Source organism: Patella vulgata, chromosome 6 (assembly GCF_932274485.2).
Source record: "Patella vulgata chromosome 6, xgPatVulg1.2, whole genome shotgun sequence".
Taxonomy (NCBI): Eukaryota; Metazoa; Mollusca; class Gastropoda; family Patellidae; genus Patella; species Patella vulgata.
The window spans coordinates 48956016-49100194 of NC_065884.2; the positions used below are offsets into that span (position 1 = coordinate 48956016).

At 34.5% G+C, this 144179-nt stretch overlaps 3 protein-coding genes and 2 long non-coding RNA genes across 5 annotated transcripts in view; 2 read left to right on the forward strand and 3 right to left on the reverse strand.

The window, feature by feature from the left end:
- Positions 1-10206: 10206 nt before the first annotated feature.
- Positions 10207-21305, reverse strand: LOC126824217 (DNA-directed RNA polymerase I subunit RPA43). The gene is made up of 3 exons (XM_050553401.1): positions 20972-21305; positions 13497-13844; positions 10207-11767 (listed from the first exon to the last, which is right to left on the reverse strand). The coding sequence occupies exons 1-3, from the start codon at positions 21169-21171 to the stop codon at positions 10981-10983; spliced, it is 1335 nt and encodes a 444-aa protein (XP_050409358.1). The 5' UTR covers positions 21172-21305; the 3' UTR covers positions 10207-10980.
- Positions 21306-21505: 200 nt separating this feature from the next.
- On the forward strand, positions 21506-71107 carry LOC126824360 (cytoskeleton-associated protein 5-A). Its single transcript, XM_056101804.1, has 46 exons — positions 21506-21607; positions 28623-28697; positions 29697-29887; positions 30709-30835; positions 31277-31356; positions 32024-32195; positions 32867-33011; positions 34587-34678; positions 40210-40323; positions 41088-41192; positions 41574-41663; positions 42024-42188; positions 42751-42879; positions 43108-43236; positions 44348-44368; positions 45303-45341; positions 45899-45979; positions 48302-48412; positions 48947-49039; positions 49349-49534; positions 49775-49866; positions 50094-50151; positions 50364-50620; positions 51034-51208; positions 52084-52197; positions 52445-52573; positions 53291-53485; positions 53897-54118; positions 54640-54747; positions 55106-55255; positions 57595-57798; positions 58498-58633; positions 59404-59597; positions 59928-60052; positions 60814-60975; positions 62063-62150; positions 62723-62896; positions 63929-64116; positions 64749-64824; positions 66097-66285; positions 66592-66729; positions 66902-66994; positions 67177-67327; positions 67860-68002; positions 68540-68629; positions 68874-71107. Exons 2-46 carry the CDS (start codon positions 28641-28643, stop codon positions 68988-68990), a joined length of 5895 nt encoding a protein of 1964 aa, XP_055957779.1. The 5' UTR covers positions 21506-21607; positions 28623-28640; the 3' UTR covers positions 68991-71107.
- On the reverse strand, positions 22123-24403 carry LOC130013157 (uncharacterized). Its single transcript, XR_008788500.1, has 3 exons — positions 24229-24403; positions 23698-23790; positions 22123-23554 (listed from the first exon to the last, which is right to left on the reverse strand). It is a non-coding gene; the product is annotated as an uncharacterized LOC130013157 (long non-coding RNA).
- Positions 71108-74956: 3849 nt separating the features above from the next.
- LOC126824801 (plastin-1) lies at positions 74957-103009 on the reverse strand. The gene is made up of 13 exons (XM_050554186.2): positions 102885-103009; positions 84783-84938; positions 83970-84139; positions 83250-83342; positions 82097-82304; positions 81196-81381; positions 80114-80188; positions 79208-79418; positions 78394-78570; positions 77790-77891; positions 77504-77625; positions 76952-77089; positions 74957-76758 (listed from the first exon to the last, which is right to left on the reverse strand). Exons 1-13 carry the CDS (start codon positions 102939-102941, stop codon positions 76576-76578), a joined length of 1878 nt encoding a protein of 625 aa, XP_050410143.1. The 5' UTR covers positions 102942-103009; the 3' UTR covers positions 74957-76575.
- A 38261-nt stretch (positions 103010-141270) lies between these two features.
- Positions 141271-144179, forward strand: part of LOC126824804 (uncharacterized) — a 4614-nt gene continuing 1705 nt past the window's right edge. The window contains exon 1 of the long non-coding RNA XR_007681633.2: positions 141271-141493. This is a non-coding gene — a long non-coding RNA (uncharacterized LOC126824804). The remainder of the gene's footprint in view (positions 141494-144179) is intronic.

The window sequence follows — 144179 nt, forward strand, 5'->3', positions numbered from 1 at the left end:
CGATGCCATCGGATGGCTGCGATGTGAGTAGATTTAAATACGTTTTGTGGATGATGCATTTACGGTAAAATTGGATAATCGACACTTATTATCGTAATAACAGTAGTAATCTCCATCGAGTCTAGGCTATAATTGTATCTCCGAAATCTAGGTTTCAGAGTGAAGTAATTTAACTGAAATGTTAGGCATATTCTCTTTTCATTATCTATTTTTTAACTATTATAGCGAGAACTATCAGCTCTTTATCTAATCTTAACTAATATCGTTTTAAATTGTTCAACAAAAAGAGAGGCAACAATTACAACTTGAAATGTTTTCCAACGGTTGATAAAATTAGCCTACAAAAGATTGTCTCCAGACAACACTAGTGTTACCCGAAGTAAATTCAAACAAGGCTTCCGTTTATCCTGCATCGATAAATTCTTGACTTATTCCTAAAGAAATGACCTCATGAAATATCAGATTTTGTGTGTTTTGTATAAATCTTGTAATGTTTTTAATCCTGAATAATGGTGTTAGCCCCCCCCCCCCCCAAAAAAAAAAATAAAAAATTCATAAAATTAGATAACACTTTACATATTAATTGTGGCCTGGAAAAAGTGTTCATCCAAATGGATAGTGTTGCTGCGACCCATGTAAAAAGTGGGTGGGGGGGGACTTCATTGGGAATTCAATTTATTTGCGTAATTAAAAGTTACGGAAAAGCTATAAATCACGTTGAGGTTAAAACAGCGAGTATTTGGTTTTGGGATAAAGAATTAAATAAGAAAATATTTTTTTAGTGCTTTTCTCACCGGTATCATATAATTATCCACTAACAATTTGGCTACTAATATGCAAATAGAAAAAATAATTATTTCAAATGGGCGCATATTGATGAATATTTTCATAGTTATTGTTCTTGTTAAAAAATCCGTAAACTGGTTATAGAGAGAAAAACTATCAATATTATGAAAACTCGTTTGCTTAAAGGGTGTATAGATCAATTCCGTGGAACCTTAAAATACATGATTATGGGTCTTAAAGCACATAGTAATCTAGTATGAGTACATAAAATGATTTACATTCAATTTGTAAATTTTTATTGTAATTTCCAATCAATTATGTTGGATGAAAATACACGAATACAGTCGGCTGCATCTGCTTAGTCCATTCTTAAATATTGGATATTGGGATCCTATATTTCCACTGATTCACGTTGAGATAAAAAAAAATAGTCAAAATAAGGTTGAAAATATAAAAATGAAATTTTAATCAATTTGAGTACATATGACCGTGGGTTAAACAAATGAGACACAGTTACTTTTAGGGCATAAATGTTTCGTTTTTTGGGGGGAAGAAGGATATATGAAAGTTTTCTTTTTTGTGTTAATAAAATCAATTTGATCCTTTTCTAGTTGGTATAATCGTATTACTTGGCCCTGAAAATGTATGTTTTGACACCAAGATTGCGATCCTAACTCGTTCGGGCGCAGAGGTATTAGTAAATGAATGTTTTCAGACGGTGGAAATCTCCAAGATCCAAGATGGCCACCATACTATATTTGTAGTAAGTGAAGCTTTTTCTAAATGTAGTTTTAGACACCAATATGTCGACCGCAAGTGGTTTAAAAGCCGGGCTACTGGTAGATATAGCTTTTTACATAGCAGAAGATCCAAGATGGCTGTCGAAATGAAATGTTAGATATTTGTCAGTCGATTCAGCACCCTGAACCACATAGGGTATTATCGGGTGATGCAAAAACAGAGCATAGCACATGTATGCCTATACCACGGAAGCCCCCGAGGGGACTTCAGAGCTCCAACGTCCATCTTGCAACACCCTAATTCTTTTGATTTGGATATTTAAAGTAGCCATAGTCATTGAAATAGTATCTTTTCGGTTTTTTAAATAGGTATAGTTATATTTGTTTGAACCTCATATTCCCTTCAGTCCTTTTTGTTGTTTCCCCTATCTTGTCTGTATGTAGATGATCAAGGGACCGTTCCATAAAAGGTATTTCTAATTTGTATGTATTCCGGCAATGCAAAGTGCGTAATACAATGTGTAATGTGTAAATTAGCTAATTCAGAGTTGTTTCATTCTTCAGAATGTATGAATACATATTAGAATACAAGAGCTTACCAAGTACTTCGTACTTTGAAAGGTGTACTTTGCATTTTTTACACCATGACATTAGTATTTTAAAATATTGAAGAGTGTTTTGAAACGTTGTCTATCTTCAGACTTTTGGCAACGTTATGCTTCCATGTAAGCAAAGCTTAATCATCAGAAATGGCTGAAACCTTAATGAAATACCCAATTAGATTTGTATACCAAAGAGAATCGGTAATAAATTATGTTTAAAGAGAAGTCTGAGACATAAAGACAAGTATTTATTAAAGTTCTGTTTTAAATACAGACTGATAATTAATTATCCTAGTTAAATTATAATGACTATAGCAGAAAATATATTCAAACTTTTGAGTGAAGTTTGTTATCACTACAGGCCCGGGACTATGGCGGTATATTAGATTCAAAATTCTAACATGCTATCGTCTACTTCTATTCATGTATTTGTTTAAATTAAGACAATGTATAAACCAACCCCTTTATTTGTTCAGTGTAAGTTTTAATTCTGTTTCTTCATCTTATTTCTATTATTAAGACGAAAAATGTCTACTGTCTATCAAAGTTCGAACAAAATGTGTCTTTTTGGCATTTTTTCAATTATTTTTATTTTTATGGAAAGAAGTTATACATGAAAATAAATGTTGTGTATTGGTTAATTAGAATGTGAACAAGACAAAACTAATACAGAGGTTCAAAAATTGGCGAAATCAAGATTTTTCCGGGAAATTATATTTTTTTCCTAGATGTTTACTTCTAGCCCTTCCGATGTACCCCAAAGGATCCTCGGACGGATCTTGTTTAGCTTATACACTAAATGTGGATTGCGGATGATACACAACTGAACATTTTGTTCAAACCTATTAAAAGTGACTTTCAAAGCTGAAATTATCGAAACTCTTGTATTGCAGACATAAAAATTTGGATGAACAGCAATTTTTTTAAACTTAATGCAGATATGACAGAATTTATTGAATCTTCTTTAAACAGGAAAAAGTTAAACTTTGATCAATCAATACAAGTAGGAGATGTTGCATTGTCATTTCTCAATCAGCCAGAATTATTCTTGTAATGTTTAATTCAAATTTTTCTTTGGAAAATCACCTAAACAATATCTGTAAAATAAGTTATTTAAAATACGTAAATATTAATACACTAATAAATTCATTAGTTATTTCTCGCATGGATTCTTATAATTCTGTCCTGCATGCCATACCCCTCAAACAACTTGACAAACTGCGGGTTTCAAAACTCAGCATTTCGCCTTATATCTAGAACATTATACAGGAATCATATCACACGGTCTATTCTAGATAAACTACACTGGCTTCCTGTAATTTTTAAAATTGAATACAAGATGTATAAATAATCTGGCATATAGTAATCTTTTTTTTTTTGTGAATCTCGTCGAAAATTGGGTCTTCTGGTGATAATTTGTTCTTTATTGAGAAAAGTGCCAATAAGTTATTTTAATGTAAGAAACATAACTATATGTAAATATTTGTCGTCGATAATTACGGTCTTCAGGTGATAATTTGCTTCATAATGAGAAAAATACCAATCTCGTCAGACTCAGCGAGACGATTTTTGAGGTTGCTATCACAAAACTGTGGAATACACTTCTTTATTCCATCTTTTAAACAAATGTGTTTTATTAAAGAGAAAATTTAAATGGGAAGTACATGACCGGATGGTATAAGGAAGTTTAATTCACAGTTTTTATTGGGGCACCAACTTCAAATATGGAGCAAATTATCACTTGAAAACCGTAATTATCGACAACAAATGCTTACATATTATATCTATGTTTCTTAGATTAAAATAACTTATTTTAAAGGAGCTAAATCGCTAATATTTTGGATCTAGAAATTGACACAAATGGGTCGCAACGCATATAATATATGTGAATGTATATAAACTGATTTACATTCAATCGTTACTGTAATTTCTAACCAGTTATGTTTTTTTCTGTTTAAAGCAAACCCAATAACCAAATATTCTGTCTTATCTGCATTCATCCAAATTTTTATGTCTGCAATACAAGTTTCAATATTTAGCTTTGAAAGTCACTTTTAATAAGTTTTAACGGAATGTACAATTGCGTATCATCCGCATATAGATGAAATAATAATTGTCCCCGCTAACTTTAGTTCTAATTACGTGAGAGTGATGAAATTTTGTGTATACTTTTATTACATCAATATCTTGACTCGGCTCGATAATGAGCATTTTCTGCTCAGTGTAAGCAGAGCGATAAGCAATTTAATTGGTCGAGACTTTGGAACAAAATAAATCTCATTCTAATTCAGCTAGAATGTTCACACTTGGCATAGGTGTTTATGTGGATGCCTTGGTGGAGTTCGAAGATGAGAATTTTCTGCTTAGGGTAAGCAGAGATAAGCAATTTGATTGGTTAATGCTTTGGCACACGATAACTTTAGTTTTAATTAAGCGAGAGTGATAAAACTCCGAGTATAGATTCATTATATCATTACCTTGATCATTTGTTGGTGTATAGTTTTATCACACCAATACCTTAACTAAGTTCGATAATGAGCATTTTCTGCTTAGGGTAAGCAGAGCGATAAGCAATTTGATTGGTCGAGATTTTGGAACACAATAACTCTCCTTCTAATCGAGGTAGAATGTTTCAACTTGGTATGTAGGCGTTCATTAGGTGAATGCCTTGATGGAGTTTGATGATAAACAGTGTCTGCTTACGGAAAGCAGAAATAAGCAATCTGATTGGTTGATGGTTTGGGGCACGATAACTTTGGTTTAAATTAAGTGAGAGTGATGAAACTCCGAGTATAGATTCATTATATCATTACCTTGACTAAGTTCGATGGTGAGAATTTTCTGTTTAGGCCAAGGAGCGATAGACAATTTGATTGGTCAAGACTTTGGAAAATAACAACTCTGCTTTTAATTGAGGTATAATGTTTAAACTTGATGTAGATGTTCATTATATGAATGTCTTGACTGAGTTCAATGATTAACATTTTGAGCTAAAGCTAAGCAGAGCTAAGCAATTTCATTGGTCGATGTTTCGGGACAAGATAACTTTGATTTTATCACAGTTCTGCGTATTATATCTTGTCCATATATTTGTTTTTGTGTAAATTATGTGTGGTACACCCCCCTCCACTTACTAATAGAGTGATAAAACTTAATGTATAGTTGAAATCAGTTTAATGGCTGGATACTTTTGAAAAAAATAAATGTGCTATTATTTAATATGTGTTATCTATTTATTTTGGGATTTCGGCGGGGGACATTTGCCTCACTGTTGGCTTGTTCGTGATGTCTTTCTATGAGACCAAGCGGTTTAGTGTATCAGCTAAACAAGATCACTCCGAGGACAGATGTATATTTTGGGGTACATCGGAAGCCACAACAGACGGGCTAGAAGTAAACATCAAGGAAAAAGATACAATTTCCCGGAAAAATCTTGATTTCGCCAATTTTTGAACCTCTGTATAAATTTTTGTCTTGTTCACATTCTAATTAACCAGGACAAAAAATTTATTTTGATGTTTACTTTTTTCCATAAAAATAAAAATGCCAAAAAGTCACATTTTGTTCGAACTTTGATAGAGGTAGCACCCTCTAAATAATTGAGGGTAGCCCCTTAATTTTTCAAAATTTTGCAAAATAAGGACCACCCTAGTGAAGGGTTCTTTTATGTGCACGCCAATGTGTGGTGTTGGGTAAAAATGTCCTATTTTCGGGTTAAAGTGTCGTAATGTCGGTGTCGGGTAAAAATGTCATATTGTCGGGTTAAATTGTTGTGGTGTCGGGTTAAAATATCGTGATGTCGCCTTATGAAGTCTAGGAAAACCGACATTAATCTGTGACGGGAAAACACGATTAAAAGATTAAAAGTTTGCAAATTTTTTATGAGTTTTTATGGATTTCGCCGGAACATGGACGCAGATAAAACCGACGAATGCATTGTACATAGTAGTTCACAGGATATATATATGTCGTATTGGTAAATGTTAGCGGGAAAATTTTGGCAGGCTATGTGACGCAAAACGTGTGACATGGGACTGCTTAAAATCGTGAAAAAAGACAAGTGCTGCGTTTGCACGAACAAAGTTCATTACCGAGAACTGATATTGGGTTCAAACCCACAACTCCACAAAAAGAGACCCATCACAAGTTTCACCTATGAGGTAAGAAAGCCCAAGAAAACGTTTACCAGATATATTTCATGAATTAGGCATTGTGTTTTTAATGGCTTTGAGTATATATTCCTTGTCATCAAATGGTTACAATGGATCTACAGGCCAGAGGTTTTTTTTCAGTTTTTGTCAAAACTTTCTAGAATTGATTTGCAAGTTATAAGGATGAACCACACAACCACATTAATTTCTTAAATTATTGTCCTTATCAAAAGCTTGTAATTCCTATAGGGCCAGAGTCCTTATTTTATGTTAACTTACAAGGATGAACCATATTGAAGTTTAGAATCATGAACAAATTTTTTTTAGTTGCTACCAAGGCCATAAAAGCCTTGTTAAAGTACAGAGTTTTTGATTATTTGTTTTTTCTTTCAAATCTGCATGAATTCCAGTACATTAATTCCAAAACAGAATAGTGACAAATTTTATAAATAGCACATGATTTTATAATCACTAGTATAGATACAGTCCATAAGCTGTACTAGCTAAGAAATTACTGATGCGTTCACAAAATATGAAGTCTATCAATCAAACAGGAAGTGCCACCATCTTGAAACGTGAAAAATCCTTTTGCGATATTTTAATTACAGACATGGGAGTTACATTTTCTTAATCCTTGAAGGAATGCCTAAAAAACATTCAGAGCAGAATTTGGATTTAAGTCAACTGATGGTCACCCTTTTGAATTGAATATGAAAAATAGTGAAAAATCTACATTAACAGGCTTGTAAATAAACTATTAAACACAATAAGCTGTAGTTTGTTGAATTCGTCTCCTATTTCTGAAATTAATACATTTCTGGATAACCTGGTTCATGGTCGAATTTTTGGTATTTGAAAAATTCAAAATTTCAAATTTCTACTTTGACGTTTTTCGTGCAGACAAAGATGTTCACGAGTAAAAAAAATCTGCATTAAAAGCATGGAGATACTCGGAATAGGTCGTCGTTTCGTGAATTTGAATCCTATTTCCGAAATTAATACATTCTGGTTAGCCTCCTTCCAAAAATGGGTGGTGGCTTTTGTTTAAATATATTTTCAAGATGTTTTAGGAATCCGAAATCACCGAAATTTACTGATGAAAAAATTGACCTACATAGCTGTAACTTTGTGATTTTTTAATCTATTTTACTAATTCTTTTTTCTTTGAATACCATAAGACATTTACTTTAAATTTCCGAATTTCGAAAATTACGTCCTTGACATCTCATCCCGGAAGTAAAAACCAACATGACAACTTCTTGAATATTAGTACGATTTTCATGAAATTTGTAGATCTGATTGATCTAACTTCAATGATGTCGTCAGAAATTTTCTAACTTATCTCCCCTTGGGGAAATTAAGGTTCACAGTTTTCAAAAAAATCGACAAAAAGTAATAATGTCAGATTGCCTTGAAAATTTACTTCTGTACTAGCTTAGGAATTACTGATGAGTACACATAATATGGAGTTAGTTGATCGAACCGAAAGTAATACCATCTTCAAACATGAAAAATCCCTAAGGCTCTTCCGATATTTTACTTACAGACATGTGAGTTACATTTTCTGAATCCTTGAAGAAAGGGCTAAAAAACTTGAACAGAAGAATTTTGATTTCAGTCAACTGATGGTCACCATTTTGAACTGAATATGAAAAAACTGATAAATCCACGTTAACGGGCGTGGAAATAAACAGAATAGGCCGTAGTTTGAAGAATTTGTATCCTATACTGAGCGCCATGGAAAACGCATCACTTAATTTTTCATATAACAAAATGATCCTGTAAACATATCTTATTTATTTTGCTTCTTATTGTGAACAATATTCAAATGGGAACACATCAATAACAACACATTTGTACACTTATGGATGTTTAATATGTAATCACGGGCCAATATTTTTTGCGTTTGGGAGCATTGTGTGAAACAATAGTTCATAGTATTGCATAATATTATACATACAAAACCACCTAGTAATAAAATATTTGGGAAAAAAAAGTGATGCGTTTTCCCACCATTTTCATTTCATTTTCTGATCTGTCTCGTTTTTAAACAGCTTGATTCCTTTTTCTGAAAGTTCTGGAAGGGAAGTCAATCTGATTACAGTAATACAAGTCTCATTTATTTCCCTTAATTTTTTTGCTTGGGTGAAATGTTTCTCGCTATATTTAGGCTTCTAACTTCATGAGTATTTGACCAATTTTAATAATCATTTTTCTTTACAGATTCTTGATATAATCCATGACACATGGCGATGAATATAAAAGCTTTCATATCTGCATGGCACAGTTGCAGATCTAGTTTTGAATTTGTAATGTAATATAATCATCAAAAATAAAATATCGAAGTAAATAAAATTTAACCCTCACTAACACAATGATCACTTTTCGGAAAATTTTCTTCTTTTTTTTTTATCACCTAAAATCAGAAAACTACAATGACTTTTAAGGTTAAGAATTTAGTATGGTTGAACCATTCCAATCTACTTAATATCGGATGGCATCTAGAGTTGATTATGGTCTTGTCATGTTAATAAATGTCTAATTAATAGTTTATATAACATTTCAGGCCAGAAGAAAGACCTACAATAGGCTGATTCAGCTCTTGCATAATGTATGTTTAAAAGGATGTTATGGAAGATTAGATAAAGAGCTGGCAGTTCTTGCTATAATAGTTAAAAAAAATAGGTAATGTAATGGAAATATGTTGACAATTTCACAGGTACGTGGGGACAGGAACGTTTGATAGTAAATATTATATGATTTAGCATAAAACAGGAAGAAAACTAAAGAGGATTAAAAATTTTGAAAAATTTTAAGACCCCCCCCCCCCCAGAAAATCATTTTTTTTTTAAAATCACAAGGTACACTATAAGGGTGTTGGTGTCCCCAAGTACCTGCTGAAAATTTCAGTCAAATTATTTCACTCTGAGCCAAAATATCCTCGCTACAATAACACTGTAGCCTTGATTGTAATTTCTACCATTGTTACGATAATAAACAAGTCTCGATTATCCATTTTTACGGTAAATTATCAACCACCGTTGAACCGCAGATCAGATTTAAATCTGTTGAAAATCTAAACTATACGATTGAATGGAAAAATGATTATGGTCTTGGTAAATTAATTTATGCAAGAGCTAAATCTGTCTATTGCAGGTCTTTCTTTAGGCCTGAAATGTTATCTAAATTATTAATTAGACATTAATTAACCTATCCAGGCCATAATCAACTCTAGATGGCAGCGCTAGCCTGCGATCTTTAGTGGATTGTAAGCCGATTTACTGCATAACTTTCCTTCTCGATTAAACGATTAAATGGATAATCAAGACTATGCTGTTTATCTTACTGACTTTAGTAATGATGACCGAGGCTTATGGGAATTTCAGTCGCTTAGTTCTCGGTTCATCGTGGATCAATTTGAATGAAATTTTCACCAAATTGCCTTTACATTATCTAGTTTTTAACTATTATAGTGAGAACTGCCAACTCGTTACCGAATCTCCCATAATGTATCTTTAATTTCTAAGGGATGCCTTTCATGTTGTATTTCTTAATTTCAGCCTGACTTAGTAGGATGTTAAAACCCATTTCATTTCATTTCCTTAATTTAAAAGATGGTCTCAGATATTTACAATCACAGAAATTATACAAATTTATCACTCAATAATACATTCTACAGTAGATATCGCTTGTGTGATAAATTTCATAATCTACTGCATATTGCTTCTAAGGAGATATCGCTTTACATGAATTTGATTAGTCAATCAAAAAGGAACTACTTTTTTTATTTTCAAAGGACAGTTCATTTTTTTTAAAAAGTAACTTCTTTCTTATTAAAAAGGAACTATTTCTATTTAATTGGCCTTGATGGAATGTAAAATTGGGATTATGCTATTCATAACTTTGCTCAGATTAAAGTAATTTGACTGAAATTTTCAAAATATAATTATTTTTGATTATCTATTTTTAAAATATTATGTTACACAATTGAGGAAATATCAATTAAACTTCCTTACATTAGCAATCTTATCAGATTAACAAGACGAGTAACAGCTGTAACAGCTGGCACTGACTTGACACGGCGAACAGCTGTGCGAATGTCATTAAGCATCACAGCTGACCCGAGTTACGCAAGGTCTTGGAATGATAAAGCAACCTGTACAGGAAGCTTAATCTGTTTATTACATAATGACCAGTTGTAATCTCTGGCCATAATTGAATCTGAAATATAATACCTGGCCATAGCGGATTGGTCAATGACTATCTGTCCGATCGGGGCATCCACCCACCCCAGACTAATACTGACCAATCAGGTCACGGTGCATGGGTGTGGTTTCCAAATTCAAGGCTGGACCTCGATCCGGCCCAGTAATATATAAATTCAAACTAATTGTTTTATCAACAAGCCAGCCCAGAGAGCCGAGCTGGGAACAAGACTGCTACTAGATGAAACACCTGTAACTTAAGTATTGTAGTACAAGTATTGTAAATATGTTTATAGCAGAATAAAAAGTATTGTATGAACCTGAAACTAGTCTTGTCGTCCGAACCTGATTAAAGAACCAATACTGTCACAATTATAATGAAGTAGCCAACTGAAATCTTGAATGAAAGTAACATCTAATTACATTTGTAGAATGCTGCCATACTGTACTTATACGGTACCACATAGTATTCTTAACTCTTAGCACCCTTAACAACTTAATCTTTATGCCTATACTTATGTTTCTTCTTTTTCTTACTAGATTTTCTATAGTCATCTGTATCACTGTGTGTAATAATATCTGTTGTGGCACTATCATCTATATGCGATTCGTTACGTTTGGCTTGTTTAACTGAAGGTTCATCAACAGAACTTTCCTCAGCACTGTCACAATAACTCAATTTCCTTTTAATACCCGGGTGTTTCAGTAAACTTTCTTCTGGATCAATTAAATTTAATGTTAATGGAATATCAGTGTCAACAATGCCACTATCTGTATCAGTGTCTTTGACCTTTTTCTTTTTTCTCTTCCTTTTCTCACTTACTGTTAATGCTTTGGAAGAAACATTATCTACAGCCAATGAATTGTCCATTTCCTTACTTTCTGTTAATTTTGTCTTTTTTTTCTGCGATTTTTTAATTGACTTTGTGTATTCTTCCTCTCCATTCTTGTTGGGTTCATGAAATGTTTCACCATCACTAGACACAAAAGAAAATTTGTCTTCAGAAACGTCTATTTCACTTATACGTCTAGATTTCTTTTTCTTAGATCTTTGAGATGATTCTACACAATCTTGGTTTTCTTGAATTTCACTCTCATTGGGGTCCTGAATGGTCTCAGACGTTATTAATGTTGTGTCTTTTTCATTTCTTTTCTTTGATTTTTTCTTCTTTTTGGAACTTTTCGAAGACTCTAGACTTTCATTTATTTCTTCTTCTATATCTGTATTCTCGCTTGGTTTATTGACTGTTTCTGTAGCACTGCTCTGACTTTTAATAAGAAATCTGAAAAAATATTATGATACTTATTTTGAGATGAGTATGACCACCAGGAAGGCCTTTAATATGACATAAAAAGATATAAATATGCAATGATGTGTTAAACCTATTTTATTTTTAGATTTCAAGTAGAGAATACATTCCCAACAAGAACTCATAAGAAGATACTTAATTTGGTTTGCGCAACTAATGTGTTTGTCTGTAGTTTGCATACATGCATGTGTTACATAAATACAATATAGCGGGTGGGAAGTCAAACGGTAGTAATTTTCATATTTGACGAAATTGACCCTTTTCCCCATCAAGAGCTCATAAGATACTTAATTTGATTTGAGCAACTAATGTGTTTATCTCTAGTTTGCATACATGTACATGTTATATGATTAGGATATCTGATGTCAATCGAATGTATTGTTAAAGGTTTAAATCGAACAATAATAATATTTATTTCAAAAGTAAAAAAATATGTTGTTATAGCACAATTATTATTACTAATTATATTTGTATAAGAGAGATAAAGATGGAGGTGTGAAATCAATAGAAGTCAATGTAAACTGAAAGGGTCAATCTCCATTATATTTTGGAGAATAAAACTGCTTAATTTTCTGTGAATAGCCTTTAAAAAACCTCTACCTTAGGGCCGAGCAACTAACTCAATATACGTGATACGTTTTCAAACAACTTAAACCTGTCAGTCTTCATCTGGAAATGGAGACTGGTGTCCAAAGCTGTATTATACGGTGTCTGTATAAAACCAGACTTATTTTATAAAACTAACGTGTAGGTGAAATTTACCGTTTGTTATAAAGTACAGAACATGCATCACGCACTGTTTTGACCTCTAAAGGAACGGTAATAGATTATTAAGTGTCCAGATCAGTGGTTGATGTTCATGTCCTAACAACTCAATATTTTGAACTGAAATTTTCAGAAAAGGTAAATACATGTACATCATTCCTCTATATTTTGATGCTTAAATTTCATATTTCTGAGACTCTGTTAAAATTGGATGGTCCATATAATATGGCTATTATATACATGTAAGTTAAAATAGATTGATTTAAAAAAACTTTTGTGTACATGTATGGTTGTCACTTTCAGAAAATAGCATCAATAATCTTCCATTCCCTTTAATATTACCAGACTCTCAACGGTATAACTGACAAGAATTAGCTGACAAGCTGATTAATCAACTAGTAATAACAAACTCTTTATAAATGCAAATAATAATTGAGCCGAAGATACATTGATCAATAGAAATATTCTTAGTACTTTTAGTGTGTGTGTGAAATATGCTTTATTTAACATCCGCTTCCACTAATGTGATATCGCAGACAACTAGAATAGGTATCTCTTCAAATAATTCTGACATCAGCTGACATCGAGGGGATTAAAAATGGCTGACAAAACAGTAACCATGAAAGAAATCGTTGAGCAACCTACCCCACTCAGCAAAGTGAGATATCTCTGATTGGATACTACATGTACACCAGGGTATATGATAAGAAAAATAAATTGACTAGCAATGATTTGATGTTCAGAAAAAAAGTGCTAATCAATCTGAAAATTGATTAGCAGTTCCTCTTGACTGAATAGCAATAAGTATAATGAACATAAATTGAAAGGCCTAATTATCAATCAAATCACTAGGTTACACATGTGCATAAATTCATGTATACAAGAGAAATTTCAAGATACAAAATGAAATATGAATTGATAGGTAGTAAATACTTACAGTTCATCTGTCAAAGTGCCTTGGATGAATAAAACTTTATTATTGGAAGAAACAGATGTAACTTTGAAGTAAAATTCATCTCCTTGTTCCAGTTGACTGCCTTTCCAAGTTCCATCTCCATATTTTCGTGGCCTGGGTATAGAGGCATTAAAATGTCTGTGTACAAGACATCCAACATGAGTTTGACTAGTCTTATTGACCACACCCTTTAAAATACATCCATCGAAGGGACGGAAAACAATATAGTCTGCTTGTATTTTAAAGTTGAAATAAGGTTTATCATCATGTGTTAAACTCAGTGGCTGTAACAGTTTGATGTTACTATATGATATAAGAACACCTTGTAACCTGAAATAAAGAAAAGTCACTGAAGTGCTACATGTATATGGAAATACCGGATGAGTTAAATTTAAGTAAGTGTTACATTAATTGCTAAATGGCTGATATGAAATTTGAGTAAATGTATATATTGATCATAAAATTTGACATTCATTACCCTTATTAGTTCTTACTGATTTAAATCGTAAGTTCTATCTGCTATTTGAAATATTTGAATATTTACTACGGCTAGTGTTTGTGTTGGGTGTGCCAAGGATGTGCATCCACGACAAGAGGCATTGCAATGTGATGGTTGTGACTGCTGGCAACACCGTACATGTATTTGCAATACGGGAGACGCATTGCCAGATTGGTTGTGGAGAGTTGGAGGGGGTGCAGTTCTATTGTCAGGAATGCCTCTATAGAACTAACATGATGTGGAAAAAAGTGTATTGGGACTATTAAAAGATGTGGGTCATTATTTAGTGGCTGTGTAGTGACGTTTTGGGGGAATTTTATTTTTCATTAATGACTTTTTGTTTTTGAATTTGTTATTTATTAATGAAATAGTTATTATTTATTGAATAAAGTGATTTATTTTGTTGTTTGTTATTCATAAAGAAAATTATACTCATATCAAACACAATGATAACCAGGTGGGTATGATGATAGAGCACCACTCACTCAGTACACTAAATTATATATATATATACTGACTAGGAACACTTTATGTGTCCCAAACATTAAACAATGTCGTGTGGACGACTCAACCAACGTATTTCTATATCCCGAAATTAAACAATTTTGTTTCGTTTTGTCTTGTTTTCACTACGCCAGGAGCTGGAAGAGTTGTTATATAACCCGCGTTCTGGTTGATGTGAGGGATTAGCCAATGAAACGGTCTGTTATGGCGAGTTTTTGGCGTGAGGTGCACAGATCCGTGGGTAACCCATGAGAAACATCAACGCTGATTGGTTAACCAAATGTCTGACGTCATAGGGTCAAAAGTCGCTTGAATGACCTCCAACGCGACCGTCCACTACAACCGGTCAGATCTTCATATATACTATTCAAAAAAAGTAGGGGATATTTGATTTTGGGGGCATAATACTAAAATATGCAAATGACTACGAAAAAAGTCACTATAGAACCTAACAGAAGAAACATTTCCAGTTACATTTGATGCCCAAACGCACCAATAGCTACCGCATGGAATGCAGGTGATGCTTGGGATCATCATGGGGGTCCAACCCAAGATTTGCACGACTCTGACTTTGAATGTTACAGTCATTGTGGCATTGAATTCCAGGGTGGAAACATCAGTTTAATTGTTTTAGTGACCAGAAAACAAATTTTGATATGCGTCGGCTTACCCAAAATGAAAGGTTACGTGCCCTTGGCATGCTACAGATCGGCACAACACAGGCGGTTGTGGCGCGGACGATGAATGTTTCTCAGTCTGTCATAAGCAGGCTATGGTCCAGATACCGTGATACACAATCTGTACAGGACAGACCACACTCAGGTCGACCAAGGGCGACAACTCAAGCCCAGGATCGATTTATCCGTACCTTGGCCTTGAGAAATCGTGTCATCACAGCAAATCAGATCAGCGCTCGTCTTCAAACAGACACTGGTGTGAGAGTGAGTGGCCAGACGATTCGGAATCGACTGCATAGGGGTCACCTTCGCGCCCGACGTCCTCGCGTGATCCCTTGTTTGAGAGATCATCACATTCAGGCAAGACGTCGTTGGTGTAGGGATCGTCAACACTGGGATAATCGACGCTGGAGCAATGTGATGTTTTCAGATGAGTCAAGGTTCACTGTTGATTTTTTGGACAGACGTAGGAGGGTGTGGCGTCGTCGAAACGAGCGCTTCCAAGACGTTAACGTCATCAGACATGATCGATTTGGGGGTGGTTCTGTTATGGTGTGGGGAGGCATCACTGTTGCTGGAAGAACGGCTTTACATGTTGCTGCAGGGCGTGTTACAGGCCAGTACTACCGGGACAACATCTTGGCAGTCCATGTTGTGCCGTTCGCACAACGTCATGGCCGCCGTTTCATCTTCCAGGATGACACCGCAAGATGTCACAGGGCCAGGATCGTTACAGGTTACCTCCAACAACAGAACATCACCACATTACCTTGGCCAGCACTGAGTCCCGACCTTTCCCCCATCGAGCATGTCTGGGACATGCTTGGACAGAGGTTACGTCAACGTCAACAAAGTCCTGCCAATGTCCAAGAACTTGCTGCTGCGTTGCAACAGGAATGGGACAATCTGGACCAAAATGACCTTAGACGTCTCATTAGGAGTATGCCACGTCGGATCAATGCTTGTTTGGCAAACAGAGGAGGATTTACTCGTTACTGTCTTGGTTGTGATGCTGTGGTAACTTTGCTGTTTGACCCCGGGTATCATTTTACCCTTATAATGGTCAGTCTGTGCCTTACTTAGTCTAACGATCATTTGGAATAAATCGATGAATGTGAACTTCATTTCATTTTGTCATTTGTTTCTTTGTCAGTTTCATTAGGTGACTTCAATAACACTTAAAAATCAAATATCCCCTACTTTTTTTGAATAGTATAGTATAGACCATCGAAAGTATAACAAAACAAAATGAAATATAGATCTGTATTTTAATCAGATTGGAAATTAACCTATGTTGTATAGGCGAGTCAAACAATGCCTTGTTGAAAACTCAACCAACAAGTTTGGATATTTGTGGACGACTTTACTAGACTTTTTGTGTGGTTGAGTTTGCTTGTGGACGAGTTAACTGGCATTTTTCTAAACTATATTTATTTGTGAAATTAGCTACGGCACAATTACCAACTGACATATGGAACTGGAAGGGTATGGCTGCCAATATTAAATACTCTGCTAAATTGTCTTTTCCAGTGATTACATGTAAATGTAAAAAGTAAGATCTATAAAGTCCTAATTCCAGTAGTATGACTTTATTTATTAAGGCTATCGGAATAAACTATTGTTTTTACTTGTGAGCCAATTAAAATCAAAATCTGATGGGTATGTAATGACAAGTCAGCAATCAAACTGGGGGGTCTGGGTAATGCAAGTATGCCAATTCCTTTTTATTGTGTGCTGAGCCAAATCATTACATGTAAGTTTATGCAGAACGTACTGTAGTGATTTCGTAACTTCTTGAAGTTGATAACCATTACAATTTTCTAATAGTAAACTATATTTATGTTTCGCCCAAACATGAATTAATCTCAAATCAACTTTGGATTATAGTATTCTCCACAAATTAATCTCTAATCAACTTTGGATCATAGTATTCTCCTCAAATTTATCTCAAATCAACTGGGGATCTCAGTATTCTCTACAAATTAATCTTAAATCAACTTTGGTTCATAGTAATCTCTACAAATTAATCTTGAATCAACACTGAATCATAGTAATCTCTACAAATTAACCTTTCAATAATAGCGCCTAATGGGTAGCTGTGTGTAATTATGCTCTCCTGATTTTGATCGTTTTTGTGAACAATTTGTCTTTTCCGTTAATGCTTTGTTAGTGAGTTAACGATATACCCCATTATCAAGTATGTCACTAGGTGTCATTATTAAATCAAAGACAGGGGTATGGTCAAGCAGGAAAATCCCACATAATGGAAAGAAACAGTTTATAGAAAGGAAAATCCAAACAATTAAGTTGACGGCACATGGTTGTCGCACCAATTGTATGTCTCTTTGTTGGTCTCTTCCAAGACATAAAACACTGACTGATTGAGATGTTTTCACTCAGAAAACCAGGGAATAAGGTTGTCAAATCACTCTGTTAATATCATGCATGTTTATGCAATGTGAATGAGTGCAGACAGTCAAAGTATGTCTTTTCTGTTATAAATAATGATAACGGAAAAGACTTCTTGCATTTAGATAGACAAAAAGATAGGTTGCCAGGCAACGAAACATACGCCCACAGCAGCTAAATCGTCCGGGCAGTCAACAAGTGTTGTCGCATATTTTTACTTCTTTCGGTAATGAAACATTTATAATACACTCATGAAGTAATTATCAGAAAACCATTAGAATTTGTTTGGTTTTTAATATCATGGATTTAGCTGTTCAAGTCATAAAAATTCATTGAAAATCAATATACTTGTTCGTCTCAAGCTGTTAAACTCTGTGTATCAATCTGAAGTCAATCGGATGATAACTTTAGCCTCTAGAGCGTCACAAGATTTTTCAAAGTGATCAAGGGCCATAACTGTGACAGTAATTATTGAAAATCACTGAAAATGAATAGACTTCTTTGTCTCATGACCTTAAACTCTGTGTATAAATTTAAAGTCAACCGGATATTGACTTTAGCCTCTAGTGCGTCCACAAGATTTTTCAAAGTGATCAAGGGCCATAACTCTGGCAGTAAATATCGAAAATAACTGAAAATGAATAGACTTCATCTCATGACCCTAAACACTGTGTATGAATTTAAAGTCAATCGGATATTAACTTTAACCTTTAGAGTGTCCAAAAGATTTTTCAAAGTGATCAAGGGCCATAACTCTGGCAGTACTTATCGAAAATCACTGAAAATCAATAGGCTGCTTCGTCTCATGACCTTAAACACTGTGTATAAATTTAGAGTCAATCGGATATTAACTTTAGCCTCTAGAGCGCCCACAAGATTTTTTGAAGTGATCAAGGGCCATAACTCTGGCAGTAATTATCGGAAATCGCTGAAAATCAATAGGATTCTTCCTTTCATGGCCTTAAACACTGTATATAAATTTAAAGTCAATCGGATATTAACTTTAGCCTCTAGAGCGTCCACAAGCAATTGTGGACGCCGGACCGACGGACGGGGGCGACGACAATATACGACCACATTTCAATGTGGGCGTATAAAAAAGGTATTTTGTTAAAATTATAATCCGTTATCGCTTTTTAAATTCTTTCTAATGGTATTCAAACATTTATTTAGACAACTGGAGTCAAATTAATGACTTTGAATTTTTGTCTTTTCCGTTATGCCTTTACTGATTACATGGTAATAACTGAAAAGACATTCTTACAGATATGATTTTGTTGCATTTTTGTTATTTCTAAGAGTGCTGCATGGCTATTGCATATACTTCCTGTTGAGTTAAAAACCTAAAGAATACAGTGAAAATTTCCATAAAAATTCATAATTACTCTTCAAAATTTGTCTTTACCGTTATTTGTACGTTTTTGTGAAAATAGCCCATATGATCGCTTGTTTGGTTGACTTGCAGTTACATGTAAGTTAATAAATTATGGGTAGCCTATATGTCTTCTACATGTATATAGAGCGAGGCTCTACAATATTGTGCGAAGCGCAGTGCTTGAGCAAAGCTCTTTAAAGGTAACACAGGAGTGTAACTAAAACTGTCAACCACAGACTGTTGATTAAAAAAAAATCCAGGCCGGAACCGGATACACTGGTCAAAACTGGCAATGCACATACTAACTTACGATTCTCATTGAAATATTTCTATGAAATGTCTAATCAATTCAATGACATCACATATTTTTGACATCAATGACAATAATTCTCACAAAATTAATCATACAATCTAAATTAAAATCAATTCAGAAAAACGAAATTATTTAACATTATTTGTATCACTTGAGAAACTTAATTATGAAGGTTTTATATTTAACAATAATGACATCAGCTTTGCTGTACTCAGGTAATTCCTGTTAGTGCAGTGACTGTATTAATTTTCTGTTGGAATTGTTGATAGTAGATTTTTGATAGCCATCATTTAATGACTTCTTTCATTTGGTCGATCACTTCAATACATCCAAGCATAACCTCATTGATGATGGAAACCACCTTGCCCTTGGGCTTGATTGATTGGCCCAAGTGCCCTTAAAACCTTGGTACTATTTCAGTAACGTACCTCTACCAGTTCCTGTACTACGGTAAAATAAAAAGTTATTGACCGATTCGGCTGAAATTTGGTGTGAGGTCATGATTAGTCCCCGGGAATACCACCCCTGAAAATTTCAAGTCCCTACGATCATGGGAACTGGTAGAGGTACGTTACTGAAATAGGATTACATGTCATTTGGGACTCACGTCATTTGGGACTCGCGTCCTTTGGGACTCAAAAAAATATGACCACAACATTTGGGACTCGGGTATATGACGTTTGGGACTTTGGTATACGTCGTTTGGGGCTCGGGTATACGACGTTTGGGACTCGGGATAATTTATTAGAAATAGGCCAATTCAAAACACGAAAGAAAGTATTTATTAACATGAAACACATGGTTAGTAAAAGGCTCAACCAAACGATAAAACATTAGTTGCACTAACGGTTCTTTGATAATCATCGTTTCTCATAAAAGTTATATATTTATTTAAAACGAATAATATGCTGATGAATTTATTTGAAAATTACCTACACAAAAAACAAAATAAATATTTACACGACATGCAATCTTTTTTACAAGCCCCTAGAAATTGTTAATGATAATCGGTGAGCTGCACGTTGACATACTTGTTGTAGATGGCAATACCAATCGATAAATTAGTTTTTTTGTGGAAAATATAAGAAATGGCAACGATCAAAGTGGGATAATTAAAGCTGATTAACTGATAATCCTGATGTTATTGCAGTATGTTCAAAGAAACCTAACGGTTCTTTGGTGGATGAGGAAAAACGTGAGTTGTCAATCATCGAGAATGGCGGCCGTGTGTTGATTGCAGTTATACCGTGGTATATTAGCAGTGGTCGGTCAATCAAGCTCGTTTACTATTTGATAAAAGAAAAACAAATTTTCAACAATATATTATTGTCAAGTTTTATACTCGCAGATAAAACAAAACAAAGGAGAACTAGCAGTGTTAATCGCGGCCTCAACAATCGCCGATCAACTAAATAAAACGAAAGACAACTAAGACAGCTGTTACTATATATCTCATAAATAAATAGTCCCAACTGTCGTTTATATTGATTCCCAAATGTCGTTTGTGTTGAGTCCCAATTGACGCCAATCAAGTCCCAAACGTCGTCAATTGAGTCCCAAATGTCGTTTATGATGAATCCCAAATGACGTGATACCTTGAAATAGTACCAAAACGTTACCTTCTTTAGCACACCTTTTAATCTGATTCATTGACAAACTACTAAGAACTTTGCAACTTACACATCCGAGTAAAGGTTCACTTCTCGGTCTAACTGCTCTGTAATACCTTGTGAAGTTTTACCAATGTATCTCGGTGCTAATATTATATCTCGGCACTTTGTGATCAGCTGGAGGCATGAATATTGATCATGCAGTAACGTTTTAGCCTCATTGAACCCTATTTTCTCCATTAAAGAGTTTATTCGTTCATTGAAACACATTTGAAATTTTTGATCTTAGGTTTTTGTCAACAATAGGCGTATTTATTTCAGTAATAGAAGTTAATTATAAGACATCCTCCGTGTAGAACACGAAAAATACAAATATTCACGTTTTCAAAACATGCGTATGGAGGCCGCCATCTTGTCTGACTTCGGATTTAAACTTCCGGAAGACGTTTAGAATTGTTCAATAAATTGATAATCAGTACATTTGACTAATATTCATAATTAATAAATCCTAAAATCGACATAGAAGTGTCAATACTAATTTTAGGATTATAAATTTTTCAATTAGTAATAGTTATTCCACCGTGGAGATTTGCCGCCAGGTGGCGCGCAATTTCTTAAACTTGACCAATCCTGAAGTTGATGTCAACAATTTTCAAAAAGTAAATGAATTAAATGTCGTTCATGGTATTTTTATCGTGACAGACAGGTATAAATTAAAGATTTTAGTTTCATAGATGTTGATTTATTATCTAGATATTTATTATTACGTCAAATTTTTAAACATGCTCCCCAAAATGTCTATTCTCACGAACTTCCACCCAGATTGGCCAGACAACATTGCATTGATTAAAATTTACATCAACAAAACATTGTCAACCATTGACCAAACTATATAACAATTCAGTTTTATTTCTTCAGTTCAGGTCTAGCCCCTATCAGATGGACTCGGAACTGGTCAGACTGATTGTCATCCGGCAGTCTTCCATCATGTGACATTCAAATTTACTTAAAGTAGCTAAGTCTCTAACTCAATATCATCAAAAATCTTCGACATTGAAAACACAAATTATTTGTCAATTCAAATCAACATTGGTCTTGTGATCTTACAGGGAAAACATGGGCTTCTGATATCCATTGTCTTTGGTACACGAATCGTGTACCATTAGCGTTGCCAAAGGGTTTTTAAATACACAAAATGTCTCTAATATGATTATTGCACTGCAAGCGTCAACTATTTAGATTCAATAATCTGAAAGAATTTTGAAAAAATATTGAAAATTAAAAAAGTTATGGCATTTTGAAGACCGCGAATTGGAGGCACCAAAATACGGCTTTTTTTAAAAAACGTAAAAAACCTGACCGAAGCTAATATCTCAGACACTATAATAGGTAGATCCACGAAACTTGCAGAATTTGAAGTTCAAGATGTACTGGATTGAATCAAATTATCGGGAGACTCTTCGGTTATATAGTGTGTGTGCTACAGACTCTCAAACTTACGACCGAGACAATTTTCGTTCAAGGTCACAGCAAAAAAATGACGTGATAGTTAATAATAAACCATGTAGAAGTCCCAGGGCTTTGAAATATTTACCCAACCCGTTTTTTGATGTGATAGATACACAAATAATGTTTTCACATTGTTATCGTGTTTTTTTATTAGGCATCAGCTACTCGAATTGCATTTTTTGACTATACCATGTCAAGGTCATACAGAAAGTGTAAGGTCACGGGTCAACTGTAGGTCTAGAGAGAGAGAGAGAAATGGGGTTTAACGTCCACTCGACACAAACTAGGTCATTTCGGGACTAACATAGGGTTTAATTTTATTTCAATAATTCGCTTGCGCGTAGGGGTCTTTAGCAGTGGGAGGAAACCGGAGGACCCGGAGAAAACCCACGAGGTTGGACAGGCGACCCTACTCCTTGTCACGTACAACCGGGGATTCGAAACCACGCCAGTCGACTCAATGACAGACTTTCTGATACAGCACGCGCACGCTAACCATTCAGCCATCCAACCCCCCTGTAGGTCTAGAGGCTATTAAAATATTCACAGTCTTTTCCTGGATACATACACATGCAAAACACACAGACAAAAATAGTTGTTTCAGGAATGGAAAATCACAAGTATTATGATCAATAAAAATATCTTTATTTCAATTAACAAAATCAATAAAACTTAAAATCAACAAAAATAAATAAATAACAGAATTTTTCTGGGTGAAAACTTATGACCTAAATCTAAAAATAACAGAAAACAAAACTGTGTATCATGATCAACATCAATCATATGAAAACTACCAACTACAAAACCAAAAATATAAAACTTAAAAAAATTAACAATATATGATATAATCACAGGGATTACACATGACAAAATAATTTCTTTTTTGGCATGACTGGACGTCATCAAAGTCATATGCAAATACAAAAAGTTACATGTATAAGTAATCGAATGTTATGACATTATTAAAGAAAGAATCACCCCTTCTCTATAAATAACAAATATCTCTGGTTATAAAATTTTAAAAAAAAAGATGTACAACAATGAGTAAAAAATTGCATACAGTGATAAAAAATATCAATGCTGTATTCTCAGAACTAAAGCGTGGAGTGAAAAGTGGCATGAATCTTGGAGCTTGCGTCTGTGCCTGGAAAATAAAATTGATTTGGTACAGAGCAATATAATCCCTGGCCTCTTCCGATTATGTTTTTTAAAGTTATAATAAAAGAGTGCTGCATCAAATAAACATAGTATAATAATTGTCCTAAAGTACAGATTGAAATGCCTTACTTGAGATTCACTTGCTCCAATTTCTTTTTCACTCTCCTCAGAATCTGTTATGAATAATGGTTGTGAATACTCTTCTTCCATAGTAAATATAAGCTTTAAAATAAATGAGATACACATTTTCATTTTGCCTATGCCGAGTCAGTCTTGTTTCAATATTTGGGGATATATTTTTCTCAAAAGTCCATTTTTTTTTACAAGTAATGTTATTAAATTTGCAAAAACATCTAAATAGTTCACACTTAAGTTTGCAAAAGTTAGGTTAAAAAAAAAAAATCATTCATTGTGGTCTGATCCCATACACGCACCTACCAAGAGTTGTCTTTCCCTGATTCTTCCCCAGTTCTACTTTCCGTCTTATTGCCAATTCCTACGGGGGATTTTGGCAAAACAAAAGCTCAAACTATACAAAATATATACCAGGCTATCCAAAAATGTCGATATCTCGAGCGGAATGCTCTTTTTTTCAAAGTTTCTATTACATTTAAAAATTAAAAACAAGAAAAATAAGCGAAAATTCGATCAAAATCTTACCTGCTATGGCAGTCCGCTAACTTCAGCTCACCAGGTTCCGGAAAAGTGCCACGTGACCACGTTTTGACTTCCTGAATATTCATGAGACCCCGTAGTAGAAACGGTACATTTTTCGGTCAGGTTTTTTAGCACACCAATAATAGGACAGCCAGCGCCTCTAGCGGCGTTTGGCATCGCTAGTACCATAATGCGTTTCAGTGCCATTTGGAACAAGGGTATCATGTCATTTGGGACTCACGTCATTTGGGACTCAACATAAACGACATTTGGAACTCAGTTGACGACGTTTGGGACTTGATTGGCGTCAATTGGGACTCAACACAAACGACATTTGGGACTCAATATAAACGACAGTTGGGACTATTTATTTATGAGATATATAGTAACAGCTGTCTTAGTTGTCTTTCGTTTAAAATTTATTTAGTTGATCGGAGATTGTTGAGACCGCAATTAACACTGCTAGTTCTCCTTTGTTTTGTTTTATCTGCAAGTATAAAACTTGACAATAATATATTGTTGAAAATTTGTGTATATTTAGTAATACTTCGTTGTTTTTCTTTTATCAAATAGTAAACGAGCTTGATTGACCGACCACTGCTAATGTTTTTTCGTGAAACAGTATAACTGCAATCAACACACGGCCGCCATTCTCGATGATTGACAACTCACGTTTTTCTTCATCCACCAAAGAACCGTTAGGTTTCTTTGAACATACTGCAATAACATCTCGATTATCAGTTAATCAGCTTTAATTATCCCGCTTTGATCGTTGCCATTTCTTATATTTTCCACAAAAAAAACTTTGCCTTGTATGCACTAATTTATCGATTGGTATTGCCATCTACGACAAGCATGTCAACGTGCAGCTCACGGATTATCGTTAACAATATCTAGGGGCTTGTAAAAAAGATTGCATGTCGTGTAAATATTTATTTTGTTTTTTGTGTAGGTCATTTTCAAATAAATTCATCAGCATATTATTCGTTTTAAATAAATATATAACTTTTATGAGAAACAATAATTATCAAAGAACCGTAAGTGCAACTAATGTTTTATCGTTTGGTTGAGCCTATTACTAACCACGTGTTTCATGTTAATAAATATTTTCTTTCGTGTTTTGAATTGGCCTATTTCTAATAAATTATCCCGAGTCCCAAACGTCGTATACCCGAGTTCCAAACGACGTATACCAAAGTCCCAAACGTAGTATACCCGAGTCCCAAATGTCGTGGTCATATTTTTTTGAGTCCCAAATGACGCGAGTCCCAAATGACCTGTAATCGGAACAAGGGACTCAAAGAACGAGGCTAGACATATTCCACAAGTCATGTCAAATGGTGACGCTATATTCTTATCTGGAGAGCATGCGCAATAAATACCATTGGTTTAGACTGGAATAACCAGACGCTAAAGATTGTCTTCAATTGAGACTTCTGGCGTATTTCGCCGAACATAACTGATTAGAAATTACAGTAAAAACAGAAACGATTGAATGTAAATCAGTTTATATACATCCATATTACATTATTATATGCGTAGCGACCCATTTGTGTCATTTTCTAGGTGCCAAATATTAGCGATTTAGCTTCTTTAATTGTAAGAACCAATCCAAGATTCCTCAACAAGTATTGTAAAATGGGGTATGGTAACACGAAAAATTAAAAAAGGGTGGATGTTGTCTAGTATAGATAAAAGTATGTTTAGCAATCATATTCCAAAATACTTACGGTAATATTCTTATCTGAAAGTTTCACTGCATAACATTTACAAGCCTATTGTTTATGCTTATGAAAACAGAACCTAGTAGTGTAAAAATAATAGTTTCTGTACTGCAGGCTTTTCCAGTTACATATTCCTGAAGCAATGAATTGCCTGAGAGATCCCTCTCTAGCCATTGCTGGATTGACTTCAGATACTTGAGCTTTTGAGGGAGTGTGTCTATTCATTCTTCACATTCAATCAAATCTATCACTCCTATTCTAAGTACAGCAACATAACAGCCCTTCGTTTAATCGGGGTCATCCCTAAAATTTTGGCCAGTGATTGTAAAAGATCCTTTGACAGTTGGAATTCGGTATAAGAGTAGGCTGTAGTGCCGCTGTCCAAGCAAGATTTCTCTCATAGCACACTGTATGCCCGTCTTCATTAGCCCAGATCGAAGCAGAACAGTAGGACGTTACACCCCATTTCATTTAATTTCATTTCATTTTCATTTCCAAGCAGTATTGTTTATATTGTAGTCGTTTTGATAGCCTCGTTTGTCACACAGTTAGTTTTTCTGCAATAGTCTCACTGATAATTGGACGTAATAATTGGGTTAATTGAGTCATGATGTAACGTTACATGTATGTAAACATCTGGAGCTCTGTTTAAATCCGATATTATAACGCAGTTACATGTAGGTACTGGTTGTTAATCAGACTATTGACCAGTCATAATTTGGAACAGAAATTTGCTTTCATTACAGCAGTGTTTGAGTTGGATTAGGTCTAATCAAATGAAACACTGCAAGGAGTATGTTCCGGATAAAATGGTTAATAAAATGTTATGATGGTGACAGATATAAATCTGATTGTATGAAAGATTGGGAAAATCATATTCATAATCATTATACATCTATTCCCAAAAAGAAGCTTGTTTTTGTGTCTATTTAAGAATTTTAAAGTAGCTAAGTCTCTAACTCAATATCATCCAAAGTCATACACGTTGAAAATACAAATTATTTGCCTATATAAATCAGTATTGATGTGATCTGATCAGGAAAAGACAGGCTTCTGATATTCAATATTTAAGACAAAATAAACATTTTACCGTTGGTACACGAATCGTGTACCGTAGTGCGTTTAAGCGTCATTTGCAACAAGTGACCAGAAAGAACAAGGCTAAAAATATTCAACTGGAGAACCTGCTCAATAGACTGAAATAACCTTACGCTAGAAATTGCTATAGGGTTGAGACACAGGCCGTATTTCGCTGGACAATACTGATTTGAAATTATGAGTCATAACGACAACAATTGAATGTAAATCAGTTTATATACAATCAGATTACATTATTATATGCGTTGCAACCCATTTGGGCCAATTTCTAGGTCCCAAATATTAGCGATTTAGCTCCTTTAAGTATTAATCATTACACTGCCGCTAATCCAAGTACGAAATACATCTCTATCTATATTCATTGCATAGCCTACACCACAGGTATTGTCCACTGAATATAGGAGGTTATTTGGAAAACTTATCCAGGTCCTTATTGAACACCTGAAGTAGTAGTAAATAATACTCTCCTCCCTTGTTTTTTTTCTTTGCTTAGTGTATGTTTTTATTACTGAATACTGGGTATGTTAAACAAGCATTATGTAAGAGCTAAATCTGCCTGTCCGATAATTACTGCCAGAGTTATAGCCCTTGATCACTTTGAAATATTTTGTGGCCGCTCTAGATGCTAAAGTGGATATCTGATTGACTTTATATTTATACACTGTTTAAAGTTAAAAGGTCATGAGACGAACAAGACTATAGATTTTCAATGATTTCTGATAATTACTGCCTGAGTTACGGCCCGTGATCACTTTGAAATATATTGTGGACGCTCTTAGACGCTAAAGTTAATATCCGATTGACTTTAAATTTTTATACAGTGTTTAACTATTTAAGGTCATAAGATGAAGAAGCCTTTTTTCAACGATTTCTGATAATTACTGCCAGAGTTATGGCCCTTGATCACTTTGAGATATCTTGAGGACACCTTAGACGCTAAAGTTAATATGATTGACTTGAAATTTATACAGTGCTTAAGGTCATGAGATGAAGAAGCCTGTTGATTTTCAACGATTTCTGATAATTACTGCCAGAGTTATGGCCCTTGATCACTTTGAAAATTCTTCTGGACACTTTGGAGGCTTAAGTTAATATCTATTGACACAGTCAGTGTTTAAGGTCATGAGACGAAGAAGTCTATTGATTTTCAAGATTTACGCAGTGTTTACGGTCATGAGATGAAGAATCCTATTGATTTTCAACAATTTCCAAAAATTACTGCCAAAGTTGACCCTTTGATCACTTTGAAAATTCTTGTGGACAAAGTTAATATTCGATTGACTTTATATTTAATACAGTGTTTAAGGTCATGAGACGAAGAAGCCTATCAATTTTCAATGATTTCCAATAATTATGGCAATTGATATTAAATGTTTTGTATGCTAAATGTCAGAATAGGGCGGAATTAAAAGCCAAATGGGTTGTTACTCGTAATCAAATTTTAGTGTGTTGTAAATGTTTTCAATTCTGACAAAAGAACAAAAATATGCGCCAACCCTTGTTGACTCCCTGGACAACTTAGCTGCCGTGGGCGTATGTTTCATTGACTGTCAACCTATCTTTTTCTTTATATAGTAGGTAGACAGCTTGAAAATGGGGGATGATTCAGAATGGATGAAATTGCCAACGGATGAAAAAGTACAACATAAGGTTTGTTATTAAGCTTATATTTCAGAGAGCCTCGATGTTCGATCCCTGCATTGGCTGAGAAAGGTCATCAGGATTTTCTGACTTGGTTCCCCCTTGTCAGTGGTGTAGGATGGAGTGCCTGGCAATAGTCGTTCGGATGGAACGAAAGCTGAGGTCCCGTGTACAAATTGGTGTGCATGTAAAAGAACCCATGACAGTTCAGTTGGAATTTGAAATAAGAGTAGGCCGTAGTGTCGCTGGCCGGGTAAAACTTGACTCGTAGTGCACACTGCAAGGTGCATGCCTGTCTTCATTAGCCGAGTTAGAGCATAACAGTAGGACGCTAACTTGAACACCATTTCATTATATTTCTTTACATTTACTTTCTAGACAGTCCAACCTTGTGGGTTTTCTCCGGGTCCTCCGGTTTCCTCCCACTGCTAAAGACCCCTACGCGCAAGCGAATTATTGAAATAAAATTAAAAAACCATGTGTTAGTCCCGAAATGACCTAGTTTGTGTCGAGTGGACGTTAAACCCCATTTCTCTCTCTCTCTCTCACTTTCTAGACATTGTTTTTGTCTAAATGAATCTGAATAAATTGAACCCAGTCTTTTGAAAAAAACAAAAACACCTCAACGTGAATGAAATACATTGATTCATGAATATTGTAATACAATTCTACTGTAAAGATATGTTCCCCTCTCTCAGTTTACCTGGCACTTTTCCCCATTACTAGTCTTTGCCATAAAAACATTGGATTTGACTATCCATGGTTCCTAGGAGCTTGCTAAAGTGTAATGTATTAGTAAAAGACCGGTTTCAGGATAGAAGCATGTCCTTGCATGCTACTGCTACTTGTACCAATACTACTATTAGTATCTGTACTACTAATAATTAATCAGGTGATATTTGTACAACAAGGGTAATAATTAAACCCTGGTACTGGTAGTACAGTAGTTAATACATGAGGCAAACTTTATAAATTTACTATTTATTAGAATTTCTTTGAATATTGCAGGTATGGAAGGCAAGGTTGGCAGGCTACGAAGAAGCCACAAAATTATTTCAGAGATTGGAAGAGAAGAGTCCGGAGTTCAATAAATTTAATGGCTTAATTAGAAAGTTTGTGATAGATAGTAATGCTGTGGCACAAGAGAAAGCGCTTGATGCTGTTTTAGTTTATGTTCAAACTGCTCATGTAGCTGGAAGGTAAAATACATAATTATTATTACAAATGTCTGTTTGGATTCATAACCAAGAAAAGTCCATGTTTTAGGAAAATAATACAAACTAGTACTGCATCAGAAATTGGTGATTAAAGATATTAATGTGAACTAAATGATTGGTGTAAGTGGCAGTGCGTACTGTATAGAAATGGAAGCAGATAAATGTCTTGTTTAAGTCAAAGTGTTGGATTAGGTTAAACTAATACATTACTGTATTTTGAATAATGATGTAAAAGATCACTCGGTTAACTGGTCACGGTTTGGTTGCACTGTTAAACCGGTTCAAAAAATTACTCATCGGTATTCGTTTTCATGTGATACCTGACCTTCAAACCCAGGTATGGTATCCACAACATTATTTTCTTTCATTAAGACCACATAAATACTTCAAATAGCGCTTGTCATTTGTAATAAGTCTTGGCAAGTTAATGTCTTTAAATTCCCGCTCGGAAGTTTTGTATACGTTATTAGCACTCACACGCCACTAAGCATTAAATAGTTTCAGTTGATTGACAAATTAATTGTTTTACGGTATATATTAACCTCATCACTCCATGAACAAAGTCTCAAAAGGAAACAAGTTTGATATGATGAAATGATATTAAAATAGACAGGATAAATAAATATAATAGTAAAATTGTTTATATATCACTCGAGCGCACCATGATATGCTGATGGGATCAAAGTTGCCGGCATATGGGTCAGTGGTACCCTACGACACAGCATGGCTTGTGATAGAAACATGTGTAGTAAATTCTTTAGAATTAGCTGATATTAAATATATATCTTGATGTTATTTTCTAGATCGTGTGCTGATGTTGTCAGTGGAATTGTTACAAAATGTCTGAATGCTAGTAAACAAAAGACGAAGGATAAGGCTATGGATATTATTATGATGTATATAGAAATAGAAAAACAAGAACCTGTACAGGTTAGATAAAATATTGAGATTTGATACTGATTACATCAGAAAATACCAGTTGACCATGTAAATGGTTTATTTTTGGTGTTCAATCTGACATCATTTATATTCATTGTTCTGACACATTGTTTCTTTGAAGCTGAAAACAGCAATTAGATGTTTTCTATTCCTTTCTTACTATTTACCTGATTGTATGTCTGTTTATTCACCTGTGGGGAAGGGGGGTGGGGGATGGCCAAATGGTTAGCGTGGTTTTGATTCCCCGGTTGTATGTGGCAAGGAGTAGATTTAATTTTTTAATTAAATAAATATTTTTGATAGTTTATGGTTTTAAACAGTATATTCTCTGGTAGTACTTTTGTAAACATTGTTATTATTTATTAGTCACTTTATTAATCTTTTGAATATATTGGTCTCTAATTAAAATTGTTATCTTTTTTTTATTTTTAGGAAGCTTTGATGGCTGGTCTAGAGAATAAACAGCCAAAGATAGTTGTTGGCTGTATCACAGCTCTACGTTTGGCATTGAGGTAATAATTTGTAATAATTTTAATGATATTTGTACGAATGTCGTTATCTTGTTTTGCTTTGTGATTTATGAAAATTTGAATAAAAAAGTATGTTTATGGAAAATATTCCTCTTCATGTTATTTACAGTAATCTGATAGGTCTAAGGCTGCGCCAATACAGTTCATTTTCGATACGATACGTATTGACGATACAGCAAGCCGATACGTGATAAATATTGCGATACATTGACGTCAAGATTTAAACCCTGTGATGTTACAAATATCTATAAAGCCCCTTCTACAACTCAAAATTAAATCTGTTATTGAAAAAGGTTGAGGAATGCACATAACCTATATGATCTCCCTCTGAGCAATTAGTACATGAAGTTCATATTTCAAAGTTTTATTGCCAGTCATTATTCTTCAGTAGAAGTGAGGTTAAGATTCACTTCATCTTTGAATTGGACAAAACTAAAGTTAAGTACTGTTTTGACATCTGGACAAGCTCTGTTGCTATTTTATATATGTTATGGTAATAATTGGCTGAAGTAGCCTACAGTACCTACTGAAAAATACTACAGGACAATATTTTAGTCCTTAATGTGCACCCATACATCTGAGGCTTTTTTTTTTTTTCATTTGAAATACTTATTCAAATTATGACTGAATAAATTTTCTTTTCCAACAGAGATTTCGGAACCAAAATTATATCAGTGAAGCCCTTGATAAAAGTTTTACCGAAGTTGTTAGAAGATCGAGATAAAGGTGTCCGAGAGGAGACCAAGTTATTGTGTATTGAATTATATAGATGGATTGGAGCTGCTCTTAAACCTCAGATGTCCCATTTTAAACCAGTGCAGGTATACAATTAACTTACGTTAGGGGCGTAAAATGTTTTTTAGATCCACTAGCCCAGCATTGATTTCCACTATTCCGTGGTTGGACAAAATACAAGCTTTAATATTAGCCAGCATGTAAAATAAAACTTGATAAATGGAATAATTGAAGAAGAGTGGGTGAGAATGCTAATGTCTGCACAAAATTCTCCTTCCTTGCACACATAGTCATAGTACATGAACATCGGGGATGCTATAAATTTGCCCATCGGACATTTTTAGTTGAAAAAAAGAAATATTGAAAATTTCAGTCAAATTTTTGGTAACGTCGGGCTGCTGGCGACCGATATAAATATTGATACTGATAATTTGAATGCTAACTGCTTTGTCATTTATTATAGCTGTCATAATGAACCAAAGCGAAAATCGAAACTAAAAGCCAATTCCTGGCAGTTATTTTCCGTCTCAGTTTATAAATCTTTGATTTGGATTATTGACTGTCTGATATCGATCAAAACATTCTAATGTGCGCTGATAACATAATTATTGGCCTATACTATGTTGTAATCAATGATTTGACTGGCACTGAATTGCTGCCTGTTGGAACCCTCGTTACAACGCTGCTTCCATTTGACATATATAATAATTCATTTTTCTATGTACCCATTCTAATATTTTTGACCAATGTTCTTTAGGTTCAGGAACTTGAAACAGAATTTGAGAAATTACCAGCACAGAAAGCCAAACAATGTAGATTTCTACGATCACAACAAGATCTGAAAGCTAAAATGGAGGAAGAAACTGCTAATGCTGAAGAAGGTGGTGGAGATGGTGGAGAAGGTATAAAAGAAGAAATTTGATTGAATTTATTGTAAAATGATGAAAGCATAATTTACTTACAGTATCAGTCCTTCACGCTTAAGACACGCTTTTGCTCAGGGTAGTCACTAAATACGCCTGCAAATTAGCGAAATCGCCCTCCTAAATATTGAAATTCATAAACTAACATATATTATCAGTTTTGTTTATTTTTAAAACTGCATATGTTTGAGTATAGTGACCTCCTCCTTCGAGCTATGAGCGTTTCCATGGTAAAACTTGGGCTGCCATAATTATTCACCAAACATATTGAATGCTAATGTAAGGCTTGTTTTAATTAGATAGAAATATAAAATCAGCCAATAGAATATGATATTACTTGACAGCCCACGGGAATGATAGAATGACACGTCTAATAATAACATTACGTTGTTTAAAATGTTTTCATATACCGCTTGTCTCTTTGGCATTCATGTTGATTATCACTATCAATATGTCGGGAGATGGTCAAAACTGTCAAGTATGCAACATTTTTAAATTGGAATTGCTGGAGGGCAAATAGCCACAGAGGGGGGCAAAAATGGGTTTGTAAAATTGGTTTGGTCTTTAGTGCAAATTGTGTGCTAAGCATGCTGACAAAATAATCAAACTGACGAAAATTTATAGAACATATAAATGACATAATAAAGAGAATTTGACTCTCCTCAATTTAAAAAAAAATGTAGAATTACTCTTGCAAAATAATTAAGATTTTTTTTTATGGGAGCTTTTTTCTCATTTTGGAAATTGACGGGAGGTTGTTATGACTCATGCACCATTTCGTAAACGTGAAGGACTACTAGATTCTGTCTTCACTAAACCAAACATTGTATGTGCATTTATCTATCGTTTGACATTCAAAATGATCCCCATTTTGATACATATGCAATTTCCATAAGACAGTCAGTTATTCAGGCTGAAGAATTATGATTTACTACTACTTTCATTAAACATGCATTATGCAAGAGCTAATCTGATTATTGCAAGTCTTAATTTAGGCTTCAGATGTTATAGAAATTATAAATTAGATCTTTATTTAAACAACAAGACCAAAATCAACTCTGTAGACCCACGGATGGCTCGGCTACAGCTCGGATTTAAATAGGATTTCACTAATTGATTAAATCAAATAAGCGGTAACCTGATGAAAATACGTCAGTTAGATCGAGGCTAAATGATAGAGTGTACTTAGCGAGGCCGCTGTAAAGCGTTTCGGTATGCCATTGAAAACTTTACTTGATAATCGAGATGTGTAGGTGGAGTTAACGCCTGTCAATCAAACGATCAGCGAAGGTGAAGACACAATTCGCTACCATTTCTAGGCAAATATTACAACGATGATAACTATGTTCAGAATAAAGTAATTTGACTGAATTTTTCAATATATTCTTCTTTCATCATCTACTTTTGAACTGTTATAGCAAGAATGGCCAACTCTCTATAAAAATCTTCCATAATGTATCTTTATTGTTATTTCACTTTTATGGTAGTATAATTACTGAATGAGGTACTAAAAATAATTTGAATTAATTTTAAATGATGTGTGTTTAATTTCAGATGATGGAGCTGCTGAAGAAATAGATGCATATGAATTGATTGAAGCTGTAGATATTATAGCTCTACTGCCTAAAGATTTCTATGATAAAATAGTAAGAATATATTTTGTGCATTTTATGATCATTAAACATTATTGGCCAGAGTGACTGAAAATAGGAAATACAGTAGTGAATCTAGATTAAAGCATGTCTCATTATTATAAAGTGTACCATAGGTTCCCGTTCACAACTCAATTATGAATTTCCTCTTACAAATTTGAGTTCTAAGGGAAGATGGATAGCCTACCCATTCTTCCAAAATATATTTTAAAAAAGATGGCTTTTTTTTGAACATTATATCTACATACTGAAATTTTTTTTTTAGTAAAATCACTCTAGATGAAATTATATCAAATGCAGGCAGTCAACATTACTAATTCATATAAATAGCAATCTATATACGTAGAATATATATTGAATTACTTTAAATGAAAGAAAATGCTGTTATTTTTGGCGTCATTTTAGGAAACATAAAATGTCTCTTTTGAATTGGACAGATGCATGGCAAATTTATTGTACTTTCAGATATTAAAAATTGCTATTATATGCATTAATTTCTTCAAAATGTTAATGCAGTAATACATTATCTAAATCTGAAGTTTTATGGGATATGATTTACAAATTTATTATTAATTTGAGAATTAAGAGTGTATCCGCGAGAAGACCATGCAAAAATCGCAAAAGGTACTAAGATGGGGGATCGGAAGTTTTTGATCACACTTCTGGTATGACACCCCCTAGGTGCAAGAGGTGACATGCTGAAGTGGTTGCAGCGCCTGATGTCGCTCTAAGGGACTGTACTGGAACTATTCCTTTTATGGGTAAAATTGCGGTTTTTACATGTGTATTTATCACCCTTTTTAAGCACAGATTGCATTCTATGGTGCAATAGCAACCTTCTAATTTTGACCCTGTCTGATAAAGCGGGTAGTCGACTTCCAGCCAAGCACTAATTTGAAAAAAAAATCAATACATACTAATTTTGTGTGGACTTGTTTTAGGGTACCATATTCACATTGCCCTTATAGTACAGAAAAAGATACACTGTAACTTTTTCTTTCATGGTGGCAAGAAGAATTTCTTTTGTTGGTTTTGAAGTGCTAAGCACATAGTATCCATAGGTGTAAAAAAAAAATGACCGGAATGCAAATATACAGCTTATTGAAAAGTGCTAAAAATAAGCTTTTGTGATACATTTTTTGCAAATTTAATTAGAGAAATAAATTTTTTGACTTTTATACATTTTCATCATACCCATAGCCATCATTTGTACCATGTTGTACTGTATATAAGTGTGTACAGTGGACTCTGTCACATACGACATTGTACGCGATCGTTACAATAATTCGGATCACACAGCGTTTCGGAATACTGAGCTTTCTCCAAAACCGGAAATACTGTAACTTCGAAAACCAGAAGTATTTTTATATTGTAGCTTCGAATCACCAGAATGCTATTCCCTTTATAAATGATAAACTTTTCTGTACTTTCAAAATTTTATTACATTAAATAATTGGTGTAAAATCGTTTCTTACTGCAGTTTAAATTATCGGCAAACTTCTGTTTAAATTCATCTATACGCTTTAATATGTCTGACACTGTAGCTCGGCCAATTGAATACTTAACGGCTAAATCCTTCTGCGCAGGTCGTGAAACTTTCTCGAAATCTGCTATACGTTGCCGCTTTACATCTAATGTCAAATCTGTTCTGGCACGCTTTGCATGACGTTCAGACATTTTGAATACAATAATGTATAATGATTCTTCAATCGCGGCAATTTTTATATAATGTCGCGGTATTTGACATGAGTAACTAAAATCAAAAACCAAGCGCACTCTTACAAGAGATTATAAATTGTAAAAAAATCAACAAAGAATTTATAACATTATCAAAGTAATCAGCACAGACCGGCGCTTGCGAGTTTTAATCTCACCGATAATTGATTGGTGATTGCTTGTTAATCTTTTCTGGCTTCACACCCATTGAGTTTTAATCTCACCGATAATTGGATGCTTCTGCGCAGGTCGTGAAACTTTCTCGAAATCTGCTATACGTTGCCGCTTTACATCTAATGTCAAATCTGTTCTGGCACGCTTTGCATGACGTTCAGACATTTTGAATACAATAATGTATAATAATGATTCTTCAATCGCGTCAATTGCGAGTTTTAATCTCACCGATAATTGATTGGTGATTGCTTGTTAATCTTTTCTGGCTTCACACCCATTGAGTTTTAATCTCACCGATAATTGGATGCTTCTGCGCAGGTCGTGAAACTTTCTCGAAATCTGCTATACGTTGCCGCTTTACATCTAATGTCAAATCTGTTCTGGCACGCTTTGCATGACGTTCAGACATTTTGAATACAATAATGTATAATGATTCTTCAATCGCGGCAATTTTTATATAATGTCGCGGTATTTGACATGAGTAACTAAAATCAAAAACCAAGCGCACTCTTACAAGAGATTATAAATTGTAAAAAAATCAACAAAGAATTTATAACATTATCAAAGTAATCAGCACAGACCGGCGCGTGCGAGTTTTAATCTCACCGATAATTGATTGGTGATTGCTTGTTAATCTTTTCTGGCTTCACACCCATTGAGTTTTAATCTCACCGATAATTGGATGCTTCACACCCACCGTTTGAAGTACGGATTATATAGTGCCGATTCAATGGAAATTATGTGATGGGACGGCTGATTGATGTCGGAATCCGGAACATACAGAATTCGGATTTACCAGCGATTTTTTGGCTGAAGTAATAAGGAAATAAATCGGGACATGAAAATCATGTCGGATGTCACAGCAATCCGAAGTGATCAGAGATCGGATGTGACAGAGTCCACTGTATTTGTATTTATTGTATACAAGAAGAATGCCCGGCTTCGCTCGGGGGTCATAACCCCGAAACTGGAAGTGGTAGACTAACGCCACCTGGCCTATATTACTTCCCGGTCCGAGCTACCCCTATACCCCAAATTTCAGACTCGGGGCAGACCTAGTGTAGCCGCCAACCCCGAACAGACAGACAGACAAACGACAGTCACAAATATTAGTATAGAAGATTTGGTATTGTCGTATTGTCCCTTTAACATATTTGTTGTCTCTTTAAGATTTCATTTTCCAACAGGTTACCGAAAATGGCTACAAAATGTTTAATTTCAGAGCATGTTTCCACTATTCATTTTGGGACACATCCACTGATTTCTACAATACAGAAATGTGGAAGCTTAAATATTAACGGCAACGAAGCCTTACGTCGAAGTGGGCGACGTTGAACAGTGTAGTATGGTAGCTACGGCTCTCGGGCACCGTCAGCTGCACCTTCAGGGCCGGATTTAGAATAAGAGAGGCCCTAGGCAAACCCCCTGAACAGGGCCCACGGTCATGCGGTTGGTGGTTCGAATCTCACTTTTAGGTGAATTTTTCATTTTTGTTTGGATTATTTTATTTAAAATAATGTCTATTTGAGAGTAATGGATATGTTTGTTAAGATTGAGCACAACTGGACAACTGCAGAAGCCAATTCCCGTCGGCGCCAGATGAGCCATGAACGATTAGAGGCCTTTGAAAGTATTTTTTTTTCAAGACATTTTTATAAAACAGATACTAATGTATTTTAGTGCTGGTAGTAAACACCATATGAATGAAAAGGAAAATAAATTGTTAGGGTTTTTTTATCTGCTACGGTTAAATATCTCCAAAATAGGGAAATTAAAGGTTAATTTCATGGGTTATTGTTTCCTTTACCTAGTTTTTGTCAAGTCGATTCCGGTCATTTTTATTTTTTGTATCAAATATTGGGAGGTTGCTTGTTCACGTGAGCATAAATTTTTTAAACCCACCCCAGGAAAGAAGTAGCTATAGGGCGTCAAACTTTGGGTGACGAAAAATGGGGAATTTAGACAGGCTTTGATATCCAGTCCGTATACAAATCTCGGTCGCCAGAATCGTCTGAAGTTAATTTTGTGGTAACAGCAGTGAGTCATCTACAAACTGTGTGAGTTTGGTCTCTCTGCTACGTATAGTAAAGGTGTAAGGACTTGCCAAAGTTGGTATTTGAGAAAAGACAGATTTTGGTAATTTCACCATATGAAAAATATTTTTTCAATTTTCTCAGGCAGGATTTGAAAGATTTATCTGATATTGTACATTTATGTGTTTTGGGACTATCCCAACTTATAAACCAAATTTGGTCAAAATCTGTGATTGAAGTCTTAGCACCTTCTGCATGGTTTTCTCACGGACACGCTCTTAGAGTGCATTGGCAAATTTGTAACATTAGCTCTACAATTTGAAGAAAATTTCTATATAGTGTTAATGTAATTAGTCACTGACAGTTTTATATGAAAAATAAAGCATATTAATAAGAATGTACGATTAATATAAAAGCATATATTTTGATAACCTAAAATTCAGACATTTACTGAAAATGCAAATTTTGCTAATGTTACATAAGGACAGACATGGACATTTTATAAATAACTGGAATTATTGTTTTTATACGCAATGAAGCAAGCTTTAACTTTAAAATCGTACAAAACATTATTTTAAAAGCATGTGCTAATGTTATAGAAGAATATATACTATTTAGTATTTATACGTCCTCATTTTTATGTGGACGTATTATGCCGTCGCCCCTGTCTGTCTGTCCGTCCACAATTGTTTATGTGGACTGTGTACAGGTCACAATTTTTATCCGATTTTAACGCAACTTAAAATATGGGTCTTTTGCTAAAGATCTTGTGTATCAAGAGGGCTAACATAACATTTTCAGACATACAGCTGTAATAATAACAAATGATCGCCTACCTGTGTCACATTACAATCTCCTGTGTGATAGATCGAGACTACGCACAAATTTCGTGTGCAATGGTTATTCCAATTCTATCATGTAGTATGAAGTAGCTGAAAAGAATTATTAGAATAACACTAAAGTTTTACTGTAACTGGAAGACACAAATTGGATGAAACGTTACTAGCAAAATTATTTAAATATAAGCATAGAAATTTGATTTTTCAATCTAATTTTCCGCCATTTTTAAACGACATATACTAAAACATAAACAGCCATTCCAGAAAGGGACAAATATTTTTCCATGTGACAAGACAAGACAAATATATGTAGTGGATGGACAAACCAGTCAATTTTTAACTGAGGTTTGAACAAATCAATTTTCAGATCGTTTATTTTTCTCATCAGTATATTTTTATGTCTGTTTTAAAGAAGACACACTAACCATTATAATTATGCAAAAACAAATTAAAATAAATGTTATTTCAAAATATTCTAAAATCTTGGAAATGAAATGATGGGAAAAATGTCTATCTTAAAATATTTGTAATTTATTTTAATCAAAAAATGCATCAATAAACCTGCTATTAAGTATTTTATATGTTTTTTTTTATGTGCTGATTTTGAAGATAAGAAAAAATATTTATTAAAAGTTCTTTCCTTTTTCTAAAAAAACCCAAACTGTTACGTTTGTTTAATACCCACTGGTACCATTTATAATAAAATATGCCATAAGTGTTGACAGAAGATGTTAATATCTGTTTTTTGTTTTTTTTATTGTAGGAAGCCAAGAAATGGCAAGAAAGAAAAGAAGCTTTAGAAGCTTTACAGAGGCTTGCTGATAATCCTAAGATCGAAAATGGAGATTTTGCTCCATTACTCAAATGTGTTCTAAAGGTAATAAAAGGTCCATTCAAATAGGTGTCACAACTCCATTGCTCGCGTTGGAAGAAAGTGTTTTTTTTTTTTTTTAATTTGTAACCTTTATTCAACTTAATGTCAAATAGTCCCTATTTAATCTTTTGTAATATTTTAACTGATTTTGAAAGCCGATATCTTATCGTTTGGTTTGATATAATTTTATGTACCTGATCTTTTTATTAATTTCATAATTATAGGTTGAAAAATGTCAATTTTGCGTGTTTTGACATTAAAGTAACAAATTTTGTCACTTGTAAATTGGACACTCAATATCAAAATTAATCAGTCAGCTTTAAATTGGACACAAGTACAAATTAGATGATTTTGGATGATTTTAAATGATTTTTGCAAATTTTTAAACAAAGATTTGATATTAAATGAATGTGAAAGAAATTAGTGCTAAATACACAAGATTAAATGATACCCGGGTTACAGTGTTAGTGACTATAGTGAATAAATGGGGACATTTGAGTAGGACTATCGGATGGATACCAATACTCGATGGTCACAAGACAATTTATTCAATAATTTATCATTATATAACAGCTCTCATACTTTATATTATAATTTTAATTTCGTTGTTTTTGGTGAAATTCATTTAACATCTATTTATATTTGTTGCCCAGTCAAACAAACTGAAACTACGTACCGTTGAAACACTTTGATATCGTTGAGGAAAATATACTAATCACAAAGGACAACACTATATTCAAATTTAACAACATTGTTTTATGTTTCAGGTTATTGCTAAAGATACCAATGTTATGTTGGTAGCCCTTGCAGGAAAATGCCTAGCTGGTATTGCTAAAGGTCTTCGAAAAAAGTTTGCACCATATGCAGCTAATGTGAGAATAAATTAAATTTTAAAGTTTTTGGGGGTCACAGTCGACGAGTAAATGATTTTTTGCAGGGGTCACAGTCTATTAGTGGATGAAGGACTGCCTTGATTTGGTTATATGCTTTTCAAATGACATAAAATGTATTCTAATGACAATCACTATTTTATTACTTTCAATTTTATTCAGTAACTAACGAACTAATTGATGGAGATTTGCATTAGACATTATTTCTCAAAAATGATGATTTTACTTTGTATTGCTCAGTAAGATATTGAGAATATAGCTGAAAATTAAATTGCTGCTATTAGCTGTTCTTTAAAGTTTAAAATACAATGTTTATAATGTAGATCATATATTTTAAAAGAATGAAATATTTATTAAATATAGAGTATGTCAACTATAATAGATAAATTTAAAGAAAAGAAACCAACAGTAGTAGCAGCTTTAAGAGAAGCTAGTGATGCTGTGTATCTTACCGTAAGTATTTATCTTATATCTATAGAACACTTTAGCATAGTGTGGCTATCAGAATTCAAATAATTATATCCTGTGTTGGCCTAGAAGTTCATCGGGATGTTCTGGCATGGTTCCCCCTTGTCGGTGATGCAGCACAGTGACAACATATAGTTGTTCAGATTGAACAAAAAAAACGTCACGTGTACACATCGTCCTGCACGTAAAAGAACCCTTGGTACTTGGATTTCTATATAAAAGTAGGCTGTAGCGCAGCTTTCCAGGCAAAATTTCCTCAAAAATACTGTATGGTGTAGCCCAGTCGCAGCAGAAAAGTAGTATGTTAAACTTCATTTTTAAGTTTATTAATTTGATTAATTCCAGACTAATTTAGAGGTGATGACTGAAGATGCTGTGGCTGCATTAGAAAATAAAAATCCACAAATTCGAGCTGAGACAGCATTATTACTAGGTCGTTGTTTCTGTAGATGTACTCAATCTAGTCTACCCAAAAAGATGTTAAAAATATTTTGCACCAGTTTACTAAAGGTAAAATAACTATCTTTCTATTATTTAATAAACTTTTAGACTTTGCTGAAATATAGAAAATTTGTTGGAAGCTGTTTATGGGGTTTGACATTTAGTTAGTTCATGTTGTTTCACAGAGTTTGTAAGTTAATGTTGCATGTGCTCTATGTAATTGCTGGGACGGACAGGAAAATTAATGATGTGGGGGAATTTATTTTGAAATTATTTTAGACAGTAAAACCTATGTACAATTTTGTTTACTGTTCGTTTACACACATTCAAAATTTATTGTTCGATTGTATACAAAAAAAAAAAACGGGGTCCCATGTACACTTTGGTGTTAACGTAAAAAAAAATTAAAAAAACCCTTGACAATTGAAATTCGGTATAAGAGTAAGCAGCAGCTCCACTGTCTGGGCAAAATCTCCATCCCTCATAGCATACTGCATGGTGTATGCCCATCTTCATTAGCCCAGTCGGTGCATAAAAGTAGGATGTTAAACCCTAATTCATTTCTGTATATGCCTTTCTATTGTTATTGAATTTTATAAAGATAGGAAATAATAAGTAATTGTATTTCCAGACTGTAAATGATACTACAGGGGAAGTGAGAGAAGCATCATTTCAAGCATTAGGTACAGCTATGAAAGTTGTCACAGAAAAAAATATAGCTCCTTTCCTAGTGGATATTGATCCTATTAAATTGACCAAGGTATTTATATTAATTCAGATTAATAATCAAATTGATGAAATAGATTTACTGTATTGCATCACATACACTATTGTTGGATCACTTGGAAAAATTCACAATTGAAAAAAAAATGTGTGCAAATATCACTTGCTTTTCTCCCATTACATGTAAAACTGTCTTCAACTGCAAAGTGAAAAAATAAAATTGAACAAAAATCATTAATTGCATATAAAATTTACTTTCTTCCAGATTCAAGAATGTTGTACTAATGCTGTACTGTTAAATGCTAAAGGTGAACCCCGAGGTGGAGGAGCAGCAGCTGCACCCAAAATGTCTGAACCAAAAGTTGTTAAACCCAATAGTGCTAAAGTTACCAAGGTATTATTTGTTACTAATGTTGGAAATAGAATTTCTAATAAAAATCTAAAATTCTGGTTTTATTAGTTGAAATCAAATATGACATCTTTGAATTGGGTTATGGTATTGAATTGAAAGTGATGAGACAGAATCTACACAGTTCAATTTTTTGTTTCAAAAGATTATGCTAAAGCTGGATAGTTTACATTCAAACTAAAAAAATTGAAGTGAAATGGACATTTTAAATTTCAAACTAAGTCAAATAGGTCTAGTAGTTATTTTATGGTAAAATAGATGTACGGAATACAAAATGGCATTGCCAAGAGAAAATGTTTGAAATTGCTTTTACAGAACATTTCAGATCCAATATTAATTCCACTATATTATTATATCTTTCAATGAAGCAGACGAGAAGATACAGGGTTTGTTTTAATACATCTGTGTATTTCTAGAAGCAGTGTGTTCATATTTTCATTTAAAGCTTAATGTTCACATATTGTATTGTGCCAGTGTTATAGATGTGTTATATGTATAAGGCTATTGAATTTAATATTAACTGGGTGGGGTCGAACACAATGTTTTGTAGAACCTCTCCCCTGTTCCCCCATCTACGAATTAATATGTATTTTATTCACACCTCCAGCAATAGAATTGTAAATAATAACAGAGCATTTTTTTCAAGATTTCCATAACCCAACCACCAAATCATTTTATAAAATGACGATCCCATGTACCCAGTTAATTTTAAATTGCCTTTGATATTGTGGTTTATTTGTTAGATATTTTACTGAAGAAAATATAGAATCCAGATAAGAAAAATCCAGCATTCTAGCTGTGTCATCAAAGATCTGGACATTGCAGTTATAAGAGAACAATTGCTGTAACTGATTTGTTAAGAAAGTACATAAATTTGAATTTTTGACATACAACATTTAGGCTAACAGAAATGACATCATCTCTGTGATCATTCAATTTCCTACCTGACTACTGGAAGTTCTGTATGTTAAATTTTGGATCAAGATTTTTAGTGGAATGAGATAAAGCAAAACTTTCTGTATTTTCTTTGGTAAAATATTGTAAGCATATACATGGTTTTCTTTCACATTTGTTTATTTATTTGTTGTGTTTTCAGCCTCCAGAATCTAAACCACCAGTACGTACTCTTTATGTTCTTTAGTTATTTTTGTAAAATATTCTATTGCAATCTGATTAAAACACAGATCCTATAGTTTATAGTTCAAAATTTCATTTAACTTGTCTTTACTACACTTTTATCTGGAAGAGTTGTTATCATAATCATTGACGTATTCAGAATGATGTGAGCTATTAGCCAATGAAACGGTCGGTTACGGCAAGCTTTAGGCGTGATTGGCATGGAACTGTGGGTAATCCACTAGTAACACATCAATGCTGATTGGTTAATCAAATGTCTGACGTCATAGGGTCAAAAGCCGCTCGTATGACCTCTTACCCGACCTATCGCTACAACCGGCCAGATCTTCATGTAGTGTAGGCCATCGAAAGTATAAAAAAAACGAAACGAAATATAGATGTGTTTTAATGAGATTGATTATATTGTGTATCTCACAAATGAAATCTGTGGATCACTGACAGCAATTTAGTTATTGTGCTTATATGTGTTCACTGCCATACAGTTATTTTTTTATTATTCTTGAATCCTTATAGATGTTGGCACATCTAATTAACAAGCCTATCTGAAACCATCATTAGCAACTCATGTACCCCCCTTTTTTTAACTTCCAATACCAGCTCTGTTGGACTGAACAGAACAGCATTTTATGTGCCAAATAACGATGGTTAACAATGGTTTGATTTACTGTGTAGAATTTACAGCAAAATTAACCTGGAACAAAATTCATTCTAAACCGACTAAAATGTATTTATTTAAACAGGAAGTAGGAAAAAGCAGGTGAAACAAACTATAGGATTAGCCAGTAGACTATAAGCAGTCAAAATTAGACAGGAATTATACTTATTGATACATCATGTAGATTTATCAAATGCTAATGGGTCACCTATTTTATGTTATAATGCACTTATGTAATGTTGTTTTGTATTTTCACTAGTCTGACACCGGCTCTAAACCTGCTTCTAAACCTAGTGCTGTAAGTAACACATAGTAGATATAACCTTTATTTATACACACGTCCACTAGCACTTACTCATGTATTTCTAAATTCTATGATAGTTGTTAATTCTAGAACTAAGATAAAGCTTATTTCCTCCATCTTCAATAATTGAAACATTTGAAATGAAATGACATGGGGGATTTAAATGACAATACAGAGATCATTTCTACGATAGATGCGTTATGAAGATTTAAAAAAACGGAAGTGACGAACGCAAAAGGAAAACACAAGTTATCCTTCTATATAACTGACTGGAGTGACAAGTGATAACATATACACTGGCGAATTTCTGCCCACTAATAATTCCTTCAAAGACCAAAAGTTGTTATATGAGACTGTGGAAGGATATCTGACAATTCAAAAAATGAATTGACTGTCACTAGATAAGAGAAAATGAAAGTGTTTTGAGTCCGCGTGCTTAGTCCTGTTGAGTGGATATTCAACCCCCTGTCCACTTCTTTCTGATAAAAGTTTACAGATAAATTTCACATGCAATTCTTAATAAAAGATATATATAATAATATTATCTACAGGGAGGTAAAAAGAAAGCACCAGTTAAAGGTAAAGGAAAGAAAGGTGGAAGTAAAGAAGAAGTTATTGAAAATGCATTATCTGTAAGTTTTATGTGTAGTTCTATTTTAAAGTAATTGATACAGCAAAGAGTACATACTGTCTACTATCAATTTTGTGCTCTGGTTTTAATGCTTGATAGTTATGGTGCGGGCACTGAAGGTGTGTGCTTACCCTCCAAGGGCACGCTCAAGATGATTTAGAAACTTATTATGCAGTCTGTCAAGATACCATATTTTGGTGAAGTGGGTGGATTTTTCTAATACATTGATATAGTAATAGTATAGGATTTAAGACAGGATCGTGCACCTTAGAAATACAATTTACAAAGCACAAGAAAAATAAATTAATTTATCTTTGTAAACTCCTTAACTAACAGGTGGTATCAGATGCTAGATGTATATATTGCTGCTCGCCAAAAAATAAAATTGTTCCATCTGGTTTACTTCAGTTTAAATACAAAATCTATCTAGGCTTTTAATGCTGTTCTGTGGGTTTTAAATCTGTAATATTGGGGAAGCATTACCAGCATGATAAATTAGATATTTTTCGGCTTCGTTTAGCGTTATCTCTGTGAGGTTTGTACCAAATCTTGGTGAGATATTCTAATATACAAGCCCTCTCAATACCAATACAAAATGCAGTGTCTTCAAAGGGGAACACAGTGACAGCTACTCATTTGAAGGAGACAGAAATTATCTCCAATGTGTGTTTGAATCTAACCTGGTATTTTTTTAAGAGTAATATTGAGAGAAATATTTGATATTGACCTGAGCCCTGTTTCAAAAAACTTCAATCTCCTTAAAATGGTCTTACTCTTTAACTAAATTTCATCCTAACTTAAGATAGATGAGTTTCACAAAACGATTATAAGCATTTTAGATAAAATCCACTAAAAAAATAATATTGTAAGTTAAAATTGTATCTTAACTTAAAATAGTAGCGTTTCACTAAACTATTTTAGGGACAATTTTAACTAAAATTAATTTTAACTTAAGACAGCCATCAGCCTCTCCTAACTTAAAATCACGACATTAACAAACATTGATTAGGGCTGCATTGTTAGATATATTGTGACATATAGATAGATTTGGAATAATGATAATAATAATATTGCCAATGGCCTGGGTCACATAATTTTAACATCCCATCATTCACAAAAAAAAATCTCAATCAATTTCTTTTCATAGCATGTGAAATACAGCTACAACCCACCCGTTTATTTTATTGTAAGGCTATTTAAGCAATTAGATGATGCCCCAAATTAGAACCCCAAGAACAAAAAACACCCAAAACCTCAGTAAACAAAACTCATTGTTATTGTTTTATATATTACCATATGAGTCAAGTATAAGTTATACTATTTTCAAATAATTAACAGACAGAAAAAAAAAAAATCTGAAGTCACTTCATATCTAATGTCATGGACAGAAAAGCACCCTGTCTTGTCTATAAAGAAATATCTTCGTGCAGGTCTACAATTGATTAAATTGGCCAATTTCTTGGTATTAGAATGCCTAGAGGCCTATAATATGCAAGGTATTTACTCATATGGTTTTGGGGTTGTGATGATTTGTAAAAGGATAAATCAATAATCTCAAATGTCTTTATTGAAAAATGTCATAGCCCTATTTGAAATTACATTTTAATATCATAAATTTACTATTATTTCTTAATCAAGGCTTACGTTAATACACAACGTAAATCAGAGAAGTTTTACGAGTCAAAGGTATTTTATCTTTTGGGGGGGGGGGGAATATTTTAATTTAGTAAGATACAGGGTGACCCCCCCAAAAAAACAACCAATAAAATTTTTATTTGGGAATGCTCACTGGGCTGGGGGAGCACTAGTCTGCAGGTGCACTAGTCCGCCACTATAAAAAATACTATAAATATGGATATCAAAAAACCCATTATTGACATGCATTATTTCCATTGAAACCTGCGAGTAAATCAAATGCCACCATCACAATAGCGGCAGGCAAGTTCAAGGCCAACCCATCGATACATTTCGAAACGAATAATACGTAATAAACTCATTTATTTCATCTCTATCTACGACTGTCTGAACATATGCAAACATTCCTACAGCGTATGAAACTCTCCCCATTGGTATTGTAATCGTTAGTTCAAGCTGTCAACAGATTTCAGTTCCGAAGTGCCCTCACTGGAAATGTGCACTGCATGGGTGCAAGCAATTTTAACTAAGATCTATTAAAATTGCATTTTAAGTTACAATCGATCTTTGTGAAACACATAAAATTTAAAATTTCATTTTGATTTTAGTTAAAAAATCTATTTTGCTTAGCTTAAGTTTTTGTGAAACAGGGCCCTGTTCTGATAATATGAAGTGTGTGTATTTATAGGATGAAGCTGTAGAAGAGAAAGCAGCCAGTTTATTACCAGGAGATACACTAACTAGTTTAACTAGTTCTAACTGGAAAGAAAGATTAGCTGGAATGGAGAAATTCACACAGGTTTCAATAATTTCTATTCTTTAGCTACTATATTGAATCAATAATCACCTTTGTCTATACTATAAGCATATTGTTTAAATTGAAGCTCTTAATCTTAATGGTTCAAACCTGAAAAATAAAACGAATAGGGAGAGCAGTGTGTATATCTGCCATGCTTTTTGAGAGGATAACCACACTTTGCTGATATGTTGGTCATCAAACTATTAGTTTTTATTCCCCAAAAAATAATTTTCTATGTGTTGGGTAAATGTTTGATATTTGCTTAACATACTGGCACCAGATAATGTTTACGACAAAAATACACATATTAAGCAATTTACCCCCCAAAAGAACTCTTATCAAATGAGTAGTCATCAAGTAGAAGTGTTAGTTTAATTTCACTGACTTCAGATTTTCAGTAGTTTAATAAAGAAGAAATAAAATGGTTTTGTATTACACAGATACATTCAGCTGAATTGGGCACATTCTCTCCTGAGAAGGCAGCATACTTATGAAATTCATTTGTTTTGTTGATATTTTGTTTGATATTTATAGGTTGTAAAAGGTTTATGTAAAGATGATATACCATGTCAAGTGTGTGTACGAGTTGTTGATAGAAAACCGGGTCTTAAAGATACAAACTTTCAGGTAAGAAACACCACCTTATACTTTGATTTCAATGCTGACATGGTACCAGCAACCAACATCAAAATTGTGATCATGAGCATCTCTGAAAAAAGCAAATCCTGTACCAGCCAAAGCTTTTGTTTAAGCCAATATTTGTTACTGATTGTTGCATTTTTTCGATAAAGCCCTATTAATTGATTGATAATTTAATGTATGCTTTAAGCATCCAAATTGAATATTGTTTGAAAACATAGTCATGTAGACAATAACCAGAAATTACAAGTTGTCTGAATCCTGATAAATAATCAGCATTGCATTGTTATTGTTCAGGTTTTAAAGCTTAGATTAGAGTTAATAGCACATTTGGCTAAGAATGCTGCGTTTAGTAAAAGATCAGCAGAGTTTTGTTTATCAGAGATAGTAGATAAAATTGGGGATGTAAAAAATGGTGGAGCAGCACAAGAAGCTTTGAGTTGTATAGCTGAAGCTATCGGTATAGATTTTGTTAGCCAGGAGGTGAGTTGTAAATTAAACTATCTGTCATCAAGACTGAATTTAACACCTGTACTTAGGCTCACCAGAAAACATTGTTTGTGTGTAAATTGGATATTTCATTTAAACGAAATATCGATCTGTATTTTAATCAGATTGGTCTAGAGAATGCAAACAGTTATTAAGTTATATTTATAGCACAGTAATTAAAAAAAAATCTAGCTTCTAACACTAAATAAACAACCTATGATCATTTTCTTACAGGTTGTAAGTTTAGCTTTCATACAGAAAAATCCTAAAAATCAGTCTGAAGCTCTAAACTGGTTGGCATTGTCAATAAAAGAATTTGGATTTAAGTAAGTAGTAAGACTATTTCTCACACTGAAATTATGTTGCACTTTGATATTTGTGTATTGATTCCAATAAACATAAATGAAGAAAATAATGGTAGTCAAACTGAAAAGACTGCAAGATTTGTTTTGAGGTTTCATCAAAAGAAGTGTGGCGATGGGGGTGGGGTGGATGGTATTCCATTTATCTTTTCCATCTTTTAAAGAAAAAATGTTTTAAATTTTTTTTGTAGGATAAATATTAAACCAATGCTAGAAACCATCAAGAAAGCTTTTGCTGCTACTAATCCCGTAAGTTTTATGGTCTTATGACAATTTATTTGTATGAAGTTTTTGTAATAGTAAAATTTATGTAATTTTGTGTGGAAAGCGCTAAATCTAGAAAGATGATTGGATTGATCCACTCTTGACAAATAAGTATACAATATTTATGTGAGGAATTTTAATAGTTTCTGTTCTTAATCTTCAAAACTATCATTGATCTTAATTTAATATAATTACAGGCTGTACGAACTTCTGCTATAACTCTATGTGGTGTTATCTACATGTATATGGGACCTACACTACGTGTGTTTTTTGAAAGTGAAAAGCCAGCTCTACTGCAACAGATAGATGCAGAATTTGAAAAGGTTAAAGATCAGAAGCCTACTCCACCTACCAGAGGTTCAACACCAGCAGCTGATGGTGGTGAAGATGAAGAAGAAGTTGAGGAAGTAGCAGATATACCTGTACAAGACCTTGTACCTAGAGTTGATATCATGTAAGTAATATCTGTGTAAGATCTATTACTTAATCATGATATCATATAAGTAATACCTTAGATCTAATATCTAGAAATGATATTTGAATAATACCTCTGCCAGATTAATTGTGCCAAAAACCAATATAACATCTAGAACTAATGTCATGATATTAATACCAATGCAATATCGAATGGATATTGTGCGAGTACTACCAGTACAATTTAATACTCGTGCAATTTGTAATAAGAGAAAAGTTGTTGTACATACCTTAAATGGATATGCAAGTAATTAATGTCAGGACAAATTCTTGTACTGTAGTTAAATTCTATATGCAAGTATCACAAAACAACTAAAACCATGGCAATGTTTATGATCTTCTGATAAAAAATAATGTTGTGGTTACTATGACCTCTTCTCATTGATATTACAGTGAAAAGATAACTCCTGAGTTATTAGAAGAGATGTCGGATAAAAATTGGAAGGTTCGTGGTGAAGCCTTGTCTAAAGTGACAGCCATATTGAATGAGGCTAAGTTTATAACACCTAATATAGGAACTCTTCCTGATGCTCTGAAACTGAGATTAGCAGATTCTAACAAGATTATGGTGAGTTTAGACTAGACATTCAGATTATGTAATACTAATTATAGATTTGGTCTGTATTTTAATTTCAATGAAATGATATATCATTCCATGTTCTGATCTAACTAGTTCTGTATCTATGTCAGTAACAATTGCCAGGGCTCACTCAAATATTAAATCCAAATCGTTTTGAAGGCTATTGGAACTGACTAGTGTTTGTTTTTATATCAATTATAATTAATGGAATTTCTTGTCAGTAAATGGACAGTGATTAAAGACAAAGACAAGCTGAAATTGGTCACTCCTCAGCTTGGCTAGTTTCTTCGACAGTGAAGTCAAGTTTGATACAATCTGATTAAAATACAGATCTATATTTCGTTTCGTTTTTTTATACTTTCGATGGCCTACATGAAGATCTGACAAGTTATAGCGATAGGTCACGTCATGGGTCAACGGACCGACTTTTGACCCTATGACGTCAAAGATTTGATTAACCAATCAGCATTGATGTTACTAGTGGATTACCCACAGTTCCGTGCAAAACACGGATAAAGCTTGCCAAAACAGACCGTTTCATTGGCTTAACCATGACACCATTCAGAACATGAGTTAAAATAACAACTCTTCCAGATCCTAGTGTAGTAAAGACAAATAAAACGAAATTTTGAACTTTAAAAACGAAACGAAATAGGATCTGTATTTTAACCAGATTGAGTTTGATATATATTTTTACGGCTTGAAGTATTTCCTTGGGATTAAATTGTTTACAGAGATATTTCAAACTCACTTTTGATAGATAAGTTAGTTGTAAAAATATGTTTTTATTCCAAATATATCACCAAGTCACATAGTTTGTATGTAGAAAGGCATCTTTAAAGGTATAATATTTTTAATTCTAGGTTAATACAACTATTGGTATATGTCAAGCATTAGGTACAGCTATGGGTCCACATTGTAAAAATCATGTTCGTGTAATAGGACCAGGTTTAATAGGCTGTTTAGCCGATGCTAAGGTAAGTTATTGGCCCCTTTGTAAGATCATCATTCATACTTAAACATAATGTAAAAGCTAAATCAGCCTATTGCAAGTCTCTCTTTGGGCCATAAATGTTATATAAGTTATTAATTAGACCATAATCCATGTCACATCAGATTGCTCCGATTTTAAGTAGATTAGATAGGTTCGGCCATATGATGATTTAATTTAAAAATGGTTTGAAAACTGTTAATTTTAGTACATAGTATAATATTTCTTTTCAGCCACAAGTGAGAACAGCAGCAACTAATGCACTCAATGTTTGGGTAGAACATACAACATTGACACCATTAGTAGAATGTGAAGCTTTAAGTGATTCACTGAAGATTGAGAACCCTAACTTGCGTACTGAGGTAAAGTCTCCCTATCTTCGTGAGATGTTCGGTTTTTCATAATGTATATTTTGAGAAAAAAATTTTGTGCATGTTTAATCTCTTACTCACAAAAGAACAGAAATGACTTAAAGTAGCTTAGTTTACACAATATCATCCAAAGTCTTCAACATGAATTATTGGTCAATTTAAATCAACATTGATGTTGTTATCTTACCGGGAAAGGATGGGCTTCTGATATCCAACGTTTAAGACAAAATAAACATTTTACCATTGGTACACGAATCGTGTACCATAATGCGTTTCAGAGCCATTTGTAACATCGGTGTAGACTGGAATAACCAGACGCTAGAAATTGCAATTCGATTGAGACTTCTGGCATATTTGCCAAACATAACTAATTAGAAATTACAGTAAAAACTGAAATGATTGAATGTAAATCAGATTATATACATTCATATTACATTATTATATGCGTTGCTGCCTATTTGAGTCAATTTCTAGGTCCCAAATATTAGCTATTTAGCTCCTTTAACTGCTGTGGTTATAATCTTGCATTAGGAGAGCGTAAAGCTTTTCTGATAAAAAGTTACCTAGACCTATACAGTTATTTTAGCATACAGGTATTTCAGCTTAATTTAAAACCAAGTACAAAACTAACCTTACCCATGTTCATTTAATTCATATGAACGAATGACTATGCAGTTGTTTTAACAAATATCTTTTTAATGATTGTAGCTTTTATCATGGTTGTCAGAAAAACTGCCATCTCACCGAATACTACCAACAGAAATCCGACAATGTATACCTCATGTTTTAAACTGTCTAGAAGATAGAAATGGTGATGTAAGGAAAAAGGCTCAGGAGTCTTTGGTGCCTTTTATGATTCACACAGGTTACGACAGTTTCCTCAAAGCCTCTTCTAAATTGAAGGTAGGTTTTTAAGAATAATGTTCTAATAAAGAGTACATGACTTTCATTTTGGTCGAATGGCTGTCTTTAATGAATGAAATCTGTTGGTTAGGTATGCAAGAAAAGGAGGCGGTTTTGTTACATCTGTACTGAAATTTGCAGGTGTGAAAATGTATGGAAATGCTGAACTTTTGAGTTGTTTAAGAAATTAAATTGATGGTTGTTCTATGAAGGAGAGAATATTGCTAGGGATGAAATGTCAAGATACACTTCCTTGTCAGCTTGCAGGCCTGACACCTGCCAAATATAAACTGGATTTGAAAATCTTGGAATGGTCAGATCTAAAACATTTTAGTGAGAGTCCCTCTCCCTAACCACATTACTACCATAGCTATTAAGTTGTAAATTAAAATAGAGTAAATATATTTTTAGCCAGCATCTAAAGATCAGATAATGGCTATATTAGAGAAGGCTCGGGCTAACCTACCAGCTAAAGCACCTAAAAGTAAGAAGCCAACAGCTGCTGCACAACCAGTACAATCAGCCCCATCATCTAGATTTGATGATTATGATGACGACGATGAACCACCTCCACCTAAAGAAAAGAAAGAAGCTGCTGCTTCTAAAAAAACGGTTACCAAAGGAAAAGCTAAGGTATTTTATTATAGTTCACAATATCATTCAGAAGAAATATTGTCAGTAAGTAGATTATTTTGTCTAGATTTGAAAACTCTGAGAAATACAAATCTAGTTTTAGCTGTGAATTAAATGACGGATTTAATCATTAAACATACATGGTTATATCTAATTGTTGACTGTATCTGTAGACCTATAATTTTGAATGTAGACCAACTAGCATGCCACAGAACAAAAAATGCAAAATCCAGTGAAAAGTTGACAATTTTTGATATGCTATATTAGGTGATATGCTATCTCAGAAACAATATGTTACCTAACCCTGACTTGTCTATAGCTAGATCGTGTTCTATTTTGGTTTGGGTTCTGTAAATGAGTATGAGACCATTCTTATATCGTCTTTCAATGATGTTGTATGTATTGATATTGATGTTGTATGTATTTGTAGCATTTTTCAATAACTGATATCTTGAATTAGTTAACTTCTAAATAATAACAGTCTTGTTAGGGTTTAACCCCGAAGTATTTCCTTATTCTAGGCAGCACCGCCGCCATCTAGTAAAAAGAAAGTAGAAGAAGATACAAGTGATATAATGAATTTAACTGTACCTAAAGAACAAAGATTTAAAGAAGAGAGAAATCTTAAGGTATTTTAATTATTTATATTTCGCTTTTATGAAATTTAACTAAAGATACATTCCCACAAAAGTATTTATAGGACAAAAATGTAATGGGATCACTATGACAGTGTCCCTTTGTTGTCTGCTGGAGAGGGAATTGAAGTCTAATTTTGATAGATAAATTAGTCTGAATATGTTTTTTTAGTCCAAATCATTAAATCACAAAGTTTGTATGTGAAAAGACATTCTTTAATTGCAAAGCTCTTGCATAAAAGTTATGCCAGCTGGACATATTATGACTTTGTATCATTTATCTCATGGTATTTAATATGTATTCTTATGATGTATTAATTAATATAATAATCTATTTCTGGTATATTTTTAGGTGTTAAAATGGAATTTTACAGAAATTCGATCTGAAATAGTTGAACAATTAAATCTGCAGATGGAGAAGAACTTTAATAAAACCATTATGACACTTCTGTTCCATAAAGATTTTAAATCTCACATAAAAGCCATAGAACTTTTAATTAAGGTTTGTACTGTTAAATATACAGTTAATAACACAATTAGTTCTTATTGGTAATATACAAATGGTAAGAAAAAGGGCCTGACAAGGACAGCTTTCTAGTCTTGCGGATTTTATGAAAAACCAAGGTCCCGTGTATACATTGGTGTGCACGTAAAAGATCCCCCTGGCAGTTGGGATTTGAAATAAAAGTAGGCCATAGTGACGCTGCCTGGGCAAAATTTCCCTTATAGCACACTGCATGGCATATACCCGTCTACGTTAGCCCAAGGGGGGTCGGATGGCCGAATTGTTAGAGCGTGCGTGCTGTATCATACGGTCAGTCATTGAGTCAACTTGTAGGGTTTCGATTCCCCAGTTGTACGTGACAAGGAGTAGGGTCGCCTGTCCAACCTCGTGGGATTTCTCCGGGTCCTCCGGTTTCCTCCCACTGCTAAAGACCCCTACGCGCAAGCGAATTATTGAAATAAAATTGAACCATGTGTTAGTCCCGAAATGACCTAGTTTGTGTCGAGTGGATGTTAAACCACATTTCTCTCTCTCTCTCTCTCTCTCTCATTAACCCCATTGGAGCAGAACAGTAGGTCGTTAAACCCCATTTGATTTTATTTTTGTCCCCCGCCTTTCGAAGAAAGCAGGGGACTATTAAAATGGGTTCGTCCGTCTGTCTGTCTGTCTGTCTGTCCGTCTGTCTGTCCTTCTGTCTGTCCGTCTGTCTGTCCGTCACACTTTTTGGGACACAATAACTCTCTTCCTAATTGAGCTAGAATGTTCAAACTTGGTGTATGTGTTTATTAGGTCAATGCCTTGATGGAGTTCGAAGATGAGCATTTTCCGCTTAGGGTAAGCAGAGATAAGCAATTTGATTGGTTGATGCTTTGGGACACGATAACTCTCTTCCTAATTGGGCTAGAATGTTCAAACTTGGTGTATGTGTTGATTAGGTCAATGCCTTGATGGAGTTCGAAGATGAGCATTTTCCGCTTAGGGTAAGCAGAGATAAGCAATTTGATTGGTTGATGCTTTGGGACACGATAACTTTTAATTGAGCTAGAATGTTCAAACTTGGTGTATGTGTTTATTAGGTCAATGCCTTGATGGAGTTCGAAGATGAGCATTTTCCGCTTAGGGTAAACAGAGATAAGCAATTTGATTGGTTGATACTTTGGGGCACGATAACTCTCTTCCTAATTGAGCTAGAATGTTCAAACTTGGTGTATGTGTTGATTAGGTCAATGCCTTGATGGAGTTCGAAGATGAGCATTTTCAGCTTAGGGTAAGCAGAGATAAGCAATTTGATTGGTTGATGCTTTGGGACACGATAACTTTAGTTCTAATTAAGTGAGATTGATGAAACTTGGTGTATAGTTTCATTACAGTAATACCTTGACTAAGTTTGATAATGAGCATTTTCTGCTCAGGGTAAGCAGAGCGATACGCAATTTGATTGGTCGAGACTTTGGAAAACAATAACTCTCCTACTTTGATTGTCCCCCGCCTTTCGAAGAAAGCAGGGAACTATTAAAATGGGTTCGTCCGTCTGTCTGTTTGTCTGTCTGTCTGTCCGTTCCGCTTATGGTAAGCAGAGATAAACAATTTGATTGGTTGATCTTCGAATTGAGTAAATGTTCATGCTTATTGTCCCCCGCCTTTCGAAGAAAGCAGGGAACTATTAAAATGGGTTCGTCCGTCTGTCTGTTTGTCTGTCCGTTCCGCTTAGGGTAAGCAGAGATAAACAATTTGATTGGTTGATGCTTTGGGACACTATAACTTTAGTTCTAATTAAGTGAGAGTGATGAAACTTGGTGTATAGTTTCATTACAGTAATACCTTGACTAAGATCGATAATGAGCATTTTCTGCTCAGATTAAGCAGAGCGATAAGCAATTTGATTTGCTGAGACTTTGGAACACAATAACTCTCTAATTATTTTCCTATTTCGGCGGGGGACATCAGCCTCACTGTTGGCTTGTCATTTTACATTCATTATCATTGATTGGTGCATATAGTCAAACTACTGATAAAAATATATTTATTGCAAAAGACTATGAATAAAATACCTATTCAATATTAAATCAAAAAATGACACCGTGGCTTTTAAGATTTTCTTTTTTTTATTTGTGAGCTTACTAATCACTTTTAGTCTGCAATTTATCTGGCAAAAATTTCCCAGCCCCACACATAAACAAACAAAACCCCTCCACATGTACCCACAGAAATAAAAATTATCATATATGTTATTGACCTAATCGCAAAATGACTGAGGTATCGTGTAGATGAGATAGTATAACCCATTGTTTTACTTTCCTAAAAAATTAATTTGTGTTTTAATTGTTTTCTTCAAGGGACTGGACACCTTACCTGATGAAACAATAGGAAATTTAGATCTTATATTAAAATGGTTAACATTACGATTCTACGATACAAACCCCAGTATGTTGAACAAGGGATTATCTTATTTACAAGATTTATTTATGCAACTAGCAGATGCTGATTACCACCTACATGATATAGAGGCTGTCTCTTTTATACCATACTTAATTCTCAAGGTAAGTTTACATCAGGACTGGAACTAATGTTCATTCATAGCATATAGTGGTCTACATTTGTGCTGTAGGTCATAAACTATAACAGGTGGCATATTGTATGAGACCAGGAATAGGGCTTTCCTCCCACTGCTAAAGACCCCTACACACAAGCAAAATATTGAAATAATACTATAGTTAGCCCTAAAGTGACAGTTAGTGTTGAGTGGACGGTAAACCATATTTCTTTCGCTTATCTTCCCTATTCTGAAGACAGATTATCGATATAATATGTTTGTCCCAAAATGAGCTATTTAATGTTGAGTGCACATTAAACCCCATTTTTCTTTTCTGCATTTTAGATTAACCTCACATAGTCACAGATTGCTTATACATATTTTTTCGACAATTGTTTTTTTTTTTTTAATGTATTCCAGGTATTAATTCAAATTGATAATTGATCTTTTGTATTTCCAATGTGAAATGCCCAAAATTTAATTTCTTAAACCTTTAAGATGTTCCAAAAGGAAGTACCATTTTATAGGGTTATGTCTCATTGTTTTATTTGTTTTAAAAGTTGACTTATGTGTACAAAGAACTTGCCCTGAAGTGAAATGTATTTTTCTAATGTGCTACCCAGTATTTATGAAATAATGTCATTGACCTTCTGATGGAAATGTGTAATTCTTAAAATACTTTTGAGACTTGCCATGTATTTTTTAGGTTGGTGATTCTAAAGATAATGTGCGAAGAGATGTACGTAAAATATTCAAATTAATATGTCAAGTTTATCCTGCTAGTAAGATGTTCTCTCATCTTATTGATGGACTCAAGTCAAAAAACTCAAAACAAAGAGCTGGTACGTTTGTTATTGTTTGATTCAAAATAATAAATTTTTAAACATGTATTATAAAATGATTTAGGGTCAGTATTTAATAAACATACTTTAAACTTAAACGTAAACAGAATATTATTTGACAAAACGAAAGGCAGCCAAATAAAATTTTAAAATCTATCTTTTTTTGGCTTATTAACCAACATCTGCTTTGTTTCTGAACTGGACAGTGTTGTGGCTTCAGATTGTGGCATCTAACCTTCACTAAGTTGATAAAGAAAGTACCTAGTTGTTTAAGGGGGGTTGGATGGCTGAATGGTTAGCCTGCGCGCGCTCTATCATAAAGTCTGTCATTGAGTCGACTGGCGTGGTTTCGAATCCCCAGTTGTACGTGACAAGGAGTAGGGTCGCCTGTCCAACCTCATGGGTTTTCTCGGGGTCCTCCGGTTTCCTCCCACTGCTAAAGACCCCTATGCGCAAGCGAATTATTGAAATAAAATTAAACCATACGTTAGTCCCGAAATGACCTAGTTTGTGTCGAGTGGACGTTAAATACCATTTCTCTCTCTCTCTCTCTCACCTAGTTGTTTGGAAGGTATAAAAAAAAATGTTTATTCATGTACACATGTTTGTGCTTGACAGTAGGAGAAACATTACTGTCAAGGCAAAATTATACTACCCCTACCCTGCATTGTACACACAACCATTAAGATTAAAAAAAATACCATGTCTCAAAATGACCAATCTATTGTGAAATAAGCTTATTGCTTTGTGTGATTTTGTCTATTGTACAGAATGTTTAGAAGAATTAGGCTGTATCATTGAATCATATGGTATATCTATATGTCAACCATCACCATCCCAGGCATTAAAAGCAATTGCACAACAGATCAGTGATAGAGATAATTCTGTTCGTAATGCTGCTCTTAATACCATAGTTGCTGCATATCTTCTTATAGATGAACAAGTCTTTAAATATGTTGGAAACGTAAGTAACATACATATAAATACAGATTTTTGTGAGTCTCGTTTGGTTGTTTGTTTATATAACCTGATAAAGTTAGAAAGGGTATATAACAGTTAAAGTGAGACTTTTTTGTTGTCTTGAAATTCCCAAATTTAGGTAATTATGGAAACTGTGTCTGATCAGTTTTAGTGGTACATCTTTTGCTAACTTGAGAGATGGTGTTGGATTAAATACATGGTCTTTTTTAAATCAATCTTTTTAGTAGAAATAAATAGAAAAATATTTAAAATAGTTCAAAATAGAATAATATGATGGTCAATCAGCTTTAGAATCGCACATTTTGATTTTTAGTTAAATGAAAAGGAAATGAGTTACTTGCAAGAAAGGCTGAAGCGATCACAGAAATCTAAAGGACCCAAGATAAATGACGAAAGACCCCAATCAGCTCGACCTGCTGTAAAACCCCAACAACAACCGTGAGTATAATAATAAAATCAGATTCTGAAATGCCAGCTATATTAATTTCTTTTAAAGATGCATTATGTAAGATCTAGATAACTGACCATTTTTTGCTATAATACTAGTCTAAAAATAGATAATGGAAAATTCATATATTGAAAATTTCATTGAACTTACTTTATTCTGAGCAAAGTTTTGCCGGTTGGAAGATGAAGCACAGATTGTTTATTATTGTAGCAACGGTACTGTACTGGACATTTGAGACTGGGCATCGCTTCTCCATTTTTTAATTAAATCATTATATGACATTCATATTTTAATCCGTATAAATCTCTTCTAAAATAGCTATTACATGATGTATCTTTAACATTCTTTTTTTTTAAAGACAATTAAAATACTCAGTCAAGAAAGAAAATAAAAAATCAATTAAATGTCTTTGTAAGATCTGATTGAATAAATAGTCTGTCCTGTTGTATGTTAAGTGACTTAAGCTTAAATAAATACTTCATCTGCAATTTTATCAGCATGTACCCAATGATATAATGTTTATGGCATTAAATGGAAAATAATTCACTTATAATGGCCCGAGGTAGAGCGTCCCAAAAAAACTTAGTATTTTTTTTGTAGACTTACTAAATAATAGGAACCCCAGATTGTAGATTATTTAATATTAATAAATGGAATATTATTATATTATTAAAAATTTCATTTATATTATTAAAAATTTCATTATATTATTAAAAATTTCATTTATATTATTAAAAATTTCATTTATTAGTGTGGCAGCTCTTCAAAGACCACAGTCAGCCCAGCCTAAATCTAATACAAGAAAAGAGAACTATATAGATATTGACTGTGATATGAGTGAATTACCAGCACCTAGTCTTATAGAAGTTGATATAGATTATATGTATGATACATTACCACAACCTACAGTCAAGTTAGTATTACACATAATATTGACTCTTATATACAACTGAAGTAAAATCTGTCATGTCCACTATATATATACTGTTTTCTGGTCGCCATGGTGCTCAGTGAGTAAGATGTTGGCTCGCTAACCTAGAGGTCCTGTGTTTGATCCCTGCTTTGACTGAGAAAGTTCATTAGGATTTTCCGGTGTTGTTCCCCCTTGTCAATGGTGCTGGACGGAGGGCCTGGCAAGGGACAATGTATAGTCGTTTGGATGGGACGAAAAACCATGCTGTCCGGGCAAAATTTCCCTCATAGTCATAGCACACTGTATGGTGTATGCTCGTCTTCATTAGCCCAGTTGGAGCAGAACAGTAGGATGTTAAACCTCATTTCATTTTATACTGTTTTCTAAGAATATAATAACTGTAGCTGTAGGTCTGATTATCTGTTTTCTGGCAGGACTAAGGGCCTGGCAAGGATGAATCGAATGAAAAAACGGGGTCCAGTGTACCCATTATTGGCATGCCTGTTAAAGAACCCTTGACAGTTGTAATTCAAAATAGAGTAGTCCGTAGCGCCTATGCGGCACACTGTATGGTGTAAGCTCGTCTTGATTAGGCCAGTCTGCAGAAAAGTAGAACATAAACCTCATTTTTTGGGGGGTTGGATGGCTGAATGGTTAGCATGTGCACGCAGTATCATAAAGTCTGTCATTGAGTCAACTGGCGTGGTTTCGAATCCCCGGTTGTACATGACAAGGAGTAGGGTCGCCTGTCCAACCTCGTGGGTTTTCCCTGGGTCCTCCGGTTTCCTCCCACTGCTAAAGACCCCTACGCGCAAGCGAATTATTGAAATAAAAATTAAAACCATATGTTAGTCCTGAAATGACCTAGTTTGTGTCGAGTGGACGTTAAACCCCATCTCTCTCTCTCTCTCGCTCTCTGTTCTGAAATTAGTGAAATGATCTGGTTGTGTTGAGAAAAAGCTAACTAAACTTCGATTTTAGTACAAAAGATTAAAGATCAAATAGTTGGAATGAAAGTGCTTGATAGTTTTAGAAGAGAAGCATATTATTTGTTTTGTATAATTTCTGTTTCTATTCCAATTTTCAGACCGCGACCATTGTCAACAACTATAGGTTTTGTTATTTCACAAATAACTAATAAAAATATCAACACATGTATCCAGGCCTTAGCACAGGTAATTATTTTTTTAAGATTTCAGAACGATTTGTCCATATTTCAGTTTGATATCAATTTGGTACAAAAAAAGTTTCCAAAAGTTGTTTTCAGATAATGATTTGTAACCATCTCTGACTTAATGAGACACATAGCTTAAAAATGTACTTTTAAATTCTGTGTTTAAAGACCTTTTAATTAGTGTGTGATGTGCATATATCGTAGAAAATTCTGGAGATATTTAGCTTTGAAATTGAAGTGCGTGTACATCATGTTATTAATTTTAGAATAGGCTATTGAAAAATACTGAAACAAAACAATACTCATAGTAACAAACAGCAAATTTCATGGATTTCGGTTAAGTTTCCGACTTTGATTTTTGGGGAATTATTAATAATAACAAGGTCATTTTTCACGACAATATGCACTGGAAAACCCCCACTAAATTTGTGCTATATATCAAAAAGCCAAAGTTGGCCAAATAGGTGTTAAATTATTCTGATGTTCTTTAGTAAAAACACAATCCAAGGTCAATTACCCCTTTACACAAATATTTTATAATAAAATGGTATATTTAATTTTGTTGTATTTTAGATTGATGATGTATTAAAAGAAAGACCCGAGATATTAATAGATCATATAGATCAACTAGTCTTGTTATTATCTATGCAGTTTAAGATGGTGTACTCAACTTGTATGGGTGATGAGAATACATCTAGAGACGATATAATACGTTTATATAGATGTTTATTGTGTACACTATTAGCTGTAAGTAATATCAATCAACATTCAATTGATCGTCTAGAAAAGTATTTAATAGGCATTTTCACTGGTAGTGTTATATTCGGATCTTTAGATCCTTGGGTGTTAAACTAAACTTGGGGGTGAAAATGAAAAACAACCATTCTCCATGTTATAATTCCAATCTCTATCCTTATTGTTATTGTTCAAAAAGGTTGAAGAACTACAAAATAAGGGAGATAACTTGTATCTTCTTTAGAGGTAAGGTTTCAGACAACAGTGATGTTCAATATACCACTCACTATATGACATAGAAATCCAACAATGACTCTTTGAAACAAGATAAGTTTGATTCTAATTGATTGAGAGTGATGCAACTTGATGCATAGTTTTATTACGTTAATATCTTGACTAAGTTCAGCTCCTGTAAGACATTTTGATAAGTTGATACTTTATAAAAAGATAATAATGCAGATAATTGATGAGTGTCATCTATTTAATTTTGGACATTAGCTTTACTATTGTTTTGTTACACCGGGATGGGTGGGTGGCTGCATGCGCATTGCATCATAAGGTCTGTCATTGAACCAAGTGGCATGCTTTCAATTCACCACTTGTACGTGACAAGGAGTACGGTCGCCTGTTCAACTCATGGGTTTTCTCTGGGTTCTCCAGTTTCCTCCCACAGTGAATTAATGAAATAAAATTGAACCATATGTTAGTCCTGAAATGAACTAGTTTGTGTTGAGTGGATGTTAAACCCCATTTCTCTCTTTTGTTTTGTTACACTTGCTTTAAGATACACACTTAAATTACATGTATGACAACTGTCATATGTTTCTCAAATACTTTTTATTCGATATCTTTCTGGTTTTACCTGTATGATAAAACCCAGATGGCTATTCAATATGCCGTGAAAAAATAAAGAAATATATATTTGTCAACAAATTGTCATCCTGGGTGTTTGCTGATCTTTTTACTAAATGTGATTGTGTAATACTTTATAATGTTGTTTATTGGTTGGTATTTGTCCTGTATACTAACATTGCTATTTTTCAGACTTTCCAACATGAAGAGTGTGCTAAGAAAACATCTAAAGATATATTAAAGGATATATTGAATAGTTTGGTGACTATATTATTAGATAATAGATTAATGGATTTAGATGAAGGACCACAAGTTGTACGCAGCGTTAATGTAACAGTTATTAAGATTGTAGAAAATGCTGATTTCACAAATATCATGAGGTAAATATTTAACAGGAATCGTAGGATGTGAATTGCACCAAGATTTTCACAAACATTAATAATAATATCTGAATCATTGAAGATCTATTGCAAATTGTTGACCTAAAAAGGGTAACAAATATTATGAAAACTGATATGGCAACATTCAGGAAAGGTAATTCCTAGTCATTTCAGAAAGCTGTTTGCTATCAAATCATCTTCGGAAGAAGATTTGTTTACATTGTCATCCGCCAAATCATACTATAAGCGGATTCTTGCAAAAATAGGCTAATTTTTAAACAGGCATTAAACTACTATTCTCTCCTCTCTCAAAACATGACGATTTACAATCTACTTACATGTTAATCAATGTTTTATGAATCCCCAAGAGATTATATTTTTGAAAACGTGATTTTTCGTGGCAGCTGTCATGTCAGATCGATTAAAATGGTTATTACACCAATCATGATCTAAATATTGATTTGTTTATTTTGTATTGATAGAATTATGGAGAAGTATATCTTTCTGTAATCTTAGAATTTGATAGTTCAAGATGGTAGTTGACTTTCAAACATAATCATAGTTCTAGTGAAAAGAATTTTACTTTTAGGATTTCTATGTTTATTAAAAATAAAATATTTATTTTATTTCAGTGCTTTAATTAGTCTGTTACAAGATTGTGCTGGTAGTGATATCTGTACACCTAAATTCCTTGAACTTATCATGAAGGTATTGCTTATATTTATATCAAAAGGTCATTGTGATGACCTTGATCTATTACACTATTAATTTCAGCCCCTTATATAAACAGAAGCTTCAGTAACATGTGTATCTTCTTACTTTGTATGAACGATAGCTGTTGTCACCTTTTAGCAAAGCAACATACCCTCTTGGACCCATGTTCAAATTTATATGATTTAAAATGTGTCTATCAAGATTTCAAGTATCTCTTAAACATGCATTATGTAAGAGCTAAATCTGCCTATTGCAGGTCTTTCTTAAGGCCTGAAATGTTTTCTAAAGTATTAATTAGACATTAATTAACTGATCCAGGCCTTAATCAACTCTCGATGGCATCAGATTTCTCCGATATTAAATAGATTAGAATGGTTCAGCGATACTTTGATTTAATCAAATATGGAGGGCCGAGACTTGGCTTCGATCAACCAGTACGGTGGTTGAAATTATTGCACACGTCTGTCAAACCTTCAAAGGCTAATATCTTCGCTTGCAATAGAGTAATTTGAATGAAATTTTCAAATTATTCATTTTACATCATCTACTTTCAAACTATTATAGCAAGAATGGCTAGTTCTTTATCTAAATCTTACATAATGTATCTTTAAGATATTTATTAGGCAAAACTTCAGCTTATATAATTTTCCCCACTAAATTTGAGTTTGTTTTCCAATCCGTGGTTGAATATTTAGGGCTTCGTCAATGAATAGTTGTTGTTGTTGTTTATTACAAATTTAATATCCAATACATTAAAATATGAAATTATTGACAGGTTGATTTAATTAAATTATTTACATTTAAAGGCGTAATATATATATATAAAAAAAGAAAATGGGTAAAACACAAAATATAATACTTCTTGTATATCAAAAAATCACATTAAAACAGTTTTTATACGCCCAGGGTTTTGGCCAAACAAACAACGTCAACAAGATCGTCATCAAATGAGAAAGTATATTATAATGATATCAAACATCTGACAAACAGATTACCAGTTATCAACAGTTCATGACACACATGATATATAACTATAAGATAAAGTCCGACAAACGGCGACAGACGACGAACGCTGTCTTCCGTACTATTCTGCCATAGCTGTCCCACAGTGCAACGTCGCACGTGCAGCTTAACATATTACCGTAAAGTTACAGGAGATCCACGTGTTTGAGGGTTGGTGTCATAAATGAGTTAATGTATCTATGTTTTATGTGATTAATGTTTTTACTAATTTTAAGTGTTCATATGTGATTAATGTTTTTCTAGTGTTTATGGAGGTTGACGAGAATGTTACCGAATACAATCAACGAGTTAAACATAGAGAGAACTCTACTTGATTGTCATCTCTTTCTCCGAGCATTCCCTTCCAGTAGTTGGAAAGAACGAACCAGTGATCTTCCGCTTCGCACTATTAAAACTATTTTACATTCCCTCGCTACTTTAAAGGGCAAAAAGGTAATGTATTATTTTTATTATTATTATAATCTTTATTATATTGACCTTATTATATAGTCCACTTATTGTTCTAGCAATAGATAGCTGTTTATGGCAGCAACTCAAATCGACATTTTAAAACCACAGTAAATTAAATACTGTGTTGTGACGTCACTGGCGGTATCAGAACTACAGTTGGAACAGGGAAATACGGGACAAACAGTTAATTTCAACAAAAAATATACAAATTTGGCCGATTTGCTAAAAATGTCACCATTTTTGTGTGTTGTGGTCTACATAATGCATTATTGTGTGGAATTATTTCAGATATTAAATCATACAGGGTTGATATCTAGTGATGAGAACTCAGAAATTGAAAGTTATTTAAATAAAGTTCTTAAAAATGATGTTGCCAGTACTAATGCAAAAAATGAAGTAATGAATACTGAGGAAAAACCACCTAAGGTGAGAAAAAGTTCTAAATATTTAACTCAATCACAAAACATAAACAAAGTTTCCATAATATCAAGTTTTGAAAAATACAATAACGAACTCTGTTCATTTGCTTTAAATGTCAAAGTCTACAGGTTGTTTGTTTTTGCAGTGACAGTAATTTGAAATAAATTGTTTCTTTTAGAGCTCTTCGAAACCAAAGTCTTTCTCAAAGGGTACCCAGGACATGTTGGGTGAAATCTTTAAAAAAATTGGTTCTAAAGAAAACACGAAAGAGGTAAAGAATTACACAAATATGTAAAAACAATTTATTAGATATATAGAAATTTCTAAAAGATAGAAAAATTATTAGTTTTGATTGTTTATTTTTAGAATGCATCAATGTATTTTCAGTTTTTAACAAAACAAATGGAATTCTTCAAAAACCTAATTATTAATTAGTTTTATATATCATTTCAGGGTTTGAATGATTTATATGATTTCAAGAAGAAAAATCCTGATTCTGATCTAACACCATTCTTAAAGAAAACATCACAGTTTTTCCAGGATTATGTAGAAAGAGGTTTGAAGAATATAGAACAAGAAAGAGACGGAAGGAAAACAGCTTCTAGTTAGTGTTATTCATTTTGATATTATCCATATAAAAACCAGTGGTTGCCAGGCAAGATACACCCATATTTTGCAAGAGATGGATAGAGAACAAGCTAAAAAAAAACAAAACATGATAATCCAAGAAGTTATGGTCAGAAATGCGCAAATATCGAAAAGGACTGAGATCTTTGGGATGTAAAGACATATTTTGAGTTTCATCAAAATCAGACAAAAATTGTGACCTCTAGAGGGTACACCTATTACATACTCGATTGGTCGATAAAAATAGCAGAAATATCAAGGGCAGATAATTTGACTAAGTGTCTTTCCCCGTGGCGAAATGATACCACTGGTGAGACAAAGAATGAACTACATAGTGCACATTAAGGAACCCTTGACACTTGGAATTTGATGAAGTTTAAATTTTCAGCCTAATAGTAATATTGCACACATGACTATAATGAAAATAACTATATGTTAATCTCAAAATAAGGTAATGTATTGTGTTGACCCGATGTTAAACTCCATTTCATTCATGTAAATTTTTATAGGTGAAGTATCTGCTGTTAGTACACCTACTACTACCACTACCACATCATCATCAGTTGTTAGCGGTCAGAGTGATTGTGCTAATTTCTATCTAGAGAGATTAAAAACATTGCGATCACAGTGTGGACTTGATTCAACACAACAGGTATACTATATTAAACTAAATAACAGCACTTGAAATAATCAAAATGTAACAAAACCGAGGTCCCGTGTATACATTGGAATGCACGTAAAAGATCCCTTGACAGTTGGTATTCGATATAAGAGTAGGCCATAGTGCCGTTGTCCGGGCAAAATTTACCTCATAGCACACTGTATGGCGTATGCCCGTCTTCATTAGCCCAGTTCGGAGCAGAACTGTAGGGCGTTTAACCCCATTTCATTTCATTTCATTTTGATAACTTCAAATGAATTTGCATGCAAGATCTTATTTACTTTGAATATATAATCATATACAAACCAGTAACAGGGTTAAACATATAGCTATTAGTCTTCATGAAAAAATTACAGTGGTACAGCAAGATGATAATTAGATTTTTATTTTATCTCTTATACCAAAGCACTGGGATTGACTATCTATTATTATTTCTTTCTTCATTGAATCTATATTTTTCAATCAAAATATTTGAAGACACAAATTGTGATTATAGATTTATACTGACCTCTGTTCGAAATATTTCAGAATGAGAAACCTCAACCTTTAAGACCGTTGAAACTTAGTGAAAGTGAAAAGAACAGTAGTACATATAGTAGTTCGGAGTCATTGGCTGTGGTAAGTTTTGCTCCCTAGATTAATGCTATGTAAATTTTTATTGAAATTAAGGAAATATGCCAGCATGTTTTGTACATGGTTAATACTCTATATGTCTGCAGAAAAGTAAGATGTTAAACCCCACTTCATTCATACTCTACAGGTCAGAGTCTTGGCCAGAATTGTTCAGTTAAAAAAAAAAAAGAACCAGTCAGGCATTGTTGGATGTATATTAAAGTAATGAGATTTATTTTATATTTAATAGTCCGAGATCAATTATAAACCAGAGGAAGAAGAAGAAAATGAGAAACCTGCTGTACCTGATGTAGATGTATCAGGATTAAAGATGAGATTAGAGAGGATTAAACAACTATCTAAATAGATGTTAATTATACATATACATAAATCATGTTTTATATCATTAATTTATTACAATTCATATTACAATATTTTATACCTACTATATCATGTGTGACAGACTCGAAATAAAAAGATTGGAATAAAGAAGAAAAACTAATTAAATGGAATCTTAAAATTTAAAATCACTATGTTATTAATTTGGCAAAAATTGATCAACTTGAAATAATTTGGAATCCAACAAAGAAAAAAATATCTGTTTTCCTTAATTTGTAAAATATGTATACATGTATGTAAAATACAAAGTCTTTAATTGAGAGTTGATCACATAATGATGTGTATGTTATTAAACATATGTATATAAATATTAAATAGACTATGGTAAGTAGAAGTTAGGTAGTCCCCTGTAATATTCATAAGTTATTAGCTTAAAGTGGAGAGTTTTTGTTAATCATTTATAAGGAATCATTTTTAAAAAATGCTCTTAAAGTAATGAAAAGACTGTTTGTTGCCAGCTTTCATAAAAAAACATGTTTTTCTCTCATTCGATATAGGCAACAAATATCCAAATTTTCATCTTGAAGTTTATTAATCTTCGATTATTACTGTGGAATATCAAAGCCTTGTTCAAAAAGACAGATTATTGCTTGTAAAATGGATGTAGTTTTGTACAAAATATAGGTCTTGAAGTGCTTGTATATAAATCATTGTTAATTAAACTTGTTGAATTATATAATTAAGCTCAATTAAAGTTTATTAATTATTTTTTTTTTAGGAAATTAGAAATGGTTCTAACTCTTCCCTCTTTATGCTATCCGTAGCCTAAATAAACTGCGATATAAATGAATTGTATAAACACATATTATTAATAGTGGACTTTGTCTCATATTTAATAAAGTCATTATATAAACTTATACTATTCATCTATCTCTTTAACAGAAATATGAATATACAGAATTTTGGCCACTTGTATAATGTATGGTAAACTATCTTACAAAAGTTTTGACTTCAGATTTATTTGTTAGACCAAACAAAATATTCAAAACAAAGCTGAAAGATGTTAACCAAAATCTACGAAATTATTTAAGATTTATACTTGATTTTATATTTGATGTCAGGAATGTTACATTTCTTGTAGTAAGTACATATCAATTATCATTTTGTGTGTTTGAATATTTTCCACTAGACGCTGTTAAAGTAACTTTAATAGATATTTTTTCAGTTTTCCTGTAAATTGTTTGGCTTAAAGTTGCTATTATCGTGTTTTACAAAATTGTTAATATTTTTGATTAATTGTTGTTGATTTTAAAACTGATTGCTCATGAAAATCCTTAATCTGAAATATTTCATTTGTTTCTCCTGTTTTCTTGTCTTGTTTCTCCCATTTTCTTCAATCTATCTCTGAATTCCATAATTAATGAACAACTAGCATTTAGGTCAAATGTTTCCAAAGTCCTGATAAACAGTGCTTATTGTTACATTTAACATTAAATTTAGTGCAATATAAGTTTTGGCTCAGGAAAAAGCATTTCAAATCTATACTTCTTATCCTTAAAGATCTTTTCTGAAACATATTCATTTTCTTCATTCTGTCCACTAATTTGTAAGTAAATAAATATATCAATGCTGTCATCAAGATCAGATGCTCTTGTGAAAATTGACAAGTTATTAAAATAAGACACTTTTATTTATATTTACACTGGTATTACATTATTTCATAGTCTTGTTTATATACCTACATTTAGAAATGCTAATGTCCTTTCAGTGCGGTTGCTTATATAACTAGGTAACTTTGAAAAATGTTATGGGCACTCTGGCTGCTTGGAATTTACAGTGTTCATAAAAAAAATTAATAAACTATGAATGTATTGATGAACTTCCTCCTGACAGCATCCAAATTATTGGCTGTGAAAACATCCACAGTTGTTGAATGCATTTTGGAAATTAATTGAATCAATATTCTATATTAGAATCAGATAATGGTAATTGGCATAATGTTTTTCTTCTCTATTGTATTTAAAGTTGAGACGGTATGCTTACAGAAAAATGTAAGCTAAGAATATGTCTGTCTTTGGTTGAAAGATGCCATGTATATATACTGTATTTACTGTTAATAAATAAAAATGTTGCTTTTGGTGCTAATTATTGTTTGCATTTCTTCATTAAAATGAACAAGAAAATTTCCCTGTCCGTCTTTATGAAATGTAGTTAAGACTTGTGCTTTAAAAATTGGCAATATTTTTTATTTCAAGATGTATTTATATTTTTTTCCCACATCAAAAATTCTCCAATAGTAACTTTTTCTGTGGATACACAATTTGTGAAAACTTTTTATTATTTAGCAATAAATATCTGATTAAATAAACAGCACCCCAAATTACAGGGTGTCCATAGATACAAGTGGAATTTAATACGGAGATGTCAAAATGTGAAGGAATAGCTGTAGCTCATTTATCTTGTCGGAAAGTTTCAGCTGAAAATAGTGAGCATTTGTATTTCTCACAATAAAATGCTTATGGTCAAACTTAGTCAAGGGTAAGGACTAAAAGCTAAGACCCATTGCAGATTTCGTCATAGGTCTCGAGATGTAAATAGGGTTAGGGCATGTGATTGTTGATGAAATTGTGGGTTAGGGTCATCACCCTCATTTGTTTATCTCTGCTTAGCCTAAGCAGCAATTAATTATCGAACTCAATAAACACCTACACCACGTTTGAATATTCTATCTTCTGAGGTAAACAAACAATGCCATAATAGAAGGTAAAAATCCCAAATACTTAATACATGTATGAATATGATTGCTTTGATTGGATATCACAATACGGGCCAGTTTTTCAAAGCTCAAATTAGTGTAAACTGTTAAGTAATGAAACAGAGACCCGTGAATGACTCTTGCGTGTGAGCATGACCTGACGAACATGATTGATCTTGATAAAATCGCTAATCGGTGGTCAGCTTGACTAACCAAGGATGCTTAATGAAAATATGAGGACATAGTCATATCTTTGCTAATTTATGCATATTCACCACAACAATATATGGAAGATAAATGATGTAATTATCACTTTCAGAATATGTCACAGATTCACAGTACTTTTTACGTTCTTATAAAATTCTAAATAAATAACATGAATTTCCATGTGTAGTACTCAATTTTACTCATGTTATAAGTGTTTTCTGACCATCAGAATTCAGCAAAATCTTCTTTCACAGTCAAGGACTCGAGATTCCAAAATGTTCCCGAACGTCCCCAGGAAGCTCTCATCTGCGGTGCTCCGCGCTCGTGTGGCTGGGTCACTCGTATTAGGGGCCTGTTGATCAGTCTCATTTTTATACGCCCACATGAAAATGTGGTTGTATATTGCCGTCGCCCCCGTCCGTCCGTTCTTGTGAACACTCTAGAGACTACATTTATCATCTGATTGTTTTGAAATTGATATATGTTGTTTGCATTAGTGAGATGAAGAAGCCTATTTAATTTCAATAACTTCCGTTAATTTCTTCTGGAGTTATGGCCCTTTTTTTCACTTTGTTGCACCTTGTGAACGCTCTTACGACAAAAGTTATCAACCATCTGTATGAAATTTATATGCATCATTTAAATTAGTAAAACAAAGAATCCTATTGAATTTCAGCAATTTCCGTTAATTACATCTAGAGTTATGGCCCTTGTTTCACTTTGTTGAATCTTCTGAACGCTCTAATGACAACAGTTATCATCTTTTCATTTTGAAATTGATATGCATCATTTAAATTAGTGAAAAGAAGAAGCCTATTGAATTTCATCAATTTCCGTTAATTATGCCATGAGTTATGGCCCTTGTTTCACTTTGTTGTACCTTGTAAATGCTTTAAGACAAAAGTATGAAATTTATATGTATCATTTAAATTAGTAAAACGAACAAGCCTATTGAGTTTCAGCAAATTTCCGTTAATTACATCTAGAGTTATGGCCCTTGTTTAACTTTGTTGAATCTTGTGAACGATTGAACGACAAAAGTTATCACCTAATCTGTATGAAATTCATATGCATCATTTAAATTCGTGAAATGAAGAAGCCTATTGAATGTCATCAATTTCTGTCAATTACGTGTAGATTTATGGCCCTTGATTTACTTTGCTGAAATTTGTGAAGGTTCGAACACCAAAGTTATCATCCGATCGGTATGAAATTTATATGCCTGTCGAATTTGAACAATTTCTGTAGATTACTTCCAGAGTTAAGGCCCTTGTTTTAGTTTTTAGAACCTTGTGAACCCTCAAACGACGAAAATTTTAATGTCATCTGTATGAAATTGTCTATTGAATTACCCTAATAACCTACAAAAGAATAAATATGTGACAACCCTTGTCGATTTAGCTGCTGTGGGTGTATGTTTTGTTGCCTGGCAACCTATCTTTGCTAAACGTGCCCCCCCCTCAAACAAAATCATACATCCCTGCTCACCACACCAGTTTCTACATCAACCTTTAAATTCTATTCTAATCTGCTATTTAATTTTGCAATGGGATACCTAATCAGTTATGTTATCAATGTGCAGCCTTGAGTGTTGTACACAGTTACGTTATCAATGTGCAGCCTTCATTATTGTACACTGAAAGATAGGTTATCTTGATAATTGCACACTGAAAGATAGGTTGCCAGGCAACAAAACATGCCCACAGCAGATAAGTCATCCAGGGCGACCTTCGGTTGCACAGATTTTCGTACTATAGTCGAACCATCTGCATGCCAATGACATTTAGTTCAACCAGTGGTCGTGACCAGCCGTACCATGCGAATGCGATAAAGCACGGTCGGGATAGTTCAAAGATGGCTGACAAAACTGACACTTGAGAAGATTTCCTGAAAAATATAATAAAATTGCCGATTGCCGTTGCGTTATTTACACCTTGGTAGGTATTATAGGGCCCATGTTAACGCCTGAAAATTAGTGAATGGGCGCTCTTGCGAAAAACTTGATTTCTCCATCAGATGTTAGCGGACCATAAGAACTAAAGTATCGCTGGATAGCCCCATTAATGGACTATCATTGTAGTATATAGATGTTAAATATGATTTTTTCGTCTTTTTTGATGAATTTGACAGATTAGGATCTTATTCGAATATATATAGGGACACGACAAAAAAATGTACGTGTGAAATGATTTGGTTGGGTGACATAATTCCAATGAAAAATATTCTGATATTGACTAATCCTATTTGTAACCTATTTTAAGCATGCTTTCACATCGCAGTATGGAAAATTAACCAGTTTTTAAAAATACATGAGTAAATAGGAGGAAATATAGCAGGCGGAACAACTGACATGGTCGCCACCATATTGAATAGTCAATGGCTAGGGCCATTTGCGTTTGGGTGCTGGTTCAGACTGTAGTCGCGACCATAGTCTACATCCGAAGGTCGCCCAGGCTTTCATTTCTTTCGCCAGTAATGAAAACATTTACAACACATGAAAATCTGATTACAAGTAATAACCCACAAGATTTTTCAAAGTGATCAAGGGCCTGAACTCTGGCAGTAATTATCGAAAATCTCATGACCTTCAACACTGTGTATAAATTTAAAGTCAATCGGATATTAACTTTGGCATCTGGAGTGTCCACAACATATTTCAGTGATCAAGGGTCATAACTCTGGCAGTAATTATCAGAAATCGTTGAAAATCACTAGTCTCCTTCGTCTCATGACCTTAAACACTATGTATAAATTTAAAGTTAATCAGATATTAACTTTAGCCTCTAGAGCGTCCACAAGCAATTGTGGACCTTGAACCAACGGAGGCGACAATAATATACAACCACATTTTCAATGTTTGTAAATGCCCTCAATACCCCCCAAAAGAATAAATATACGAAAACACTTGTTGACCGCTTGAAAAATTTAGCTGCTGTGGGCGTATGACAACCTATCTTGGATTACTGAAAAGGCAGTACAATTTTGACAGCGGGTGGCCCAAAAACCATTAGAAAATGACAAACAACCATCAGTTAATATGATAAATGTTTATTCAGAAACTCTGTGGTCCCATGTTCTATTTGCTTAAAAAATAAATCTGGAATTACTGAATATATTAATTTGTATAAGTGATAGCAGCAAAACAAAATAAACTGGTTTACATAAAAATGAAATGGAATAGACTATAGAGCTGTCAATATAAGATAACAGCTAAACTATAAGATACATATCTGATTAAATAACATCAAAAATAAAAAAGGAACTAACAAATTAAGACATATAATAGTAAGAATTTGTTCATCTGACGTCTTAAAATGTTGATCATCACCTCCATAAAAAAAAGCAACAAATTTAGTCTTAATGAAACCATATCTTCTACCGACATCATATTATCATACATATACATACAATGGTCCTGTTTCAGAAACAATCTACCGAATATATATTTACATATTAATTAAGTTTACAGAATATAGAAATGGATTTTTGATATGTAGGTTAATAATAAAGCAATTTCGTCAAGCTTTGGAGAAAAAAATCTGTCTCTATCTCAGATTTATTAAAGTTGTACATTAGCTATATTAGACCTAGTATTTTGCATGCCAGTTCTGTTAGATTAAAAAAATAAAAACTTAACATCATAAGCTAGATTATTTAAAATTAAATATCTTTACAACAAAATAATAAAACAAATCCCCAAAGCTGTTAATTATGCATACTGTTTTATATTAGAACTAAAAGACACAGAATATAATAGTTCAATAACAGAATACTTTTGTTTATAGTAATAAGTAAAATATTTGATCAATTGTCAAGTGTGACCACGACATTTACTAAAATACTAAAATACCTGGATTCATAAGGGTAAGGCAACTTTCATAATGTTAAGGGAAATTATATACAGTCAATAACAAATGTATTCAACTACCACATATCAACTTAGCAACAACTGTTATTACTTTATTATTATTCATTCTAATAGTCCTTATACTGTCACTTACAATATTGGTTCAATATTTTTAGTTATTACCATTCCATTTAAAAATTCAATTAACAAAAATAACTGATATCTAAAAAATTAAATCATAACAAGGTTGTTTTTTCTGATGGTGAATTATAAAGTATAATTTTATTTTAAGCAGTATTTCTATTATTTGATATACTGTTTAGCAGTAATCACAAAACTATATATTAAAAACTTACTTAGATATATGTTTTGTGTATATATATCAAATACAATATATAATTACATACTAAATATAATATGGAATATATATCATAATACTGCTACATACTAGATATATATTGGTTAATCTAGGTAAAACTTAATTATTCTGGTCGATACAATACACTCAATAACTAAAAACAAAACGATAGCATAATTCTTAACACTGAATACGTCAATTCCGAGCTTCTAATTTAATCTCTTTATTAGACGTTGCAGTGTTCCAGAATGTGACTCATTGTTCAAAGGTATTAAAATCTAGAGAGAAATTTAATGAGGTGAAATTGATTTGTATGATGATAATTTTTGTGTTAAAATAAGACTCTTTCTATTTATATATTTACAAACATTGCCTCAAATTATCAATTGCAGAATTTTTTGTAGTTTATAAAGTAGATCTGTAGTTTTGTAATTGTTTTTGTTTTTTTAACCCTCCATTCCACTGGTCATTCCCCGTCCTTTGAAATCTGGGTCCTGAGACATGAGACAAGCGAAAATAGTCATGATCATTTTGGGTTTAACTTCCACAATATCTTCGGGTAAGGCGTATACTCTTGCTCCTATTTTTCGGGCCATCGACACAGCGTATTTAGCATTAGCCATACGGATCTGAAATAATAAAAACAACATAAGTCTTTGAGTTTTTATTGAAATTCATGAGAAGCAAATAAGTGAATAACATATTTGTATTAAAAGGATATGATGACTAAATTATTATTGCGAAAACATTGATAAATATGCCCTACACCTACATACAATATTCTGCTACTAATTAAAAAAAAAAAGCCCAAAATCGACCTACCTCTGGTGTTAAACCTGTTTTCTTAACAACATCCCAGTTGACAGTTTTAGGTCTTAAAGAATCTATTAATGTTAACACCGTAATACCATCACCTAAGCTTGGATCTTTAAAACTTGAAAACTTTGCTCTACCTGCCATCTTAAATATACAAAATACAATATTAACATATTAAATGATGACAAACTTCTTCCATCAGGTGATGAGCATGGTGTATGTTATTTCCTTTGTTGCTGGTGGTACCCTTCTTTACCCTACTGTTGACAATGCAGTTATATCAACCAATCACATCCTAGTTTTCTTCAATGGTTTAATTTAAATTGGAAATTTTCAAATTACATTAGCTCAAGCCAAATAAATTTCTCTTTAAAATTTGAAAGCCCCAAAAGAGTGCTACAGAACTGACAATTTCATCTGAATTTGAATCAACCTCAACTAACAACATCATGGGGGAAAGCTACACCCCTTCACTGGTATATTATTTTTCACTGAGCAATGATGAGGACACTCAACTATAGATATTAATCAATACTTATAATAGTCATTTTTCCTTACCTTTTTATTGGCCCAGTCAATGATTTCTTGATCAGCAATAATAGAATTTCCATTGGTATTACCATCCTTCAGTTTACTTAATATAGACAGTGTATATGCTTTCATTAGTTGCCATACGTATGCTGAAAAATAAAGTGATGTCATTATGTATCAGTCAAAAATTAAAAATATTACGGTAGTATAAAGAGGTTTGCATTACATAGAAAAGTAAAATAAAATAAAGTTTTCTAACGGGTCAAAGGACTTTACCGAACATAAATTCATCAAAATAATATTCAAAACTTACCAAGTGTTAATGTTGGATTTCCTTCAAGCATATCCTGTCCACCAATACCAATAAGTGAAAATTTCTGTTTAATACCTAACTCTACAGCATAATTACAGTTCTCTATAAAACATAAATAACATAATTAAATACAATCACATTACAAATTGAATGTGTTTTAGTGTTCAGGTATGGTTATAGACAAATTATGATATTGGTTCAAGTGTGAGCTATTAATAATAGTTTTTTGCATGAGAAATTTGTCCTAAAGGTCTACTCAACTTGGTCAATGCTTTTTTTTAAAAAAAAAAGCCTAATGCTCCACCAATTCAAGTATGACCGACTAAAATTTGGCATGCTTGTTCCTTAGACAATTGTGCATCAATTGACAGACTTCAGTTTTTATATGCTCGATTCATGGTTCATATAGAAATATCAAGACTCCTTCATAATATTCTAGTTAATTGAGGTGAACATTACATTGCTAACAACATATATTATTCTCATTAATTGGGTACCGATTTTGCAGCATCTGGGAGAGATCAGAGTGTGAGAGAGAGTATTGTTATAAAGATTGTAAATCAACCCTCCCTGCCTAACAATAGCTGTAATTTTAAGTATTTACCTAGCTTTTCAAAGTTGACTTTCATTTTGGAGAATTTCTGGACAACTTTATTCCAGTTTACTACTCCTGGTTGTATAATATCCAATATTTTAAATATAACTAAACAATCTCTAATGTCTGTATATAAATGATGTACATGAGGATTAACACCCATACTATTCATCCAGTTTCTATAGGCTGTAATATACATAAAAATAAATATACATTAAATTTTATATCTTACTAGATGATAGAATCTCCAGAATCTGTTTTTATAAAGAGTGATAACTTTTTAAGTTAAGTATGCTTGGCTTGTTTTTTTGAATATTAACATGTTCACTAATAGAACATAATTTTTAACAAATTTGCAAGATACAGATTGTCAGAATAAGATTCAGGGATTCTAAAAAGTATTTGGACCTGTATATCAATTTATAATAGCCAACCACATCCAATCTTTGCATGGATATAAAACATAGTATATCACGTTCGTCTACAAACTCATTCAATTTTCATCACCAGATGTATTTATAATGTGCTCAATCACTAAATGCAATTCAAGGAATTTATTGAATCTTAAAAGCTCCACATTTCTAAAATGCATTTTGAAAACTCTATATTTTAAATTTGATGGCCACTAAAGTGACATTTGTTACAGTATTATTTAAGGATATTGCAATTCCAGGAGTTTCAATTAATATTCTGACTTGCATAGGTTTATAACCATCTTAAGAATTTAAGCAAATATCCTGTACTGTCCCCACAGCATGGTATCAAGGAAATATAACTGTTGTTAATGTTAGTCTACAGAGGCTGAGATTAGAATAAAACTTACTCTTTTCTTCTCTTGTTTCTTCGATGGCTTCAAAATCTTCTAAATTGTCCACTTTATCCAAAGCTGGGTAGTTATTGAACAAGTTGGCCACAAAAGCCAGATTTAATTTGGCATTACCATCTGTCACGTCTTTAGCTCCGACAAAACTTCGACAACCGATTTTATCAGCTTCACATAACATAGCTTCAGCTCTTTCTCGTCCAGCTGGTGTCTATAATATAAAATGATATAAATTAAGACTAAAACAATGTTTTTTTGTTTGTAACATGCAGAACCTGTGTTTGGTGTATATCGCGATTTTCCACCTTGGTCCACCCTTGTTAGTTATGCAAATGGAGGGCCTGGAAAAGGTCAGTTCCTAGTCATTTGGATGGGACAGACAAACAAAGTCATGTGTACACTTTGGCATGCACGTAAAAGAAAAACAAACCCAAGAACTTCATCAGGATAGATATCGCAGAAAAGTAGGATTTTAAACTTTTATTTCAAATAAAATTCTATGAGGAAATTGTGAGACAAATCTTGTTTTTGTGATGTTAACAATATATTTTACTTTTAGAAAGTTCCAAGTAGGAGATAATAAAACCCCCACACTCGATAAGAATAGAAGGGCGGAAGATTCCCTAAGACAGTGCAGGCAAGTTCAGAACTCAGTGATGCATCTGGGGAGGAGCAGGAACCAATCCGTGTAAATAAATCCAAAAGTAGTATCCCCGGCAACGAACGAGACAACACCGTGTAGTAGGTTCAAAAATCGCCCTTCATGAGCTGGCGGTTTTTACAATAATGGTAAAAAATAATCCGGATGAGTTAATATACAAATATTGGCTCATGCGCCTTAATAAAAAATGAAATTATTTTACTTCTAAGGAGGATAAAATATGGAAGAAACATCATAATACTTACATTTAAGGGACCTAATGTAACGTTAGCATCTCGAGGAGCTATTTGGTTTAATAAGTGGGTATAAGCTTCGGAATCCTGTAAATATAAATTTATTGAAATATAACAAATAACGTCTGACAAAAGAAACAGAATTTGTAATCTTAAGGATCTAATTAAATGACACAAAAGAAAAGACTGAGATAGATAATTAATCTTCTACGTTTATTACCACAAACATTTAACAAGAAATGTGAACATGAAACCTATATTCCTCCAAAATCATCAGGAACATGAAACCTATATTCCCCTACCTACCAATCATCAGGAACATGAAACCTATATTCCTCCTAACCCCACATAAGCATGAAAGCTATATTCCCTAACAATCATCTATTTCTCCACAACCTATATCCTCATGTACATGAAACCCATATTTCCCCACAAATACTATGTACATGAAACTTATATTCCCCCACAAGAACCATGTACATAAAACCTATATTCCCCACAAGCATCATGTACAAAACCTATATTCCCCACAAGCATCATGTACATGCATATAACTTCTGTTTAGGTTTTGTAATCTACAATAAACCAAAAGCAATTTGGAAATAAACAGATTATGTTATTTGACATTCCCTTCGACAAAATGGATTATTTGCGCTGTATTCACATACTGCTTATACTATGTTAAACATACATTATGCAAGCGCTAAATCTGCTTATTGCCTGAAATGTTATCTAAATTACCAATTAGACATTTATTAACTTATCCAGACCATAGCCAACTCTTGATGCCATCGCTAGCCTGCTATAATTAGCGGATTAGAATACGTTTTGTGAATGATAATTAAAAATGTAAAATTGGATAATCGAGACTGTGTTTATTATAACGATTTTAGTAATGATGATCGAGGCTAATAGCTAATATCTCGGTTCAGAGTGGAGCAATTTGACTGAAATTTTCAGCATATTCTATTTATGTTATCTTTTTTTTTAACTATTACAGAGAGAACTGTCAACTCTTTATCTAACCTCCTATAACGTCCCTTTAAGTTGAGGAGTATAGAGACAGAACACAACATTTTAAAAGTTAAACAAACCTTGATATCTTCAGTGAAGTTTTTAATAGATCGGTTAGCACCAGCTCGATCCAAATGATAATTGACCCAGCGTAATAAAATCTGTTCAGGCGATAATTTCTGTAAATCACTGATTTCTTCGCCTTCTAATAACAATGCTACCAGACCAGGATTGTGGGCCAGATTTATGTCACTTAGTAGACCAATCTAAAAAATTAAAAAAAAACATGGATTAAAGAACATTACACCTTATGCATCAATCAAAAGGTCTTGATATTATAATAGGAAACAGAAATCATATGTAAAGACTATTTTCTATAAAACAACTATTTCCATTGGTATTAATCAAATAAAGCAAGACTAGATCAATTGACTCTTAATAATATATCGAACAAAAATGTTCATGACATAGTATCATTTCCTTTTGGCTAACTTGGTACATGTGTAATCAGCGATATTTCCCCAACAGGAGCATCCTGTCACACTTCTGACATTAAACAGAGCTACAAACACTCACTTAAAGACATGACACAAGCAGGCAATTAGACATTTTAACTGGATAATGGGAACCTGTCCGACATCATATAAGATAGTCGGATGGATGAGAGATCAGGTGAATAATATCATGGGAATTACGGCTAATTATCATACCCTGAAAGACATATCATGTCCAAACTGGCCATTATCATCAGAACAGCCAATATTCTAATGAACAATAAAAATGTTTGTTATTGAGAAACTAATAAAGGAAAAGGTGACATTTGAGAGGTAAAACTTGTCGTTAGCAGACTTCAAAAGTGGAAAGGAAAGATACAAATTCTTCAGTCTAGTCAAACATGTCATACGTTAATATTATATCAGTTTGAGCTGCCAGTTATCATTTATTATCAAGTACTATACAATATGGTGTCAGAAAACTTACGCGAATAATCTGCCATAATACACCTAGAATTAAATGTGGTTTTCCTTCCTGAACATCAACAGCATCTATATTAACAATATTACAACCAATAGAAGCAGCTGAATTGAGAGCCAGTGTGATATTTTCTGATCGTCTGTAGACACTAAGATTGGTTTTATTTATAGCATCTTCGGATATTGTGTCTGGTACTGATTGATTGATAAGTTTACTGAAATATATCAAAACAATATATTAGATCATACAGCAAGTATTTTTTTTTTGATGAAATATGTCTTATAAGTAACTGTACAGCCAATTCAAATTCATCAATAGTACATATAGTTACTACAGAATTGTTAATGAAGTTTTCTCAATTTACGTAACATAAATTTGTGAAATGGTACCAGCTCCAGAACACTATTCATTTTTATTTATTCTTAATTATGTATACGGTGAAATTCTGGGACCATTTAAATTTTAAGAGTTGTTTTAACAACCCACACGTCACCAATATGATTGTTCTTATATTCATTTTGATAGCAAACTCATATCTAGAAGCACTATTTAGCAATTGAAATTGCCAAATCACATATGGGTACTGTTTGTAAAGCAAGAAGTTAATGTGATTCAAAGGAGCTCTATAACTTTTTTATAATCATATATTAATGGCATATAATATCAAGAATACTAACTAATTATTCACTATAAAACATTGTAATATACTTTCATGTCCCTTAACTAACAAGGGCATTGAAATTAAAGCTATTATCATAAGGACATTTTTAAAGCAATGAATGTCATACTTGCTTACTTCTTGTTTGACAATATTATAGTTATTGTTGTAATTTTTAAAGCATTAATGTCATGCTTGCATTAATGCTTGTGTGACAAGTTACAGCCATCATCTTTTCTTAAGCAAATAACTATACACAAAGTAATTCTGTTTATATAATTGTATGAGAAAACTATTGGAATCAACCATGCTCGATAAACATTGTGTACAATATATTTTAGAGAACTGTCTATTATATCAATCAAAACATTTAAATTTAGGAATAATAAATTAAATTTTATCTATAAAAACTAACATTATATTTCTACATTTAAAATATATCAATGGCAACAAAATATTGATCATCTTCAATAACAAACGATGAAAAATAACACAACTCACCATAAAATAATTCCATCAAAACAAGATTTATATAAACCTTCAGCCGAATCAATGGGTAAATATTTTTTACAATCAGCATCTTCCGCTAAATTTCTAAAAAAATTTTATTGAAAATTGATTAAATAAGCTATATTTTAGCTAAATATTGGGAACAAATGCAATACAAAAGTTTTTGGTACAATTTCCTTATTTACCAGTAAGAGTACCTGCATTCAACACTTGTCAGATCTGCATTAAAGCCCAGTTCCTGATAATTATTTGCAATCTTCTGACATGTACAATATTGTACATGTACAATATTGTACAAGTTGAATCAGTTCTCTTCTGTATTTACAAAGATATGATGAATTGAAAATGTCTGAAGAAACATTGGTTATCCACTGCAGATGATATACATGTACATGTAAATCAACCAACACCACCTATATGTGTTATGTAAGCTTATTTGATTTATCAAAAAAATGTCTGTTTATATGTAACTCTGACTTGCAACAAGTTCAAAAGATTGCATAAATTGGACCATATATGGGAGAATAACTCTGATTTGTGATAAAAAATCAGAATTTCTATAGCCTCAAATGAGCAATCAATTTGAATTTGAAAAATAAAATCTAACAAAAACAGCAATAATTAACAGACACTTAAGTCCATATTACATGTAAATGTGGGTGTGTAAAAACACACAAAATTCCTACTGTCCTTTCATTCTGTTCTACGTACCGATTAATCCAGTTAGAGAAAGCTGTTGCTTCTCCATCACGAACAGAATGTGTTGTTCCTTCAGATGAGGCTTGTGAAGTACCGCCATGTGTTTTTATACCAGCTCTAGTCTGAACCATTGTTTTAAACTTAGAACCAAAATCTAACCTTTCTCTTTCTTTTTTAAATAACTGTAATTAATATACAAGATAAAATAACATAAACCAATGACTTAACATTTAAAAGCCTATTTTTTGGGACAGAAGATTTATTCATAATAATTCTGTGAGTACATACAAGATAATTTTCTATAATAATGCACAAGAGTGGTTATAAAAGCCTTGATGTCTCAATAGGAATCCTTTGGAAACCACAATATTGTGACAGATGAATCTCTACTACACATGTGTAGGAATATTGGTCTAAAATAGTTTAATTCTGTTCAGTATTTACAAAGTTAGATAGAATTGAAATTTCATTATCTATGCTGTTTGCTATGTAAAAGCCTGTCGCCAGTTTGTTGTGGGTAAACATAAATGATAGGATTTTTCTAGCACTGGTATTTTGATTTTGTTTTCTCCATTAAATGTTAAATAATAAATCTGAGTAGTACATATTAACATGGATTAAACATCGAGAATGCCAATGCCTGGCTCATCTTTACTTTAATCAATATGGCTGCTACCTGGATCCTGGAGTTTTAAATACATAAACAATTAAAAAGAAATATGATGTCCAAATTTAGTTAATAATTTTTTTTTTCATATGCAATAAATCAAATGAAAATATGTAAGTTTAAATTGAATTGAAAGATTAGATGAAATTTAAACTTACTGATTTAAATTCTTGCATGCTTAGTTTACCATCTTGATTTTGATCATATTGTTTTACGAGATCTCGAATGGCATATCCTGGTAGATCAATACCAACACATTTAAACGCTGCACCCAATTCTCCCAACTGTATAAAGCCATCTCCCTCTGTATCAATCTAAAATGTACAAATTAGTGACAAACATAAGTTTTTAATCCACCACTTCTGGTATTCTTATTGAGATGTCTTTTTTTGTCTTTGAGAAATTGTTACCAATAACATGTCCTATGTTAAGAAGAAGCATCAATCAAGCATCATTATTGTTTGTCCATCTTTAACAGAACTTAAGAATTTCTTCTATTTAATGACTGAAAATTATGTACAACTGTACTGTAAATAAGGATAATTTGGTTTTCTGGGTTACATGTAATTTGACTGAAATCCATCATAGCATGTAACGTATTCAAAATGTAAGAAACTCTGGTCCAGGTTTCTTAGAACACACCTTAACCCAGTTTGGACAAGTAATTTAATATCCAGTTTTCAAAATTTCATCAATTGAGGATCTGTCTAGGCTTATTAAGTTTATTAGAATGTGTTTGGTTTTTTTTCGGACAGGATTATAATACATTATTTTATACAGATAGAAATCTGTGGTTGGTGATAGTCAAGTACATGTACAGTGTAGTTGTGTACATGTAGCAAGTTATAGACCAAAATGTACAGTAGGTAGGTACATGATACAATATAATAAACATCACTACTGTTTGTTTTTTTTGTTATAAACAGGTTTCTTTATTAATGGCTGAATTACTTTTTGCTGATAAGACAATAAAATATGTGCATAAGTGAATAAATCTGAGATAAGAAAACTAACACAATGCTTAATGCTTACATTGAGAAACTGACAAGCTGTAAGCTAATACAATGCTTAAATGATTTGAGACAAGCTGTAACTTGATTCATTAACATCTATTCAATAAAAAAATAACCATGATATGATTTATCAGATTGTATAGAAACATTATTGATTAATTCTTCCATTCTATATGAATGCACTCCTCCAAAAAACAAATTTCTGTCTCAATGGAAATGCCAAATCCTCTTACTTTTCTCCACGACTTAATGATCCAATCTTATCGAATCGAATCGGGACAAATGCTCTTTTCCTTGGAGGTTCTTTTGTAAAGTAGAGCCACATTTATCTTTCTCTCAGACAATCAATAAGAAGTGTACCCAGCCCCCTCTTTAAACAAATACACCAACCTTATCAAACAGATTAGATTTTGTTACTAGGAGTAACACAGCCCACCACAAATATCATTTCTCATCATATTATATGTACATGTATAGTACTTATAAAAGTGATGATTTGCTATATTTATAATGTCTGACATAGATTTATTAGATATTTGAAACTAAATATTTAATTATGTCTTTATTAGTTTCAATTTCCAACAGAATAAGTTTAATACTAATATCAGTACATTTTCCTGCTGCATAATTAAATACATACATGTATTTCAGGACCCGAATACAATAATTATCAAAACTGTAAAAAATCTTGTACATCAAAATAACAAACTGCAGTGGTCTTTGGAAAGTGATCCTAAAACTTTTCTTCCTGAATGAGGGCATAATTAAATGCACATTGTGATAAATGAGCTGAGGGGAAGGCTTGAGTCACCAAACACTTCCTCTTTCAATTTTGATAAAAGATTCTAATTAATTATACTATGTCTCTTAATACAATTTTGGTTCAATAACAATCCTCTGTGTAAATCAAGTAATTAAACGATGTTGTCTTTCAATTTAAAAACATGACAGTAGATTTATAAAAGAAATTGTTTTTTCTTTGCCAAGTTTATTTAGATTGGCTACATACCAATCCGACCTTGTTCTATAACCTTACAACTTCTAAACACAAAGTATTTAAAGTATTCTACAACTAAACATCAGGCCAACATTAAATCTTTTTCTAGAAGTATCCTAGAACATCACTTACAAACAGTATCTTATTGACCCACACGTTATGGAAATCATAATGTATTAAAACAGCATTGTGTAAGATTTAGAAAAAATTAAAGAGATGGCAGTTATTGCCATATAACAGTTCAAAAGTAGATAATGAAAAATGATATTGAAAATTTCAGTCAAATTAAGCCTGGCGCACACTATACAACTTAAGCGACGAGTTTGGCACAAATATTGCCGCAATATAAGTGGAGTGATCACGAGTCATGTGACACCTCTAAATGCATTTTAGTCGTCATCTCGTTTAATACTTCAAGTAATACTGTTTTGTAGATAATGATGAAGCGGTGCATAGTCTTCTTAGTACAACACCGGTCGAGTACAATGTGTTTATAGTATTCTAAGTAATGAGGTCAAATTGGGCGACTCTTTTACTCAAGTATGTATAGAAAACAAACTACATGAGGATGAGCCCAGAAATATTCCAGGGTATCTTAAATATAATTAGCCCCCTCATTACCAAACAAACAACAAGATGAGACAACCAATAAGCCCAGGAAAGCGATTGACTGTCACTGTCACCCTCCGTCTTCTCGGTACAGGTACTGGAAAATAACGCCCATGCATTCTAATTACCATCTATGAATCCTAGGACTATTATAACTTATTATTATTGAGTATGCTGTAGGCCGTCACGTTGATATGAAACACCAGTAAGCAGAGTGAACTCAAACTCACTGGATACATTTAAAAAGAGTGTACAGTATAGGACAGTTTAAAGATGCAGTGATGTGTGACATATTACTTAAGATTCCATTTATAGCACTGTGACCATATTAAAATACTCATAAAATAAATAAAATCGCTCAACCACAAGTATATTGCTATATAGACGGAACAATCCACTGGGCTTTCCATGTATTCCGCACGTTTCTTTTCTTACGATAGTTTAACAAATAAAATTTACAGTTCACACATTTAATAAGTGCCAGAATTGCAACTTAATTAAATGTTAGAACTATTATATGGCACAGAAGTTCTAATAAATTCAATGACTCTGCAATCAGAAGATAGAGAGTTGACTATGGGCTGGTCATATCAATAATGCCTAAGTACATGTAATAATATCCATAACATTGAAAGTGGTAGATTTAGCTCAAAGTAAAAATTCTTTGGTTCTTAAAGGCTAGAAATTTATTTATTTACTTTTCTGACCTACACATCTGCATAAAATGATTGGTCAAAGAAAAATAGAAACAACCAATTTGTTAAAGTGGCCTCGTATACACACAGACATTTTATCATTCATTAGGTCAAATCGAGACTAACGTGTTCAAATATTTTAACCTGGTTACTTCTTTCTCTAATCCACTGGTATGTGGAATTGTCCACTATCCTTGATCAGGTCAATTGTAATGGTCAATGTTTGTATATAGTTTGTGAAATATTGGTCTGATGACTTCATACATGTTGTATAGTGTTACTTATGATTTAATTACCATACCAAGGAAGATTTCCTCACTCAACTTAACACTTAATTTACTCATCATTGAGCTTACTCAACAATGATTTAATTACCATACTAAGGAAGATTTCCTAACTCAACTTAACATTTAATTTACTCATCATTTACCTTACTGAACAATTTATTACTCATCATTGTCCTAATGGAACAATTTATTACACCCTAATCACAGTTATCAATATCTACATGACCTGTCATAGGTTTGCCATTATTTTACAATAGCCCCAACCTGCCATCCACAACCTAGGGTACCTTTTATTACAAAAACATTTTGGTCCCAATTTCATTTTAGTTACAACCATTGAATTACATTTACATAGTATTGTAGCCCAAAATGGAAATTTCTTCGATTTTGATTGGTCGAAAAGTTGTGTCAAATGAGTATAACGGTCCTCTAAATTTCCTGGACGACTCACTGCGAATGAATATTTTCTGGTAAATTTTCTGTTTGCAGAGGCCAAAGAGTCTACACCTCAAAACTTTTTTCTAAGAAATCTTCATGATTTTTTTCTTGTATGTCATCAACAATTTTAAGCTACATATTTTTCAACTTTTCAGATATACATGTAGGTGGAGGATCTGCTTTGTTTTACCTTTTACTTTTCTATTAACCCCAAAATCTTCTTAACAATTTATAAATGAATTATACTACTAAACAATTATGTGGGTTTACAATTTTTAAACCAATTTAGTATTCCAACTACATATACAGTTTAGTATTTTTAAAAAAAAGAAAAGTACAGAGTAACCAAAAAAAAAAAACCAGGTTACTTGTACCAACATATTATAATTATAAATAATTGAGTTTTCATGTGGCCGTGGTATATAAGCTTTTATTGTAGTGTGACTGGTCCCTTACTTCATGCTTCAAATATCTCCAATAATACCCATCTACATCTAATACCACCAGTAACAAATTACTCTACCTTTATTTGTAGACTTTAAATGATTTGTCAGTACTGATGACTAACATAGAGATTAATTTGATGACTACCTACTGATAATAATAATCAAATTACAGAAATATTTTATAAGACTGAGTAGGGGCAATAAATTGATCAGATCAATGATAATACAATACTAATAGCTTAAAATAACCAAGGTTCATGCTCATTACAGAATTGTATTCAGTATGGTAATTGAATCGTTGGAATTATTTATTTTATTTGTGACCAAATGTGATGATTCTTCAAGAAAAGACAAGAGCTGTTTTATTTATAATAGCCATACACTGTATATATAATTTGCACTGATTATTTTAATTTCCTAAGATGACATCTGTAATGATTAATGTATGATTAGAGTGTATTAATCATAGTGGCAGTAAGTGGTGATAAATTTCACATAATAAATAATATACAGTAAGCTTACTCTTCAAAAAAAAAAAAAGAAACACACAGCCCATTTTTCATCTTTGTTTCCATAAATCATGTAAGGAAAAAAGAAATTCATTATTGGTTTTAAATGTAGGGTCACTAATTGTGTCTGGTCATACTTTTTGCCGATATTTGTTTTCGCTTGATTGCACCAAGACACATGAGTTTTACAACTTTAATCTAATGCCTTTAAAATCCCAGGGTTCTCGGTTTCAAAATCAGTTGCATATGTAAACACTCAACGAGCCAAGTGATGCTACATCTGAACGAAGACCAACACAACAACGCCATCGGTCTGTTACAATAAGGTGAATTCCAGACAGATGTAGCCAGGCTGCTGAATGTTTCCCAGAGTACCATTTCTCGGCTTTGGGATAGGTAGCGACAGCAAAGTTCAACGTGTGACCACCCAAGCTCAGGCCAAACCAGAGTGACCCCACCTGCCCTGGATCGTCACATGCGGAACCTTGTGTCATCCTGCCCTGGATCCTCACATGCGGAACCTTGTGTCATTTGAGGACACGGTTCACAACAGCGACCTCTACTGCAGCAGCAATTCCTGGATGGCGTAGGACTAGGATCTCAGATTAGACAGTCCATAGACGCCTACGTGATATGCGTTTCTTGTAGCTCTCGGCTACCCTTCTCGTCACCGTCATTAAGGTGCTCTCTCTTTTCTTTCATTTAGCGGTTAGTCGAAGGGAGCGGAGCACGAGATGAGTGGGTCGCGTAATAACGCTTGAATGAAGGCTAGGAAGTGCGTTTCCTGCAGATCCCATATTCCTGAAGCAATGACCGGAGAAACCTCTCTCTAGCCAAATCTTTGCTGTATTGAGACTGAAAACTTGAGTCTTTGACGGAGTGTGTCCATTCTCATCTTCCAGTTAAATCTCTCCCGAGTAAAATATAGATTTTGTTAGGTCATTATGTACTGATTGTTTTATTGGACTGTTAACTAGTCATAATTTTGGACAGAAATTTGTGCTGAGTATGACAGTGTTTGATTGGGATTAAGTCTAATCTATCGAAACATTGCAAGTGCAAGGAGTATGTGCAGCTCCCAACATAGCTGCTGGTTTGAGGGAAAGGATGTGTCCAAGACTGCGTCCCCGCTCCATGCAGTGGAGACGGTGGAGCAGAGCCGGGCGGAGAAACACTGTTATAGCTTCGTTATAGAAAAGTCAATCGAACGAGAGAATTATGTCGATCAAGATAATTAAGTTCATCAATCAAGATAATTAAGTTGATTGATCAAGATACTAAGTCGGTCGATCAAGATACTAAGTCGATCGATCTAGATACTAAGTCGATTGATCGAGATAATTTGGGAAAAATAAAATCATTAGGTGTCCTTTCCTAACCACCATAAAAAAGCAAAAGTATAGCCAACTTTCAAAAGTTATTTTTCGGGTCACAAGCCAGACATTCCAAAAATAAAATGTGTACAACTCAATCTTTAAACCTAATAATAGTCTTGAGATATTTCTGTCAACTGACTTAGAAAGTGGTAATAGTTTATCAGGTCATTCTACACATACATTGTACTACAAGATCAATAGTCTATGTTGTCTGAGAGTAGAACTATATTCATAAGTATTTTCAAGGCCTTGGGGCAATCATTACCCTTGTTGGTATGGTTACCAATTGTAAACTTATGTTTTACCAGTGGATTATTGGCATAATAAACTGTCCCTAATATATTTCCCATTAAAGCCTGGTACAAGTTGAATTTCTGGAAAGTAATCAGTCCACAAATGGTTGAATTCAGCATTTACAAAGATGAAAACTAGTCTACATTTGTCAGCCCCTAAAGACAAAACGTACAAACAGGATATGGTTAAAACAAGCTGTAATACCTACAAAAATGTACATGTATCATCTATTCTAAAATGATTTGATAGGCCTCCTTTTTAAGCCGACTGAATCCAAGCAAGACAAAACATTGTTTACTTAATTATGTTAATTAAATGTACATAATAAATTTGAATATATTTTAGAACAGATTAAGTTATGAAAAATAACGTGCATACATGTACATACAGATATTGTCCAAAAAATGCAAATGACAAGCAGCGACATAAATAAAGTGCCATGATTTTTAAAGGTGTGTGAACCAAAACCCATTTGTTACATGAAGCCTAATCTTTTGAAATACAGTGAGATTTATGATTCATGAATAATTCAAACACCATGACACATACATGTACATGTATTCAGATTGCAACACTTCAAATTTAGTGATAATTTATTTGATTAATGGTTTTTGAGATCTCAAAGTCGTGAATCCATACATGTGACAATGGAAATGGAATCCATGAATATTGCCATTTTTGATCATGAACAATGAACATAATATACATGTATGTACTGCCATTGGATATTTGCTGTACAATGTAAATATGTGTGTGTAATCAAAGCTGGATTTATGGCTGTACATGTATTTCGACTACAAAATTGGACTTTAAATCAATTCTATCTATTTATATATGTGCCAATACAACAGATGTGCATATATAATATTGTGTGGTTTTCTTAACTATATATATAAAGCTATATTTACACTGAAGATCACTGCAAATCCCAGAAAAAGTCATGGCCTACACTAAAGTCACTGTAACATCTTTTAAAGTGGTGTGTTCAAGGGTTGCTATTATATTAGTTTAGTCATGGTTTATCTATTAAACGTTACAGTACTTTCAATAACACATGTTATACAGCAATGTTAGTAATATAAAAGGCTGAATTTTATACTTGAGACTGGCCTTTGATTACATATATTCACCATTTAAGTTCACGTACCTGTACATTCGACATGATCTAGTATAAGCTTATTTTACATGTGCACATATCTCCATCTCACCATGACAACATACATTGTAAAACATCTTAAAAAATGTTGAAGATCCAGTCTTAATCTATCATAATAACACTGGCTGGACAGGATGGGGGTGTGGGGAAATCTACATCATGATGGAGCAGAACCAGAATAGGATTTAACTGCTGTTTTTCGAACTCCACACAAAATGAACTAAATGTAAAATATGGCTACATGTATCATCAAATAACACATATTACACAGAAACAGAACACTGTTCAGATATTCAACCGATTGAGATAATGAAGACTGGCATCACCATGAAGTGTGCTATAAGGGAAATTTTGTCCGGACAGCAATTGAATTCTGTCATGGGTTCTCATACATGCATGCCAGGGTGTACAGTACATGTACTTGGTCCTGGGACCTCAGTACGGAACCTCAATATCTTTTTTGTCCCATACCATGCCAGGCTCTCCGTCCTTCACAACCAACAATTATAAGGGGAAACCACAATTCTCAATCGACACCTTTGGAATCCTAGTTAGCGAGCCAGCACTTTACTCACTGAGCTACTGCAGCTCTCCAACAGTTATATAAATTGTATATTCTCAGGGAATGTTTTGTAATTCAGTGACTTTTCTTCACTAAAGTAACAGGTTTATCTTGAATCAGTATATCATCTCAAAATTGGCCAGGCAGCACACCAATAATCACAGAGGCCGGCTGAGAATTGCAAGTATGGTGAATGTATGAAGGAGTTTCTATTGTGTCGCCAAAACAAGTATCGTATAGTAGACGGTAGTCTTAGTTTACAATGGTCATATATCTGTGACCTGTTTTACTAGCCAAACATCAATATTAGAGATGGTATTAGAGGAGGAATCTTGTAATCCAGGACAGAACATAACTCTGTACATAAAACATCAACTTGCGGTTTACCACTGCTTGGTGTAAACTACTCTCTTAAACCCCTCAACCCTACAGGTCATTGGGGCAGGTTTTGATCCCTATCCCTAACCCTTGAGTGGAGCCAGGGAGGTCATGTTATATATATAGTTTCAACACACTCAATTCAAAAATTATTTTAGATATCATTTAAAATTAAAGTTTCTGACATGATCTATCTGAATGAAGGTTTCAGAAGTCACCCAACACAAACTGAATAATGAGGTGCTCACCATTCAAATTTTTTCTCTCCATTTAATTATAAATTTGAGAAAATCCAGGTACAAAATGATTATCGCACTCAAAAACACTCTCTTGACAGATGTCACAAGACTATAGCAAGCACTTCATTCTTAACTCCAACCTAACATACATGATTTTTTTGGTGTTAACTCTGTGACCTAAATGTAAACACCATTATTTCAGCTGATCATAACTCCTGCATTAGAATTTGTAGCATTTAAACTATTATAACTACAACTAAGCTGAATTACCCAAGCACTTTCTTTTTTATTTGTTGGGACCTTAAATAATTCTCACCACAAAAAGAGTTTTGGTTGTGTTATTTTTAACTAGTCTGTCTTTTTTTTTTTCGATTGAACTTATATAGTCAATGATGAATTTAGTCTACTAAGTTGACGTCACACCTCGAGGTTAAATTCTCAAAGTTTTGTGAGTGTTAAGACACTGACACTTGTAGCAAATGCCGCAGCACTGTACTTTCTTTCTAGTCTCATGTCAACACCAAGTGTCCACATATCACCTAAATAGTTCCTTGTTATTGAAATAGACAAAGCTAATAATGGGTATTGAGAGAGGAATATTTGTTCTGTAGACTTGTGTTTCAAGTCCATCATTCCCACTCCACTCTCATCTACACATAAAAGGAATGTCCACATTTTCACATGGACTGTCAACAAACCTTACATTTTGAGACATTTCATTTTCTAATGTCACTCAACAATTTGGGTATACATACATGTAGACAGCCACTTAACTTCTTTTTAATGTTTTTTTTTCTTTTTTTAATTTTAAAAAGGACATACATGTATATTAACACTTTGAACCGAGAGCTGGAAACGTACTTGTACATGTACCAGTATGTGCAAGATAAAAGATTACTTTTCCACGACTAATTTAATATATATTTTTGTTTTAAATGATAAAATATTTGTATTCTGGAAGAAATATCTAATGTTGGACAAATCAATTCAATAGGCTTCTTCATCTCATGACCTTAAACACTGTGTATAAGTTTAAAGTCAATCGGATATTAACTTTGGCCTCTAGAGCGTCCACAAGATATTTTGAAGTGATCAAGGGCAATATCTCTGGCAGTAATTATCGGAAATCACTGAAAATCAATAGGTTTCTTCATCTCATGACCTTAAACACTGTGTATAAATTTAAAGTCAATCAGATATTAACTTTAGCTTCTAGAGCATTCACGATTCACAAGCAATTGTGGACGCCGACCGGACGTGGGCGACGACAATATACGACCACATTTCAATGTGAGAGTTTAAATATCATGTGAAACAAGAAAGCAATATTTTAAATTGGTACATGTATGTGATAAAGTCTTGCATGATCAAGTATCTTACATTAAGAGATGTTATGCAAATAATTGTGCAATGAGTTGTGTAGAATCAATATATCAATTTATGATGTAACATATTAGTCACTAAAAGCATTTTGCAATCTTCATCAAGTTAAAACATTCTGTCAGGTTTCCATATTTCAATTTGCCAATCAATAAAGTTATTAAGTTCATATTATTTAACCAGTCCAGTAAACTGACAAATGTGACGAAAACATTTCTACCGGTAGTGTATAATTTACTCAATCTAACACAGATACATGTACATGTAAGTCCTTTGTTTTCCAACTTTGAGTGAGGCGTTGGTTCCCTAGACAAGGGGTCTCAGCAGAGAAATTTTATCCCTGTCAGTAGTGTATGACAAAGAGCCTGGCAAGAAGAGTGTCTAATCAATCGGAGAGGACATTAAAATCTGAGGTACTGTGTACACGTTGCCTGCATGTGCGTTAAATAACCTTTGACAATTGGAATTCGAAGAAGAGTAGGCAAAATTTAATCTACGTGTCTCATAGTCATATTCCACTAGGTGCAGAAAAGTGGGATATTAAACTCCATTTTATTTCAAAACAAGACTAATAAACATATGCCCAAGACCTGTTTTTTAAACAGTTCAATCTCTTAGAAAAAGGGTGGGACCGCATTTCACATGTTAACTGAACATTTTACAACTTGTACAACAATGTACATGTATAACTTTCGTATGGTTCATATACATGTAACAGTATGATTATTGAAGATGACTTTTTAAAATACTGCATTCCAATCATTCCATACATTACTACTAGTAATATTCCACTAATAAATTTTAATAACACATTAAAATATAAAATTGTAAAAATGTAATCCCAAACAAATCTTTTATCATAGGTTACAGTTCAAGAAAAGAAATGTCAGGATCAAACTCTGTACTTAAAATATAAGCTTAATCATTAAACATACAGATATATAAGCCTACTAAAAATATTGTAGAAATAATGCACTATGACAAGAGTTGATGATTTATGATTTTAGGTTGACAGTTAACATTATTAATTACTTGTAGATATCTGATTGAAAACAACTCATATTGAGATGACCAGGTGTGCCAAGTGGTTGACTTGAATTAAGCAATACAGCTCTAAGTCTAAAACAGTTTGTATATCAGTTGAGAAACTTGAAATGATATCAAAACATCTGACAGAACATCATTTCACTTTTAAAGTTTATTTCTGTACATGTAAACAAAAACATGTATATTATCAAAAATAAAAACCCCTTAGAATATGGATAGTATGAATATGTTTCTTATTTTGTATAAATTATAGCCATTACATGTACCTGTACATTAGCATGTTGTTCATTAATTCTATACAATTTTAAGAGAACATTATTATTTGCTCCAGTTCATACAAAGTTATCAGTTTATTATTGTTTAGATATTATTATCAACTGAAATTTGATTTGAGATAATGGCTGTGATACGAGATGAGTTTCACAATTGATAATATGTGTATTGTTACTAAATACCATTATCATACTAGGAATGAGTAATACCCATCCTGAACTGATTCATCAATCAGCAATCACTTTAATAAATTAATGTTTACTGTACAAGTACTAGAAACCATCAAGGCAGAAGATTAGCTTTCACACAATTCCAGAATTCCTCCCCTTAATTCAAATTCCCTATCAGCTTAGATCACGTTTACATTAACCCTCAAACCCTAGATATCTTCTACAACATGGTAAAATGATGTTACTGCAACAAGTGACATGTAAAACTCTATGACTGTAATTAGTTAATTTATAAGTCAACTATCGTACATGTCTACTTGAATATCATTGTAGAACATTGAATATACTTGTAAATCTAACGCTTTAAGTTGTCATTTAATAATAAGGAAGAAACAATCACATGAATAAAATAGTAATGTAATGCTCGGACCCCTGATGCTAGTCACTCTATTTCCAATCTGATTAAAACACAGACAGTTGAAAATTTCACTTTACTTGTCTTTACTACACTAGGATCTGGAAGATTTGTTATATAACCTGTGTTCTGGTTGATGTGAGGGATTAGCCAATGAAACAGTCTGTTGAGCAAGTTCTTGGCGCGCAATGCACAGATCTGTGGGTATCCTACATGAAACATCAACGCTGACTGGTTAATCACATGTCCGACATCATAGGTTCAAAAGCCGCTCGTATGACACCTGACACGACCTCCCACCACAACTTGTTAGATCTTCATGTAGTAGATGCCATCGAACGTGTATAAAAAAAACGAAACGGAAGAGCTCTTTTACTGCACAACTGTTCCCGGAGAAAAGCCCCATAACTCCATTTTGTCTCTGCTACACTGCAACCACCCCCAAATATGAATTTCGTTCTGACAGCGTGTTTAATGGTATTTGTTAGGTGATGTTCATAGGCATGTCTCCTCATAGATTTCAATAATTTCTGTATTTTAATAAGATTGCTCTATTTCTTAAATCCATGACCTTAACAGTTAAGACTCACCACATATTTATGTTATTGCCTCCTTTAAAGGCCCATTTCTCTGCAATTCTTGTGCTACATGTACATACTTATTTTACCATGCAAAATACTCTACTGGTACTGCTAAGTAGATTGGAATTATGGGGCTAAAAAAAGTGTCTTCCTAAAGGGCAAATGTAATCAACAACTACATGTAGCTAGATTGGGGACCGAATACACAACAGATTTCGCCCACAAAAGTGTCATTTCTCTACCAAATAGATTAAATCATTGCTCACATTAGGGCAATTAGAAATAAACAGTTAAAAGTATCATGTAAAATAGTTTTAATTAAACCGAGAACTAGGAAGTAATAGGAGGAAAATCTAGCTGTCATCATTAGACTGTGTGTAATTATGTAAATATAGATAGATCAGCAAGATATATTTCATGAGCCTTGACATGTATAGTTATCTTGTTCAATACATGTATATCTACCATGGTGTAAGTGTTACTTCACATCACATAAGATCATACTACAGGATGATGTAAGTTATGAGGACCAGATTATATGTCAATATGAACTGTGAGATATAGACCTCAGCTCATTATTACACAATTAACACAACTCTATCAACCATCTTGGTCTACATGTTAGTTCAAGGTTTAACATGTTGTCCAATGTACCAAGTAGTTCTTGAGACAAGACAAGACAAGTGTTCAAGTTGCAATACACCAAACTCTAGAGAGTTAAAGTAGCTAAGTCTCTAACTCAATATCATCAAAAATCTTCGACATTGAAAACACGAATTATTTGTCAATTCAAATCAACATTGGTCTTGTGATCTTACAGGGAAAAGATGGGCTTCTGATATCCAATATTCAAGACAAAATAAACATTTTACCATTGGTACACGAATCGTGTACCATAATGCGTTTCAGTGCCATTTGGAACAAGGGACTCAAAGAACAGGGCTAGACATATTCCACAAGTCACATCAAATGGTGACGCTATATTCACATTCTTATCTGGAGAGCATGCGCAATAAATACCATCGGTGTAGACTGGAAAAACCAGACGCTAAAGATTGCCATTCACATGAGACATATGGCGTATTTCGCCGAACATAACTGATTAGAAATTACAGTAAAAACCGAAACGATTGAATGTCATCCGCCTCATATGTCATAATAGCCTTTTGCAGATTCACATATCAAATGTTTTCTTTCAAGCTTGACATTTGGATTAATATTGCCACTTATATATCTTTTGAATGTGGTTGTAAGGGCTTTGTCTTCGTTACACAGTTTAGTAGTGCTGCGCTGTGTAGAATTAATCCTCAAATCACCTTTTATTTTGTCTAAATGTACATCTTCCTTTAATACATTTAAAGAATCATGTTATTGTTTTTAATGCTCAACATTTACATGTACATTTAGTCATTTACCATGGTTACTTGTATCATAGGTTTTGGTTCATTAATGAACTATACATGCACTTGCCATCCAATATAAATATTTCAATGGTCTGTAAAGATGGCAAAACTGGTATGAAAATTGATCAAGATTGGTTGCCAGGCAAAGAAACATATGTACACCCCACAGCATACATCCGTCTTCATAAGCCAAGATGGTTAGTGCAGAAAAGTAGGATATTCAATCCTAATTCATTTCATTAGTTTATATGTAATTATGTATGACTTTTTCCTTATGTTATTGAGGTTATTTCAAAGTTAGTAAGAAATATGAATAAATACTATCTTGTTTTTGAAGTCTCAACAGTTTAGTCAGTCAACCAGAAATCAATAAAAGTGTGTCCAAGCAGTAATCATATTTAATCTATAGGGACTGGTAAAAGCTTACATATTGCCAATTTAATAATTCACACACTGCCAAATGAACATGAATAGAAACATTTATCACTTTATTAGCTTTTCAAGTCTGAATACATTACATAAATAAAATATGCCTCCAGTTTACCCGAGTTATGTTGGGTCATGCTATCAATGGAACAGAGCACACTGAATGGGATTTTATGACATCAATGTCATTAGTACACTTCTGTCTTTTGATCATATTTGTCTACAAACATTCATAAAGTTGTGCCTGAATCAGATATGTATTCAATTCAATCAACTGGCATGCATTCATATGGGAAAGCTCCAAAAATAAAAATGCATGTTTAGAAATCGTGTTTAAAGGGACGCACATACAAATTACTGTAAGCTTATATTCACTTGATTTACTTTAACACTTGATTAATCATTATTTAAACAGAGCCTCTGCCTCTTCATGATAAAAAATTAATTTTTGGGTTGATCTATGAACTATTCAATGTCTTAAAAATATGTAAATATTAAGAATTCTTCAAGTCCTTGTGTGTAATGCTATACTACATTGTAGAATGATCCCTTTCAACTATGGAAATATGGAAATTGATGAAATCTCAAGACTCAACCCCTTGAAACAGGACCACAAACCTTTTAAAGAAAGCATTGATTAAAACATTTACATGTACACTTCTTTCTGACATACATGTATCATGGCAATGTTTACACATTAAATAATCTTCACAACTTCCATAGCATTTATTATTTTATTATTATTTATTATAAAGTGTTCAATAACATCAATAAACACAGTATACAATACAGGACCTACCAATAAAGAACAATATATTGATTCGTTGAGTCAGACCATATAGTATGTACCTACAGTCTGCTCACATGTACAAATATTATTTATGTACCGGTACTACTGATATATATATTTTCTATTTTATGGATTATAAAGCTTTTAATCATTTACAAATATAGTAGAATATTGAGCGGAGGGCTAGTGGGCTACCAGTTTCATTACTACATGGTCAATCCAGTAGAATTTCATGCAACGTTTAGAACATGTACTTTAATAACGTACACACATGAAAATGAATTGTGAACTAATCATAAGTGTACAAATGAAGGCTTACATGCATGTTAATAATTTATTAACAGGGCCTTACAGGGGTCTAACCGTATTGTACTTGGTAGGGACAAGGATGCTCATATTCAAATACATTTTGTTTTTCTCAGAACTGTTGCAATATGGCATTTTGAAAATGTTCTGTCTTACTCAATTGTTTTCTCTGTGAAGTTCCAAGTTCCACTGCAATGTATATATTTCTTATTTGAGAGGAAATAGAAGAAAAAGAACTGTTTACTATTTTGTGAATATTTTTCTTTAAACAATTACTAACACATAACATGAAGTTACATTACCATGGTGATCACAATTTCAAAAGGAAATGACTCATACCAAACTTCTTGTCAACACATATGTTCCTTATTTTAAATCATAAGTCTGAGTCAACAGAACACCTCAAGGCACAAGGTCCAAGACAAAAACAACACAAGAAAATAGAAATCAAGATTTTTCATTTGCATTTAAATGCAAGGCAATTGACCTAAAAACATTATCTATTCTTACAGTCACAGAGAGTTGAAGTGAACAAGGAAAATAAATCTTTTCTCCAATTCAATAACAGATTTTTATTGTGAACCGACAATATTAAATTCAATCTTTGCCAAGTTCTAACAATGTTAAAGGAAGTATTTACAAAATCCTTGTTTTCAGACTTTTAATAGAATGATCTCTGTCCTACGTCAAGTACTGGGTAGTCAGACTTAAACTTTGTTATTATTAAAGGAAGAGGTTATTCATAGCCACAGTGTTTACAAATAACAATTAAATTGTAAATACTAATGGAAGTATTGATGATCAAAGCCCAGTCGTTGTTGTTTGTATTTCAGAGGAGAGTCAAAAAAAAGATCCCCTCAATTAACAAAAAAATCGCTACCCTAAAAAAACTCTCCCAATTTTGTTAAGAAGAGTGATTTAGAAATTATGAAGAGTGATCTGATATTAAGGACAGTGATTCGTTGTATGTATGGGAAATGGTTCTGAAGATCAATAACCGCATGTTAGGGGATCATTCCTGGTTTCACAAATGACAATAAACCCTTAATGACTTTGTAATGGAGAGCGATTTTCGATTTTAAGGGGAGGGGAAAAAAACTCCCTCGGTCGACATTCAGGTTAGCAGCAGGTGCTCAAGAGCGATCGCTCGCCTTAAAAAATAAGGACTGAAAGCCTAGCTTATCAAAGCTACCAAGCAGTCCTTGTGCTTGTTTATTATACAGAGGGTCCAAATAAAAGTTACCCTCACCCTAAATAAGTGTGTTTATGAATAACCTCTTCCATTATTAAATGCCACTTTTTATGCTCCATTGATTGACACTACAGTACTATCATCCATCAGTATGTGTCAATCATAATATTGCACCATACTGACCTAAATGAAATGGCCTATTATAGCAGAGATATTTTGGTTATTGGTCAATAAAAAAAGATAAATCACAGCCATAAAGTACACACTGAATATAAAGGTAAATCCAGGATTGAACCCTACCCAATTCTCCTTATAGTTTATGTGGGGTTGTTACTTATTTATGTAGGCCAAGTCATGGTGATATCAGTAATCCTATGCCAACCAGTATGAAGAAATAATAAAAGTGACAGCAAAGCAAAGACAAGCCCTTCTTCAGTTACATGCACAGGTATCCATTCATAAAGTTTTCAATAGGCAAGTTTATCATCCTTGTTAACTATAGAAAGTCGACACGGTTAATGGTTTTTGTGCTGTCCTTGGAGAAGAGTGTAGTTCAATACAACATGAAGCTTTATCGCACATATTCTCAATGTATAAATTGCACTTAAAATATAAAATAGTACAGAAAAGAATTGAATTAGGTTTTAGGTTGCTACAGTTCTTATTTCTATCTACCAGACCAGGTACACCCAGCCAGTGCCAACTATGTGGTACTGGTAGGTCCTATTTCAGTATTTCATTTGTACTTGTTGAATGTAGGCTAGGCTATTGTAGACTAGGCCTAATCATTAGCCTATCCCAAAGAAAACACCTTTTTTTTTTTACAGTATTTGTAGCCTATATAAAATTGATATCTACGAGTTTTGCTTTTTGTACTGTAGCAGGCTCTACTCTAGGCCTAGTTAAATCTTAAATAGGAAAACAAAATTTCTAGTTTCTAGTAAAAATTGAGAATTATAAATTATAAGGATTCTATTTTATCATATTATGACATAGCCTAAAAATCGGTAATGGCCTAAAAGCTACCATTTCTTTTATATTAGTTTAATGATATTAAGTCCGCTAGGCCTATCGAATTCTTAGCAAACCACTGTGTGATACCCTTCAAAATCTCGTCGCAAGTCCAGGGCAGACGACAAAAAAATTGAACTTCCGTCTCTTTCCTTCGCCGGTTTCTCGGCGTGACAGGTCGCTAAATACATAAATTTAATGTTAATCAAATAAATCATACAAATATAATTTTATGACATTTGATGTGTAAAACATTCAATAACTTACCGTTTCAAATACATCGCATAATTCCTTGAGCTGATCAGGAGTAAATTCACCCGCCATCTTGTCACACTACAGAAGACACCAGGGTGGGACAGTCACGTGATAACGTTTTATTCTCGATCTGCCAGATCGTGTTTAGGATATACTGACTAGCGATTGGCTAACATGCCAAAACAGGATGGATTGATGATCCATATATGGAATTAAATACTATAAATCGATTAAATTATGAATAAGAAGTTAATTAATAAGCCCAGCGTTATAATTCTTTCAAATTTTTACTCGATTCTCATTTACAGTGTTTATTATTTGCAAGTATATGGATAACGTCTGTACCCAGAATTATTTTTCACAGTATACCAAGTATAGACTCGCGGCTTCAAATAATTCTAGTGGTGAAATAATAAGTAGCCATAATAATAATACTATATAGATAGATAAATCGACCAACTCATCGTACCATATTGCTAGCACACTCATATAGCCGATCTTTATCATAAAATGAGTATAAGGAACTTAAATTTGGATATTTTCGGTTGTATTTTAATCAAATGCGTATATAATTGATTTAATGAAAAAGAAAGTTATGAGAAAAAATATAAATTGATGGGTCTCTAACGTGTCTATTAGGCTACACCTCTCTGTTCATAGGGGGCCTATACTAATTACGACTATTGATATGTGATCAATTGAGATTATAGGTCGGGGGGTTACATTATATAATCCGTTAACCATTATGATTTAAGCAGGACTTTCAATAATATCTGCTGCAGGACAAAGAACTTATCTTTACAACTTTGTATAAAATAACTTTTAATGACAAGAGAAGAAAGAAAAAATACATTAAGATAGACTAAGAACGCATTAATTTGATGGTATATTACATCTTTTTCATTTAATTTAAACTTGAAAATACGCAAAAATAACTAATATATGGTAAACAAAATCAACCTAACGGAAGTTTCTGGAAATTTGACTCCATATTAAAATTGTACCTTTTGTAGGATCGTTTGGGTAACGGTAAAAGCCCTGCTAATTTAAGGTTTTATTCAGTGATAATAGACTCGTCGACCTTCCCTATGAAAGAAGCATTTTATATTTTAACGGGTGTTTTGGCTGGTTGATGTTTTGTGTTTACTATATATGGTAAGTGTGTATGATCCGTAAAATTCCCGTACTTGACATGTATGACAAAACACTATCTAATCTATATATATATCTATTCATTCAGCACTTCAACAACATAGAAACATGTCAATTTCTTCCTAAAAATAAATTGAAGCGAAGAGAAATGAAATAATATAATTTGTTATGCTTTCTCAATTTCTGCCTTTATTTGTAGCTTATCTATACATGGCTGGTATGTATTATATGGTTTAGTAATTTAAATATTATCATAACTTTATATAGAAGGGTTTTAAAGGGGCATTATCACCTTCATCAAGATAACAAATATAATTTATTTTGAATAACATCAAAGTGTTGACCCACTTAGGATACTATTTTTCACGAGCGTTCTTTAAACACACTGAAAACTATTTTGAAATTTGAAGTCCTAAATTTAAACAAGAATAAAAGCCAAGTCTTATATCTCAGCGATGGCATCGCAGATTTGTCTCAAATTTTGCTAACACTATAATCTGAATTAACAGGCGCTTGTTACTGTTGTTAAATTTCAATTAAAACTACATTGGTCTGTTTATAAATTATTATGTTTGAAATTCTGTGAATAAGTGTTTGTATATAATTTTGAAATAAAACGACTATAGATCTACCCTCAGTCGTGATTAAGTGTAAGGCGTTAATAACAGGTTATAAAATGCACAGAGATTGCTAGAAATATGTGAAGTGTACCATAACTACTGTAGTAAAAACTACACTGATGCATATATTTACTTTGCGTTGTTGACATAAGTCTATAAATCCTCATAGTCAGGTATCCTGTTTATAATATTATACATATATCAAATATATCTTAATCATACAGGTTTACTGTTAGGAAATCCGGTAGCAATAGTCTATATATTCTGTTTAACGTCCTACTGTTCTGCTCCGAACTTGGCTAATGAAGACGGGCATACGCCACACAGTGTGCTATGAGGGAAATTTTGCCCGGACAGCGGCACTACGGCCTTCTCTTATATCGAATTCCAACTGTCAAGGGATCTCTTGTACATGCGACCTCAGTTTTTCGTCCCACCCTAACGACTAGACAGCTGTCCTTATCAGGCCCTCCCGTTCTGCATCACTATAACAAGGGGGAGCCACGCCGGAAAATCTGCATGAGAACTTTCTCGGCAAATGCAGGTATCGGACACCCGACGACCTCCAGGCTAGCGCGCCAGCGTCCTACCCACTTAGCCACCGTGACCCCCGTATATCATATAATATAATATAATGTTTATTGTATACATAAATAAACTGAATATTTTAGTCGATTGGTATTCTCCTATTTTTAAATCCGCTGGGAAATGTTTTATGTCACTAAAGGTCTATTTAAGCTAAAATATTCCACGTTTAATACAACCTAAGTATATAATATTGTAAGTATAAGATATATTTCTATTTGACAGATTGGTAAATATTACATACTATCATTTTACCTATACATGCCGTAAAGACGTTTATTTTACGCACACTTTCAACTATTGGCTCTTCAATATATCCCCAGTCCTGTTTACTGACTTATACTTGTATCAGTAAAGACCGATAACAGAGTTGACGTGCCAAACATTTTATCTATTGACAAATTTATGCCTCAGAAAATAGCCCACACAAACCCCCCGGGTCACAGATTTTATGTTCCAAATTTTTGTCGAGTAAGGCTTTTTACAACTTCTTAGCCCTAACCGATAAAACACCCCATTTATAAAAAGGCCATCTATAATGCCTCTAGATATGTCTAGATCGGAAGGCTCGTAAATCACATATGACCATGTTATATAACTGCAGTTAGTTTAGGGCTCGATAAGTTCAACAGGTAGTTTTTACACAATGAAATCATTCAATACTTATTTGACGATAATCTTTAATAAAAAAAAATATTTCATAGAAATAACGTGTGACCATAACGATGGCGGTATGGATAATGGTGGTCATTAATACAGTTAGCCGAATGTATTGGTATATGTGTACGATTCGTAAAAGTTTCCAATTTCATCAATAGACTATAGCTAGGCCTAAACACCCATTATATCATTTTTTTTCAAAGAATACATTTATAATATATTTAGAGTGTGACAAATTTGATAACATTACTCCAGCTTTCTTGGTTATATTTCGTGGGTGTTCAGAACAAAAGTTCAAATACACTCTGGTGCAATTTAAAAAAATAATTTTGCAAGGGCAACGGCATATTTGTACCGTTGTAAAATGGTGACTGACGTGACACAATTATTATTCTTCCCGTTTCAATATATAACGAATGGACGTGACATAATTCTTCCCGTCTCAATATATAACGAATGTTACTATCCTTAATTTAGATAGATACGGTACCAGATAAACCATATCCTGTTTATTGCCCAGTATTACACTGACGATTTTTATCTGTGTTTAAGCAATATATCTATGATAACCACAATAAATTATATTATTTAACAAGATCAGCAATACATATTTTACATATTTCACAGTAATAAATAATCCTAACTATTCATTCTATTAAATGGTATTTATATTTATATACTATACTGTACTTTTTAAATAATTATTGCTATTATAGAGCCGAAACTATATAGCAATTCCAATGTCAGAACAACGACCACTCCAAGGGGCACTACTCTTTTAACTGAGGAAACAATTAAAATACAAAGAAACCAGAAAACCTAAATACATGAATAAAAACAAAAACAAAAAACAATTAAAACATGTTATGATAACATAAATATGGGGTTAATTCATTTCATTTGAACTCAAATGCTCATCAAACCCAATCGTTCATACGTATCAAGAGTCAAAAACAAGAATTGTATATCGATTTAAATCATTTCAAATTATTGTGCCTTTACCCTGTCGGAAATCGTATTAACAGGTGGTAAGATGTACTATTTCAGAAAACGAAAAAGATTTTAAGTATACTATATAATCAAAGAGACACATTTTGTGGTTATCCTATCAGGTCAAGGCTGTTATAATTATTAATTCTTATAAGGGTGTTAATTATAACTATTATACACATGGATTATTGTTCATCAGACAATAGGACGTAAAACCCCATTTATTCATTAACTCATTCATTCGTTAATCAGATGTGTTCAATGAATAACAGGATAAGAACTTGCTAAGCGCCTTTTTTAATTTAGTAGACATAATTATTGTCTATTCTTCAGTCACTTATACATGTCATAATATAACTGGATATTTTCGCGTCATTAATATTGTTGAACTTATTTATGATGAACTAATGTTATGTAAACAGTACAGATAACTCTGTATAGATAAGAATTGGCCTATTAATAGTATAATAAATTGGATTATATATACTATTTGTACATGTAGAGACAATACGAAACATAAAGAATATAAACTATAATAATGGTAACATTTTGGCTTCCTTTAAATCGGTGTCATATGCCAAATATCAAATATTCTCATTTGATTTCTGAGTAAAAACTTTGATAAAAATCGCCATTGACTATTTTGCAATGGGCTAAGAACTTCTAGACATATGGGGTATGTGTCTAACAATATATCATATTACGTCATCGATACAAACGGTCAAGTACGCGAAAAAAGAAAACTATCTGCTTAACCTCCTAGCTTCTGTGGTGGGTTCTCCCAAATGCTAAAGACCTCTGGCCGGCGCAATTAGCGAATTATTGAACACGTCCGTATCTCGCCCCTCCCTGCCCCACACGCTCTGCACGTTTAGCATTTGATCCATTACTTCATTATGTTTTCTTTTCTGTTCGAAGGTCCAACTTCGTGGGTTTTCTCCGGGTCCTCCGGTTTCCTCCCACTGCTAAAGACCCCTACGCGCAAGCGAATTATTGAAATAAAATTAAACCATATGTTAGTCCCGAAATGACCTAGTTTGTGTCGAGTGGACGTTAAACCCCATTTCTCTCTCTCTTTCTGTTCGAAGACTGGACTGGGGGTCTAGAGCAAACGTCTCTTTTTGCCCGATCCGCCTATTATTAGACTGCTAGTATCAACATAGTAGCAGCGTCAACGGGCGCCTCAGCGCCTCTGGGGGAGGGGGGGGGGCTGTTGTTAGCCGCTACAGTAACAACTAACCAAGGCAAGACTTTCTTATCTACTAGTAGCAACTAACAAGGTTCGTATATATAGTTTTTATTTTCTCAATAAATAAATCGGGACTTGGAAAACTAATTTTATATCCATTTTCTGGTTATTGGTGGAATGCTAAAATAGGGATTATAGATGAGCTTTTTTTGTAGATTATATAGGCCCTATATCCTACTTATAGCAGGAAACTATGCGCTGTATGTACATTATTATTATTTTTATCTAATGAACATTAAATTTAAATTTCCTTCCAGAGGTCGAAGGTCCAAATCTAGAAAGATTTGACATATCTTGATTCTGTAACAAATGTGAATTTATATTTTATTTGAAAATAGTGAGTTACTAGGAATTCGCCGTGGCCAAGTTACACACCTATAGTTCTTGAGAAATGCTCCTCGAGCGCACTGCCTTTAGATGCTTGCATCTAATGAACATACACAGCCTTTAGACATTTGCGTCTAATGAACAGATACAGTTAAAGTATTACACAGAACAGATCGCAGAACGGCTTGAACTGGGACAGTTCGCCTCTTTATAAATAGTATAAAAGAGTTTTCCCAGTCCATTAAAACATACCTGTAAATATGATTTATTTATGCAAAATAGGTATTCGCCGTGGCCAAGTTACACACCTATAGTTCTTGAGAAATGCTCCTCGAGCGCACTGCCTTTAGATGCTTGCATCTAATGAACATACACAGCCTTTAGACATTTGCGTCTAATGAACAGATACAGTTAAAGTATTACACAGAACAGATCTGGGACAGTTCTCCTCTTTATAAATAGTATAAAAGAGTTTTCCCAGTCCATCAAAACATACCTGTAAATATGATTTATTTATGCAAAATAAAACTTGATAGTTTTGTACAGTTTTGTTCCGTTTGTTCGAAGAAAGAGAGCCGAACATAACACCACTACCTTTTAGCTAAGTTTCTCTGATTACCTAAGGTGGAGGTCGGGTGTTCGATCCCTGCATTGGCCGAGAAAGTTCATCCTAATTTTCCGGCGTGGTTCCCCCTTGTCAGTGATGCAGGACAGGGGGCCTGACAAGGACAGCTGTCTAGTCCTTCGGATGAGACGAAAAACCGAGGTCCCGTGTATACATAGGAATGCACGTAAAAGATCCCTTGGCAATTGGGATTCGATATAAGAGTAGGCGATGGTGCCGCTGCCCGGGCAAAATTTCCCTCATAGCACACTGTATGGCGTATGCCCGTCTTCATTAGCCCAGTATAGGAGCAGAACAGTAGGACGTTAAACCCCATTTCATTTCATTTCATTTCTGATTACCTAAGCAGATATTCATTACAGACACAGTTTCAGTCACAACAGCAAACACAGACTTACAGAAAGTCAATATCGCCGGCGGAAAGGTATGATGGAAGCATACCATTAATGGATTATAAAGCTCATTTTGAACCTTGTAATATCATTGATGACTGGACTAGAGACAAAAGCTGGAAATTTGATGGGTCCACCTCAGCAAGTATTGAGTTCTCTTCTGCAGTAGCCAGGTACACCGATACTGGTTTGATGAAAGCTTTGGAAACATTTCAACCTAGGAATTAGATAGAGATGTACAGATGTGAACTAAAGAATAGGCGTATAGTAGAAGGATTGATGAAAAGCTAACAGACTTAATACAGTCAATAAAAAGATAAGTTATCCTCTCATTTCTCGATTCTCTACAAGACTCTGGAATGCTGTTCAAGTAGCCACTGAATTCGAGTCATTTCGGTACGCTATATGGACAACAAGAGAAACAGAGAAAGATTTGCAAGATCAGTTCAGAAAATACACAAATCTGATGATCTACAGGATTTAAAGGAACAGCTATTGAAACTGACTAAAACAGTAAATGAATTACTGAAACGACTGGATGCCAAAGGAAAACCCAAACCATCAGGTATCTGTCAGAAGAGCCAGTTAGTGTCCACCTAAAGTTAAAGGTCAACAGAAGGAATCACAGCAAGAACGAATAACGAAAATCCAAAACGGATAGTGCTTTTGTCAGGCACATGGGAAAGGTAATAATTTGATTAAAATTCAGATCCTATTTCGTTTCGTTTTTTATAGTTCAAAATTTCGTTTTACTTGTCTTTACTACACTGGGATCTGGAAGAGTTGTAATATAACCCGTGTTCTGGTTGATGAGAGGGATTAGCCAATGAAACGGTTTGTTACGGCGAACTTTCGGCGTCAGTTGCACGGAACTGTGGGTAATCCACTAGAATCATCAATTCTGATTCGTTTATCAAATATCTGACGTCATAGGGTCAAAAGCCGCTGGTATGACCTCTGACGAGACCCCCCAAAGCAACTGGTCAGATCTTCATGTAGTGTAGGCCATCGAAAGTATAAAAAATTAAACAAAATATAGATATGTATTTTAATCAGATTTGAAAGGTAATAAAGCAAAGAGGAAAGGTACAAAGAAAGGAGTATACCATAGCTCATCAGAGACACCGGATCAGCTACATACATATGAAGCAAATCTCCGGATAAAATTTCTGGAAGGTTATAACTTTGCTAAACAGAAGAAACAAGCAACACAGCAAACACGTCTGCTTTGTTTATACGCTGATAGCGATCTCAATTTGTGGACGTGAACTGAGATTATGCACTTACTGGATCACAACAAAAACTGCTTTTGATTTTTTAAATGGAATCTCAGGTGACGCCTGCCTTATCAAACAGCTATATAATCCGGATCGAGAAGATTATAGTCCTTGAAGGCTTTCCAAGACAAACTTTTAATCGCTCATAATCAGATTTGCCGTAAACGGATATAATGTTTCAAATAAGCCATAAAACATGACCGATAAGTCTTAAAATAGGTTCCCGCTGATAGTTTGTTCTATAAATGGAATTAAGTTATGTCTTTGAATCAACAATCGTAGTTATAAACACATGGAAGTTATGGATGAAAAGATCTTAATGGCGATTAGACATGCAAGTCGTGTTTAATTCAGTCCAGCAGTCAAAAATTAATTAAAATATTTCATAAAATATATTTCGTAAATTTAAGTAGGGAGGATACATAAACAGTAGATATTGTATAAATAAAGGCCGGCGAAAACAATTCTTGATTGGGTGGGTGGGGGATCTACCGTCCTAGGACTTTAGGCGAGGGTCCAGGGGCCGCTCAGGCCCCTGAAGCTCCCGGATGTCTAGATCGTCGGAGATGCCTTTTTTAGGCCATTTCTGGCTAGTAAAATTACTCAGCAATGACGTTTTTATGTTGTTTTTTTTTAATCCTATACCACGAAAGCACTCCAGTCGGTGGTGATTTCTTGTGATGCTGAACTGGACAAATATATACATAATATTACCAAGGTCGTGGACACTCTTGATGTCACAATTTTTATTCGATTTTGATGAAACTTACAATGTATGTTTATAACCGCAACTTCTTGGATTATGGCCCTGATAGTACGAAAACGAAAGTTTTTATCGTTTTTTTAATCCCTTAACACGAAAGCACTACAGTCGATGGTGATTTCTTGTGATGCTAAACTGGACAAATATATACATAATATTACCAAGGTTGTGGACACTGTAAAGGCCACAATTGTTATTCGATTTTGATGAAACTTACAATGTACGTTTATAACCGTAACTTCTTGGATTATATGGCCCCTGACTGTACGAAAACTTACATTTTTAGCTTGTGCCCTCCCCCCTCCCCCTGAGGACTAAAGTTTTTTTTATTGATTGTAAAAACCGTTAAAATATATCAGAGTTACACCATTACAGCTGAGTACAATTTCAAAGTTTAAATGCCCCCCCCCCCCCTCCCCCGTACTCAAATAATATAAAAGTGTATAATACCCAGGGCGATCCTCGGATGTTAACTGTGGTCGCGACTACAGTCTGAAACAGCACCCGAACGCAAATGGCCCGGACCATTGGCTATTCAATATGGCGGCGCCCATGTCAGTTGTTTCGCCTGCTATATTTTCTGCTATTTACCCTCTTCTAAAACTATATTTTTGATGATGGGGATGAAGAAACGTTTTTGGAACATTTTCTTACAACGCTGGCTCCATCCGGGTTAACTGGTAAAATGGATCATTTCACAAAGGATTTTGTCGTGGGCCTATATATATTCGAATAAGAAGATCTTAATCTACCAAATTCATCAAGAAAAGTCATAGTTGTTAATATCTATACGCTAACCCTCATTCTCTAACTTTCGGTCGTTACCATGAAACACGGTCCATGATGTAAATAACGCATTTGGTAATCGGCAATTTTATATTTTTCAGAAAAATCTACACACGTATCAGCCTTTTCACAGGCAGATAGTTTGACTAGAGTTCGGAAATCCGTGCAACCGAAGGTCACCCTGTTGTGGACCATCTAGAGGTTACAATTTATTTCCGATTTGCGCTCATCGCGTTTTTTAAGCTTGTGAACTCGAAAGAGCCTTCGTTATTGAACGGATTTTATTTTAAAGCTTTAATGGGACCACGAGATAACGGAGCCATCTGATATCCTGTCTTCCGTTACCTTCTGTTCGGAGCCCCCCCCCCCCCACCCCCTTTGCCGAAAACCGTGGTATTTCAAATTTGGCACGAACCATTGGGGTCATGAGAGGACGAATTGATAATCAGCGCCCCAAAGTTACACCCTATTTTTTTATAGGGATTTTCCTGTCGTCAGTGGGGAGCCATATGGTGGCTCAGTGAATGAGATTCTGGTTCGCTCCCGGTGCTGGCCGAGAAAGTTCATCGGGATTTTCCGGCGTGGTTCCCCCTTGTCAGTGGTGCAAGACGGAGGGTATGTCAAGGACAGCTGTCTAGTCGTTCGGATGTACACATTGGCGTGCACGAAAAAGACCCCTTGGCAGTTGGAATTCGATTTAAGAGTAGTCCATAGAGCTACTGTCCCGGCAAAATTACTCTCATAGAACACTTTATGGCGTATACCCGTCTTCATTAGCCCAGTTGGATCAGAACAGTAGGACGTTAAACCTCATTTTATTTCTGTCGTCAGTGCTATTTCATTTATCCAATTTGCATTAAAAGATGGATTTAGCTTCCTTATTTAATTTTCAATTATTCAATTTGTGCATGATAATCGGGGATCGTTGTTTTATATAGGACAATCAGAAGTTACCTGACATGAAACTTATTAATTTCTCCAACATATATGCCAGAATAAATTGAATATCGTCGGTGAAGTGTCAAAAGAGTGTTTCTAAGAATTTCTAAAGATTAAAAAATGGAACCTTTTGCATTTCAAAACTTCTACAAATCAAGATACAACATTTGGACACATGATACCCAGAACAGTTCTAATTTTATAGCTTAGACAGAAATGTGCATATTAATTAGGAGAGTTTTAAAATGCAAAAAAAGTGTATTTGACTAATTTCCAGAGATACACCCTTTTGACACTTCACCAACGATATATACAGTTCAAACCCAAGCACAATAAAAGGTACTTTCATTGGTCAAAAATGTCTTTAAATCGATCCTTTCTAACACGTCGATCCGTCGACCATTGGTATGTCGGTCCATCGTCGTTTGACAAGCTCAACACTGTACAGGTCACTATTTTTAAAGGAATTTTTTCAGATTTGCAGGAATTGTTCATTGGGCCATATATTATAAGCCCAAAATGGTGGCCGTACACGTTTCCGAGGAAATGGTTGTCAGTTTCCTGATGTATATAAGCTTTCCAAAAATGTGCTGGTTTGCTAATCGTCAGATATTTTTGATGACGAATCGTGGATTATCACTTGATTTGCATTAAAATTATGAAACTTGTTTACGTGGTATAGTTTAGGGTTATCTTTCCGAGCACATTTTGACGTTGTAAGCTTGTGGACGTAGTAAAATTGCTTACATCATTGTTACGACCACATTTCAGTATAAGTGAACGCGATAGTAGTGAAACAATGGGTCATAAGATGACGAGCCCTACAGATTACAGCATTCTGTGACCGATCGTTTGGGCTTTTGAGAAAACACTGAAAACGCCATAGAGGTTAAAAGTTTCTTGTCATTGGAGAATGAACCCTGTCTATCTCCAGTGCTCTGCGAAATAGAAACCTACAGTTAATAACGAATTTTAGTTCAAATTTCTTGTGTTTTGAATCATGCGGACCACGAGAGAACAAACTCTATCGATTTTCAGCATTACGCGACCTTCCGTTTCGTGTTATGCCCTCTTTTCCGAAAGATGAACCCTATTGGTTTGCCTGGAGAGGATGAGACCTATTGATATTGAAATTTGGTGTGAAGCACCGAGGTTGAACTAGTTGAAGGGGACCAGGTCTGCATTATGAGACTTTCTGTTCCAGAGATTTATTGATTGTCTAGAAAAGCTTGTGAACACGATAGATGTCAGTCTTCCAAAAGGCATAAAGGATCATTTTTAAATTTGGTAAGCAGCTATGATTTCCTTTCGGATAATCTGCTGTAATCTAAACTATCTAGCTTGTTGTCACTTTAGTATCCTGATATTATTGCATCATTTTCCTAGAATTCATTGACTCCAAAACACTATACGATTTGGGTTAGTATACATTGTATATGTTGATTCTGTCTCAGGTTACTCTAAACTATCAATGGTGTCATAGTACTGAATGCAGTATGTGTCTATTATATACTTCAAACGATGTATCGTATACTTATATATATTACCAAGAAAGTGCTCTTTAAACAGACGGGGTTCTAAATGTAAACAGTTACACAAGCATCCCAATATACATGTTTAACTGTTGTAGAACACACAGCTGGACAGATAACTGACACAAAGATATAGGCTTATAAATGATTATGGGGTCACCTCGCGACGTGAAATTATAGATGGGGGTTGGATAGGACTCGCAGCTAGAGGGTAGCTGGTGTTTTCGTGCCCCTTCTAATCGGATAACCTTTTCAGAGCTGAAAAGGAACTGAAATAAAATTGGAGCTCGAATCAGAAGAGTTCTTGCAGTTTGACATTTTGAATTCAAAAAAGGAATTAAACCCTCAATATCTCTCGAATTGCGCAAGTAACTAATAGATATATAAGGTAACGGTAGACTAAATATTGATAGGCTTCGCCCTCCCGTGACACCGTTCAAGATTTGAAATAAAATCAGTTTCATAAGGAAGTCTCTTCCGCGTTCACAAGCTTAAAGAACGATGAATATCAAATTTGCATGACCATCATGCACAAAGCTTCAAATTAAATCTAAAGAAAATAAGTATGTTACAAACAAAAAAATTCTTGAAGGGAATGTTGTGGATCGGGTGCGTTCGGTCATGGCCGAAATGCATCAAATTAAAAAAATATATATCCATTAAAAATTATAGCCGCTATGCGTTCATATGGTTTTGGGAAAAGGTGCATACTTCACTCTGGAACTGAAGGTGCATGACATGACAAATAAATCCATCTCAGTATACGCCCACATTAAACTTTGGGCCCATAAAAATGAAACCAAACAAGTATACAAATGACTTTGGCCTAATCGTTCAAAACATATATCAATAAGACATCAGATCAACGATTTGGTTTGACCGTAATCAGATACGTTTAACTTCTTTAAAATATGTTTTTAAATAGGTTTATTGTTAGGGAAATTATACAGTATTTACTGTCTATTTATCCTCTTGCTCAGATTTTCGCATTAAATATTTACTAGTTTAGTGTAATGAATAAAATTAGTATATTAAGCCTTCAAATGACGTAAGTTAGAAATCCATTCGCAAATTGGATAAAGGAAATAATTATCACTGACGACAGTGAAGTCCCAATAAAATAATACCGTTATCTCCGTCTTAATTTTTTCCTGAAATTACAATCAAGAGGGTATTATTACAAGAAGATTACATGTTTCTGAAAATAAATACGAGAAAGTGATGTGTTGACTAAGGGTGTGTTTTTCAATGCTGCATCCTATATTATGTACACACACACAACCAAAATATACATGTACTATATATACATGCAGCTTTTTTAAACTGATGTAAGTATAAATTAATAACATGTATGTATATTTTAAAACAACACAATTGGTTGGGCGTGGGCTATAGTATATAATCAAATATATTGACGCTACCCGTCAATACCCTAATTTATCATCCAATATCATACGTATAAACGTTAATGGCATTTGGAGTATAATCGCCAAACTCAGGATTTTCCGGTGAGAGTTCCCCTTGTCCATGGTGTCCGACATGGACAGTGTTTATAGTTCGGATGGGACGAAAAACCGAGGTGTCGTGTATAGACATTGGCGTGCACGTAAAAGAACCCTTGACAGTTGGGATTCGAATTAAGAGTGTGTCATAGTGCCACTGCCCGGGTAAAATTGTCCTCATAGCACTGTATGGGGTATGCCATAATGCCTGTCTTCACTAGCCCAGTCAGGGCAGAACAGTAGGACGTTAAACCCCTTTAACTGAAAAACAACATTGTTTACTTTTTGCTAATAAATGTCTTTAAATCGTTAATATAGGTATGTTTTATTGACAAGTTAATGGGTGGCCCATATAAGCAACCTGACTAATTGTTAATATTAAATGTCAACAAAACAAAAACTAAGGTATGCTGTCTAAATGACGTCTGCTTGCCTGGGTGACAGTCAACTCGAGTGTGGTGAAGTGATTCAAGGCAAAAGAATGTTTTGTCATAAAAAGTATGGGCGTCTGTTTTCTATTTATACATGCTTCTAAGTAATGTACGTCTGTATCTTACGATCAGATAACTCATATATGGTGTGTTTTATATTGCTAGCATATATCAGAATACATTTCCAGGTTTATGACCCATTATATTTTGAAAGGTCCCTCATCCCCTAACTTCCGGGCAATATATTATTTCATCTAGTTGGTAAAATAAAGTGTCCGAAATCTAATAAAACATTAATTTTACTTTTCTTTTAATTGAATACCACGAATTTGTACTGAATTGTATATTTTGTATGGAGCCACTCTAATTTGTGCCACATTTTTCGGGCATCAATTAATGTGGTTGAATGAACCTGCCATAGTCTGAATGGTTGGTTGGAGTGAAATTTCGAATGCAAACCGATTGGAAACTTTGACGTTGCTTAAAGGAGCTAAATCGCCAATACTTGTGACCTAGAAATTGGCACAAATGGACCGCAACGCATATAATAATGTAATATGAATGTATATAAACTGATTTACATTCAATCTAATTTCAAATCAGTTATGTTTGGCGAAATACGCCAGATGTCTCAATCGGATGGCAATCTCTCGCATCTGGGTATTCCATTCTACACCGATAATATTTATTGCGCACGCTCTCTACATAAGATTTTGGCATCACCGTTTGACATGACTCGTGAAATATGTCTAGGCTTGTTCTTCGAATCCCTTGTTACAAATGGCGCTGAAACGCATTATGGTACACGATTTGTGTATCAATGGTAAAATGTTTATTTTGTCTTAAATGTTGGATATCAGTAGACCATCTTTTTCCGGTAAGATTACAACATCAATGTTTATTAAATTGACAATTAATAATTCGTGTTTTCAATGTCGAAGACTTTGGATGATATTGAATTAGAGACTTAGGATAGCAGGAAAACGCATTTCTCGGGGAGCGCAAGGCCTCCGTACCCCGCAATGATTGCTTGGTTGTTTGGGATTTGGGATTCAGGTAAGGTAGGCTATCAGCTATATTGGACCACATTGAACTTAATTGCTGTATTACCTCCCGTAGGTTCCATCTCCTAAACGATCGATTGGTTGACTGAAATTCGAGTCAGCCAGCTACGTAAGGCTAGATTAGACCACTTAAGTGCAGGAAAACGCGTTTGCGGTCGTCAAATTTTCCAAATTTTCCTCGCAGACGACCGGTACCGCTGTTTGTAACCCAAATTTCTTTCGGGTATATCAGCCCCCCCCCCCTCAACATTTATCGAGTCCGTACGGCTATGCATAATTGGACCACATTATGTATAAATTTATCTGATTTAGCTTGGTAAGAGGACACCGGTGAACCACCCTTCATAAAAGGCTTTGATTATTAGAAAAGTCACGTCATGATCCAAATTTATAAATAATGAATTACACGAACCGTATATCCATCGTTGATGTTATATACATACGTATACAATTTCACACATCGTCTTCTTTATACCCTGCGTGTCGTTAAAGGCGACGTGTTTGCCGTGCGTTGCGACCCGTGTCGGCGGAGAGTGGAATCCTGGTAATTGAGTGGGGATTTGGCTTGCGAGCCCTTTTTCTGCAATACATTACTTTGGCCCATGGTTCACATAGGCGTAGGAGCTCAAAGTAATTCAGGGGGGCATAAGAGAAAATTGCCCGAAATCAATACCGTTTTTTCGGGCATACATATCATAAGAGAGCTTCGGGCATATTTTCGGGCATGCAGTGGACAAGAAAAAGACGAGAAAATATACTATTCAAAAAAAGTAGGGGATATTTGATTTTGGGGGCATAATACTAAAATATGCAAATGACTACGAAAAAAAGTCACTATAGAACCTAACAGAAGAAACATTTCCAGTTACATGTGACGCCCAAACGCACCAATAGCTACCGCATGGAATGCAGGTGATGCTTGGGATCATCATGGGGGTCCAACCCAAGATTTGCACGACTCTGACTTTGAATGTTACAGTCATTGTGGCATTGAATTCCAGGGTGGAAACATCAGTTTAATTGTTTTAGTGACCAGAAAACAAATTTTGATATGCGTCGGCTTACCCAAAATGAAAGGTTACGTGCCCTTGGCATGCTACAGATCGGCACAACACAGGCGGTTGTGGCGCGGACGATGAATGTTTCTCAGTCTGTCATAAGCAGGCTATGGTCCAGATACCGTGATACACAATCTGTACAGGACAGACCACGCTCAGGTCGACCAAGGGCGACAACTCAAGCCCAGGATCGATTTATCCGTACCTTGGCCTTGAGAAATCGTGTCATCACAGCAAATCAGATCAGCGCTCGTCTTCAAACAGACACTGGTGTGAGAGTGAGTGGCCAGACGATTCGGAATCGACTGCATAGGGGTCACCTTCGCGCCCGACGTCCTCGCGTGATCCCTTGTTTGAGAGATCATCACATTCAGGCAAGACGTCGTTGGTGTAGGGATCGTCAACACTGGGATAATCGACGCTGGAGCAATGTGATGTTTTCAGATGAGTCAAGGTTCACTGTTGATTTTTTGGACAGACGTAGGAGGGTGTGGCGTCGTCGAAACGAGCGCTTCCAAGACGTTAACGTCATCAGACATGATCGATTTGGGGGTGGTTCTGTTATGGTGTGGGGAGGCATCACTGTTGCTGGAAGAACGGCTTTACATGTTGTTGCAGGGCGTGTTACAGGCCAGTACTACCGGGACAACATCTTGGCAGTCCTTGTTGTGCCGTTCGCACGACGTCATGGCCGCCGTTTCATCTTCCAGGATGACAACGCAAGATGTCACAGGGCCAGGATCGTTACAGGTTACCTCCAACAACAGAACATCACCACATTACCTTGGCCAGCACTGAGTCCCGACCTCTCCCCCATCGAGCATGTCTGGGACATGCTTGGACAGAGGTTACGTCAACGTCAACAACGTCCTGCCAATGTCAAATAACTTGCTGCTGCGTTGCAACAGGAATGGAACAATCTGGACCAAAATGACCTTAGACGTCTCATTAGGAGTATGCCACGTCGGATCAATGCTTGTTTGGCAAACAGAGGAGGATTTACCCGTTACTGGCTTGGTTGTGATGCTGTGGTAACTTTGCTGTTTGACCCCGGGTATCATTTTACCCTTATAATGGTCAGTCTGTGCCTTACTTAGTCTAACGATCATTTGGAATAAATCGATGAATGTGAACTTCATTTCATTTTGTCATTTGTTTCTTCGTCAGTTTCATTAGGTGACTTTAATAACACTTAAAAATCAAATATCCCCTACTTTTTTTGAATAGTATACTTTTCGGGCAGTGTGGATCTCATAGAAATAAGTTAGTTATATTTTTTCCCTAAACGTTAATAGAAAAAAAAGGTCGTCGAATTTTTCATTGCCCGAAAATAAATTTTTTGGGGGTTGCCCCCCCCCCCCCCACTGTCCCCCCCCCCCGGCTCCTACGCCTATGGCTGGGCCCCTCGACCAAAACTGTCCTGATATTCACCGATACACCTCGGAAAGTGTGCTAATAACTACTACTTACACTATGTTTGCTTAGTCAGACATCCAGTGATATCATTTTATTTTATATATAGATAAAACGACAACGGAGTATATATGCATACATGCATACATACATACATACATACATTTTGTTAATAAATACTGTAGCAGTTACATAGTCCAAATAAAGAAACCGAATATTACGTCACTTTTGTTTCATTGTCTCCATGGGATACTATAATAGAGAGGTTTTCAGCGGTTCTACTTTTTTGAATGAAATAATTATTTCCTTTTTACTTGTCATTTATTGGTGAATGTATTTTTTAGTAAAACAAAGTGTACGGAACTAATGTCGCTTTTTACAGCTGAAATGAAAAGGATAGAGTCGTTTTTAGAGGGAGAGGGCGGGGGAGGGGGGGGGATATGTTTTTTTTTTTAAAAAATAAACAACATGAGAAACAAACTAAGTGTATGTAATGTAATTCCTTTCTCCAGAAATATACCTGATCATATATGACTTGGTCTGGTGTTTGTTTAGCAACTTGCTGTGTAGGAACGGACAGGTATACTATATTAATGCATGTGATAAAGCGTTTTATTTTATGATCAGTAGTGGAATACCGCGTTTTATCAGTGAAATAAAAGTGTTATTCCACTGGCGAGCAGTGAAATAGTTGTTTTTACCTAAAATGATTGGAAAATCATAAAAGAAATAGAACATTTATCGTTTTGTCGTGAATAACATAGCATTCGTGAAAATATAAGTTTTCTTGCTTCTCGATGAAATAAAATATGTTATTCACTCTAAAACGACAAATATCCTCTATGTATTATGTGCTGTGTACTTTATACCACACTTTGTTTAGATACAACACGATAAACACAGTTATGTCCCCTTCATCACAACATTCTCGCTTAAAAATAAAATGGAGTTTAATATCCTATTTTCCTGTTCCGACTGAGCTACCGAAGACGGGCATACGTCATACAGTGTGCTGTCAGTGACCTTGTTTCGATTTCCAGCCGCCAAGGGTTCTTTTACGTGCATTCGGGGAGCTCGGTTATTTGGTCAACGACAAAACGTTGTCCCCTTCCCCAACCTGCAACATTGACAAAGGGGGGGGGGGGCAGCGCCGATAATCCCGATGAACTTTCTCGGCCAACACCATGAACGTACACGGGACCTCTGACGGGTTATCGAGCCAATCTATTACTCACAGAGTCATTTCAAATTAACGTTTTGTTTCAGGATATGTGCGTTAAAGCGAGAATTTCAAATTTTCTAAGAAAGTCAAAACATAATTATTTCTGTCTTTTGCTCAATAGGTTATCAAATCACTATTATACGACCATGGGCATTATTTCCCACCCTTAAAAATCTATGACACAGGAAATAACAACACAATTACCTCCCCTGTTTTGCTATTGACAACATGGGGCAGCCATTTTCCAACGTTGGAATTTGAAGTTAAAAATGATATTTTTGCCAATTTCTCAGCTGGCAATAGCGAATTATAGGATTAATAGGATTATTCTTTAACAAGGTAGGACTGTTTATGGATATCATCTATTTTAAGGCTTTATTTTAATACATTTTAAAAATATAACTTGAAAATTTGCAACTGCAACTTTAATATCAACGTGAATTGGCATAAACAGTACGACTGAAAACCTGGATATTTTTTGTGTAGATTATATGTTACAGGTTATCATTCCAAATAATGGTTGCGGCTTTCCCTTTATATCGTCGGTGGTAAATGATTAGGTTTTTGTAAGTCGTACATAAGCACAGCTTCATATACGCTCAGCTACAGCTACAGCGTCCGAGCTAAAGTAACAGTTAGTTTTAAATTTAATTTTCTAAAATGCTTTAAGCCGATTTTTAACTACTCTCCGCGGTGCAAAGACTGTAATTGTAAAAATCAATACAAAGTCTGCATTTCTTCTGGTCAATAAAATGTGCGCAAAAAAAGAAATAAATGAAAAAAATAAAAATAAAAAATATGATAGTATCAAAATTGTTAGTCGACCCCCAAAGCGTTAATGAGTGAGGAGTGAATGAGTATTCTAAATATATAGGCATCTTCCTTTCAATAAGCTGTCTTGCCTATTGGAATTTTTAAAAGGCTCAATTACTGCAGACCAGAAGCACAGTGGAAACACACCACACAGCACCAAAAGAATCAAGATGAATTAATTGAATGAGGTCTCTAGAGTGTTAACACAAAATTTGAATAAAGAGACCAAGGAAGAGGGTGGAGGAAAAATTACAAACGTGCGACTATAAAAAGATAAAAACTGATACCACCCATCATTTCTGGAATTAAAATACATTGTTAATGATCACATTAAACCTGGCCGTGAAACTCTGCTAACGTTCTATGACCTGTTTTATTACCGAGTAACAACCTGGTCGTGTTTTTTTGGATTTCTACGATTAGAACAACAAAAGCTAACCCAAGACCAACACAAATAATTAAAATACTCCCCAACATATCATCTAATAACAATGGACTAATAGTTTCACTTTGCTTGCAATACTCTGGTAGATTATCTGTTGTGTGCAAATGTTCACTATTTATGAAAACGCCGTAATCATATAAATTCCACACCGCCTTTTCCAGGTTAGCCTTTAGGTACGAACTTTTCGATGTTGCGATAGCTAGACTCATACCTGTCAAACCAACACCACCCTCAGCATCCAGGGTACGGTCGTTAATATTATATACAATATACTGACTATATGGAACTGCAAAAGCATATTTATCTGAGTTCAATATCTTTTCAATATTGACCGATTCTAAAGAGTACAAAACAATTGGATCGTTTCGTTAAATTCTACCACCTTTTCCCAAAATTTAATAAATACGTTTAATGTGGATTTCATTAACACTTCCCTATGTATATAAACTGTCACCGTCAATGCCCCAGTTCCAATCTGATAATTGGACCAATTCCTCTAAACTGCGGAAAGGTAGTTTTTCCGATGTGTCCGTGAGTTTTGCCGTCAAATTTCCGACATAGACACAAGTTAGCATTAAACAAAACATCCAAACAGAAACAAATCCCAATAAAGTTGTCATAATATAGGAAATGCTGTAATAATATAGAGGGTAGGAATTTGTGCTAAGGAACGTCTATGTAAAATAATATTAGGAATTTGTGCTAAGGAACATCTATGTAAAATAATATTATGATTTTGATTAATTATTCTCCATTGCCAAAATATACTATTCAAAAAAAGTAGGGGGTATTTGATTTTGGGGGCATAATACTAAAATATGCAAATGACTACGAAAAAAGTCACTATAGAACCTAACAGAAGAAACATTTCCAGTTACATGTGACGCCCAAACGCACCAATAGCTACCGCATGGAATGCAGGTGATGCTTGGGATCATCATGGGGGTCCAACCCAAGATTTGCACGACTCTGACTTTGAATGTTACAGTCATTGTGGCATTGAATTCCAGGGTGGAAACATCAGTTTAATTGTTTTAGTGACCAGAAAACAAATTTTGATATGCGTCGGCTTACCCAAAATGAAAGGTTACGTGCCCTTGGCATGCTACAGATCGGCACAACACAGGCGGTTGTGGCGCGGACGATGAATGTTTCTCAGTCTGTCATAAGCAGGCTATGGTCCAGATACCGTGATACACAATCTGTACAGGACAGACCACGCCCAGGTCGACCAAGGGCGACAACTCAAGCCCAGGATCGATTTATCCGTACCTTGGCCTTGAGAAATCGTGTCATCACAGCAAATCAGATCAGCGCTCGTCTTCAAACAGACACTGGTGTGAGAGTGAGTGGCCAGACGATTAGGAATCGACTGCATAGGGGTCACCTTCGCGCCCGACGTCCTCGCGTGATCCCTTGTTTGAGAGATCATCACATTCAGGCAAGACGTCGTTGGTGTAGGGATCGTCAACACTGGGATAATGGACGCTGGAGCAATGTGATGTTTTCAGATGAGTCAAGGTTCACTGTTGATTTTTTGGACAGACGTAGGAGGGTGTGGCGTCGTCGAAACGAGCGCTTCCAAGACGTTAACGTCATCAGACATGATCGATTTGGGGGTGGTTCTGTTATGGTGTGGGGGGGCATCACTGTTGCTGGAAGAACGGCTTTACATGTTGTTGCAGGGCGTGTTACAGGCCAGAACTACCGGGACAACATCTTGGCAGTCCATGTTGTGCCGTTCGCACGACGTCATGGCCGCCGTTTCATCTTCCAGGATGACAACGCAAGATGTCACAGGGCCAGGATCGTTACAGGTTACCTCCAACAACAGAACATCACCACATTAACTTGGCCAGCACTGAGTCCCGACCTCTCCCCCATCGAGCATGTCTGGGACATGCTTGGACAGAGGTTACGTCAACGTCAACAACGTCCTGCCAATGTCCAAGAACTTGCTGCTGCGTTGCAACAGGAATGGGACAATCTGGACCAAAATGACCTTAGACGTCTCATTAGGAGTATGCCACGTCGGATCAATGCTTGTTTGGCAAACAGAGGAGGATTTACCCGTTACTGACTTGGTTGTGAATAAATCGATGAATGTGAACTTCATTTCATTTTGTCATTTGTTTCTTCGTCAGTTTCATTAGGTGACTTTAATAACACTTAAAAATCAAATATCCCCTACTTTTTTTGAATAGTATATTAGCAATGGTATAAGTTAATTCTGAAACGCAAATTAAAATTGTTTATGAAATATTGTGATAATAACAGGACATGGGGTCTAAAGACAAAGAATGGAGAAATATGATGACTGGAACAATAGCGTTAGCTTTCATATTATTGATTCTAACTTCATAACCATAAATATAGAAAGTATATGCTGGTTACGTTAATTGAGCTATAGATTAATGAACATGTTGGTCATTTATATTTTTCTTTGTTATAAAACATATATCATATTTGTTGACCAAATTGGAAACAATATCTGTCGATATTGAGATTTGGTGGGGTGCATGTCCATTCCATATTTGGAACCTAGCTGTTATCAGTATTTAGATTAACACCTCAGACAAAGGAATGGGCACCTATAAAATTGTAAAAAATTCCAATCCTGTCACGCGTGAACGGAGGATATATGTAATTAATGACGCTGGCCCTGTCCTCGGTTACTGTTAAGTCTACCCCATTCACCATAAACGCTATTCTCGGGATGAACAAATGTGTTAGTAAAGATGCTAGAATTTCTGTTAGGTTTAAACAAAATCTTCCATAGGTAAAAGTGCCGTCTTTGTTGACCTTTCTTTTCAGCATGAGCGATTCGAGTACGCCGAGAAAAAGATGACGACCATTAAGCTTGTATTTTGAATTAGGATAAAGAACTCCTGGGTTGAATTTTAAAAATACTTCCAAATTCAAATTTCTTGGACGTCTTAGGTGTAGGTGAACTCTTTGTGCAATAGTTGAAAAATATAAATCATCCGCATGAAATTGTTAAAGTTCATGCTACCGACGTACAGATGCTTGGTGGTGATTATATAGTCCCAAACTATCCAAAAAGAATTGGTTCGGTAATTTGTTGTATTGTTTGAATGAGAATCAAAACCATTCGCTATATTCAGCATATCAAACGTCTTATTCCTTAGAGTGGTAATAAATGCAACCGATATTTTCGTATTTTTATATGCGGTGGATAAAAATGTTTGCATACGCACCAGGCCCATGTCGGTAACATCATAAACAGAAATTTGTAAATCGTTATGCTTCATATCAATATGGTTGAGAATAGTTGATACAAGTTCTTCATCTATTCCCTCGTAGAGTATATTAATACCACGCCACTGCATTGTTTGAATGATGTTCCGTCTTTATTAGCCCAGTATAGGGGCAGAACAGTAGGACGTTAAACCCCATTTCATTTTATTGAATGCTGTTGGATATGACTGTCATTACACTTACGGAACAGTATCTGATGTATACAACTGCTTGGTGTCCATCTAGACTGCCGTAGTTACGTCTAATATCATTTTCAGTCATTTGAAGATTGCTGGACAAAGCTGAAGTTGTGACATAAGCCAACAAAGTTACCAAAACAAAGCACCTGCTGGTCATTGCTAAGCCCAAACACTAAATAACCCAAAACTTTAATTTGTAAACATTACACAAAATAGAGAAGAAGACAAAATATGTTTTGATTACTTTAGTGTCAATTCCACAATAATGCCACAACAAACTTTCTTCCAAAGAATCTTATTTTCAAATCGTGTCAATATGTTTTTTTGTGCCTTTTTCAAGGCAGACGCCTCTCCATGTTTTTCTCTGGAAAATCTACTTGCCCTGTATAAACCAGTCAGTTTGCGTAACATACAGTGCTTGCACAATCGTATTAAAGACATAGAACCAAAATGAAATAACACTTTTATAAATATTATTATTATATTTTGTACTCACAATACATTCAATTTTGTCTATACTCGAAAGTGTTTAAAACACAAATCAAAAATATACACTTAGTACTTCATTATATACTCTTCAAAAAAAGTAGGGGATATTGAAATGCAGTTTAAATACCTATGCAGGTTGTGATATGATAAATAGTCATGGACACTTGACATGCTTTGAGAGTATGTTCACAGATGAAGAACTTATCGCCCCAACAGAACCACTGAGCTGCACACGCGACACGTAATAGCGCCATGCACGTGGGAGGGGTTCATTGTCAAATTTGACACTTCAGGGAAGGGTTGATGAAAACTGCCGCTTGCTGGTTTATCTATCCATGTTTGCTTTCCTATCGGTTCTTGCATAAGATTTACTGTTTAGCGTATCTTTGCTTTAGTGCGTTACGTTTAATTTGATCGGGAGACGTGTTCGTCGACGTCAACGTCAACCGACAACATTGCAAGAATTGGCCGTGGCACTGCAAGAGGAGCGGGTCAGATTGCCGCAAATCGTGATTGGACGGTTGATTAGGAGCATGCCATGACGAATTGCTGAATGTCTGAGGATTGGTGGAGCAATTACTCATTATTAAGACAAAAATCAAAAACGTCCATTTTCACTTTTGACAGTGTATCTCTTTACGAGTGAAATGGGGCCGTCAGATAAGCCGCCCATATGAACTGTTTATGTTCATGTGTAGACAATTGGCCTGTTATTAACATACACTGGTTACCTCTAAATTCTAATCAAACCAGGAGGGTATTTCCGCAGTTTTGTATTGTTTCTGAATATCCCCTACTTTTTTTGAAGGGTATATATATTTAAAATACAGATGTGACGTCATCCTTTGATGTTGGCGTACCATTATCTACAACAATGTACGGGCAACTTGCCAATCGAACATTATCTATACTTGATGAAATATTGGACTCGCGTGACGTATTTAATTGAAAAGCACGTGCGGGACAGTGTTTGTATTTTAAGTTGTTTAATGGTCTCGAGCTAAAGAAATGAAATGAAATGAAATGGGGTTTAACGTCCTACTGTTTTGCTCCGAACTGGGCTAATGAAGACGGGCATACGCCATACAGTGTGCTATGGTGAGGGAAATTTTGCTCGGACAGCGGCACTACGGCCTACTCTTATATCGAATTCCAACTGCCAAGGGATCTTTTACGTGCACGCCAATGTGTACACGGGACCTCGGTTTTTCGTCCCATCCGAACGACTAGACAGCTTTCCTTGTCAGCCCCTCCGTCCTGCATCACTGACAAGGGAGAATCACGCCGGAAAATCTGGATGAACTTTCTCGGCCAATGCAGGGATCGAACACCCGACCTCCAGGCTAGCGAGCGAGCTTCTTACCCACCGTGATCCCCCTCGAGCTAAAGACGTTGCGTAATATATTGAAACAACACTCGGCTTACGACTCGTGCAGTATCAATATATTACTTAATGTCTCGCTCTCGACCATTAAACCACACACATTATCAGTATATTATCCCAAATGCAGGTAATCAGGTCAAAGATTTTGGCGCCCACTTATAGAAAACTATTAACAAATGTATCTTCTGGAATATGTTGGAGATACTATAAGGTCCATATACATGTTAAAAGGACTCTTTATTTCCTTAAATTATTAAAATGATTGTTGTTTTACGCCTCTATTAAAACCTTTGAATATACAATGACATGCATTGATTTCCAACCCAAATGATGGTTGCAATTATCAAAAATTGAAGAATGCACGTCAGTGATATATGAATTTTAATTGTTCTCTCGGTTCATTGTGTATGCTAACTGAATTTAATGCCAAATTTGTTAATGGCCCCATAAGTACACCAGAGCGAAAGAGGTGTCATTAAGGTAGACTATTACAACATAAATAATATATTTTTTTGTAAAAGTTTATATGGATTGGCATGAGTGCATGTTACAATGCTACGAAACAAATGCTTTTGAGCAGTCTTAATTAAACTTTTGTACGACGTATTTTATTTGATTGTAATTATTCCATGTCATTGACAAGCGTTTAAGCACCCTACTTTGTGGGGACTTTTGTTTATCTTTTCCATATTTCACATGATATATGCCATTTAAAGGTTTTATTGCTTTCTTGGCTGATATTAATAGTATGGACTTACATTAATAGTATGAATCTGTGGTAATTTAACTTCAAATATATAAGGCCTCGAATTTATTTTACCTGTGTCTGTTTACGGTTGTGGTGCTGGATGGCGGAGTGGTTAGTACGTGCGCGCTGTATCATACGGTCTTTCACTGAGTCAACTGGCGTGGTTTCAATTTCCCGGTTGTACGTGACCCCTAAGCGCTAGCGAATTATTGAAATAAAATTGATCCATACGTTAGTCCCGAAATGACCCAGTTTGTGTCGAGTGGATGTTCAAACCTCACGAAATACTTTCCGACTTACCGACAGACTTTCCTTGCACCATTATATATTCTTCAATTATATTAGATATACATGTAGTTAAAATAGAAATATATGACACAAGCCACGATAAGGTGTAGAAATTTAGATGAAAAGGCAGTTAAATTTAAATTAATTTTTTCCAATTCTTTTGGGATCAAACACTTGTAATAATAATTCATCTTTCAAATTTTGTAATGGACAAGATAACTTGTTGTTCTGTTTTTGTGCAAATACATATTTTGCGGACCATGCAAACATGTAAAAGACGTTACATGTCCAATTAATATTTGCCCCATATTTGCAGATAAATAACGGCCCAGTTGATTTGCAGTGTGATAATATAAAAATCTACATTTTTGAATGTAAAGATATGTCTTTGTGCCCTGTTACACCAAGATTTTGGCAAGGATCTTTCCTGGACATCTGGTTTCAAAACTGTGAAATTTCCGAACTGATAACTCTTCTACACTCTTTCTTGGGCATGATTTCATTGTTATTCTTAGCCGATATGTTACAATATTTGATCAATGATTATTTTATTATTAAATTTTACTGCTCTGTACTGTTTTGTCAATATTATACAAAATATTTGTAAAGGACGTGACTCCCTACTATGTAACGGACGTGACTCCCTTTTGTAACGGACGTTACTATTGACCAATTAAAAGTGCAAGGTGTATCTGAGTACAATGTCGGTGTTTAACGATCTTTTCCATTCTTAGTTTAAGGACATTTAAAAAGAAGGCAATCTATGTAATTTTATGTAATTTAATAAAGACTCGTAACTTTCTTTAGGTTATCTTAGCTTCTTTGTGTAACGGTAGTGATGTTTGACATTATCAATTTCGTCCACCATCACATCCGTTACACGTAAAACTGAAGGTCAAACCGTCATCAATCAAATTTGCGTGATTCTTTCATTGCTTTCGATCAGGCGAATGTGTGGAACGGCTCTTGATTTTGAGCGCAAAACAGGCGGCTTTGGCATCTCTAATATCCTCAGTTTTTGTCAAATTCTTGTAATAATATAACGACGGTAATTTTGGCATAACGGGCGTGATTTTGACATAACGGACGTGACGACAACAAAAGTTTGAGGAAGGAATTTCCTTATCGGGTCCCCGCGTCGGCCATTCTTAATTACCCGCAAAATCGTGAGGTATACGAACATAGTGTGTAGAACAAGGGAGCTAATATAACCGCGGAAGAGCCATGGATTTAAAACGGGACGGGAAATATCGATCATCATAAACGCAAATAACGGACCTAGATCAACAGAAATACTTACATCATATCACTCAAGTATGCCTCTTCATTTGTAACATATACATTTAGATACAGGTGGTGAGCCACTCTTTCAATGCAATAAAAAATCAGGTTTTTTGGACGGAATTTATAACGTCCGTTACACACTTTTTAAACATTTTTTTCTATTGAAAAATATTAAGATTGTTGGAATTTGACACTTCTGACGGATAGAAACATCCTTTATCTTCAATTTAAGAAACAACTTGTAGATTTCAATCCATGTCTTCAGTTTCAAAATCCTTTCCTTTTTTTAACACCACCAAGAGGGACAAATTTAGACCCCAAAAAAGGGGGCATTTTTTTGTCTCGCAATAAATACTTTATTGTCTCTTTATTATATTTTCTATATAACCATACCAAACATTACATTGGATTTGTCCTAGTTTCGAAAAAAATCAATTTGCCCAAAGCCATATGTTAGTTCTAGACCTTATCGTGGCCTGTATCATATAGATCTTTGACGCACCAAATTAAAAACTTCGCCATCTGTTCTTCATACATGATATGATAATTCTACATGTACATATTATGAAGCTGTTTCGTTTAAATTGACGCGGGTGGGCGCAGTGGCGGCGCAAGCTGCCGGTCGTTGTGTGTGTGTGTAGGTGGGGGGGGGGGCAAGTATGGGGCAAAGTCCAAGGTAACGGGGGCAATTTGACCAAGGCTGATGTCAGACTGAAATTGTGAAAGTGACAGTATTATAGTATAAATGTTTCATCCATTTGTGAATTTTATTTGGAAAAACAGTAATACAAAAATACAAATATAAATATAAATTATGTAAATTTAAATAACCTCTGGATATTTGGTTGGTTTGTATATTTTATTGTCTTGGGATAACACAGGACCTCACTAACTCAACTGTTAGTAGATATCTTGAAATCGTCATTATTATTCTACCTCTGTGCAGCTTTTTCAGCATAGTCAGAAACTTTCGGCAAACGTTCCGGGAATTTGTCTCCAAAGAATGATATGGTAATAACAAAATTTTCGGTAAGCAAACTTGCGTTTTCGCCAAGTAGAAAGTTTTGTAGCGGTTCATTGGACGACTATGGTCGAACTAGTTTCCGTCCGGGTGTAGTGAACTATACTTTGTTGAATAGTCGTGACCATACAAGCGCACCCGAAGGCTGCCCAGGCAGTATTTCAGACACTGGTCGTCGAGATAAATATAGCTGACCGGATACTGTTCGTCGCCAAATCATACACCAGCTTATCCGAACAGAGAGCAAGATGTCAAACGAACGGTGTAAGTGTATCAAAGTGAATGAATATTCTCGCCGCATTGAACCTATACCCATAAACTTTGAGGATCGTAAAAAGCACTTCTCGAGTGGTTCACGTAAGAAATCACTCTACAATATTGATTACCGAAAAATATCACAAATTTATGGGACAAATGCCCCTCCCCCATCATTTTAGAAAAAAACAACAAAAAGTATTTGGATGGGGGTAAGGTGTTAGATTATAAGGTCTGTCATTGAGTTCAGTTGACGGGCAGCTATCTCATCTCATTCCTTCGCCTAGAGCAGTGGTTTTTTATCAACCTTTTTTGCCAACATCACACCTTGAAACACATGAAAAAATAGCGGCAGCCACGGTGGCTAAATGGTTAAGACGCTGGCTCGCTAGCCTGTAGGTCACATGTTCGATCCAGCATTCGCCTAGAAAATTCATCGGGATTTTTTGACGTGGTTTCCCCTTGTCAGTGGTGTAGGACGGAGGGCCTGCCAAGGACAGCTGCCTAGTCGTTGTGTAAACCCAAGGTCCAGTTTATACAATGGCGTGTACGTAAAAGATTCCTTTCGAAAAAAAAAAAATAACGCCAGGCTAAATATACATGAAAAATACATATGTATTTGAATTTTGCAAAACAAAAACACAAGTCATAGACGGCATACAAACATAGACACAGCCTAGTCATAGACACATAGAATAATTATTGTGGATCAAATATATTACGATCGAGGGGAAATTTCGTGTTTGGGTTGTGCTGATTGCCAAATAAGTATTTTTATACGCCCACATTTTCACGTGGACGTATATTGTCGTCGCCCCTGTCCGTCCGGACGTCCACAGTTGTTTGTGGACACTCTACAGGTCACATTTCTTATCCGATTTTGACGAAACTTGAAATATAGGTTTATCTCCAAAAGATCTCGGCTGCTTTCGATATTGGCATGTATCGAATCGAAAATTCATGGATTATGGCCCCTGTTTGTACTAAAAATCAGGTTTTTAGCTTGTGGACCCTATAGAGGTCACAATTTTTATCCGATTTTGTTGAAACTGTAAAATATGTGTTTATAACCGAAATATCTCGCTACCTTTCGGTATTTGCGCATATCGGACCGTAACTTCCTGAATTATGGCCTCTGATTGTACGAAAAATCGCGTTTTTAGCTTGTGGACCCTATAGAGGTCATAATTTTTATCCGATTTAAAAAATCGTATTATTATATCACCGTTACACCCTAAGGACAGTTGAGTTCGAATTTCGTGAAAATCGGCCCAAAATTGACAGACAAAATGGCCGCCGTTCGTTCTCAAATAGCATAATAATATGGTATATCAAGGTTGTGGACCCTATAGAGGTCACAATTATTATCCGATTTTGTTGAAACTTGAAATGTAAGTTTATAACACAAAGATCTCGGTTCCTTTCGATATTTGATTGTAATTTCCTGAATTATGGCCCTTGTTTGTAGGAAAAATCACTTTCTTTTTAGCTTGTTCTCTATCCATTTCTCGAAAATGTGGGCGTATCCTGCCTGACAGCCGCTGGTTTAAATTTATAATACATAGTATTCATATACATATAAAAAGAAAGGTCACATTGTAAATACTGCGACTATTTTTATATCCTATTTATAACCAGGTGAACCGGACCTACATAAAGGAAGGGCTGTGTATACAAGGTATTGCGTATATATAAACAGAAGTGATCAGGATCATAATACACTTGTCTCTGCGGTATCACCCTAGCAGTATTGATCTATCAACACTGTATAGTTGTTAATCGAAATCACGATGGAAGGAACACATATTTTGTTGGTTGTGTGCATTGCCTCTGCAGTTCTTGGTTTTAATCAGAAACGTGGGGAACATATGCCTAGTAAACCCACGGGTTCATCCGAATGGTAAGAATTTTGCTATTTTATTTTAACAGAAATAATACTTTTCAGACATTCTTATGTTCTTCAATTTGAAAACAGAATTAAAGTCACAAGTAAGATGTAGTGTTTAAAAGATGCTTTCTCATGTACAATCTATGTGATTTAATGTTATATTTGGACTAAAATATAATTCATCTATCAAAAGTTTGTTTCGAATCCCTGGAAAAACATTCTAATTGTAAGCCACTACCCAAAGACGTAAAATTTAATTTTAAGGATCATTGTCACGTGGCTTGACTGTCGCAGAAACCAGCCAAGCGGTGGATACACTAGCCGAATGATTCGGCCGAATTTTCATTCGCATTCGCCCGATTGTAGAATCCATTAACCAATCACCACTCACATCGAGGAGTCACGTGATTGTTTGAAGCCATGGTCGCTGAAATGTTTAATCTTGTGACTGGTGAATCGGGCGAAGGATTCGCCTATTGTGTCCACACATTCGGCCGAACCTTTCGACCGCAATTCTGCGCCGATTGATTCGGCTAGTGTGTCCACTGCCTTAGTGGCCACTATGGGGCGCTATACGTCTCTCCAGTAGACAATAATATCCGACAATCTACAAGTTGTGATACCCTTGCATTCATGCCCAGTATTAAGATTGAGTGTCCCAACTTTCCATATATATATCAACATTGCATTGCAATACTTTTATTGGAAATACCTATCTCTATAGATACTTTCTTGGGAATGCATTTTAATGTATGTATTGAAAAATATCCGGGTATATATATAAAAAAACCCAAATAACACAGAATCCATTGACTTGATTTGGTATTTGTTGTTTATTTCTTGCAATGTTTATGTAGTTTGTCTTGTCGGTTTTGTTTTGAGTTTAGTGCGATCATCCTGCACTTACTATTAGTATTATGGACCAGGAACCGAATATAAAGTCATTGCAGCCATACTGACGTCATATCACATATCGAAGTCGAGTGACGCTTGGAAACCAGTACCTGTTCCTGGTCCCAAAATAAACACATAACAAATCTGGCGAGCTTGTACAAGAAAGATAACATAATTTATATTACTTTATTTGTCTAAGACACATACACGGATGACGATATGTTTCAGCAGAAACAGATTAATGTAACTTTTATTAGCCATGTTAGATGTTCTATTTAGAAATTGCTTGGGCCACAATATTTTAAAACAAATATATTTCTGATTTCGTATTTGAAAACCGGTCATTGGGAATAAAGGTTTTTTTTGTTATACAAATTTACGAATAATCGCATACAGAGGTATGTAAGACATTTCAGGTCATCATAACCCGCCACCCATCAAACTAAATACATTTTGACAAGGTTATATAATGTTTGTAGAGCTTTTGCAAACGATGATCTATACATTTACCGGTTTATATACTATTCAAAAAAAGTAGGGGATTTTTGATTTTTAAGTGTTATTAAAGTCACCTAATGAAACTGACGAAGAAACAAATGACAAAATGAAATGAAGTTTACATTCATCGATTTATTCCAAATGATCGTTAGACTAAGTAAGGCACAGACTGACCATTATAAGGGTAAAATGATACCCGGGGTCAAACAGCAAAGTTACCACAGCATCACAACCAAGTCAGTAACGGGTAAATCCTCCTCTGCTTGCCAAACAAGCATTGATCCGACGTGGCATACTCCTAATGAGACGTCTACGGTCATTTTGGTCCAGATTGTCCCATTCCTGTTGCAACGCAGCAGCAAGTTCTTGGACATTGGCAGGACGTTGTTGACGTTGACGTAACCTCTGTCCAAGCATGTCCCAGACATGCTCGATGGGGGAGAGGTCGGGACTCAGTGCTGGCCAAGGTAATGTGGTGATGTTCTGTTGTTGGAGGTAACCTGTAACGATCCTGGCCCTGTGACATCTTGCGTTGTCATCCTGGAAGATGAAACGGCGGCCATGACGTCGTGCGAACGGCACAACATGGACTGCCAAGATGTTGTCCCGGTAGTACTGGCCTGTAACACGCCCTGCAACAACATGTAAAGCCGTTCTTCCAGCAACAGTGATGCCTCCCCACACCATAACAGAACCACCCCCAAATCGATCATGTCTGATGACGTTAACGTCTTGGAAGCGCTCGTTTCGACGACGCCACACCCTCCTACGTCTGTCCAAAAAATCAACAGTGAACCTTGACTCATCTGAAAACATCACATTGCTCCAGCGTCGATTATCCCAGTGTTGACGATCCCTACACCAACGACGTCTTGCCTGAATGTGATGATCTCTCAAACAAGGGATCACGCGAGGACGTCGGGCGCGAAGGTGACCCCTATGCAGTCGATTCCGAATCGTCTGGCCACTCACTCTCACACCAGTGTCTGTTTGAAGACGAGCGCTGATCTGATTTGCTGTGATGACACGATTTCTCAAGGCCAAGGTACGGATAAATCGATCCTGGGCTTGAGTTGTCGCCCTTGGTCGACCTGAGCGCGGTCTGTCCTGTACAGATTGTGTATCACGGTATCTGGACCATAGCCTGCTTATGACAGACTGAGAAACATTCATCGTCCGCGCCACAACCGCCTGTGTTGTGCCGATCTGTAGCATGCCAAGGGCACGTAACCTTTCATTTTGGGTAAGCCGACGCATATCAAAATTTGTTTTCTGGTCACTAAAACAATTAAACTGATGTTTCCACCCTGGAATTCAATGCCACAATGACTGTAACATTCAAAGTCAGAGTGCAAATCTTGGGTTGGACCCCCATGATGATTCCAAGCATCACCTGCATTCCATGCGGTAGCTATTGGTGCGTTTGGGCATCACATGTAACTGGAAATGTTTGTTCTGTTAGGTTCTATAGTGACTTTTTTCGTAGTCATTTGCATATTTTAGTATTATGCCCCAAAAATCAAATATCCCCTACTTTTTTTGAATAGTATATTTAAGTGTTATTACAAAATATTTTAATATCAAGATGCATGGTAAATATTAACCTGTATGGTAAATATGGTATATCTATAGAAGCACATCATCCATATGACCACTTAAAATTTTTTAATAAAGCTCGTATTTCGAGAGCGACTAAACATTTTGAGTTTACAGCGTATTTGTCTTCAAAAAGGACATTTTAGTTTTTAGTTGCAATTTAGTAATGTCTTGGTTAATTTCCTTCATTTATCTTCAATCGTGTTTTTCTGAAAATTAATTTCCCCCATCTTCAGCTATTTAAATGCCTTGTTCATTGTTTGCATACCAATTTAACTTTAACCTTTCGATAAAAATGGCTATAACTCTGAAAATAATTGTTGCTCGACTCTTTTATTTCCAAACCAAACGTTCAACTTTATTACTTGTTAAATCATCCCAGAAAGTTTGAAGTAGTCTAAACATGAATCTGACCCTAAGAGTAAGTATAAGTTTAGATGACAAGGACAATGGCACTATAAATAATGCACTATAATTTGCCACTGTTCAGTACTAGTCTCGGTCACCCAGAACCCCCTAGTCTTTAACATACGGAGGGTCGGGGACCGTTGTCAATATCACTCGGCAAACCTCGGCAGATTCCGGTACCCTACATCTAACCTCGGCTGTATGATAGTAATTGATATGTACCTACGCCCATACATTTGCGATGCGGCTACCGGTTTACTTTAACAGGAAAACGTGCCGCTTTTACAAAAATGTCCCAAAATGGCGTCTTTTGTCGAGTGTATATAACTAAACGAGCAGAGATATTGTCTTAAGGCTGCTGGTTTGATATAATTCCCTGGTAATTCCCCAAACCCAATGCCAAACTTGACATTTGTTGATATAATACACTCTCCACAGAAATCTCCATGGGCGCAGTCATTTTTCATCCGGGACTTTTAAAATAGTTCCAATATGGCGGAATTCGTCATACAGCCGAGATTAGATGCGTAGAATCTGTCGAAATTTGCCGAATGTTGTCAATATCTGTCGAAAAGTCCATTGCCCATGCGTAATTGAGAGTTTGGTTTTTAATGTGATTGATTATCCTGTATCTTCTGGCCGAGTCAAGTAAGAGTTGCGCCCCTTCTGGCAATAAATCCCATAATTCTCGCATTAATATAAACAAACATGAATCGTGACGACGAATTAGGATTAATTTAAAAAAAAACATATATTATGGCCCATGAAGAGGGAAATTTTACAAGAAAAAAAAATATGAGTGTTGGATATTGAACTGGAATTGCAATCAAATCGATTTTTTTAAATGACATTCTTGAATTAATTTCATGGGCGTCAACATCTTGTTTTGGGACTAGTTACCTCCCCCGGACTTTGTTTATGATAATTTAAAAGACCGGATAATCCTGCCAATGATCTATTATTCTCAAATGTTGACAACGCATCCAGACTATGTGTGGAACACCATCTTTTAAAAATCAGACTGTAGATAACTCGCGAATAATTAATGCGCAACACTAAATTTCGATAGGATTCGTATCTATGAGGAGTTGAATAAACAAAGGAAGTTTGGAAAGAACACTCAAAACCCCAGACTTCTAACGGGGACTACAAGGAGTTGGACGACAAGATATGGGTGTATTACAAAATCTACATGTACTTCATGATGGTCTCTTAATTGTCAAAGTTTCAACATCTCTCACTTCTCTATACAGAGTCTGACTAATTAAAAAGAACGGCCATGTATATTGTATACTTGTAGTACTCCAAATCAATTATTGACTTCTTCAATTTCAGCAAAGGTCTATGTGATTGTCCAAACATAATCGACGTTCATCTGATTGTTCAAAACTACTTGAGACCAGAATTCTTTGAGTACAACGTAACACTTAGAAATACTACACAGGGGGCACTCATCAGACACCTTGAATCAGCAGCTAAAGTAAATCCACATTTTAGGTAAAATAATATTATAAATGTTTGATTATTCCATGTAGTGTATACGGACTGTGATAAATCTTTGGAAAAGTTAATAATAGAAATTTAGATCAAGGCATAATTTAAAATGTTTCCATTCAAAACCAGCTACTTATCATTTCTACCCTGACGTTAAAGTCCAGGAAAAAGTCAAACGTTTCATTCTTTAAAAATATTTACAAACAGTAGCACGGAACGAAATGCCGCAAATATTCACAATATAAACCAATCAAAAGTTTCTGATAATAATCCGGGTTTTTTTTGTTTTCACCAGATTCAGCGCAAATTATCATTCTCAATGGGGGTATTTTATCAGCACAATCAATGAATTAACTGGAAATTGGACACTGGATAAAACATATTGGGAAATATTGGATTCTGATTACAATCAGCTACAATTAGGTAAAAAAGCTAGACTTATACTTTTAATACTTTATTACTTTATTATATCCAACAGCAGTACACTTAGTGAGAATACCGAAGACTATCGGTAAAATGTATGATTTTCTATTGGTCTAACGTTCAGGACAACACTAATCCTTTGATCCAAATGACCTTTCCCCAATAACCCCGCAGGCTCCCCCCCCCCACACACGTCTCGACTTTAGCATGGGCTACAATCCGATATAACAATGTGGTCAAGTCAATATTTTTTACCGACCGGTGTGAAGTTATCTAAAGCGCGAACGCTCCTTTAAGCGGCCATTGTTCTATACGTTTTTAGATTTAATACAAAAAAAAATATATAGATAGATAGAGATTAAATGGATTAATTAAAACGTTGCACACTGATAAGACATTTTTGTTTGTTCTAGGCGCCAGTTCTTATGTTCCAGAACACCAAGAGCTCATCATATTCAACTTTACCATGGGTGGTCATTCATAGACGACCATTCAAAGCACATCAATTTTATAAACGAGAAAAAACATTTAAATACAGTGTTACAAATACAATACGTTATAAATATTTAATTTTATAATAAATAAATGTGTTTTTATCGATATTTTTAAAAACAGTTTTTAATAAATAAGACTACGATTTTGCTTGTTTGTCTGTGTACTGAGTTAATTCCCTTTTCTGGCGTTTTGGTTTACTATCAAAGAACATGCCTTCGTTTCCCTCCACATTAGATGGTTAGTGTCACTAATTAATTGTGGTCTACTTCAGAATGTTAAAGATAACTTGTCTCCCCTTAATAAGACTACTGAAATTACTTGAACGCGTCACACGTGTTGTCATCAAGGGTTGTATATTTCTGAAATACTTTAGCCTAGATTAATGTTCCGATAGCCTACTTTTCCTTCTGTAACGTTGGTATAAAATATACACAAACGAGAGAGAGAAAGAGAGAGAGAGAGAGACATGGGGTTTAACGTCCACTCAACACAAACTACGTCATTTCGGGACTAACATATGGTTTAATTTTATTTACATAATTCGTTTGCGCGTAGGGATCTTTGGTAGTGGGAGGAAACCGGAGGACCCGGAGAAACCCCACAAGGTTGGACAGGCGACCCTACTCCTTGTCACGTACAACCGGGAAATCGAAACCACGCCATTCAGCCATCCAACCCCCCAATATACTCAAACGTCAAATAACATTTTTTAGGGAGACTGTTCCAGATTGCGTAACCCATCTGATTCAATGGACACCGCGGTCCGTGAACCTTAATCCGATAGATTAAGCCATCTGGAACAGTCTCTCACAATATCCAGTGTCATCAGAAACAGTCGCCTATCAAACTAAATACAAACGGGTGGATATACTTTTAGAATATTATACATTATTTGCATACAGGTCCACAAGCTAAAAAGAAAGTGATTTTTCCTACAAACAAGGGCCATAATTCAGGAAATTAGAATCAAATATTGAAAGGAACCGATTTCTTTGTGTTATAAACTTACATTTCAAGTTTCAACAAAATTGGATAAAAATTGTGACCTCTATAGGGTCCACAACCTTAATATACCATATTTTTACGCTATTTGAGAACGAACGGTGGCCATATTGTCTGTCAATTTTGGGCCGGATTTCACGAAATTCGAACTCAGCTGTCCTTAGGGTGTAACGGTGATATAATAATACGGTTTTTTAAATCGGATAAAAATTATGACCTCTATAGGGTCCACAAGCTAAAAACGCGATTTTTCGTACAATCAGAGGCCATAATTCAGGAAGTTACGGTCCGATATGCGCAAATACCGAAAGGAAGCGAGATCTTTCGGTTATAAACTTATATTTCAAGTTTCAACAAAATCGGATAAAAATTGTGACCTCTATAGGGTCCACAAGCTAAAAATCGCGTTTTTAGCTTGTGGACCCTATAGAGGTCATAATTTTTATCCGATTTAAAAAACCGTATTATTATATCACCGTTACACCCTAAGGACAGCTGAGTTCGAATTTCGTGAAATCCGGCCCAAAATTGACAGACAATATGGCCACCGTTCGTTCTCAAATAGCGTAAAAATATGGTATATTAAGGTTGTGGACCCTATAGAGGTCACAATTTTTATCCAATTTTGTTGAAACTTGAAATGTAAGTTTATAACACAAAGAAATCGGTTCCTTTCAATATTTGATTCTAATTTCCTGAATTATGGCCCTTGTTTGTAGGAAAAATCACTTTCTTTTTAGCTTGTTCTCTATCCATTTCTCGAAAATGTGGGCGTATCCTGCCTGACAGCCGCTGGTTTAAATTTATAATACATAGTATTCATATTCATATAAAAAGAAAGGTCACATTGTAAATACTGCGACTATTTTTATATCCTATTTATAACCAGGTGAACCGGACCTACAGAAAGGAAGGGCTGTGTAAACAAGGTATTGCGTATATATAAACAGAAGTGATCAGGATCATAATACACTTGTCTCTGCGGTATCACCCTAGCAGTATTGATCTATCAACACTGTATAGTTGTTAATCGAAATCACGATGGAAGGAACACATATTTTGTTGGTTGTGTGCATTGCCTCTGCAGTTCTTGGTTGTAATCAGAAACGTGGGGAACATATGCCTAGTAAACCCACAGGTTCATCCGAATGGTAAGAATTTTGCTATTTTATTTTAACAGAAATAATACTTTTCAGACATTCTTATGTTCTTCAATTTGAAAACAGAATTAAAGTCACAAGTAAGATGTAGTGTTTAAAAGATGCTTTCTCATGTACAATCTATGTGATTTAATGTTATATTTGGACTAAAATATAATTCATCTATCAAAGGTTTGTTTCGAATCCCTGGAAAAACATTCTAATTGTAAGCCACTACCCAAAGACGTAAAATTTAATTTTAAGGATCATTGTCACGTGGCTTGACTGTCGCAGAAACCAGCCAAGCGGTGGATACACTAGCCGAATGATTCGGCCGAATTTTCATTCGCATTCGCCCGATTGTAGAATCCATTAACCAATCACCACTCACATCGAGGAGTCACGTGATTGTTTGAAGCCATGGTCGCTGAAATGTTTAATCTTGTGACTGGTGAATCGGGCGAAGGATTCGCCTATTGTGTCCACACATTCGGCCGAACCTTTCGACCGCAATTCTGCGCCGATTGATTCGGCTAGTGTGTCCACTGCCTTAGTGGCCACTATGGGGCGCTATACGTCTCTCCAGTAGACAATAATATCCGACAATCTACAAGTTGTGATACCCTTGCATTCATGCCCAGTATTAAGATTGAGTGTCCCAACTTTCCATATATATATCAACATTGCATTGCAATACTTTTATTGGAAATACCTATCTCTATAGATACTTTCTTGGGAATGCATTTTAATGTATGTATTGAAAAATATCCGGGTATATATATAAAAAAAACAAATAACACAGAATCCATTGACTTGATTTGGTATTTGTTGTTTATTTCTTGCAATGTTTATGTAGTTTGTCTTGTCGGTTTTGTTTTGAGTTTAGTATTATGGACCAGGAACGGAATATAAAGTCATTGCAGCCATACTGACGTCATATCACATATCGAAGTCGAGTGACGCTTGGAAACCAGTACCTGTTCCTGGTCCCAAAATAAACACATAACAAATCTGGCGAGCTTGTACAAGAAAGATAACATAATTTATATTACTTTATTTGTCTAAGACACATACACGGATGACGATATGTTTCAGCAGAAACAGATTAATGTAACTTTTATTAGCCATGTTAGATGTTCTATTTAGAAATTGCTTGGGCCACAATATTTTAAAACAAATATATTTCTGATTTCGTATTTGAAAACCGGTCATTGGGAATAAAGTTTTTTTTTTGTTATACAAATTTACGAATAATCGCATACAGAGGTATGTAAGACATTTCAGGTCATCATAACCCGCCACTCATCAAACTAAATACATTTTGACGAGGTTATATAATGTTTGTAGAGCTTTTGCAAACGATGATCTATACATTTACCGGTTTATATTTAGGTGTTATTACAAAATATTTTAATATCAAGATGCACGGTAAATATTAACCTGTATGGTAAATATGGTATATCTATAGAAGCACATCATCCATATGACCACTTAAAACTTTTTAATAAAGCTCGTATTTCGAGAGCGACTAAACATTTTGAGTTTACAGCGTATTTGTCTTCAAAAAGGACATTTTAGTTTTTAGTTGCAATTTAGTAATGTCTTGGTTAATTTCCTTCATTTATCTTCAATCGTGTTTTTCTGAAAATTAATTTCCCCCATCTTCAGCTATTTAAATGCCTTGTTCATTGTTTGCATACCAATTTAACTTTAACCTTTCGATAAAAATGGCTATAACTCTGAAAATAATTGTTGCTCGACTCTTTTATTTCCAAACCAAACGTTCAACTTTATTACTTGTTAAATCATCCCAGAAAGTTTGAAGTAGTCTAAACATGAATCTGACCCTAAGAGTAAGTATAAGTTTAGATGACAAGGACAATGGCACTATAAATAATGCACTATAATTTGCCACTGTTCAGTACTAGTCTCGGTCACCCAGAACCCCCTAGTCTTTAACATACGGAGGGTCGGGGACCGTTGTCAATATCACTCGGCAAACCTCGGCAGATTCCGGTACCCTACATCTAACCTCGGCTGTATGATAGTAATTGATATGTACCTACGCCCATACTTTTGCGATGCGGCTACCGGTTTACTTTAACAGGAAAACGTGCCGCTTTTACAAAAATGTCCCAAAATGGAGTCTTTTGTCGAGTGTATATAACTAAACGAGCAGAGATATTGTCTCAAGGCTGCTGGTTTGATATAATTCCCTGGTAATTCCCCAAACCCAATGCCAAACTTGACATTTGTTGATATAATACACTCTCCACAGAAATCTCCATGGGCGCAGTCATTTTTCATCCGGGACTTTTAAAATAGTTCCAATATGGCGGAATTCGTCATACAGCCGAGATTAGATGCGTAGAATCTGTCGAAATTTGCCGAATGTTGTCAATATCTGTCGAAAAGTCCATTGCCCATGCGTAATTGAGAGTTTGGTTTTTAATGTGATTGATTATCCAGTATCTTCTGGCCGAGTCAAGTAAGAGTTGCGCCCCTTCTCGCAATAAATCCCATAATTCTCGCATTAATATAAACAAACATGAATCGTGACGACGAATTAGGATTAATTTTAAAAAAAACATATATTATGGCCCATGAAGAGGGAAATTTTACAAGAAAAAAAATAAGAGTGTTGGATATTGAACTGGAATTGCAATCAAATCGATTTTTTTAAATGACATTCTTGAAT

Bases quoted from the DNA above. Each gene is read 5' to 3' on its own strand.
- LOC126824217 (XM_050553401.1), bottom strand. From the start codon at position 21,171: ATGTGTTTCAATGAACGAATAAACTCTTTAATGGAGAAAATAGGGTTC. The intron at 13,845-20,971 runs GTAAGTTGCAAA...TCTTTATTTCAG, and splicing joins GTGAACCTTTACTCGGATGT to GTTACAAGGTGTTCTTATAT. The intron at 11,768-13,496 runs GTAAGTATTTAC...ATATTTTTTCAG, and splicing joins GGCACTTTGACAGATGAACT to ATTTCTTATTAAAAGTCAGA.
- LOC126824360 (XM_056101804.1), top strand. From the start codon at position 28,641: ATGGGGGATGATTCAGAATGGATGAAATTGCCAACGGATGAAAAAGTA. The intron at 51,209-52,083 runs GTGAGTTTAGAC...TTTTAATTCTAG, and splicing joins CAGATTCTAACAAGATTATG to GTTAATACAACTATTGGTAT. The intron at 68,003-68,539 runs GTATACTATATT...GAAATATTTCAG, and splicing joins GACTTGATTCAACACAACAG to AATGAGAAACCTCAACCTTT.
- LOC126824801 (XM_050554186.2), bottom strand. From the start codon at position 102,941: ATGGCGGGTGAATTTACTCCTGATCAGCTCAAGGAATTATGCGATGTA. The intron at 79,419-80,113 runs GTAAGTATTATG...TTTATATTATAG, and splicing joins TTACATTAGGTCCCTTAAAT to ACACCAGCTGGACGAGAAAG. The intron at 77,626-77,789 runs GTAAGTTTTGAA...TTTATTTTTCAG, and splicing joins AAATCCAACATTAACACTTG to CATACGTATGGCAACTAATG.